Genomic DNA, 138,195 nt, shown 5'->3' on the forward strand with positions numbered 1-138,195 from the left:
CCGCTGCTCTCCCCAGTCACTCTCGGGCAAACGAAAGGCGATTCTAAAGGTTCTCAGTGTGCTTTTCAACTAAAACAATCCCGATGCCTTTTGCTCATGACTCACCCTTGTCTCCCTTTAGCCTTTAGTCTTAAACTGCTTCGCTGTTTGGTCTGATTAGCAGCGTCGACTCGGGGCAGAGGAGGTACTGGAAGAGCCTGAGGTATGGCAGGTCAGGATTACAGTGCTCTGCGTGCCATTAGCTGTCAGAGCCCTAACTAGCTGAAATCAGGGCAATTAGATTGCTCATGGATTACAGCAGCAGCCGCTGCAGCTATTCATTCCCCACGCTGTGCGCTTAAACCACATCCTTGACATTAAAGTGGCGTGATTAAAAGCAAGTGTCGGAGGCTGAGATCTATGCAGGAGCTCTGCAGGCAGGGTTAAGTCCACAGCTTCTTCAGGGGCCTTCTGGGGTTGGACACCCCAGGGGCTGGGAAAGCTCTCCAGCCCCTCAGCAGAGCCAGCTCGGCTTTCAGGGCTGTGATGCCACCGTGTGGTTAGCGCCGGCACGGGGGATTGCAGGGCTCTCCCCGCAGTTTGATGGAAAGCATGGCTCTTGTTCAGACAGACAGAAAGCCCACAAGTACCTCTGCTTAACAAGTTAGGGTCCAAGAGAAAATCTGTCTCTGACAGAAAAGTCCCTGCTCGTGCTTTGAGAGAGGGAAAATGATTAATTCCATTAATATTTCTCCTTCTAGTTCAATTCTCTGGCTAAGAAAGCAATTTCTTTCAGGCTGAAGAATCTGATTTGGGTCTCTACTTGGGTACTGAGGGCTAATTTTCTCTTTCAGCATGGAAGGACACAGTGCCACACTGAAGCAGTAAAGGTATTTTTCTTCCCGGATTGAAGCTGGAGAGTTCAGCGAGGTCAGCTTTGTTGTAAGCGTCCACACCAACACCGATGCTCAGATGCATGCTAAAGGGCGTGGAGAACCAGCACAGCAAACACAGGAACGGTGAAACTGGAACAATAAAGCCAAGCTCCTGCTGCACAGCTAACACCAGCAGTGAGCAGGTTAGCCAGCTCTCGGCTTGCCCCTTTCACTGCATGTCAGACACAGGAGGTAGGAAGAGTCAGTCAACTGCGTCCTGGTCTTTTTTCAGCCCAAGGACATGGGGGCTGTTACGTGTGGGCTGCTCCTCTCCGACACAGCCTGCCTCGTCCCAGGTGGTGCTGGGCTCGTTCTGCCCACAACAGCCACAGATCCCTGCTGGCACATTTGCAGGTGCTGCGCAGTGGAGAGCATCGGGCACTTTCCCATTTAGGGCTGAAGCTGGTGACTCGTTAACTTTCTCCTTTCATCTCTCAAGTATCTCAGCAAGACGGCGGACACCGTGGAAAAACTCCTCTCCTCCACAGAGCTGCCCCACAGGCCAGCACAGCCCAGCGACGGAGGGACAGCCCTTGGTCTCATCACCAGCAAGGCATCTACGTGTGGTTTTCTTCTCATCAGGGGTTGCTCACAGAGCAAAGACACTGTGGGGAATGCTCAGAAGAGACCCCCCCAGCACAGCGATGTGTACCCCAACTGCTCACAAACCAGCCCAGGATGGCCAAACTGGACAGGGGCCGCAGAACAGTTGCTGAGTGAGGGGTGCCAGGAATGAAGGACAGCAGTTTCTTGGCTGTGCTCCGGGACAGAAGGGGCAGGCATATTGCCAGAGCTGATGAAAAGTTACAGCGATGGAGGGACAAGGAACAGCAAACACTGAGGGCACTTCCTGATTTTGGTTCTTGAAGTCCTGCTGCCCATGGCTGAGGTACAGGCGATGAGCTCTTCCAAAGCCCTGAGCCAGCTGCCTGAGCAGCAGCTCCAGTTTGGAAGCTGTATAATTCATTAGCGCAGCACGGGGCCCAAACTAATATGCCCTGCCTCTCACAGTTAGATGTTTTCAGCAGGACCGAGGAGATGCTTCAAAAGCTTTCCGAATGCCAAATATCAGAACTCAGCGGATCTCCATGCCAGGAACAGCCTCTTACTTCACAGCATAGATTTCCCTGTGTTCCTGCACAGCTTTCCTGGTAGTTATTGGGCACGGAGCATCGGTTGCTCTCATTCAGTGAGTGGGGGTCAAGTAAATATGTGCATGTTATTTGCAAAATTTGGGTAAAAGGTGTTATGCCAAGGGAAGCACATTGGCTCTGCCATGGGGATCAAGTAGAGCCCATTTCTGCCACAGCTTCCTGGCAAACACACTCCCTACATCTGCTGCAGCCCTTCCGACTGCTGAGAAATTGCTCCTGGAACAGGCCGAACCCAGCGCTGGCTTGCTTGGAGCCTGTGCTGCAGCAGCCCTGCCAGCTCTGGGTTTGCAGAGCAGAGCATAACAGCACAGTGACCACAGAGAGCGCCCGGCTGGGCAGCAGGTCCTCCCCTGTGCCCGCGCTGCCTCACTGAACCGTGGCCGCAGCGCTGGCTGCGTGGGCTGCTTGGCTGGCCAAGAGCTTTCGGGGGGGTTCATCTGCTTAACCGGGCTGTGCTTCCTCCTCTCCCAGGTGGGATTTCAGCCGATGTCAGAAACATCACATTATTCTTTGATACTGAGATACCTGCTAGGCCTGATGTTCATTTTTGCTCGTCAGAGGCTAAATACATGCTCTTTTTCTTCCACAAGTGCAGTGCTGGGGACTCTGATGAGTCTGAGATGCTTCGTTTCAAGGCAGATTACAGATACATTACCACAAAACAAAAGCACTGCCGGCCTTCAGAAGAGCTCCTCTTGTCTAGACAGAGCCTCCCCTGAACTCCCCGCATCCCAGCACAGCCCTGCAGTCTGTATTCAAAGCAACACAACAGGCTCCAGGAGCCTGCTTAACCCCTGTCGAGTAAACGCTCGGTTACAGAATAAGGGAGGGATTGTGTCTGTGAGATTTTGCTCCCATAAGTAAGCAGGATGGTTTGAATCAGGGCATGAACTCTTCTGGCGCAGTGCAGGGGATCCACTCGAGGGATTTGCGGCAGCACGCGGCTGTAATGCTTCCCAAATACCTGCACAAAGGACCTCCAGGGAAAGCCCATCGCACCTGTGAGCACGGCTGGTGATCACAGCAATATTCACCCCTTCATAGAATATAATTTAAAGGCAGAAGGGGCTGCTTGTTCTAGTTTGAACATTTTGGTCATTAGGAGCCCAAACCAGAATGTGCCACAAGATACGGCAGAGCGTAGCACAGCCGGTGTCGGAAACTCCTGCAGGAGCACGAGCAACACTTTACGATGCAGAAAGCAAAACATCCACAGCCCTTAAGCATCCACCTTCTTCTGTGTCCCCTTCCAGACCCCCTCAGCTCCTGGGCTCCCCTCGGGCAGTGCTCCCCCCCTGCACCCCGGGGCAGCCCCTGGGATAAACGGAGGGGCAGCGCTGCGGGAGGAGGCACAAAGCCCGAGAACAACCACGAGTCCCCTCACGCTTTGGGGGCACTCCGGGGCCCTCCCCGCCGGCCCCAGCCGCTCCCCCCGGGCCGGGCCCGCCCTGAGGGCCGAGCCGGGGCGGTGCCTGCGGAACCACCCGGGCGGCGCGGCCGGGCCCGGCCTCTTTGGGCGCCGCGGCCATGAGGGGAGGCGCGGCCGGGCCGGGGCTGGGGCCGCCATGAGGTGAGAGCGCGGCTCGGGGGCTTCTGCGCCCCTCCCGGGCTGTGGAGGCGGGGAGCACCGTGAGGTTTAAACTTATTTAAAATTTTTAAGCTTATTTAACTATTTCTGTGTTATTTGGTTGTAAATGTGCGTGTCGGCCCAGCGACAGTCAGCCCCCGGCGCCGTGGCTGTGCCCGGGCGGCGTTACAGCGCTGGCAGAGCAGCCGGAGCCTGCCGAGAGTGGAGCGGCTCCGAGTGGGGCCGGGCCTAGAGGCGAGGCGGACACGGCCCGGGGGCAGCGGCGGGGCGGCTGCGGGGTTCCTGAGCGCAGCCCTGGGGTGAAAACCGGGCTGGGGGTGGTTAGCGGGTCTTGTGGTGTTGCTGGGGTTGACTCTGTGCCGTGTTTTCTAGCTGCAGGTAAAGGGCGTTGTGCTACCCTTGCACGCAGGGGCAGCGGTGGTGGTCTGAAGGAAGGAGAAGCTGGTGGTGCTGCCCTGAAGATCCCCATGGGTATAAGAAGAATTACCGAAACGGTTTGTTACGTGTTAAGCCACTCTCACTGCTTGTTTAATTTTCCATCTTCCACCTATCTATTAAATTTATTTATATTTAAACTTGGTCTTCTTGGTTTTCATTGTGTCATGAGGCTGCCGGGTACAGGAGGGTTTGAAAGTCACGTTGGATCCAGTCAGTGGGAGATAGGGGAGACAGGAAGGCAGCGCTGGGTGGCTGGTGCCCCCCCTGCCATGTGCACACTCCTCCATCGCTTCTGCTGAAAGGAGAGATTTTAACAAGGCTTCTTTTACTCCTGCGCTTTGAAGGTGATTGCATGCTCAAAGTTTTCCTTAAAGGAAAAAAGGTCTGGTGTTCTTATTTCTGCTGTGATAAAAGATTACTCGGCCAGTACAAGTTCACAGGAAAACCTTTCCATACTTCAGCTCCTGACTTGAAAGAACTTCATAATTATCTCCCTTCCCTGGGCCTGGAGGGAGGTGGAAGCCCACAAAAAAAAAAAGGATTTGTAGAAGGTTGCCAAGTATGTAAAATATATTGGAACTGGTGGGGAGGGAAAGTAAGACAGTTATATGTTTAGAGGGGGGAAAAAAAAAAACTCTGTTTAACTCAAGTGATTGATTACCTGTTAGAGGGGTGTATTACTCTCACCCACGTGCCTGACCCATCGTAGATGCTACTGTAGCTGAGGTGCCGTATATGAACCAATTAAACTGAGAAGCAGTGACACAAGTACACGGTGCTATCTGGAAGTGTGATGGTGCCTATATATAGGTTGTTAGCGGTGAGTTTAATAACTGGGGGGCTTTTGATAAAGTAATAGCACATGGAGCATGAGTTAACAGGTTTTGAGGGTTTATGTCTAGTGGGTGCTTATCACATAGTTCTGCATAAACGAATTGCAGTGCTTAATTTTTTGAGAGCTCTCCTAGTCTATAAATGGCCCTAACGCTAGTCACTTATCTGTAAGCCCTTCTGCCCATGTGACAAAACACCAATGACTGATTATGCATTTGCTATATTCTATATAGAAATATTCATAAAAAGTATTCAAGCGTTATGGGAGAATATTTTTTCCTTTATTTATGACATCCACAAGTATCATTTGGCTCTATATGACCAAGCTCTATGTGCAAAACAAATAGCTGGGTTTCCTATGGATTTTTACGTGGTATCCAGCAACCTTTCTGTTTCCCAGTATTCATCCAGCTCCTGCTGTTCTTGTGGGCACAAAGCACTGAGCACTGAACCAGGAGGGAAGCCGAGGGGGCCCTTACGGCAAACTGTCTGCTGCTACTCTTGGGATGAGCACGGGTATGAGCTCCTACAGCAAAGGCTTTTTACCTGCCAAGAAACAAACTTGTTGGGTGAGAGATCTACATCTATTTCTGAAACTGGGGAAAAAAAAAAAAGGAATATCTGCTCTCAGTCACAGAAAGCATGTGCTACATAGGCAATAAATTAATGCTGACTGGCTTCTTTGAAAAACTTTTTGTGATAAAGGTCTAATATGTTCATCTCAGGGCTGAACCCAATGCTTTGAGGATTGAATGTAATAAATGTTCCCCAGCAGTCAGCAAGAGCTCAGGCTTAGGGGACTGTTACCTGGGCAGCTGTGTTAGCAGCGTAGTGATGGTCAGTGCTGCGTGACCACTTCTGCAGTGCCAATGCAGTCAATAAAGGGCAAAATAACTCGCTGCCCATCTGGTGCCGTGACCGAAGGACAACAAAGGGAATCAAGGAAGAACCCACATGGTCTGAGAGGAAGAAAATACCGGGGTTGAAATAGTCAGGAAAATGGAGTGAGGCCAGCTTTCATACTGAGGAAATGCTAACGGGATGGGATTGCGTTCATCAGCACCATGCATTTTGTGAGCTGTGTATGACTGGGCAAAAGTAGCTGGATTGCTTTATACTTCATCAAGGAGCTTTGCTCAGCTCTTGCTGCTCTGCAGTATGGGAACTCTGAAGTATTGTTAACTTAGAGGTGTGTGTTTGTTTTTGAGCACAATTGTTTTTTATTCTGAGCTTGTTAAGAGCTGAATTTCTTGGAATTGTTCTCTGAGCACATTCACGTTATTTCAGCATTCTTTGTACCAATCCCATTCTTTTCAAGCACCTTCTGTGCTATTGTTGCATTGTGCTCTCCAGCCACACGTAGAGAAAAAAAATTAGCCTGTGGTTAATTCAAAAGGGCAATTCTTGTTTTCCCTGGGAGACTGAGTTCCGCTACGAACCCTTACCATGGTAAAAGCTTCCCGGCTGATGGAGAAATTGATAAACCTCACCACAACGCAGTGGAGAAATTGATAATTTCGCCACAACGTTAAACGGGAAAGGTGTTGGCTGTGAAAGAATTTAAAAACATGGCTATTATTCGTGTGAGGGTACAAACACTGGCCCTAACACCACGTTTCAGAGCAGACCGAGCGAGCTTTCCCCCTGTCAGCACGAGGTGGCGACATCGGCTCGGCCGATAAAGGAGCGGCGCAGAAACCGCGGTGGGTTTTTTTGTGTGGTGGTTTTTTTTTTTTTCCCCTTTGCCAGAATCTTCTAATGAACCCAACAGGCGCCGAGAGCCCATTGTCTCGATCGTTTGGGAGCAGGTAACGGCTCGGTTGCGCCGAGGCCCGGCCGGGGATGGCGGCGGGTGCGCGGCGCCCGGCCTAGGAGCGGCGGGACCATGAGCGCCCGCCCCCCCGCACAGGTAACGGGGCGCCGCCATTTCGCGCTCGGGGCGTGCCCCGCTCCCCTTTGCCAGTCACGGCGGGGCGCCAGGAGCTTCGTGCGTGCCCCCCCACACCCGGTTTCTCGGGGAGGCGGAGGAGGCGGAGGGCGGTCTCGAACCCGCGGCCTTGAGGGGGGCGACGGGGAGGGGGGGGGGGGGGGCTCTAAGCCAAGCCCCGCCCCGGCGGCGGCAGCGCGCGGACCATGAGGATGAGGCGGGGGCCGGCGGCGCGGCGGCGCTCTCGCGAGAACACGGTGAGCGGCCTCGACGTCTCGCGAGAGCGGCGCCGGCGGCTCCCCCCCCCCCCCTCCTCCCGTTCCCCCCTCAGACGGCGGCGGGCGCGGAGCGGAGCGGGGCCGAGGCGAGGGCGGCCGCCGCCGGGCACGTGAGCGGGCGGGCAGCGGGCGGCACGGCCCCTTCCTTCCTTCCTCCTTCCTCAATCCCTCTCCCTCCCCTCTCCCCTTCTCCCGTCCCTCCCCCGCCGCTGCTGCGACAGCGACCGGGAGGCGCCGCCGCGGCCCGCAGGTAGGAGCGGGCGCTGCGCCCGCCCGGCCCGCCGCCATGTTAGGAAGCGGCGGCGGCTGCGCTGAGGGGAACCGTGAGGGGTGGGTGGTGGGGGGGGGGGGAGCCGCTATAACGGCCCGCAGAGCCGAGCCGGGGGGGAGGCCGCCGCCCGCAGCGCCCCCGCCCGGTGCCGCGGCCCCGAACAAAGCCCCGCGGCCCGGCCCGGCCCTGCCCGCGGCCTCCCCGGGCTGTGGGGGCGGCTCCGGGCCTCGGTGCCCCGCAGCGAGCGGCCGGCACCGTGCTGCCCCCCACCCCCCCCACCCCGGGGCGCTGAGGGCGGCGGGCTCCTTCCTTCTGCTCAGGCTCCTTCTGCTCAGTTTCACTTTCCTGGGGTTGGGGCTGCGGCGTTTTTGTCCTGCGGCGGATGAGCGAACGGGCCCGTGTGGCTCCCGCGGTCAAAGTAATGAGCGGGGAAGCGCCTAAAATAAGCGGGAATGGGGAGGAAGTTTCGGAGAGCCTCCAGTGCCGCTTTGTTGTAGTAAACGGAGCGGTTAGGATGTAGAAAGAAAGCTGAAAAATCCACCTGAAGTCTGTGGCTTTTTTTAAACGAAGCATACCTTTGGGAAAAAAAAACACTCAATGCCGTTTTGAAACGATTGAATAATCTAGCTTTTTTTTTTTTATTCATCCTTAAATTCTTCAGTTTTTTTAAAACTAGGTGGAGTAGGTGCTTCTGACTTCCTAGAGCAAGATAAGTGGAGAGCAGCTTCTGTTGAAAATGCCTTTTAAACCTGCTACTGTTGTGTCTTGGAAGAGGAAAAAGGAGTGTTTTCTCTAACTTGTTTATAAAGAATTTCCTGTTTTATTTTTCTGAATTTGGGGACGTAATAAATGAAAAAATACATATATATATCAAAGCATCTATTTATCAAAATGCAGTGAAGCATATATTATTTTTTCAATGTGTTATCCAGAAATTAGTGAACTTTTGTCTTGGAGCTTTATTCAGAAATACACAAAATGATTCATCAATTAATTATGGGGAATAGTTAAATTTGAGTGAGGGCACTGGCAGTTGAGCCCTGTATAAATGTTTGATCAGTGTTAACCAAGTATCTGTACTTTTATGCTATGCACTAGTTAAGGAGATGAAATATAAGTAAGAATTAAAAAAAAAAAAAAGTGATTGTTAATGATTCTAGTGAGGCTTGCAAGGTGATGAGCCTTTTATATGCTTGTTTTATTGGAGCTATCTGGAGCTACCATCTTTCCAAAACTTCAGTTTCTGGTTTTTGCACGTATTTGGGTATGAAATACATCCCAACACTTAAGGCTGGGGCAAAAAAAAAAAAAAAAAAAAAAAAGAAATTCCTAACCAGATCCTTAGAATGTGAATATCCATGTTCCTAAAGGCAAAATGAAGCGGAGGAAAACCCAATCAGTCTGAAACACTAAGGATCTGTGGTATTACAATCTGTTCAACTAAAATGTGATCCATATCTAAACGACAATTGCCTGGTCTGTTCAGGACTGCCAAAAGCTCATTAACTCAGGGGAAGGTACAGAGGTAAATATTTTGTGCTGCCCTTCTCTAACGCACACCCATGTGCTGAGGGTTTTGTTGAATGCCAGGATAGTTTGTGATCTAGCACTTGACAGTGCTTGGGGAAGCTGTTGTAAGCAAAAGCTGCAGAGAAATGACTTTCATTCACTTTTTGTTCACTTACAAGTATTTGCATAGTGGCCGTGCTGCTTGCATTCTTTCTTAGTGCTCTAAGTCAATGAGTCCTAAAAACAAATGCCCCACAGTATTTCTGAGCTAACTTAGTTTGCAAGTGTTTAAAGAACCGTATTGTGTAGCTTTAACTTAAAGGAGAGGTTTTTTCTTTGCGCACTAAAATGGGCAAATAGGCCCTCAATTCTTCTCTGCAGCTAGAGTACATCTCAGTGACCTCATGAACGAGATTTCAGTTGGGAAAGAATGCAAGTTTATCCCACTTCTAGAAATGCCTGGAGGCAGACTTGCATTCACTGATTAGTCAGAAGGCTTTTTAATCGCTTAACAGATAAAAATGCAATTTAAAAAAAAAAAGTACAATTGGTTCCTTATTGGAGCGATGCACTCCCTGGTTTGGTCTGCATTTGGATCATTTTGTGTGTGGCCTATTTCCTTTTAAAATACAATTATGGTATGTTCTGTGCTTCTGTAAAAGTTATGGTGCCTGGAAGAGTATTCATCTCCAAAACTAATGGGAATGAATAGAGATTGTCTCCTCGCTTTGGCAAGTGCTTGAACACATGGTCGTTATTACCAGAGTTTCTAGTCTAAGATCCTAAATCATTCCGCAGTGACTCTTGCTGGCAGATCCCTTTGTTGAACCAAGTCCTAACGGCTTCATGGAGCTTTTCATAGGTGCTGGAACCTGTGTGAATGCATCTTATTGTAGAGCTGGAGCCTGACCTTAGTCACAGACAGTGGACTTGCAGTGGTAGGAGGGAGCGCATGGAAGCCATCGAGGTAATCGTGTGTTTATGGAGCCGTCAGTGCGGATGATGGCATTTACTCTGTGTGCTCCTGGCTGCCTGTCTAAAAATAGACATTTTTTTCCCCTCCTTCACTCTTTCTGTACTGTTCCGGGGTTCTTTATTTCTATTCTATTGTTTCTGTAAAGGAGTAAATGTACTCTGCAACTTGAATTGATGAAATTATGTAATGAGCAGTAATAGGAACTCAGCATCTTATTTTTGCAGTATTCTCTTATGCATTCAAGTGTTGGAAACTGTAAGTTCTTTGAAAGTTCTTAACTGTTAAACTAGTTATTTTAATTTCCCATTTACAAATAAGTCTTTTCATTTGTAATGCCTCTCTGTTCTGAAGCAATCTTCTGTTACAGTAACTTCAGATCTCAGATTGCCACGTGCTCCTCTGATCAAGCGAGTGAGATGAAGCTGAAAGTAATCCTAAGAAATGAAACTCTTTGAGTTGTTCTGCGAGGCCTGTAACAGACTGTCTGATCTGCACAAAAAAGTGCATGCATCCCGGTGCCAGGTGCTGCTTAAATTTTTGAGGTCATGATCCTTGGAGATCCACTGAATGAGATGTGTGTTGTTTTCTCACCTGTAAAACAGTGATATTAAGTAACCACTCTGAATACTGCTATCTGAAATGGGTGATAATTTGCATTTTCTGTATGTAACGCTGCTAGACAAATTGAGCTTCCTCCTTAGCCTTCGGAAACACAGCAGCCTTTTATTGTCCAAGTCAAAGTAACCGCGTAGGCTTGAAATCCAGTACATTCGGTCATTCGGCAGCCAGAAAGCATCTGCTTCTAATTTCCTTGCAAGTTCTTGTTTTCACTACCAGTATTTCTCAGAGCAACATGCAGAGCTGTCTGTCTGAATTTGTAACTTTGACTTCCAGATCTCTTCCGTAGATAACCTTTTATGCCACGATGTGTTGGAGACAGCTTTGCTGAGAAGCATATGGATTCTTCCAAAGCAGAATAGATGGTTGCAAAATGCAATGCTGCACTGAGATTAACGCCTAAGGGAGGAGGGGGGAAAAAATGTACATCTTTATCCAAAAAGCAAGGATTTGTGGATGAAAAACATTTATATTGAGACTTTTTTTCAAAGGTGTGCAGTCTTCAGAGGTCTTGTTACAAACTGAAGGTGTATTTTTCAGCTTGTAGATTGCTTCATGTCTTTATTATAACAATGTACTCAAAGCACATTGAATTTGATGACGTCATTTTGGTTTTCAAGTGAAAGTGAAACTGACTAGAAGGGGAAAGTTTTCATTTTTGAGACTTTTCTGTTAATAGTGTAAGAATGGGTATAAGGTGAGATGCTCTAAGAAACTGAAGAATTAAAAGTATAATGTGTGTACACATAGTGAAGAAACTGAGTAGTAGAAGGAATAGGAAACTGAACTACTTTCAGCCTATATCGATGTTCCATAAAAGGTAGTAATTTAAGATGACCAATGTGATCAATGTGTCCCAAGAACTTACCGAATTAAACTGCTTTCAGGAACAAACCTAAAATTTGCAGGGAACAAGAGTTCTATCAGTTATATTGATAAGAATTTAAAATCAGTTTTCCTTAAAAATTAAAAAGTCCTTCTATAGTGTTTGAAAATCAGCCTTACAGCCTTATTTTGGCCTTTATTTGGCAGCTGTGTATTCTGTAGGATTGAAATTTCTCGCTTTTGTTGTCTGCCTTTACAGAAAACTCTTGTGCTACTTGTAGATATAAAGTTTTTTTTTCCATTGTCCACATTTTTCTGGAAATCTCGTAACATTTTGACTTTAAACTTATTTCAAGACAGCTTCATATTGTGTATTTTCAAATCTCAGTATGTCCAAATTTCTGACCACTGATCTTAAAAATGTGTATCTAATGGCCTGTCTGTTCCTGACATAGCTGAAATTACCTGAAGAACAATTAGCATGACACTTTCAACTCAGCTAAATCGTATCTGGATCTTTAGATGGCTTTGTTCAGTCGCACTCATCTTGTTGCTGTGACTCAGTTGATGGCACGTTCGCTTAAAAGCCACTAGACTTTGGTCTGTGAGACTTGTCTCTATCAGATACTGACATGAAATCTTTCATAACAGATCAATGCAGGAACCTGACCATGTGGAAGTTAAATGTTCTTTGCTCTGAGTTTTAGAGCTCTTTCCCCTCCTTGATTCGTTGTTTTCTTCATCAGATCTGGAAGAGGGGGGATGTTGAGAGTACAGCAGCAGTGGTAAGGTGACAGTGATGTGACGAGTAGCAATTTATCTCAGAAATTTCTAACTCTAAATAAGTCAGAAATGTAGTTTCTCTAAGGGCACCCCTTAGATACCTGATCAGGTGTGGGGCAGCTTACTGGTTAGCACAACAGCTGCAAAGGTCATTTTCCATCATCAGCATACACATCTTAACTGTTCCCTTTGTGCTTTTTCATAAGATTGTCTCTCTGTCTCATTGTTTTTCTCCATTTCCCTGCTTTTATTTTTCTCTTGTTTGCTTCTTTCTTCTACGTGGGTTTAGCAGCAGCATGGCGTCATTGTGTAAGTGTGGGGTCGAGGCATGGCGTGGAATCGGGTTCTCTGCAGCCCCGTTCCATGCGAGACTGGGATGTGTTGGGTTTTGTTCTCTGATAATCTCTCCAAAGCAGTGGACGATGAACTGCCAATAGAAAATTGTGACAAGAGGATTAGTGAGCATCTGTTGAAAGAGAAAGGATTATTTTGGAAAGTGGAGAACTTTCCTGATGTAGTGAAAACCGGAATGGTGCGGGTCCTTGCATTAACAGCAGGACACACCGTGCCTTTCCTGACCACGTGGCTCTCTGCTGAATCACTGCGAGGGTCTGGCTCCTAAAGCTCCCTGGAACATCTGGCCGCGTGTAGCAGCCGTTAAGTTCCGTTTCAAGCCAGTCTGAGTGTGCAAAGGAGCTAGAAGGAAACGGGTGCGTTAAAATGGAGGGAGTGAGGAATAACGTGCAAAATGGTTGGAAGAGTATCAAATTGAGTAAGGTAAAGCGTGGTACTCAGATGAACGTTTCAGTGTTTTCTCTTTTTTGAACTCAAGGGAGTCTTGATTTTACAGTCTAGTTCTTAAATGCTTTCTGTTTGGTTGTACTTAGTGTGTTGAGCCTGTCCTGCACATCTCGCTCACTGTTTGCTGTGCCTGCCCTCTCTGTGTTCCTGTTTCATTGCTCTCCTCTGATGCTTTCTGCAGTGCCTGTCTTCAGCCTCAGAGACTTTTAAACTTATTTTCATCCTCATGTTTCTTAATCTCTGACTCTTAACCCAAATTACACAATTTAATGTGCTAGCAAGTGACTCAAAATCCCAAGATTTTAAAAGCACAAATGAAATAAGAGTTTAGATGGGTCGATAATGGAATATACAGAAAGTTGTATAAAACAGTTACACAGAATTGTCTTTGAAAAAGTGGGTTTTATATACTCTCTCTTGTAGAATCCATTATTTTTCTATATAGGAGCATAGTTTTATAACGCTACTACCTTCATATGAAATAGAAAAAATAAATTTGAAGTGCTTTACAGCTTTAAAAAAAAAAAAAAAAGAGAAACTTTAAGTACTTGTGAAACAGGGCTCTGAATTGAGCCAGCAGCTGGGATGGAGGCGCACATGTAACCTTGACCTTTTTTTCTTGTTTCCAGTACAAGAGAAATTGCCTCCTACACAACTGGTATCTTCAAGGAAAAGTCCTTGCTTTCATTTTGTCCTTTCCATTCCTCCCTAGACATACCTGTTCTTAGAAGCTGACTTCATTTGGAGCTGTGCAATTTATGCCTAATTCTTTTTCAAGCCATTATGTGTTTTATGTGCAGCGGAGTAGCAGTGCAAAAACGAAATGGCTCTGCAGAGGTTTGGAAGGGCTTTACTGCACTCGGGACCCAAAACAACGTATTCCCAGCAGAAAGGTTTCACGTGGGTGGAATTGCTCTAAATTCTGTGTATCCGTCCCAAAGCTGAAGCAGCATGGGGGAGACGTATTACAGGTTATTTCTGCTCTGCGCTAGTAAAAACAATATTTTCTGAAATATATCCATTGCACCAAAAATACACTGTGGATTTTGATGTACTCTGTAGTTAAAAAATTAAAGTAAATGGAGTAGAACCAGGTATTTAAGTGCTAGGTGAGGGTTTCTGTGGGCTGCAGGGCAGGTAGCCAGCCCCGTGAGCTGTAGGATCTTTAACTGCCACATGTGGTCACGGTGTCAGTGCCAGCCCCAACCACAGAAGCAGTGTGCTGGTAAGAGACATGCTGCTGCCGCCTGGCAGTACTGGCTGCGGCGTGGTGCCATCTACTGACCTCCCAGGGGTCTCTTTGGGCAGGAGCAGGGTTTCCTTGGGCCTCCCAGCCCAGGGCTGAGCCTGACCTTGTGTAGCTTGAGGTCTGAAGGTCCAGGCTGCTGTCACAGCTGCAATGTAACAATAAAGAGTCACTTCCCATGTGCTGGTAGCTGTATAACTGCAATTGGAGCAAGAGGTCTTATTTACTTCCTGCAAAATTAAAAACTTGGTTTTCTCATTCACATCTGTCTTCACGTCGGTAATTTGATTTTTACTGCATAAAGATTGAATATTATGTTTGGTCTCATTTACCAGATCTTACAGCAGAAGCTTGTTGCCCAAACTTCAGTTACTTTAAACTTCCTTTCGTCCTGTTCTGTGGTGGTATAGGTTTCATTTTCAAGTATGCATGGTATGCCAGAGTCATCTCGGATTCTGTGGACTTAAGGTGTTTTTGTGGTCTTCTCATAGAATACAGGGTAGCGATGTAGGTTATAAACCAAACCAAAAGCAGAGATCAAGGCTTATGTGCTAGTAAACTTAGATGCTTTCAGACATCCCAAACTTCGGAAACTCACTTGTCTTCGGTATGAAAGTAGTTTTTTGTAGAATAGTAGTAGTATGTACAGGAAACACTGCTGTATTTTTATCTGAAATGATTTATGTAGGTTCTGGGTACATCTTGAATCTGTTAAGTTGTGTAATAAAAGCCTTGTAAGATTGAGCTCTTTAATGTTTTAGATCAACATGATGCATAAGTTTAAAACTGCATCTGTTTAAAGGGATTTATGACTAAAACTGCTTGTTTTTCTACAGAATTGTCTGGTGTTTCTCAGCTTGAAGAAGATCTGCAGTCATTATTGATCCTCTTTCTTGGCGTTACCATTTTTGAAGTGAAGTTTGCCTAGCTTTCTAGTGTGAGCTTTCTTTTCAGCCATCTTAAACCCAACCAAACAAAGAGATTTTGATCCGTAAAGTAGACGAGCTATAGTTCTACAATGTCCAAGTCATTCCAGCAGTCATCTCTAAGTAGGGATTCACAAGGTCATGGGCGTGACCTCTCTGCAGGAATAGGCCTTCTTGCTGCTGCTACCCAGTCTTTAAATATGCCAGCATCTCTTGGAAGGATGAACCAGGGTACTGCACGCCTTGCTAGCTTAATGAATCTTGGAATGAGTTCATCATTGAACCAACAAGGATCTCATAGTGCACTGTCTTCTGGTAGTACCTCTTCCCATAATTTGCAGTCTATATTTAACATTGGAAGTAGAGGTCCGCTCCCTTTGTCTTCTCAGCACCGTGGAGATGCAGACCAGGCCACTAACATTTTGGCCAGCTTTGGTCTGTCTGCTAGAGACTTAGATGAACTGAGTCGCTATCCCGAGGACAAGATTACTCCTGAAAACTTGCCTCAGATCCTTCTACAACTTAAAAGGAGGAGAGCTGAAGAAGGTTATGGTAGAGATGGCAGATCATCCACACGGGAACCACCGTACAGAGTACCTAGGGATGATTGGGAAGAAAAAAGGCATTTTAGAAGAGATAGCTTTGATGATCGTGGTCCTAGTCTCAACCCAGTGGTTGACTACGACCATGGAAGTCGTTCTCAAGAATCTGGTTATTATGACAGAATGGATTATGAAGATGACAGATTAAGAGATGGAGAAAGGTGTAGGGATGAATCTTTCTATGGTGAGACTTCGCATAACTATCATAAATTTGACAGTGAGTATGACAGAATGGGTCGTGGTCCTGGTCCTGAGAGATCTCTCTTTGAGAAAAAGAGAGGTGCTCCTCCAAATAGCAATATTGAAGACTTCCATGGATTCTTACCGAAGGGTTATCCCCATCTGTGCTCTATATGTGATATGCCAGTTCATTCTAATAAGGTGAGTTACGCACCAGATGCTTCTATTTTCCTTTACGTTGTAGTATCTGTTCTGTTTTTACCTATTTCTTTAATTATTTCTATAGCCTGGTTGCTTTTGAAATGATCTGAAAGTTGGTTTGAGAGTGAAAAAGGCACTTGGTTTATTTACAAGGTAATTGTTAACAAACGTTGTAAACCAGGGCTTTACATTAATGTATTTTGTTTGCCCAGATTGCTTAACTTCCAGTCAAACAGCTATCATCTACTGGGTATCTTATTTGTATTTTACATCTACATGTTCTCTTAACCACAAACATCTGGCATTTAAGCGGTTTTTTGGTGGGTTTTTTATTTTTTGTTGGTTTGGGGTTTTTTGCAGTGTATCTACTGTGCCATTCGGGAAGCTAGTTTCAGCTCTCCTCCACATCTGTCTTGATTGCTGGTTTATACGTAGTTAAGATGCATTCTTGCACAGTTCTGCTTTTTCCCTGTCCAAAGGGAAAGAGTTAATGTAGAGCCCTGGAACTTATTTGCAAAAGTAAAAATCACGTTTTAGATTAGCTCATTCTTGCCTTTTTAATTTCACTTTAACACTCTATCTCATACTATGGCTGAAATTTGTCGTCATTTTTCTCCTTTTTCACAACTCTCTTAGACACTTCAAACTCACTTTTTATTGTCACATGTTGCATCTATCCCTGTAGACTCTCCGAGCAATCAGTCTGCCGCTGCAGTATCCTGCTCTGTGTTCCTAGTAGTGTTCTTTACTTGGCTCGCAAGTAGAGTGGATCTTCGAGTGTGTTCAGTTATGCTGAGACCTCCCTCTTAGTTTATTCATGAAATAGTTCAGCTCTCTGCAAAGGTGGCAGCGTACTCAAAATGGCCCGTTTATTCAGACGGTATTTTCAGAGCCTTCTCCCTTTCAGCTTTCCCAATTTTACTCATCTTGCTGATTTTCAGTGTACTTGGCAATTTAATTGGCTAATTGGCTAATACAGTGCCCCTCTTGTCACAATTGGTGACTAATTAGCTTGAAGGCCTTCAATTGAAAATGTAATACATGCGATTACTGTAAAATTGGTACAATGTGGAATTGCTGTTACTAACCATTTCTTTACAGTTACCTTTCAAAAAGTGCTGCTTCTATACATCTAATCTTTTGAAACATGAGAATTGTTCTGTCCCTCCAAAGAGACGATCGAGACATTTTAGAGCACATGCTGTACTAGTCCAACTGATCTGACGCTTTATTGTAAACTTGTGTTGCTTTAATTATTTTATGAACAACAGTCACAGTAATCCAGGTTTCTTGCCCTGTATTTGACATTCATTTTTGAAAAAGGTTTAAGTATTAACAATTGAGATGCCACGCACAGTTTTGTAAAAAAAAAGAAGTTCACTTGGTTAGATTGAAAACAAACTTCTGAGGCCCTTGAAGATGGCAACCAGTACTCCTGTAAGTAGGGTTCTTTTTAGCACTTTGTTTTAAAGCCTCGCTGTTCTTCGTGTGCTTTGGTATAAAGATCTGTTTAAAGGATATCCAACCTGAAATATCTTTCCAAGTACGAGAAATACCAAATTCTTTCCACAGTGTACCTTAAGTGACTGACTCCTTCTGTAACACACGAACCCATCTTTTTTAGCGACATGCTTTGACTTAAACTGCTGAGAACACCATAAAATATTTGAGATTGGATCTTCTGTGTCTTATGACCCAAGTTTGGGTTTTGTTTCTATTTCAAAAATCATGTCACGGCAAGAGTTGTTCTTTCTCTCCTTTTTTCCTCCGCTTTGCATACCGAACAGTTACAGAATTTGCTGTTCTGTATCTCTCACAAAATTCAATTAAGTAGAACTGAACTTGTGAAGTAATCGGATTTGAACCAAAATGTATGGAAAGCAGAAAGGGAATGCTATTCTTAGCTGGGACAATGTAAACTTATTTCTACGGTATCAAAATCTCATTTTCCCCATCCCCTAATAAATATAGTATAACATTAAAAAAAAAAAAAAGGGCATGATAAAGCAGTATATCTTTTAAGCCCAAGGAGGGAGGTAAACACCCAAAATGTAGCTTAGCCTGGCAGGCTAGTCCTGTTTTTTTTCTTTTTTTTTTTTCTTTGTGATGTTCTTAATTGCTTTGATTTGAAGTGTATGTATTTGTGATCCAGTTTGTTTTGTGTCTAATTATGAAGGAAATTTTGCCCCATTTTTTTCAGGCATTTTGTCAATCTTGACAGCTTGGTCAAGGAACGAGGTGTTAAATGTGTAGGGATTGTTTTCCCTGCCAAAGACAAAGGCTGATGTAACACGAGCAGATGAATTTAGAGGTTAAATGCTTGAAACTGTGATATACTCAAAGGGAAAACATGGCCGTGTCCCTAATAATGGAATATCTAAAATTAGGTGCTTAAGTTTGGCCTAATTTTCTAAAGAACACCATGTCCTCATGCTTGCATCAGTTGAAGCAGAAGTAATCTGTGTTTTAATAAACTCGATTCAGAATTTCTTTAGCTTAACTTTGGGCATTCATGTTAATTAGTGTCTAAGTATCTGGGGCCCTGCAATGAGTGGCACTTCAGACTGGGTGTAGGAAGGGAGCGGAGGGATGTTGAGATTAAGAACTGTATTAATAAAGGGGTAATAATGTAGATGAGCTACTGTTGTTCTGAAAACTTTCCCTGGGGGAAAAAAAATCCTGTTTTATACGTTAAATCTCCCTTTTTTGCCAATTTTTAAAAAGCTTTTGAAGTATAAGAATTAGGTCCCCCAAACTTTGGCTCTAGCTTGCAGATAATTTCAGTTTATAATAATTTGAAAGTACGTGTTAAAACAGCTTCAAAGGCACGGTATGTCGAGCAGAATGAGCCACTGAGGCTTTACAGATAGGGCACCTGAATTTAGAGGGTTTTTCAATGTTTAAATGTTTTCTGTACCATAGCACTAAAACTTGTTACTGAGTTTTAAACTGAAGAACCTTTGGTTTTAGGTACTGCATGTTCCAGAGATAGAGGGGCTTGCTTGTGGGTTTGGGGGGCTTTTTTTTTTTTTTTTTTTTTGAAGTCTAATGGCAAGTGTATTTGTTAATTTATAGTTGCAGAGCCTACGTCTTACTGGCTTACAAGAAAAAGTAGTGCTCTCATTTTACATCTTGATTTAAAAAAAGAAAGTTTCATCCTGTTCCATGTTATAATTTGTAGCATGGAGTAATATTCCAGTGCAGTTTTATGACAGTACTTCGTGGGAGACTTGAAATCCCTTTTTTTAATCCCTTGTGGAAAGTGCTAGATAGGCTTTTAGCGTATGGAAACGGTGCAGTGAGCCTCAGAGTGTCTCATTGTAACCAGAGGGATGGCTGCAGCGTGGTGGAAACTAAAAAATCAGGAAAGATCATTTAGGAAAAATCATTTGCCAGTGCTGAGCAGAACATGAAAAGACAAGACATCTAAAACAGTTGGCCAACGCAGTGTGTGTTCACTTCTGAAAATGCAGCTGACAAGAAAAAACCTCCAGTTGTTAAGCTGTCCCCAGAAGATCTGTAACTAGTTTCCCCCTCGTTGCCCTCCATGAACCCAAAGCCAACTCACCCTGTACATCTGCTGCTGATCCCTTGCTTACAGACCAGCAGAGTGGAAATAACACCGGGGGCTTACCCTTGGGTAGCCATGGGACTGAGGAAGTCCTGTCACTTTGTAGGGATATCCCAATGTGGTGGTCAGGCACCCCGCACTTAAATAAAGGAAGAGTCCCCATGCCTTCTCTTATCTTGAAATAAATAGCTGGGAGTGAGCTCCCCTTGTAATCAAAAAAAAAAAAAAAAAAAAGCCTTGTTCCTTACTAGTGCTAAGGCCAGAACCAGAGGGAATTGTACATTTAGCAGACACTGGTAAGCCTCTAGCTAATGTAAAAAAATAAGAATAAAAAAAGAGCTCAGGTAGCTTGGAGGGTGCAGTTAACGTCCTTTCTCATTACTCAAGATGCTGGCTCTTCTGTAGTGGCTTCTGTAATTGCACAATGTGTTACCCATTGTGCTGCTCACTGCCCCAGCTCCTTCTCTAGACATGAGGGATAGTTGCATTATGAACTTCACTCTCATACTGAGGTAATTTGGTTTAATTCCGTTTTTCCTCCCTTGTACCATCTTGATTAGGTCCCCTGTTTGTCTTGATTATTCCCCTCCAATGCTCGTGTATTTTTATATTTCGCATATATAGTTGTAGTTTGTCCTAGCTATGTACTTTCATTCCTTTTAGTCTTTCCTTTCTGAATTCCTTGCAGTTTCTCGACTCCTTAATGGTTTTAAAAACTTGAGTGTTTAGTTTGCATTAATCTTTGAAAGTCCGAGGAATAAAGCAGAGAGAGTAGAGGAAATTCTAAAATTACTGGAAAAAAAAAAAAACAAATCTCAGCATCCAGTTGTGAAGGTTGAAATTGCAGTGCTACACACGCATACTGTAGCAGTTACCCTCCTGCAAGCTTTGCATGCTGAGGCAGGATCAAGCCCTAGATCACAAGGCATTTTTCATCAGACACCTTTTCACCCAGGCTAGAATTTAAGAGGTGGGTCCAGTTTCAGTGTGACTTCAAAGTGCACACACACACAATTATTTTGCTATTTATGTATCTAAGATACTTCAGTTTAGAAGAGAAGATACTGCACTGCACAGCGTTATTTTTGTTAAAAATGGCTTTCCATATATGGCTTTTAATTTTTAATTATTTACTTTGCTGCAGGAGTGGAACCATCATATCAATGGAGCGACTCACAGCCGACGTTGTCAGCTGCTTCTCGAAATGTATGAATTCGAAGTACATTCTTGTGGCGTGAGGGCGTGTATAAGTAAACAACTGTCAACTGTGGTGCACAAAGCAGGTTTAGAAAACATGCTGTGCATTGCAGGGAATAAAGATGTGCTACTTAAAAGAGCATTTTCAGGGCACAAAGGGATATTGGTTTGTAAATTTTGAATCCTCCAGATTTAGGATAACTCTAAAATATTACATATAAGAGTCTAATCATGAAATCATCAAGGTTGAAAGAGACCTTTGGGTTCACCAGGCCTAGCTGCCCCCACTGAGCCGTGTCCCCAAGCACCACGTCCACACATCCCTTACACACCCCTGGGGTGGGGACCCCCCCAGTGCCCCGGGCAGCCCGTCCCAGCACTCAGCCACCCTCTGCGGGACCAAATTCTGCCTGAGGCCTGCTCTGGGCCTCCCCTGGTGCAACCTGAGGTTATTTCCTTGCATCCAAGCAAGTCACTTGAGAATTTTTTGTTTGTTTGGTTGGTTGTTTTCTGCTAATCAGGCTTGTTCCAGTGTTGTTTTTTTGTAAAGGGAACTCCTGGTATATGCAAATTAGTTTATACTGTGACAGCCAGGTTGCATTTAGTGTAGGAAGTTTCTCTGAATGACACTTTGTCCTTAAATACTATTCATGTTTCTGGAAGCAGTACTGTAGTTGGCAATGTTAGCATGTGTTGTTTATATAACGTGTAAAGGCATTGCTGTTCACTCAATAATTTTATACCTGTGAGCGGCGATTGGATTTTTCTTATCTTTGTTCTTTTTTTCTTTGCTTTCAAGATACCCAGAATGGAATCCTGACAGTGATTCAGGACATGGAATGTAAGTAGTAACGAATGATGGACAACAGAAATTGCATTGTTATTCCGCTGGTTTGAACAATACAGTCTTAATCAAAACTGCACAGTTTTGGTTGCCTTTTAATCTTGATGCTTTGAAGCACCTGTTACTTTATGTGAAGCTCTTTGTAACATTTGATGTGAAACATCCTACTTTCTTCAAATGGATAACTGTCTGTTTTCTAGTAGCTGAAGAGCAGCAGCACAAGTAGCTAAAGTTGACTTGTCCTTGGATACTGTGTAGGAGTTGGGTGGCTGGACAATAGAGACGTCACAGATTTTGTTTTAAAATTAAGGTTCTCTTTCCCTTTTTCTAGGGGTGATCCCTTTATGTTGCAGCAATCCACAAACCCTGCACCAGGAATTCTGGGACCCCCACCACCTCCGTTTCACCTGGGAGGACCTCCCGTTGGGCCAAGAGGTAACAATAACACGCACCCAGAGTGGATGTCCTTCACTTAAACTTCGGCTCATGTGAAGTACCAGACTTCAATCAGTTGTGTTCTGAAGTTTTTCAGTGTATCAGGATTTGAGTGAGAGTAGTTAGACACTGAATGGTCCCAGCAGCAACACCAGCTTTTCCACTTGCTGTGCTTGGGGATTTAGTTGTGTTTTTTCTTAACCTACTTTTACCAGACTTCTTGATTTTTCTTTTTTGTGGTTTTAGTTTGTTACTGGTGTTTTAGAACAAGAAAAAAAAAAAAAGGCTCTCTCTCTTAACAGTGGAACTGAAATACTTCTACTTTTTTCCCCAATATATATACTTTCCTTCCATACTTTCACCCATCCCTTGACTACCAAACACATTATTACTCTTTTTATCAGATGTTTTATTATAATCAATCAGCACATGTTATGGGGCTTTACATTTTTTTCCTGTCTAGAAGTCTTTTGCGTGTCTTCTGTTGAGCTCTATGTTAGTGGATTTTTGTTAAATTTGCAAGAACTGAATGTCATTAGTCTTTCCCTTAATGAATTTGACAGATTTGCAAGCCTTGTCTTCACAGGAAGGCAGAATAAAAATCAGGTGTTCACATGAACTTGTTACTTCTTACCTTCTAAATAGTTTGAGTGAGTAAAAAAACAAAACTAATTAAACGTAGATATCCTGATGGATTACATGTCTTTAGAGACTTTAAAGGAACATTTAAATATAAAAGCATATGTCATGCAATTTCATTAAAAATAACTGATAACTTTTCAAAACATCTCTGATTTTTTAACCAAGGTATTTGAAGGACTGTTTCCTCCAGGAGTCCCTAGTGAAATGTGTGTTATGATAGAATTGGTGCTATTTTAGAACCAAAAGTAGGATTCTTTTTCTGCAGCTAGAACTTCCATTGTAAGAAGTCTGTCTTCTTGGAGATTTCAAACCTTTTATATATGAAGGCATTTTTCTATGACAAATCTTACTCTAAAACAGGAAAGATGTTTTTCACGATGCTTTACTTATTTCCTGGTGTTTCAGCTCATTAGTAAATGCAAGTTCTTCTCTAATATTGAGGCGAACAGAATCAGGAAGGACCTGAAGCTGCAAGAGCTCTGAAATGCACAACATTAACAGCCTTTTCAGACTGTTAATGATTAAACGACTTCTTAAAACTTGATGTCATTCTGTTTTAGCATTACAAGTGACGTCTGTCTCTTCAGAACTTCTAAAGAGATGTTAATAGCCTTGTGGGTTGAACTAAACTTACTCATTCCTTTCATTTTTTGAAGGAGCTGGAAATGGAAATATGCAAGGACCGAGACACATGCAAAAGGGCAGAGTGGTTAGTATTAAAAGTTTTTCTAAAAATCTTTGAGGAACATTAATCTTTTTTTGTGAATATGCGTTTTGTTTACTTTCATAAGATGTTCTGAATGAATGTAGTGTCTTTAAAGTAGTCAGATATTGAGACTTCTTTGTGTGGGAATATTGAAGCTGTGGAATGAGATTGGGGTTTCATTGTACTAAATGCTCTACAAAATGTGCTAAAACTGTACAGACTATTTAAATGTTACATAACCTCTTAGGAAGAAGCTGTGCAGCACGATCACAAAAAAGGAGGCTTTGGCACAGCAGGCATCTTTCTCCATGAGAATCCCTGGATATTCTATGGCTTTTCTGTGTGTCTAGTTTTGATTACTAATGAAGATTTAAAATATATACATATATCTTGAAAGACTTTTTAGGTTCCCTGGTACACGTGTTGTGTATGTGTACTTTTGTCTTCAATAGGAAACGAGCAGAGTTGTTCACATCATGGATTTCCAGAGAGGGAAGAACTTGAGATATCAGTTGCTTCAGCTCGTTGAGCCATTTGGAATAATTACAAATCACCTGATTCTAAACAAAATCAATGAGGTAAGATTAAGCCCTATAGTAGTGCTGTTGGCACTGCTTGCTTTCTTTGATATGTGTACTGTCTGACCTGAAATTTTCATAAGAGAACTTGGCTACCAAGCAAGATTACATGCTTGTCACCAAGATCACATGTGAAGGGAAGAGTGACTAGTATGCTTTTCACAAATGCGGTAATACTGCATTTTAAGGTAAATATTGTTAAAATTCCATCTTGTTGTTGTTCCCACCTTTCTTAAAAATACACTGTTGGCAAGTTCTGTTCTTGTTTTAATATCCTCTGAAGGCTTATTTGGTCTTAGTTTACTGAGATTGTCATATCTTGAAGGGTGGAAAAAGCCAACATGAAGTGAAAAAGCCTGAAGGGGGGAAGGAAGCAATTGAATGTTCTGAATCCAAATGTAATTGAAATGTGAACAAACAGAGTAGTTCTGTTTGTGCACCTAAATAAATTATGTGAAATTCATACTGAGCTCTGCAGGCCAGTTAATGTTGTAACCAAAAAGCAATTTTCATCTTTGATACAGACATTTTTACAGAAAAGCAAAGAGCTAGAGATTTCAAACAGAAATGCCAGTTCCTTGAAGGAGTGGTGCTTAATCTGGTTTTGTATGATTTCAGGCATTTATCGAAATGTCGACCACTGAAGATGCCCAAGCAGCAGTAGAATACTATTCGACAACTCCAGCGCTCGTATTTGGTAAACCAGTCAGAGTCCACTTGTCACAGAAGTACAAAAGAATAAAGGTAAAATACGTGGGCTTTTTTCTTGTTACCTTACTTTCATTTGGGGCAGTCATTGTTACCAGGCCATTACATTTACATTTTTACTCCTAATCTAGCTACTTCTCTGCTATTTCAAGTTAATCAAGGGACAGAGATGCATATAACTTACTCATTGCTTTAAGTGGTTCAGTATTAAGTACATTTTGTGTAGTATGTACTTTAACAAATGCATTCACTCTTAAATTTTAGAAACCCGAGGGCAAACCTGACCAAAAAACCGAGCCGCCAAAACCAGAACTTGGTCGTGTGATTCACCTCAGCAATTTACCTCATTCGGGATACTCTGATAACGCAGTACTCAAACTGGCTGAACCATATGGAAAAATTAAGAACTACATACTCATGAGAATGAAGAGTCAGGTAACTGACCGTAGGAACATAAATGCGTGGATTTAAACTGAGGCTCAACAGTGAGGTAACTGATGCCTCTGTAGGCTGCTGCTGCAGCATAGATACAGAAGTTATTAGAGGGCTGTGTAGGTGGTGTTTTGCTATTTAGCTTACTGTGAAGCGTTACTGTAACGTGAGCTGGTATTTTTTTAAATAAAAAAGTAAAACCAGGCCCTAGCTGTGAAGCAAGCATATTTAGCTTTCAGGCTTAACTTTTTGCTAGGCACATCTCCTAGGCATTTTGAACCCTTTTTCTTAAGGTTGAAGAAGCAGTGCCTATGGGACACTAACAAATATCTTCTAGTGTTATATGTTTCTTTCACTTACCCTGTATTTTTCATTCTTTAAGCAAAAGCAGTACTGCTGTGGCTCTCAAAATTGGAAAAAAAAAAAAACAAAAACAAAAACAAAACTTGATGATTAGTACAAACACTTTTGTATGCAAATGTACTTCTAAGCATACACAAGAATTTTAAGTCTCTAGTTCTAATTTTTTTCCACTCCGCTGTCCCAGCTTGTTGTTCTTACCTTCATTTAAATAAGAAATGTTTTCTTTCTTCAGAGATGAATTCCACAATACCACACTCATGTTGTGGAATCAAAAATTACTAGAATCTATTGTATGACCCCCTAAGAAGTCCACCATGCCCTTTTTTCACTGGAGAAACAAAAGAACCTTGCCCAGTTTGAGGCAGAAACAGTTTTCTTCTATCTGCTGCTGATGCTCAAACCCAGATGTGCAAAGCTTGTTCAGCAATCTTAATGTGTTATAGGCTTGTTTCCATGGAGGAACATTTCATAAAGCAGGGCTTGTAGGCCAGCATCTGCTGCATTTCTGTTTCAAACTTCTTCTCAAACCCCTGGATTTCTTTGGTACCTTGAAACTCGCAGATACTTTAGCACCAAATAAATGAGTTCCATATTCCAGATGCTTTTTTTTTTTTGACTCGATTTACACTTTAAGGTGACTTTTTAGATTACTTAAATACATGATATTTTGTTTCTGAAACTCTCTAGAGGATTCAATTACTGAATTCAAGATGAAGGAGATGTAGAGCGCTTTGGGAAGTACTGACATGTTTAGCTCGTTTGGAGGGGATGCATATACCTGGATCTCATCATTTTGTTTCATCTTTTTGAAGTGCTGTGTTCTAAGTTAACACTTCCACTGGCAAAGCTATTTGAGTGTTTTGTGGTAGTTTCTGATGTGTATTTTAATCTTTTCAGGCTTTCATTGAGATGGAGACCAGAGAAGATGCTTTAGCTATGGTTGAGCATTGTGCCAACAAAGCGCTTTGGTTCCAAGGCAGGTGTGTGAAAGTGGATTTATCTGAAAAATACAAGAAATTGGTGTTACGGGTAAGTACTGTTTTTAGTAACTGTTTTGTAATTATAATTGAAGGTGTAAAGTGGAAGACAGCTATCACTTATTGAGAATTCAATGCCGCTTTTAAAGTTATTCATTGTCTTATTTTCTGGCGACTTAAATGGTATTTAGTAGGAGTATGGTGTTATGAATTGTAGAACAAAGTAAAAGGAATCTCCTTTCAGATTTAAAACATGAAAAAACAAATTCTAAAGTAATTAGTGTAGATTTTAAATAAACTTTCTCTGCTTAAACATTCTGTAATGTGGATTGTTTCTTCTTCTCCTCTGTCAAATGAACTGTGATTTAAAATGAGAAGCTGGGTGGAAGACCTGTGTGCATTGTAAGACTTTGTCAAACTCTCTAATTAGTTTTTAAATAGAGTCTTTTTATTGTGCAATATGGAGAAATCTTACTATTGCACATGGTCACATACCAAAAATGAATATTTAGTGGCAAGTTCAAATACTTAACCAGTGCACTGACTTGTATAGTATTAATATGGAAAATAAGTGGAATTCTCTGTTCAGTAACTCTTATTTAAGGGAAATGTAAGTCTTCGGCTTTCTATGTATTCCACTTCTAATGGTAGTGAAAAGAGCATAGATTAAGACGAACTTCTTGCCTTGCACCGTGTCTAATCAGTTCATAAACAAAAGAGCTGCTGTATATGACTTTCCGGAGCAGGCTATCCCATTTTTGTATCAAATAACAGATCGTTTTCGTGAAGAAAGACTGGGGATTTCTAGGTTCATGAAGTCCTGTCTAACATAACAGCAATTTATTGATTGTTTGTAAGCTGGACATTGTATAAGAGTACTTGTGGATTAGAATAATTGGAAGTGCTTGACTAGATTTTACGGTATAGTCTGAATTAATGCTGCAATGCTTCTGTAAATAATACTCTACTGTGATTTATGATTTTTTTTTTAGATTCCAAACAAAGGAGTTGAACTACTGAAAAAGGATAAAACTAGGTAACTTTCTATTATTAAAACAGAACACTGTTTAAAAGAAACATAAAAATACGTTATACAATGCATAGAAGTTGTACAAAAGAAGTCTGGCAAGCTCTGAGATTAACCGTTTCTAATACGGTACCTATCCTTTTCCTTTAATGAAGGAGATTTCACAGCCTCTTCAGGCTCCTCAGGAAATCTGTTCCAGTCCTTAATTATCCTCGCCTTCCTGCAATTTATACCCACAAGCAGTTGTCCTATCTTGTAAGGACAACTTGCAGCAGCCACTTGAAGACTCGTGTTATGTTTCTCTCAAGCTTCCATTTTCTGAACTAAGCACCGAGTTTTCAGGCTTGTCTTGAAAAATATAACCTACCTTTTTTAGTCATTTCTGGGTGCTCTTCACGTTCACAAACAAGTATTCTTCTTTACAGAAAGAGAACGTACTCTCCAGACAGCAAAGACTCTCCAAGCGACAAGAAGTCTAAGACTGATGCTGCTCAGAAACCTGAAAGTGGCAACGTGGAAGATAAAATTAAAGAAGAGAAACAAGATGATGCTGCCGAGCCATCAGGTGCTAAAAGCACTGAACAAACAGACCAAGATGAGCCTAGTTTACTCCTTGAATCTGAAGATGAGCTGCTAGTGGATGAAGAGGAAGCAGCAGCACTGTTGGAAAGCGGCAGCTCAGCAGGAGATGATGCAGATGTTGCCAATTTAACTGATGTGACTACTGAAGTAAAAAAGGAGCCAGCTGATGATGTGACCGTAAAAACTGAGGGCAATGTTGTGGCCAATCCAGCAGCAAAGAAAAAACTTAAAAAGGTAATCGTATAGCAAGGTACTGGAGCATAGAAAACACAAATTTGAATAGCAAACCTCATTCTGTTTTAGATAATTTCTGTGGGTCTGTCTTTAAAATGCATGCATGTTGTGCCTGTCTGAAGAGAAGCAGGTGTAAAAGCCTCTGTGAAGAAAATGGAAGAACCCATTGGATACAAATTACAAATTAAGTCAGTTAAAAATCAGTGTTTCTGTTTTGACAAAACCCAGTAACTTGTGGGCTTCCACCCAAATAATTTCCTGGGATTTTTTTTATTTTCCCACTTTTCTCTTTGCTCCTCTCTTGACTAATATCAAGCAGCCAGGAACTGTTACTCCCAGCAGCCTGGCTGTAGTTACTCTTTGAGCACGGAGCAGAAAAAATGATATTGAAAAATATTTGAGGCTTGAAGCTGTTTTACACTTCAGAAAATTACATGTGTATCTACTAATTATGTTTAGCCAGAGAGGTAAACATTTTTCTCACCAGATGATCACACACTCTCATGTTTGTCCTCTTAGCTGCTTTTTTTCCTGTTTAAATCTTACTTGGTTATGTGGAGTAGCCTGCAAAATGGCCAGTATGCAAAGTTGCAGTAACTTCACTGACTGGAATGTTGCTTCACCAAACAAAAAGAAAAAGCAAGGCATGTTCCTTGCTCTTAACGAGTGCAGCACGCATGCCTTTTGATTTTGGAGAACCTTTCTGTCAGGGGGAGCTAGTTACATGGTGTTAGGGTTAATATTGCTGATGCAAGTGGCAGTGGCTGTTTCTTGTTATGTGGCTACCTGTCAGGACAAACCATCTCAAAACTCAAACTTGTTTCCTTGAAGAACTATACGTAGAGCACAGATGGAAGGCTAATGCTGTTTCTCTACTACTCGTGATTGCTGTTAAACATTTGAAATACTGATATCTCCATATCTGCAGGAATGTTGCAAAAAAAAAGCAGATTTCAGAGAAATTTGCTGTCTTAATGAAGCTGGATTTTAAGAAACCTTTTTTTTTTTTTTTTTTAAAGGGGAAGCTCCAAGCTTTCCAGTGGTTGGAAGAGGGCTCTTAGTATTTCTTTTAATGAACTTTCATACCTTTAGTGGGCACAGAATTATTCTGAGAAGGTCCAAAATGACATTCACTTACTTATTTTTTTTTTTAATCTTCCTGTAAGGACTTTCAAAATAAGTATAATCAACAAGCTACTGAAATTATCAAGTTGCAGATACGTTGATAAAAAACAAACCATTGTAATATTAAAATACTATTCCAAAGTTGAACACTTGACTCTAGGACCGTGGAGTACATTTAAAAAGAACTTGCTACATTTTGAATGAGTGAGATAGGTGTTGAATAATTTTAGCTTTTTCTGGGAAGTTCGGAGAAGCTGTTTCTCTTCTGAAACCTAAGACAATTTGAGGGGAAGCATTTAAGAATAAGCTGACTTAAGGAAAACATTTTCTCAACAGCGATACGTGGGTGGCTTTCCACGGAGCATGGAAGGCTTTGTCACTCTAGATGAAGTTGGTGATGAAGAAGACTCGGATCATCAGAAACTTCGCAAGTCGGGTTTGGCAGTAAAAGCTGCTGGCAAAAATGATGATAGTTTGGCAGAAATCAAGGTAGACAAGATTGAGGAGCCAGAGCAGGAAAATGAAACGCTAGAAAATGGTACCAAGACTGAAGAAAATCCGAAGGCTGAAGCTGCTGAAGCTTCTGATACCACAACAGCACAAGATACTGAGAAAAATGCCCACGAAAATACAGACACCCAGGATGAACAGGAAACAAAGAATGTCCAAGAGAAAGCTGTTGTTCCAGATGAATTTAGGATTGGGCCATACCAGCCAAACATTCCTGTTGGTAAGGCTGTTTCCATTTCTCTTCAAATATGCCTCTGTACATTGCAGTAGCATTTCTCATTTCATTTGACTTTTATTTCTGGCAGTGCATTGCCTTTGAGCCTTTCATTTTAGGGCTTCCCACTCTTCTCTCCTTCTTCACTCCTTCCCTACCTCTAGTTTTCTCTTTCTGTTATTTTTTCCTTATTTTCATACAGTTCTCCATAACACTTTCCTTAGGCAGAAATTAAATTGGAAGAGGTTTATTTTAGCAACACAAATTCAATTAATAGCACAAGTCACAGTAGTGATATTAGTTTAGATTCATACTAAATACTCAAAACTCACAAATTGATCACAGAACGTTGTTAGTTCTTTTGAAGGGACCAATAAAATAGACCCTTAACCTGAAAAGTTGATTAAAAAAAAAGTCTGCACATATTTAGTTATTACTGTAGGTCCCTGGCTTGAATAAACTAAACCAACGACTTTTAAAGACAAAGCAGCTTTTAATGTAAAGTGGATTATGGTTTAAGATTTAGTTTGAAATGACATATGACATTAAAAAAAATTGATGTAGAGTAGATCTCTTAGTTTATTTTGTGGTGTTTACTTCTCTAGGTGTGAATTATGTGGTACCCAAAACAGGGTTTTATTGCAAATTGTGTTCCCTGTTCTACACAAATGAAGATGTTGCAAAAAAGACCCATTGCAGCAGCCTTCCTCATTATCAAAAGTTGAAGGTAAGGCAAAAACTTGTTCATTTTAAGTGGCGTGATTCTTTCCTGGGGAATAGATCTGAATGAAACCGGACTGAAGAAAAATAAAATAAAAGCTTCCAGGCAGTGGAAATTGGCTTATTCTATAACTTCTAACTCAAGGTAGATATCTCCAAAACTTCATCTTTTGAGAATAACAGACAGGATACACCTTTTAAAAGATGGGTTCCAGCATTTTTTTTAATAAACTCTGATTAAAGAGGGCATTCTGATTGGATTAGACTGCAGGCTTAGAGCTAGTGGCGCAAAGTAAATACTGGTGACTCAAATCTCTTCCAGTTGTCCCTTTGAGAGTATTTTTAACTAGTCAACAGAACTTAAGCTGAATTTACATATTTTTGTTAAAAATCCATATTTGCAACTTCTGATTTTGTGAGCATGTTTTGCAGTTTCTAATTGGATTAGGTATCACATGATTGCATGGCATGAATGGTAATGCTGCTGCTGTATTTTTGTGTACTGTGAGCTGCTTTGAAATACCCCTTCCCAGAAAGGGAAATCCTAAACAAAACTCTTAATTAACGCAGTGTTCACATCAATTGATTTCATGTCAGTCAGTTATTGAGCTGAAATCAAAGTCTGTGGGTTCCATAGGAGGAAGAAGGTGGCATCTCAGATCTCAAAATGTTTGCTTTCCCTCTTGCAATGCTAGGCAACCCTAAAACAAATGTAGGGCCCTGTATTTGAAAGGCAGGTGGCAAAAATAAGTGTCACAAAGCAAACGACGTTATCAAGAATTAGATCAGAAAATCAACTACCATGCAGAATCCTGTAGTAAGAAAACCTCACTTCATCCATCACCCATAGCTTTTTTCTTTTTTATTTTTTTTTCCATTGAGGTACCTGATTTGGGGACTTTAAAGACTTGCTGTATAACGGGACGTGGGGCAAATGATCCAGAGAGTTGTTAACAATTTATTAACTTGATTATGTAAATGAAATGTGTTCTGATTTGCTTTTTCTGTGGTACAAATGACTGGTGAATGAACTGCTCTTGAGTGACTTTTGATGCTGGTGTGGGTTTAAAATTGAGGAGGGAAGGGGAAAATGCATTTTTTGTTTCAGTGGCAAGGCACTTCTCCAGCTGGGATTCTTACTCTCTTTGAGAGTGGTAAGAGTAAATAATTAGATGAATTGATATCACTACCAAATACTGAAATGATACCAAATTCCTCAAATTTCCAAAGCAACCCTTCTCTAGGGAAGGGAGATGTTTTGTCCCTGGCACTGTAGATGGCTAACTCCAACCAGGTAAGTAGCACAACCACAGTTGTGAGTCCATGATGAAGTGGAAAGTAACTTTCTTGGCTTGCCAGCCTGTTAGGAAGACACTAATGGCAGGACCACGTAAAAGCTTGCAGAGGCTGCCGTTTGGGTGTTTGCTGTTGGTGAGCGGTGTGCTCAGTATTTTAATGATAACGTAGCACTTGAAAGATCTGCTTCATGTCAGCATGTGGAGAAGTGCCGGTCTTGTTTGTTTGACCTCTGCAGTTGGCATTCATAAATTTTACGAAGTGAAAATTGGGTTTATCTTTATGGTCTTGGTGTCGGGACTGCAAGAAACTCTTAAATATATCCAAACTTTGGTTGGTTTCTTTTAACAGAAAATTCTGGATAAAATGGCAGAAGACCACAGGCAAAAGAAAGAAGCATAAAAGGAAGGACGGATGTAAGGAACAGTGGCTTTGTTTTTAATGTTAATCTTTTTTAAAAGCAGTACAAGTAGTAGATGGAAATACTGTATTCTTTTTTGTTTTAGTGAAATACAGTAGGCATTATAGGTCTATTCATGTGTTAAATGTTGTAGCAAAAAGCATAAGCAGTTAAGTTAATGACAAAAATTTGTTCTTAATGTGGGAATGGCAACAAGTTTTCGTTTTGGCACTTCGAGCTATTAAAGACAAAATATTGCATCTTTGTGGAAAGCTCATCTATGGCGAGAAAATTTCCTCTAAGTGAAATTTACTACTTTCAAGCTTCAAAAATTTGTCTTTCCATTCTCAATAAAAAATAAAAAGTAACACTGTATTTTTTTCATCTAGAACATTCCATATTTCAGTCTGAGCCTAGCAGATACTTAATTTGGAGTGTAAGGCTGTCATTGCATTTCACTTTTGAAAAGTCTTTAAATGTAAGTTGCATTTTTAAATGTTGAATTGCAGTTTCTTTTAATGTCATTGCTGTTATATAGCAAATAGGAAAAGTAGTGATTAGTCAGCTTTACAACTTTGTGATTTTTTTTTTAAGCTCTTGATAGACTTTCCTATTTGGCTATACCTTGTATTTTTAGTGGAAAAGTAAATGCCCATTCTCCTCTGACCAGTATTATTTCCTTGAGCTCTTCCTGCTTTTACTTGAATCTTGTAGCTGTCGTACACTTCTGGTATAATCAAAAGCAGCATTTGAGTCCTGAAATGTAAAAAGGTATCTTTATATTCTTCACATGTAATTTTTTCATACCTGCATTTTAAAACTGTTTTTGTTAACCTGGTTTCGTCAAGGATCTTTAGAACTGTGCTCTTAATGTACCTGCACATGTGATATGTGAACAGGAATTTGCATGTGTAACCTGTGTTTATCTGTAGTTTTTGTTATTTACTGCTTATTTGTGAATTCAGGTTACTAAAGTGATTTACCAATAAACAAAGCTAGGCAATGGTAATTTGTTAGAGATGTTTGGCATGTTAACCAGTGTTTACTGAGCTCTTGACTCCTGTGTTCATGGTACCACACTGAAACTCTAGCTCTCTTGAAATTTGCATGTTTTAACACCTGTGATTTTGCAGCTTACTACATAACTTTCCTTTCTCTTTTCTAAAACCTCTTCCATTTCCAAACAAATTAAAATGACTTGTTAAAACACCGGTAGGTATATTCTGATGACGGTTTCATTTCTTAACTTTTATGGTATTCTCATCACAGCTGAAGTACAAACCGCTTCATGTCTGTAGGAATAAAAATGGCTAGGGACAGTTCTTTCAATCTGAGAGTCTTGACCAACAGGGATTCTTCAGTGGCTGAGAATGGTTGTGAAATGTAGGAGGCTCAACCTTCGTGAAGTTAATTTACTTAAATGCATCGAACAGACACAAGATGGTGTATTTTTTGAAGGTACAGTCTTGGTAACTTGTCTCCTCAGTCTGGTACTTTCTGCTGTTGAACACTCACAAAATGGAGGCTGTCCTTCCTTTATGAGAGAACCAAGTAAAACTTGATAAAAAAGTATCTCATACAGTGAATTCTCTGGGGACTGAACAGGTAGTCATGAAATGTAAGCAGCTGATGTGCAATTTTTTGATATACTATTTAAATAAATCTTAACATGCAGTGACTTTCTACAAGAATAAGTTACTGCTTTGTACATGACACTTGTTAGTGTAACGTGGTTGGACATATTTAGTCTCAAAACTTCTCTGCTGCTTACTTAGGCCCCTAAAAGAAACTGCGCATAACAGAAACCCGCCAGTCAGTTCTGTTGTAACTAACTCACAGCGATGTTCTTGGCTCCCTGCTTGCCTGTAATGACACTTGTCATTCATCCATCTCCAAGAGGCTGCTTGGTTCATCACTCAAAGCAGTCATTTAATCTTTGTCAGTCATGCTACTTATCAAAAGATGATGGATAAATGAATATTTTGAAGGAGAGAGGCAGAATTATGAGGTGTTGCCCTCCTGCAAGCATTTTAATGCTATTTCCTTACACCATACACAGCTACGATTAATGTATTGAAGTTGTACGGCTATGTTCTGTTTGTAAAGTAGCATTTCCTTACCTATTGTGATCACCTTAAATAGCAGAATACCTGTTCAGTGATCGTGGATCTGGTGTCCTTAGCCTGAGTAAATGCTAACCTGGGTAACTGATTGGGATTAAACTATACTAAAATGGTAGGGTCATGTTTAGTGTCTAAACAAAGAAATCCCAGGCATAAAGGAGTTGCAGCACAGTCCCAATGCAGAGGTCACAAGTCTCTGGCTCTCATTAACTCCAGCTCAGTTCCTGAACTTGGTGGAAGTTGGATCTCTCTCATGTATGTACTTTCAGAGCCTTGCTAGGCTGTATAAAAGCCTTCAGTACCTGTACACAAGCACAGTGCTGTGTCCAGGAACTAAGTCAAACCTGTTCTGCTGAAAGGTGTCTCGTTATATGCAAAGGGCCAGGAGAAAATGCATGCATTATGCTAATATGTGACAAAAAGAAAGCTCTCCTTAACTTGAGGAGAGATGCCAGGAGCATGCTTGGATGGCAGAAGGGTGTGTAGTCTTGCCATGAACTACTTGTGCTTCGGAATAACTCTGCACCGCGAAGGGATGGAGGGGAAATGGAGCAGAACAGGAGCCGTGGGTGTGAAAGGCTAGATGCAGGCTCACTGATCTGGATGCCAGCAATCGTGTACGAATTTCAACTCAGAAAAAGAATTCCTGAGGCTGTTGTTTCTTTGCTGCCTGTGTAGTTCAGAGGCAGACCTGAGGCCCTGGGCTTGCTGAACAATGGGCAGTAGAAGCCACCTCTGCTACAGCTGAGAAAGGCACGGGTAACGGTGGGGTTCGTTAAAGTACAGCTGGACATTGTGAAAATAAGAACAATAGTAAAATCTGTATACAACGCTGCATTCAAGGTGGAATCTACCCTCAGGAAAAAAATAAGTAAACAAACTTTACGAGTCAGTTAGCCCTTACTAAACTTGGGAAGGAAGGAACGGGCTGAGGAGGGCAATGCTGACGAGTTACCCTCCACGTTCCCTGCCTCCTGAGGGGGCAGCTCGCCCGCCCGCCCGCAGGAGCCTTTCCAGCCCGACAGGTGCTGCTGGGAAAGGGCAAAACCAAACAGCTGCAGTGATCTGTTCACGTTTGGCAGCTTTTTAACCCTGCAGCCACTCAGACTGACATTTCCCTATCCCACAGCGTTACTCCCGGGTTAGTCAGGGTTATGGACAGTTTCTGTGCAGCTTTGGCACAGCGCTGCCCAGCTGCTGCCTTCGCTGTTGTGCACACAAAGGGCTTAAGATGGCAGCCCCGGAAGGCAGACGTTCCCCTCGGGTTTTATGTGGATGATCAGAAGAGAATAACGCGTTTTGTCGCCCGTTTTTTGTGACGGGGAGGATTGGGGCGGGGGGCTCTGTGCAGCTCCCACCTCAGGGCCCTGCTCCCTGCCCCCCCCCGCCTCCATCCCAGGCGGCGCCACAAGATGGCGGCTTGCCGCCCCGCCGGGACTACACCTCCCGGCATGCCCCGCGAGGCGGCCGGAGCGCGGCGCGAAATGGCCGCCGGCCTCCCCCCCCCGCGACTACAACTCCCGGCACGCCCCGCGCCGCCGCCGACCAACTCGCGGCGGCGGCGGCTCTGGCCTCGCTCGGCTGGGGGCGTGTCCCGCGCGGTCCCGCAGGTAGCGGAAGTGACCTCACATCCGGCGGGGCTGCGGCGCTGGGAGGGGAGCGGGGCGGCGGGGAGGACGCGGCGCGGGGCGGAGCGGGGCAGCGGCGGCGGCTCGGAGCCGGGCGGGCGCACCCGCGGCCTTCCCATCCCTTCCCATCCCCTCACCCTTCCCCTCACCCTCGGAGCAGGTGAGCGGCGCCGCCCGGGATGCGGCCAACGCGGCGGGGTGTGGGGGGGGCGCCACCACCGGGGGGAGGCCGCGCGCTCCTCCCCTCCCCTCCCCTCCCAGCCCCTCACGTCCCATCCCCGTCCCCTCGGCCCCGGCCCCGGCCCGCCGCCTCCTCCCCGTTCGCGGCGCCCCCCTGCGGCGGCCCCATTGTCTGCGGCGTTCATCCGGGTCCTGCCGGAGGGGGGGGGGGCGAGGGGGGGAGCGGGGCCTGACGGGATCCGGGCCCCCCCCCCTCAGCGGGGCGGCCCCTTGTGGGCGAACAAAGCCCGCGCGGGGCGGGGGGAGCGGGGCCGGGCCCTGCCTCAGCCCCCGCTCCCCGGCACGCCCCCAACTGGGGAGCTCCCGGTGTATGCACGCCCCCCCCCCCCGTGCCGTGCTCACAAACACCGCCTTGTTTTTGTTTCCTCAAGGCCTTGGAGCTGGGGCTCGCTGTGCGCAACCGGACCCGCCGACCTGCTGTGCCGGAGTAGGCGTTAGATAAAAGCTGCCTCAGGTTGGTGTTTTGGAAGCTGCGTTTGCAATCCCGACCCCTTGGGCTCTACCCGTGCATGGTGCGGGGCTGGCTGCGGGTCCAAACACAGCACAGCCCCTGAGAAACAGCGCTCCGCAGGCCCCAGGCGTTGTGAGCTCTGCGCTGCCTGCAGAACACACGCAGTCAGCCCCGAGTTCTGCTGTTATTGCATGGTTAACGCCTGGATTCTGATAGTTCCTTAGACAAAAGCCCTGCTTTTTTCAGCCTTTCCTTGTGCACTTACACTGTTCTTTCTGCATCTTCCCACCCACCCCGTCCCAGGACAGCTCGGGGCTGAGTCTTGCAGCATTTGGCTGTGGCAGGGCTCTCCATCTTTTCTGTTTCCCAGCACTACTAATGCTGTTTTTTCCTCGTCTTAGTGTCAGGAGCTTTGAGATCCTCTGCTCTCCACCTATTCCCAGATGGAAAATGTATTCCTACTCATGACTGTAGTGTCGCCTGCCACCGTGCCTTGTTTTCTCCAACAGCCTTCTCAGATCGTGCCTTTTTGGAAGGCTGAGGTGGCATTTGGCTCTCCTCCTCGGAGCTGCCTGCATCTAATACTAGCGAGCAGATGAGACTGTTCTCATCCTTGTTGAGCACAGAAGGCCAACTGATTCCTATCTTGAAAGGGTGCAGTGGGAAGCTCCACGCAGAGCATTTCATTACGAGTGGCAGAAAATCCAATTACAAGGAGTGCCGTGTCTGGGCACTGGCCTGGGGCTCCCTAGCTGTTAATGCTGGGTGAGCGTTCACACGTTTGCCTATAAAAACAGATCAGCAGGCGTGGGGCCTCAGCAGATAAACAGCCAGCGTTCAGGCTGAGGCCTTGGGGGCTCACCCTTGAGCAGTAATGGAAAAAGTTGTTTCAGTCCCAAGACAAAATGCTGTGCTTCTTTTCCCCTCTCCAAAACCAAAGGGTTCTTCCTCAGTGTTTAAGAACTGGGAAAACTGGCTGGTGATTTAACAAATGAACCTCTCAGGTCTTTATAACGGGGAGGGGTTTTGTTTGTTTTTTAACCTCTGTGAACGTGTCTGGGTGCAGTGGTTGTGTGCAGGAGCTCCCTGGCATTTGGCCTGAGTACCTTGGGCTGCTCATGCAGCTTCTCACCTCTAGCACACGTTGTTGGTGTGCGTAAAATCCAGTGGAATATTAGTATCGAGATGCACCTCACCAAAGAAAAGGCGAAAAGATGTACTAACAAAAAAAATACATAGGCTTTTCAGACTGAGGTCGTTTGTTTGTTTTAGGCCATGCTGTTTGTGAGCCTGTGAGCAGCCGAAGCTGCTTCCAACAGCTCCAGGCTGCAGTTGGGGTGCTGAACGCACCGCACCGTCTTTTCCTGTCTCACGTTAAACGCTGCCAGAAATCCTTTGGAAGTTTGTTTTGAGAGAACATCAAAAAGAACTTGTTTGCTGCTGCTGGAATACCCCAGTTTCTGGTCTCATTTGTTGTACTTCCTAGGGAGCTAAACTGACTTCCGTACTCGGGCTTGCCTTTGATTTAAAAACCTCGAGGAGAGCCAAGCAGGCGAGTTCCTTTTTCCTTGTGCTTTTCTTAATTGATCATTTGGATGTGGTGGGTCTCAGCCCTGGTGTTACCAAGAACAAACCGCGGAGTAAATCTTGCCTTAATTCCACAGATATTAGGGCTGACGGCAGCTCCTCTTTCCCTTTGTATTTCAGCACGATAAGCCCTGGCACTGTAACAGCAACGAGGGCTGTACCTCGATAGCTGCTTCCCCCAGTAAATCACTTCTGATACGCAGACAACTAGTTCGGGCGTTGATTTGAGAACAAAATAGAAATAATTTTTCCTCAGTGCTTTGCTGATTGCCCATTTTTAGCACACTGTTTGGTCCTAAGCTGAAAATTGTTACCAGTCCCAGACGGCTGTTACAGAAGGAGCGTGGCTTCATGGCTAGGTGCTGAGCTACCGGGTGAGCCTGTAGGTCATCGTGGTCCCCCTGAAAATACACCAAAAGGCTAGAAAAGCACCCAAGATTAATTATTGTGATTTAATTCTTTCGTGCTGTTGTCAGGACGTTCAGCACTGCCGTATCGGTATCTAAAAATACTCGGCTTTGGCAGCATTTATAGTCCTGCTGGAGCACGGTGTAGGAAGAACAATAGGATCACCTCGCTGCAGCACAAGTAAGATTTTTCCATACAGAACCTCAGGTGTCTCTGAGCTTCAATGCCTTGCAAGCCCGACGGAAAGGCTGCAATATAGTTTGTTTTTATTAAAATAAAAGTCTAAATTTGGGTTTTGTCCTGCTTTTAGTCATGGGTAGGTGGAACAAAACGCGCTTCCCAGCTCTGCCTTGGCTCCCCGAGCTGCGCTGTCACGGGCTGCGGACACGCAGAAACGCTGAGCGCTCTCCGGACGTGACTCGGGCCACGTTAATGAAGTGGGACGAGAGGCAAGCACGTGCTGTCTGCCACTTCCCAGCGCCTTTACCTGAAGCTTCTCAATCAGGGGGCTTTTGCTAATGAAGGAGCTGTAAGAACTTACACCAAATCGGCTCTGTGAGGAATCAGCACGTGGTGCTTGCTGCCTGTGGGAGCTTGCAAGCTTCCTGGGCAGTGAAACAGCCGTGAAAATTGGTTCGTGCGATCACAGAATCTGTCCTGTAACCAAATTTGGGTGCTCTAAAAGTTGCGCTGGAGTTTCCTGTGCCACGGATACCTGTGGAAGTTCCCCTGAGCAGCGCTGACACCGGGCAGCTGATTCCCAGGGGAGTTGGGTAAAACTCAGATGAAAGCTTGAGAATTATTTTTGGAAAACAAATTTTCCTTTTGTTTCTCGAATGTCACCTTAAATACTCTCTTTCACAAGCATGCGTGATTTCCAAGTTCTCTGACACTTTTATTTGGCCTCGGTGCTTGGCATTTGCTGATTGGGTGAGATTTAATTTGGCAAAGTCCCCTGAATCTGCACACAATGGGCATGGCGCTTCTGGTGCTGCCCCTCGTTCTGGTGTCATTTACACCGTGCTTACGGGGAAGCCACCTGGAGCCCTCGCAGGGAGCTGCAGCCTTCCCCTGGGCTGGGTTTATGCAGAAGCGGGGCGATGAGCGAATCCGCACGTCTTTAATTACCGCCTCTCTTAATTGCAGACCAGATCACAGACGCAGCCATGAAAGATCCAAGTCGCAGCAGCACTAGCCCCAGCATCATCAGCGAAGATGTGATTATCAACGGGCACTCCCACGAAGATGACAATCCCTTTGCGGAGTACATGTGGATGGAGAATGAAGAGGAGTTCAACAGGCAGGCAAGTTGCTCCCCTCCGTGGCTGTCCCGTGCCTGGGGTCCGAGGCTGGGAGTCCTTTAGTGCTGGGGTTTTTAGATGGGGGCAGCAGGCTGGTAGGGTTTTCTCCAGCAATAAATACTTATTTTCTGTAATCTCGGTGAGAAACGGGGGAGGTGCAGAATGTTTAAATGCAGCCATTAACTGCCTCCTGCTGCGGGGAGGAGGAAGCAACGTAGCTGGCGGAGTTTAAGTGGCATTTTGGAAAGGGCTGGGCCTGCCGGGCTGCTGAGCCGCTCCGCTGCTGCGTGTGCAGACACGCCGGGGCTGGGTGCGCTCAGGTGCCTGCCTGCCTCGCCAGCGGGGCTGTTGCTCACAGGGGAGTTGCTGGACAGGGCTGCGGGGTGACGGTCCCGTCCGGGTTGCTCAATGCTCCGTAACTCACAGCTGGGGTTGGCAGCCTGGCTGGGAGGAGGCTTTAAGTTCAGCTTCCCCCTTACAGCTGGGCACAGCTGGAGCCTGGGAGCAGCCCCCCTCTCTGCAGTGCCCTTTTCTCCATCGTTACTTGGTTTTTGCACTCACGTCGCTGCCTTCTCAGTGCTCCACTAGAGCACGAGCGCGCTGCGGGCTCTGAGGCAGCACTTATGGTGTGACTGCAGCCCTCTTCGGGGTGCCAAGCTAATCCCAAATTCAGGCTGCTGACAAAAAGTCCTCTTGTGCGTGTGCCAGGATGGCCGCGGTGTCGCTTCCTGTTCGGTGGGGTTTTCCTCCTGGCTGGGATTAGCCCGCAGGATGTGCAGCACCTGGGGAGTGAGCTGGGGGTTGTGCTGTGGATAAATCTCTTCTCAGCTCTGTGTTTGGGGTGCGGGACAGGTGGGGGAGGAGAGGAGAATGGGCACAGGCAGACGCCGTGTGCCGGCCTCTCCTCTTGCTGCTGGAGGCACAGCCCTCAGGGGGAAACCGAGCAAGTTAAACGGGCTGGAGAACACAAGTGGGCAGTGTCCGTTTTGGGACATTTGGGGAATTAAACACCATTTCCTGCTGCTGCTGTTGGAAGCACCTGTAGGGATGCAACCGTGGAACGAAAAACCTGCAGTCAGGCCCCCCTGTGTAACCCTAGCTCATGGCCGTGTGCCCACGGCTTCCTTTTCCCCACACACAGGATGGAGGATCTGCACGAGGAGGAGGATTGGAGGCTGCTGCCCTCTCTGGGGTGCTTTGCCAGGGAAATTAATAAGTCAGTGTCCCAGGTGGGGTTTGAATTGTCTGGACAGTCTCAGAGCAGTCCGTAATGAGTCCCAGCGCCTCAGGAGCTGTGCCTCTGGAGCACGAAGCAAGCTGGTGCATCTGTTTGACCCGAGGCACAAGGGACCAGGATTTTATGGGAATCCTGAACTCTGACACTGCCTTCTGGAATGTTAATTTCCACTTCAGGATTGAGTGTGTTTGATTTCAGAGTAAAGGATAAATAGGTAAACTTGTTTAAGCTTCCACTGAACGAACTTTAAATCTGCTCTGATTTTTTTTCCCCCTGTGTCCGGCAAGTCATTTGCATCAGCTTTTGTTTCCCTGCTTTCCACCCTGGAGCACCGTGATACAGGACACGGGAAATGTGTCAGCATCAACACCCTCCGAAGCTCGTTCACTGAACAACCAAACAGAGCTTCCCTTTAATCTTTGCTGTGCGTGTCGGTTCTGCCTCAGTTGATTTATCCTGCTTTTGGGACTGCAGGTCAGCATTCCTAGTGACTGCCAACATCGTGTGGAGTTCCTTACAGCTGCGCTGTGTGAACACAACCGTAGGAGATGCTGCCTGTTCCCTGCTCCCAGTGACAGGCAGTCATTTTTCTTCCCCTCAAGAGCCTTGCAGGACACTTCTCTGCGGAGCGTGCCGCAGGCTGGATGTGTTGCCCCTGGTTCCTTTCTTCGTGCTTCCAGCGGGCTCAGCCCAGGCTGGCTGGCACAGCTGGCATTTCCCCCTGAACGGGCGTGCTGCTGCCTGTGCTCGTTAACAAGCTCTCCGTGGTAAGTGTGCAAACTGAACAGCCAGGGCTGCCGCTCCCTTCCAGCTGCGAGTTCCAGAGACAACACACTTTCTGATGTGAAAAAATCAGAGCTGCCTGCCTTCCTGCAGCACGGGCACGGCGTTCTGCCAGGCGTCCCATGGTGTAGCTAGAAAGAGGGTCGGTTTTAGGTACAAAAAGCTCGAAGACATGAGTCTTCAATAGCTTTGTTGATGAAGCAGCTTCTTCTTGTTCTGTAGATCGAAGAGGAGTTGTGGGAAGAAGAGTTTATTGAGCGCTGCTTCCAGGAGATGCTGGAAGAAGAGGAGGAGCACGAGTGGTTTATTCCAGCCCGTGATCTCCCACAAACAATGGATCAAATCCAGGACCAGTTCAATGACCTTGTTATCAGTGACAGCTCATCACTGGAGGATCTGGTGGTAAATGCAGTTTCTGATCATTATATTTCCATAACTTCACACCTCTCTTTGTCCAGGGTTGATTTTTCTTGCTGTTAATGGCAGCAGAAAATCCTTTATGTGTGGGCTGGGGACTCTGAAGCCACGTGTGGCTGTGGTGGAGGGAGAAGCATGGAAGGGCTGTGTAAGGTGTGCTTCCTCAGGTGACAGAACCTCTTCCGTGCCTTTCTGCCATACCCCTGGGGTGCCTCTCCTCGGCCACGGCATAAATTCAAGCAGGTTTGGGTATGCATGCTATGTTGTGAAGGGAAGGTGGTGAGTGGAGCATGCTGGCTGCGAGGTGCCATGGGAGGACTGTAAAAGTTTAATTCAGCATCTGTCAACACTTAGGTAGGTACAAATCATCCTGAGGTCTGATCTGGACCACGCGTACCACAGCAGAACTCTTTAGAGAAGTTCTAAGGAAGAGGGAAGCAGCTAAACTGATTATTTCCCTCTATTCCTGCTGTCTGGCTTCCTCTAGAGCTTAACTGAGAGGAAAGGGCAGTGGGCACACATTTTTCCCGAATGCGGTGCAGAGTTGCTGATGTAGGTAGTACAAGAGGCACAGTCACAGCACACACTGCTGTGAGATTCAGATGCAGGCACACCAACCTTCCCAAGCTTAAGCAGCTTAGACCCAAGAACATAAAAGCCTAATCCTCCGTTTCTTTTTTAATGGTAAAGAGCTCATTTTGGAGGTGCTGTCTCCCCACCTTGAACTGCAGATTCTCGCAGAGCAGCTGCTTGCCAAGTGGGAGGACAGGGTAGTCACAGACACCGAAATGAAACAGTGCGGTGCTCATACATGTTCAATTCCCAGAAGTGGCTTAAGTTCCTGGAGCAAGTCTCTTCTTGCTTAAATAAGCAAGATCTAAAAGCCTCGTGGCACGTTTAACAGCTTAACTACAGAAAAAGCTATTTCAGCATTCACTGACGTTGCGGGTCCTGGTGCATGCCTGTGGGTTTTGTGTTTGTTTCCCATTCACTGAGCCCTCCTCTGACTGAAACGGCCAGGTGGTGCTAGTGGAGGATCAGGTACTAGCACAGAGTGGGCTTTTCTCATGAGCATGGAGATTTTAGCATAAGCAGAAACCGTGTTGTGTGCCTGACTGTAACTCTGAATGTTCTCTAAACGTTCCTCATGCCGCCCGCCTAGAATTGTGTTCAGTTTGGGAGTGGAGGATGAAAATAATGATTCAACTGGAGTTCTGTTTTTCTCTTCCTCAGGTCAAGAGTAATCTGAATCCAAACGCAAAGGAGTTTGTTCCTGGGGTGAAGTACTTAAATATTTGAGTAGACTGGGCCCTCTTTTGGTGGATGTAGCACAATTTCCACACTGTGAAGCCAGTATTAGAAGATTTAATTGTAAAAGCTCTCTCTTCTTGTCACTGTGTTACACTTATGCATTGCCAAAGTTTTGTTAGTCTTGCATGCTCAATAAAAGTGCTGAGACTGTTATTAAGTAAATCTGTCAAAAGTTTAATGGAAACATAATTGGACCCTGGCTCTCTGCAAAGGAGACAGTGAGGTAGGAAGCACCAGTCAAGTTGAGACAAAGTACCACATTTATAAAACCTTCTGCAGACTCTGTCTTTTTAAATAGGACTTGCAATTTGCTTTGGATGGTCTGTTTTTAACTAAAGATGTGTTAACTGGTGCTAGTTTGCACCTGATAATGCCTTAACTTTAAAACGAAAGCAAGGTTATCTGATTGTTATGCAAATTAGCTAACTTTCCTTTGAACTATCAGTATTGTTACTAATGTTACTTTTTTCCCCTTAAAAAAGAATTCATGCTTCTTTTAAGCAGCGTGAGCTTTAACAGAAATTTTACAGACCTGTACAGAGTCGTAGATCTCAGCTACTGAACTAACATCCAAGTGATCGGAAGGAAGAAATTCCCTTACTTGCAGTGTGTTATCATGTTAGAAATGTTTCACTTCCTAATTATGTTAAAGGACACGTGAGTTTCATCACAATTTCTTCCAAGAACCCGGATACATACATAGCACTGCCTATGTAACTTTTAGCTTACAACTTTATTATAGCTGGATTTAACCGAGAAAACCCTAGCATTAGTGATTTGAGTGGTGCTTTTTTCCCTTGCTTTGTTTAATCATCACTACACAATAGTCTACAGCACAATGACTTTTTTTTTTTTCTTTTAATAAAGCTAGAACAGTTTTGGCTTCTTAAACTTCATATTTGGGTAGGTTAAGCTGCCATACGTGTTCAGTGTGAATAGTGTTTAAGTTGAAAATATTGTAAAAAAATTATATTTTTTCAAAAATATTTAAAAAAATAAATAATAGTAGAAATGATTTGGTGGCTGTCTCATCAATCTGCATCTCACCTGGAGTCTCATTCGGCAGGGGGAAGGGGTGACGTGCTGCTGCGCATCAGGGACGGTGCCCATAGGGCTGCTTGTGACAGGATAGCCCCAGGTGATCTGAGCTTGGGCTCTGGCTGCTCTTTTCTGTCCTCTGACTGCTCTGCGTGTTTGCCTGGCCATAGTTTCCTTCGTTCTCATCACTGCTAATCCTAGTTCAGCCCCACTGTTTTTGGCAGCACAGGAAGTCCCAGTTAGCAGCTGATGGCACTATATAAAACTGCTGCCTGACGCAGGCTTTCGGAGGCTTTGGCAGGGCAGCTGCTGGAGCCGGGGTGCTGTCGGTGGCCGTTCTCCCTGCACAAACCCCACAGAGCCGCAGGAAGGGCTGAGCGAGCTGCGGGGTGCCCACAGGGGTCAGGTCTCCTCCAGCAGCCCTCAGGTAGGGGTCTGAGCCACTCCCGTGTCACAACGTGCTGCTGTATTTAAGCACTGTTGTTTTTGTAAGCCGTGGGTAAGCCCGATGGAAACATGTCCGAGATCACAGGGTGCTGTAGGACAGGAAGAGCGAGGCGCTGCCTTTGCTCTGCTGTTAGCTTCCTCCATAACCACTTGGCTTTGCTGCCAGTCTCGCTCCAGCTGGAAAATCTGCTCTCCTGAGGAATCCAGTCGGACAACTCCTTTTTCTGCTGCTCCGCAGCATCCAGCACAATTTCTCCCAGCTGCCCTGCTGGGCGTTGCCTCCCCTGGCTTTCCCTGCTGGCCTTCCTAGAAGTAACAAACCTACCCCGGTGTTTCTCCTGACTTTGGAAACTGCTTAAACTCGAGCACCTACATGCAGAGGGTCAGGAGGTAGCATCCTGCCATGCTACAGCTGATTTTGGCCAAAGCTGGGGTCCCACCCGAGGAGCCCTGCAGTGCTGGTGGCATTTGCTTTCCCTGCCCTTGTCCCTGAGCTTCCTCTGGGACTTCTCAGCCCCTGTGCAGCCGGCTCGGGGTGAGCGGCAGCTGAGTGTTTCAGCTGGTTGCTGGCGTGGTGAGAAACAGCCAGGCTTGCTGCGGTTTGTTTTTGTGCTTTGTTTTCATCCCAGGCAACTGCACAATCCGGAAAGGTTTGTTAAAGAGCCGAGCTTACTGACGGTGTCTGCAGGGATCCTGGAGGCGGCGGGTAGGACAGGGGAGGGTGCCACGGGGCTGCTCTCAGCCAGGAGCTCATCTAATGAGGTGTTCGGGGCGATCCCTTGCTCTCAGCATCAGCCCTGGACTGAAACCAGAGCAGGGGGCTGGCTGCTGCCTTTTAGGAGTCGCTGGGTCCGAATTGTTTGCTGTGCTGTGTCTGGCTGGGGTGGCGTTAACTCCATGGCAGTCCCTGGAGTGCTGAGTCAGGTTTGTGACCCAGACAAGGCTGGCACGCAGCCTCAAGGCTTCCCCTTCTCCTTGCTCAGCCCACACCCACACCTCTTGTGGGCAAGACGCTGGCAGGGGACTCAGGCAGCACAGCTGGCCGAGGGATACAGCACGCCACGTAGCATCGCCCTCAGCCTGAGAACTGGGACGGGATGGGACGGGACGGGACGGGGAGGTTCTCCCATTGCTCCGAGCCCCTGGGAGGCGGCGACTCATTGCACTTGCATCACTTGGGACTTAGTGTTTGTTTGTTTTTTCTTCTTCTTTTTTTTTTTTTTTTTTTCCTACCTCCTTTCCTCCTTCACTTACACTTACTCACTTATTAAACTGCCCTTACTTTCACCTGTGAATTTTCCTTTGCTCTTCATGCTCTGCGTGGGGTGAGAGGGAGGGAGGGAGGGAGGGAGGGAGGGAGCAGCTGTCACGGTGCCCAGCTTCCACCTGGGTCCGTATCCGTGTCTGGGTAACCCAGCACTGCCTTCACCTTTGGGTTTTGGGGCTAAACCCCAACCTGAGCCCAGAAACTGGGCTGGGCCGTCAGCGGGAGGCTGTCCTATGCCTTCTGGCACCCTGTGGGGTGGTTCCCTCTGAAGCCTTGAAAATGCAGAAGGGACGAGGGAACAGTGCAGGGAGCAAACACCTCTGGGGCAGGTGGGTTTGGATGTTTTTTTAATGCAGAATCTTAAAACAGAGCGGTCTGATCGCTGTACCCAGCACAGAGCCAGCTGCACCCACTGCAGCCCTGCTGCAGCCAAGGGCGTGGTGTGAAAATCCTTGGCCCTGGCCGGTCCCAGCACCACTGGTTGGAGCTGACGGGCTTCAGCAAAGCTTGGGACACCCCAAGCCAGCGGGAGGCTGAGCTGGGGCGAGCACACGGGGGCTGCTGGTGCTGAGGCCGGCGCCTGGGGAGCCCCCAGGATGGGCTCTGCACGCTAGATTCAGCTAAAGCCAAGCCAGCGCCATCCCCAAAACGCAACCAAATTCCCCCAGCCCCGCGTTCGGGGAAAGAAGCCTCGGCGGGGGTTGCTGGCAGCCCCCCAGCGATGCTGCCGGGTGCGACCCCGGGCTCTCGGCTCGGCTCTTCCCCGCCCCGTGCCCTCCAGCAGCGGGGCCGAGGCGCCGGGTGCCGCTCACACCTTGGTGCAGACGACGAGGCCGTCGGCGCCCTCCTGCGCGCCCTCGGCCGCCGCCGCCGCGTGGCTTTTTCCCGGCCGCCAGCTGAAGCCGGTGAAGAGCGGGCAGATGGGCACGTGGCGCAGCCAGCGGCACCGCCGCACCGCGCCCATCCCGAAGGGGAAGTCGTAGCTCCTCAGGCTGGCCGAGGACGTGCTGTCGGCGTGGGCGCCCGCCTTCCACTGCACCAGTCCCCGCTCCTCGCGCGTCCCTGCGGGCAGCCACAGCCGCCGTGCACCCCGGCACGCCCCCACCGAGCCCCCCGGCTCCCGGCCTGGCCTGCTTTAATTACCCGGGATGGTGTTGTCCAGGATGAAGGCGAGGGAGCCCCCCACAAACATCTCGGTCGTCAGCAGCACCGTCAGGATCTGGTCCAGCTCGGCGACGCCTGCAGGAGGGCAGGGGCTGAGCGGGCACAACAGGGAGCAGAGGGGACACCTGGCACAGGGTGACCCAGGCTGATCAAGTGGTGCCTCGAGGTGTCACTGCCCACTGCAAGCTCTCCTCTACCGCTCTGAGGTTCACTGAGTTTTCAGATTAGCTATGTAAATCCTACCTTGCAGCTGTCGTCCCATTTAAGTCATATTTTTTCCCTATAAATGCACTTAACGCTGTGGGTTGGTGAGCAGAACAGGGTCTGACATGAAGACGTACAGTCCAAGAGATTTGCCCTGCTCGCCCTGAGCACCCTCACCCAGGAATGTGCTGGTGGCAAACCAAGAAAAAGGCTTTTAGCCAGGGACGGTACCTGTGTTAATGGCCTTGGGGTTGGAATCCAGGTAGTTGGGCAGCGTCAGCCCGAAAAACATGGAGAAGCCCAGCACGAAGAGGTTGCGGGAGGAATTCATGTCGACGAACTGCAGGTTGGAGAGGCCGACGGCCGTGATCATGCCTGCAAGCAGAGACGTGGCCGCGTCTGCCTTTGGAGCACACTGCTGGGCCTGGCACAGCTCGCTCCGACCCAGCTGCCGCCCTCGGCACAGCTCAGATCTCATCCGTGGCTTCGCATCCCTTGGGATCCTCGGTCGAAGCTGGGCTGGCGCACGCAGTGCCCAGGTCCCCGGGGAAATGTCCCGACACCAGTTTAGTGGCGCTTCGGGTGGCGCGGTTACCGAACAGCGTGCAGAACATCCCGCCCAGGATGGGGTCTGGCAGCGATGCGAACAGCGCCGTGAACTTGCCGATGGTCCCCAGGACGATCATGATCCCAGCGCCGTACTGGATCACCCTCCTGCTCCCCACCTGCCCGGGGACAGGGGCAGCGCGTGGCCATGGCTGTCCCCGCGCCCAGCCGGGGACCCGTGCGGGGTGCGGGCGGTACCTTGGTGATGCCCAGCACCCCGATGTTGGGGCTGGAGGAGGTGGAGCCGTTGCCGGTTCCCAGCAGCCCCGCGATGATGCAGGAGATGCCCTCGGTGAAAATGCCCCTGGGGGACGAACGGGAGGGGACATCCCTTGGGGTGGGTGGTGGGGATGCACCCAGAGGTGCCGGGACGAGGAGGAGGAGGCCCGGTACCAGCGGGGAACCAGGGCACAAAGCGGCCAAGGGTGCAGGTTTGGAGCCAGGCGCAGGCAGAAGGCAGCTGCTGGGGCGCAGAGCAGTGTCCCTGTCCCCGTCCCCGTCCCCATGGCGCTGGCTGTACCTGTTGATGGCGTGCACCGGGGGAGCGGGTGCCCCCGCCAGCCGCGCGCAGGAGTAGTAATCCCCGATGGACTCGATGATGCCGGCCAGCGTGGCGCTGAACATGCCCAGCACGGCCGCCGAGGTCACCGTGGGCAGCCCCCACTGACCTGCCGAGGGGACACGGCACCGCTCTGGGGACCCGGCACCGCTCCTGGGGGGTACCCCTGGTGCTCCCCGGCCATGCTCCCTGCCCCCTGCCCAGGATGCGGCCGCGGGGCACCCGCGTGTGCTGGCACTCACAGGGGTAGGGGACACGGAACCAGGGTGCCACCGAGAGGATCTCCCCGCGCGCGTCCGTCCTGGCCTTGTAGCCGTACTCCTCGGGGCTGCTGGGGAAGACGCCGGTGCGCGTCAGCAGGTAGCAGAGCAGCCACACCACCATGATGGCCAGGATGATCTGCGGGCAGCGGCCGGGCGTCGCACGGGGATGGGGACACCCCCGGCATCGCTCCCCAGAAGGCCCCCTGTCCCATCCCGTGCCCCTACTGGGAACATCTTGAAGATCTGCACGCGCAGCAGGACGAAGCCCCGTCCCCAGCGGTATCCGGGCAGGCGGATGGTGACGTTCCTCAGGTACTGGGCGAAGAGGACGATGAGGACAATGGACCTGGGGAGAGCAGCGCTCCCTGAGGGCCACCGGCACGCCACCGGTGCCACCCACGCGAGGTGGCACGAGGGCCCCAAAAACCTGCCCCCGTTCCCTGTGCCCGTGGCCCTACAGCGCCGCGATGCCCCAGTGCGAGCCGGCCCGCTCGCCGGCGGCCTGGAAGACGGAGAGGCCGATGAGGGCGACGGTGGGGGTGACGGTCAGCGGCCCGATGTAGCTGAGCAGCGCCCCGGGGAGCCCCAGCAGCCCGATCACCACCTCCACCAGGCTGGACACCACGATGGCCCCCTGGATCTGCGGGGGGACGGTGACACGTGAAGGGGGGGGTCCTGGGGGCTCCGGGGTGGGCACTGGGGGGGGTCCGGGCCGTACCTCTCGCATGCGGGGCTGCCAGATGTGGGAGGTGTTGAGCGGCAGCGTCCAGTTGCCGTAGATCTGCTCTGGGGACGGAGGAGGGGTGAGGTGAGCCCCCGGGGACCCCCAGGAGCCGGTGTCCCCCCCCCAGCAGCACCACCCGGCCCTACCTTCAGGCGGGCAGCGCCACTTCTCCAGCGCCAGGATGGACTTGGCGGGGACGAGGAAGGCCAGAGCGCTCGCCTGGAACAGGGGCAGCCTGGGGACCAGAGGGGACGCCTGCACCCAGCGGCACGGGGACGGGGGCCCGGCGGCGGCGGCGGGGCCGTCCCCTACCTGATGCCCACGGTGGTCTGGATGAGGGTGGTGATGCCGACGCAGGTGAAGATGGTGCCGATGAGGTAGCTGACGGTGAGCTGGTCCTTGCCCACGCACAGGCTCTCGGCCAGCAGGAAGGGGACGGCGATGGTGCCGCTGAAGCAGGTCAGGTAATGCTGGGGACATGGCGGGGAGGGGGGGGGGACACGCACTCAGCAGGGACCGGGGGTGCCTTTGGGGGACGTTTGGGGCCGGCACCGTACCTGGAAGCCCAGCAGGATGCAGAGGTACCAGGGGGGCACGTCCTCGATCTTGTAGAGCATGTCGAACTGCTGCCGGGCCGGGGGGGGGACGGCATCCACCGCGGGGCCCTGGCGCAGGGGGGGCACAGCTGAAGGGGCAGTGCTGTCCCCACTGCCAGCCCCGCGGGAGCCCTCGGGGACGGGGACAGAGCCGTGGGGGCTTGGTGCTCACCCTGCCCGTCCCGTGGGGACGCGGGGGGCCAGCGGGGACGCGGGCGAGGGCCGGGCTGGCGTCCTGGCAGGCAGGGAGAGGCAGCAGGCGGGTCAGCGTCCTGCCGGGCGAGCCATGGGAACGGGGCAGTGGCCTCCTGGGGACACTGGGGATGCAGGGACATCGCCCGGACACCCCCGGCAGGGCTGCGGGCCCCCTGCTCCGAGACCTGACGTTGCAGCGGGGGCATCCCAAGCGCACAAACCCCTCTGGGGTCCCCACCGTGCCGGGGGGGCCTGCAGCATCCCACGGGTGCCGGGAAGGTGGCGAGTCCCTGCTGCAGCATCCCACCTTGTCCCCGGTGTGTCCCCCTGGTCCTGGGCTTCACCGACCTCCCTCAACCTCCCCCCCCAAATCCTTTGCCACCTGCACCTAGCTCACAGCCCCGAGGGGGCTGCTATTTGGGGTGCCACCTCCCCCCTGCCTCCTGCCCCCCGCGGTGCCCCCGGCGATGGGGACGGGGCGAAGGGGGACGGGGACAGAGCCGCGGTCACCTGGGGCTGGGGCAGGTCTCCCGAGTGGGTCCCCATCCTGGGCGGCGCAGGGATGTCACCGCGCGGTGTCTTTTATGGCGACGAGGAGGACTTTAGTCCGCGGGTTGTGAAACTGAGGAGCACAGCGGCAGCAGGGGATGAGCGATTAACTGCTTTAATTAGGGCTGGCACCGCCGTTAGCACCGATTTGGTAAAACATTAGAGCGGGCGGGTTACAGAGTAACGGCCGGGTCGGCGGCACGGGGCACCGGGTGCCACCGGCGATGTCCCCGCGGGCGCGGTGCTGGGATGGGGACAGGGACGAGCGGCGGCGCGGCGTCCCCAGCCTGGTGGTGGCCGGTGACAGCGGGGTGGTGGCCACCTCCCTCGGCGTCCCCGTCACACGTGTCCTGGCGCTGTGGGTACGAAGTCGGCTCCAAAGGTCGCTGGGGCATTAAGCATTAACTGCGCCCGTGGGCGTGGTGGCAGCACCCCAAGGCCCCGGGGCTGTTCCGGGGGCTACAGCTCGTTCTGCAGCGCCTTGGGGGGGGCCGGGCGCCCCGCTTTGCCCCCTGCTGGGGGGGCACAGGGCCCCTTCTCGCCGTGGCACAGCAGCTCCCGCAGCGCTGAGGGGCCTCGTCGGTGCGCCCCGTAGAGCTGCTCCTCGCCCTGCTCGCCCACGAAGCTGTGGCACATCTTGGCCAGCCTGCAAGGAGCAGACAGTGTCAGGGTGTGGTGTGGTGCTTGTCACCCCCCCACCAGCCCCGTGCCCCTCACCTGCTGGGCCACGGGCCCCCCGTCATCGCCACGCTCAGGGGCTGCTGGCTCTGCAGCCCCGGCCCCGTCAGCCGTTTCTCCCCGTTCAGCTCCTGCACGCCGTAGCTGCGGGGGGGACACACGTGGGGTTGGGGGGTCTGTACCCGCTGTGGTGGGTGGTCCCGGGGTGCAGGAGCACCCCGTGGCACTCGGAGTGGGCTGGACGCTACTCACAGCTCCCAGCTCTGCGAGCAGCTCCTCTCCAGCACCTCCACGTAGTCGGATTCGCGCAGCGCCTTCCTGCCCAGCTTCGCCTCTGCCTTGCTCAGCTGCTCCTCCAGCTGGGGCAGAAAGTGGCCGGTGATGGCAGCCCCCTGTGTGACCCCCCGCTCCCACGTTTCTCCCCCTTTCCCCTCCCTCCTCAGCAGCCGAAAGCACGCAGCGAGGTGCCTGACACGGCTGCCCCAGCGGGGTTTCGGGGTGCCCACCTGGAAGGCGATGGCGTAGCAGGCGTCGCAGCGCAGGGACTGGGGCATGTGGGGCGAGTGCAGCTCCTCGGCGCTCAGCTGGGGCGCGGGGATGGAGCGGGAGAAGGATGGGGACGGGGGGTCCTCGCACCCATCCCCGGCCCCCGGCCCCAACACCAGGCTCAGGGCCACGCACGCCGCCAGCACGGGGCGCATCCTGCCTGCAGGGGTGGTGAGCGGTGCCGAAAGTGCAGTGGTGGAGGCGCAGGCGTTATAAACCCTGGGGTGCTGGTGCGCGCCCGGTGCACCTGCATCCGGCCGACGTGCCCCGCGCCACCCGCCCGGCCGTGCTGCCAGCTGTCTGTCCATCCCGGGGCTGCTGAGGGGAGCTCTGCATGGGTTACCCCCACCATCTGCCCCCTCCTTTTTTTTGTTTTTTGGTTTAATTCAGTCCTGTGATGACTGCACCGGTCCTCGTCTCCCCCAAATCCTTCCCAGGGCAGGCTGAACTCTCCAGGGCTGAGGATTTGGGGTCCCACCGATGGTCATAGAAATTCATCCCTGCTGCTGCTCCAGGACCGTGGGATCCACAGCCTCTGCCCCTCTGCTCAAAATGCCCCCAAAATGGAACATGTAGGCCCCCCGCACCACCTTTACAGACGACACGGACATGGGAACGCAGGGTTAATGCTGGCTCAGCACTTTTATTGCTGTTCTAAGGAGTCCGTGCCATAGCCGGGGTGCCTCTGCCCATCGCCCCACCGCACGGCCCTCGGGATGGGACCAGGGGGACGGGGGGAGGCGGGGGCCATGCACCTGGTCCCTTTGCCAGCCGTGGCCGTGCTCCCTTGAATAACCTCAGACCCCCCCCAGGGATGCCAGGTGCTGCTAAAACACCATCTTCCCCCCCCCATCCGTTTTAGGAGCTTTTTTTTCACAGCGGGGGCAGTGGCCCCTGCTCGGGGCCGGCAGGGCTGGCGCGGGCAGGGGGCTGGCCGGGGCCGGGGCTGGCCCGCATCCCCGTGGGGATGTAGTACAGGCTCTCCAGGTACCCGCAGTCAGGCCCCGATGCAGCGGGCGGCCCCTCGCCCTTGGGATCGGGGCTGAAGGTCCCGGGGAAGCCCCCGGGGTTTTCGGCAGCTGGCAGCTGGCCCTGCAGGTCGGGGTGCGCTGGGGAGGGGGCGGCGGGCGGCGCGGGTGCCGGCAGCCCCGGGAAGCTGCTGTAGGGCACGTAGGGCAGGCTGTAGAGCAAGGGGTTGAAGGGAGCTTGGTAGAGCCCCGCGTGCGACGCCACGGGCACCGGTGGGATGAGCACCTCCACGTACTGCCCCGTCTCGGGGTCGTAGAGCATCTTCAGCTGGGGCTGCCGCGGCGGCTCCATGTAGTAGCATTTGCCGCTGTCGGGATCGACGAGCATCTTGCGTTGATTGAAGGGCCGCGTGGGGCTCGGCGCGCTCTTGTTGCTTGGTGAGGAGCCCTCGGTTCTCCGGGGAGCGTCCTCCAGGCGAGGCTGGGGCTGGGCTGGGGGCTGCGGCACTGCAGCGGCCACAGGCTCGGGGGGCCGGGGCCGGGGGGGCTCGGGGAAGGGTTTGCTCCACAGGGATTCCCCAGCGGGCAGGGCGGACACACCGGTCCCCAGTGGGGCGCTGGCCAGGCTGGGGACTGACGGGGACCCAAGGGAAGCAGGGACTGGGTTGGTGGCCGAGGGGGTCCCAAAGGATGAGCTGGCTGGTTTGGGGACAGAGGGGGTCGCAAAGGGTGCGCTGGGTAGGTTGGGGGCCAAGGGGGTCCCGAAGGTTGAGTTGGCCAGCCTTGGGACTGAAGCGGTCCCAAAGGATGCAGTGGCTGGATTGGGGACCAAGGGGGTCATAAAGGATGCGCTCACGGGGTAGGGGATCAAAGGTGTCCCAAAAGATGTGTTGGTCAGGTTGGGGACCGAGGGGGTGCCAAAGGACATGCTGGAGGCTGACGGGAAGCCAAAAGGTGAGTTGGTTGCATTGGGGACCAAGGGAGTCCCAAAGGATGTGCTGGCCAAATTGGGGACTGCAGCGGTCCCAAAGGATGCGGTGGCTGGATTGGGGACCGAGGGGGTCCCGAAGGATGTGCTGGTTGAGTGGGGGACCAAGGGGATCCCAAATGATGCAGTGGCTGGATTTGGGACTGAGGTGGTCCCAAATGAGGCAGTGGGTGGATTAGGGACCGAGGGGGTCCCAAACGATGCAGTGGCTGGATTTGGGACTGAGGGGGTCCCAGATGATGTAGTGGCTGGATTAAGGACTGAAGGGGTCCCAAATGATGCAGTAGGTGGATTAGGGACCGAGGGGGTCCCAAATGATGCAGTGGGTAAACTGGGGACAGAAGGGGTCCCAAAGGCCACACTGGCTGGATGGGGAGCTAAGGGAGCCCCAAAGGATGCGGTGGCCGGGTTGGGAAGCGAGGGCAGCTTTGGCACTGAGGAGGATTTGGGGGCTTTCACGGGAATTGTCAAGTAGTTGGTGTTCTCCACTGGGGTGGCGTTAAGGTGCGGCTCGCTGGCTCCTGGCCATTTCGTTACATGCTCCCAGCTCTCCCTCCGGTCCGGTGGCCTGGTGGGCAGTGGCGCGGTGGGGCCAGAGGGACCATTGCCAACCTCCCTCGCTCGAATTGGGACAGCGGGGCCAGTGCCCTCCGCAGCTCCACGGCTCCCCGCCGAGGCCAGCCAGCTGCCCGGCTCGCTGGCGGGTGGCTTTACCGCACTTCTCACCGCTGGTTTCACGGCACGGGCGTCCTGGCCATCCCCTGGGCTGTCCTTGCCACCACGGTGCTGGTCCCCTGCGGCGCCGTCCCCTGCAGCGACGCCACGACCGCGTTCCTCCTCTCCCTCGGTGGGGCTCGGTGGCGGTGGGAGGACGAGGGTCTTCTCCGTCCGCAGCACCGCGCTGCTCCGAGCCCCAGAGCCCTCCCCGGACACCGGCGGGGGCCGTGGGCCGACCAGGACGTGCAGGTGGGACTCCACGTGCGTGTCCCCCCCGCTCCCTGCACGCGGCGGCACCCTGATCTCGCTCCGCTGGCGACACGCAGGGGACGCAGCAGGGCTGAGCTGGGGACCCTCGGCGGCAGCCACCTCTCTCCGCGTGGACTGGACTTTTGTGATGTGCACGGGCGAGCCCCGCGCGGGGCGGCTGCCGGTGACCGTCGCCGTCCCCTCAGCATGTGCCGCCTCCGTCTCTCGGCCACCAGCTGTCCCCACGTCCCTGTCCGCTGGCGGCACCAGGCTCGGCGCCGGCTCACGGCGGCAGATGGAGGTGCAGTGGATGACGAGCGGGGATGGCGGCGTGGGCTCCCCGGTGCTTTCCCCGACGGGGACAGGGGCCGAGGGGCCGCGGGTGGTGCCGAAGCAGAGGCTGTAGCTGCTCTTCAGCAGCTTGCGCACGTCCCGCGGCTGCGGGATTTGCACCTTGCCTTTGTTCCCCGGCTCAGCTGGGGCGGCCGCGGGGGTGCTGGGGCTTGGTGGCTCTCGGGGTGCTGGCGGTGGCTTCTCCTCCCACCGGCTCTGTGGCACCAGCTTCACCTCCTGCGCCCGGGACGTGAAGACGCCCCGGGGTGGCACATCAGGAAACGCCAAGCTTTTGGGCTCAAACGGGACTACTTCAGGCCTGCTGGGGCGGATGGCTCGCTGCTTCAAGCTGGGCCATGGCTTCTGCACTTTCTCAAATTTTGGGGTGACGTCCAGCGGCTTCCTGTCCCCAGCGTAGCCTTCGAACAGGGCGCGCGCTCGCCGGTAGCGGGTCCTCTCTGTCGTGTGCTCCTCGGCGGGCAGGCGCTGGCACTGCATCACCTCCTGGTACTTCATCCTCTCGTTGAGCTCGTTGAAGGTCGTCTTCAGCTTGCAGACATTCTCCCTTGTCGCCTCGCTCAGCACGACCCCCTTGGCCGGCCGGGTGGTGTTGGCAGCCCCCAGCCTCTCGCAGCCCCGAGGACACCGCATGTCCTCGGCGGAGATGCTGCAGTCGGACTTGGAGAGCGAGCTGGACTTGCCCTCCAGGCCATCGCCGAGCAGGTCGGTGCCGACCGAGGACGGCCCTGAGGAGGTCGAGCTGTCCCTCAGCGATTTCTGCTCCATCTTATTAATCCACTGCTCGTACTGCATCTTCTTGGCGAGGACGTTTTTCACCAGGCTGGAGGCCATCCGGGTCTTGCTGGAGGCATCGTCCAGGGAGGCCGTCTTCATGAACTGCTTGTAGTTGAACCTGAAGTCCTCACCGACGGCTCTGCCCTTGCCTGGGGGCTCCTTTCTGGTGGGGGGCAGTGGCTGGGGGGCTGAGGCATCCCCCCAGGGGAAGAACCCCGGCTCCTTCCTCTCCTTCCTCTTGAGCTGGATCTGCCGCTTGGGGACAGTCCTCTTCTTGCCATGCCCTTTCTTGGCGTCGCTGCTCTCCAGCTCCACATCCACGCACTCAAACAGCTCCTTCCCCGTCAGCCCAGCCAGCTCGGCACCCCGGGGCTCCCCGCAGGCTGCCCACCGCCGCCCTCCACCGCCATCCTCTGACAGCGAGTTGGAGAGGCTGGAGGAGGTGTGGGAGCTGCACATGTCCAGCCGGGTGCCGGGAAGGCCCGAGAGGCTTCGGAAGGATCTGGCCGTCAGCGCCCGCACCTCGCCGTCAGCCTCGTCCGAGTCGCTGGCCCCGCCGCTCCGCCTGGCCCGCCGCCCCTCGCCGAGCATCGTCCCCGGTGCCGCCGCGCCCGGCCGGTCCCCAAAGGCAGCGGCGGGCGGCCGGTCCCCGCGGAGGGGACCCATCCTGCCCCCGCGGCCTGGCGCCGAGCTATTCTTAGCGGTGACGGACAGCTGAGCCTGCCGGCCGCGCTCCAGCCGCGGGCTGGGGACGGGGCCGTGCGGCGGGGGGCCCACGGGGGGACCCTGAGGTGGTGTGGCGGTGTGGCGGCCCGCGTCCTCCTCTTCCAGGAACTCCAGGCAGTCCTTGAAGGTGTCTGTCGTCTCCGAGCACAGCGCCGAGTGGTAGGAGGAGACGGAGGAGTCGGACATGCTCTTGGGGAGGTCGTCGCGGGGCAGGACGGACAGGCGGCCGTCCTCCTCCCAGGCGGACCGACGTCCTTCGGCGATGCCTTCGGGGCCAGGCAGCTCGGCGGGGCGGCCGGCGTCCCTCTTGCCGCGGGGGATCATGGTGGGGACTGCCCCGGCGCTGCCGTCAGGTTGGGAGCAGGCTCGACCTTCTGCTCTGCTCGCCGCGGCACCCAGCTCCTCAATCACATGCGTGCAGCAGGCGCCAGCACGGGGGAGGCGATGCCAAGCGTCGGGCGGCGTGCAAATGCCACGGCCACCCCCGGCTTAGGGGTCTGCGGTAGGGACGGGGCCACTGCAACCGTGAGCCCACCGGGGACCCACAGACCCCACCGGGGCCGTGCCGGGTGGCTGAGGCCCTGCGGTGTGGCTCTGTCCCCATAGGGATGCTGCGTCCCCAGGTGGGGGGACACAAAGCCTGTCCCCAAGCGGTGCCACCCCCAGCATCCCCCAAGCGAGGAGCGAGCGGCCAGGAGGGATGGCAAGGCACAAAGTCAAACCGGGCGCCGAGTGGAGGAGGACGGTGTCGGTCGCCTCTTTCGGGGGGTGTGCGGATCTCCTTGTGCCCGGCCTGGTCCGGCCGCCCCCGCCGGGGTCAGCCGCGGCTTTTTGGGGCTTTGTGAAGGAAGCGGCGGCAGCAGGTGCGTGGCGGCGCTGCCAGCCTCCAGCAACCCGATGCCCGGGTGCATGTGGGGACTAAATTTAAACCTTGGCAAGCGAAGGGCAACCACAACGCCCGGCCTGGAGCTTAACCCGCCCCTGCCCGGCTGCTGGGCCGGGACTGGGATACACTCTCCATGAGGAGCTCGGCCCCGACCCCCGTCCCCATCCCCCTCGCCCACCGCCATCTCCCTCACCCCCGCGGCAAATGGCGGCCGCCGGCCCCGTCTCCTAGCAACGCCCTCCCTGCCAGGCAGGCCCAGAAAGGCCCAAAGCTTCCATTTGCAGGAAAAATGCAGCTCCCCCCCCAACTCCTGCCAGGATCCCCGCAGAGGCCAGGAGTTATTGGAAGCGGCTGGCCCTGGAAGCCAGCTCTGGTGAAGGACAGCGGCACCAAGGGGATTTTCTGCCCTCCCCCTTGGCACAGCCCCAGCGCTCACACCCAGCACCAGTGCTTGCCCCCAACGGCATTTTGGGGAGCCAAACGCCCCCAGCACGCAGAGTCCCCTCTAACACCCTGGCCCAGGAACGATACCAAACCTGGAATGAAGTCCAACCGCTTTAATAGAGTTGACATACGTTCTACAAACTATTTAATATATAAAAAGCAACATGAGAATTTTGCTTTTTATACGCAGGCGTATCAAGTGCTCGGAATTGGGATAGTCCAGAATTAAGGCTGCCCATTGGACTGCCAGCCCCCTTTCCCACCTAGAATAACACACTTTTGCCTTTGCGGACTCACACAGAACAGGGTTCACCACAGCCCCCAAATGCTGTGCCACTTCTGGCTGACAAACTCTGCTCAGCTGCTCCAAGGACCCCACAGCAGTTCCCAACAGGGAACAAAACCAACCTAGCTGTGCTATTTTAAATACTCACTGTACATTTTTTGTGTTGTTGTTGATTTTTTTTTAACACCCCCACTCAATCACGGCTGTATTGCTGTAGCTGCGCTGAGCTACTCACATGCAGGACATGCATCTCACCTGCAGGAGCCTCAAGTCTCAAAACCTGAGACAAGCAACCATCCTCTGGTCTAGATCACAGAAAAAATATCTTTTCCTGCAAAAGAGGGATGTTTTTTTGAATCTACATCCCAAGTTGCCTCATTCTCAGCACCAGCAGCCCGCTGGCACATGCCTGCACCCTATCACCCCAGCACTAGGAGACCACAGTCTAAGCTTTAAATGCAGTTTTAATTCTGGCATTTCACAAACTTCTGAGCACTTGATTTCCTAGGTTTAAATGAAGACAAGTTGTAGTGCTCTGCCACAAGTTTTAGGAGCAGGGCAACAACAGCTTGTTCAGTGTTTTGTGATGTGCAGGTGAGAGCAGCCTCTACTACATACGGCATGTCCCCAGCCCACAGAGGGTGGGCAGAAGCCTGTGCCACCACTCCCTGTACTGCTGGGGTAGGGTATCAATGAGGATAGTTCATTCTGTGTGTTTTATAGATATCTAGCACATCAACAACTTAAGAACAGATATGCCAGCCCCTGCTCTGCTATAAAGAGGAATTTTGGGTGCAGCTAGAGAAGCAGGGTGGGCTGAAGCTGCCCTGTGTGGAGCTCTGGCCTTCCTGCTCTCAGCACAGGTTCTGGTGGAGGCAGCAGAACCAAGTCAAGGCCAGCTGTTGCACGGGACCCCGTGGGTGCCCATTTTCCTTCCCTCTCCCTGGCAAGAATACAATATGAACCTCCAGAAGCAGGTTGGTCCACATGGATTAGTTCAACCCTTAGCCAGGTAAACTACTAGAAAAACTGGCTAAGGAGCTCAGTGACGCTCAAGGGGAGTAATAGTGTTCTCTGCTGCTTCTGAGTGCAACCATCCTTAATTTGCCTTTAAAGGTTTCATAAAGGAGGATGAAGAAAAAACAGACACTACTACATGGATCTTTTTCTTTGCAATGCTAGTCTCTACAGTGGAACATTCATAACTGCTCAAGAGTAAAAATATGCTACATCAAAACTGTACCAGAAAAAGCAGGACCCCTGTAACAGCTGGAGAAGAGTTTGCAGATAAAAATCAGAGTTATACAGCCAGCTTAAAAATATGCCACTGGAAACGTATGAGAAAATAAATAAGGTTGTCCTTTCTCTGCAGTCTGGCAGATGCTGGAACCGATGCATTTCACAGGCTCTCATCTTCCTGTTCAGCGTTGTGGTTCTGCTCTCAGCTTGTCGTGTCACTAAGGAGAAGCGGCAGACTCCCTCCAGCCAGACAAGTACTCGATCAAGTCCTTCTGACAGTAAGGAGAGCTGGGAGCACGTCAAAATGCTTACCTGAAGCAGGTACTCAACACTTCGGAGTTAAGCGCTGAATACTGGACTTGAACAGGACGTATGCTGCCTTTCATCTAAATTCTCATTACAAGCGACTGTAGAGGCAAGGACATCCACTTGATAGCAGTATGAAAAGGCGAGTGCACTGAGTACTGCGAGCTACACGGTTGGTATGACCGGGTGAATTGCAGGTCCATAGAAAATACAGAAAGCATAAGACATTTGTCTACTCTCCTGGGAAGCATATACTGTTTGGATGGCAGACAAACTACCGATGAGACACATTCCAAACTCAGAGCATTTCCCAGGGAATTAATTTACAAAGTGCCACTGGTCCTTGGAACCAAATATAGCGTACAGTATATTAAAGCAAACACTTGCCCTACAGCTTGTGTTGGCCCATCTCTGCACTATATGAAGGAATCGAATATTCACTCTTCGCAATAGACTCCTTCCGTTTTTATACAAAGGAAAATAAAAACATAATTTAAAACAGCAATAAATAAAAACTACAGAATGTGTGTGTCCTGGTCAGCCCCCTTTGTGCATTCCAATCAGACTGGAGAGCTTCTCACAGTGCTCAAGTTTCAATGATTCTGCTTTCTGTTTTAACCGCTCGTCTCTGTATAGCTTGGCCAAATTCGACAAATCAGACTCTGAAAGATGAAAAAAATATATATTAGGATGAAGCTGTGAGCATGCTTCAAGTAACTTTTCCAATGCTTTGTTATCCTCTTTTTTTTTTTTTTAGTTCACCTTATTTCAATATATCTGTGCATGTTATAGGAGCTTTCTTTGAAGAGAGGCCATCATGTTTAACCAGGCTAGCTACTTAAGAAAACTTTCCATAATTTCTTGAAAATTCAGAGTTATAATAAACCAAAGACTCTACCAGTGCACCAGTTGGGCAATAACTGAAACCCAAAATAGGACTACTATGGTCTACAAAGGAAACAAACTATAAAAATATAGCTTAGAAGTCATGTAAGATTGAAAGTTTTGTTAATGACTTACAGTGATTAAATATATACGCATTCTTAAAAGCAAACTTACTGTGCATATTTAAACTATATGCGTGTTAGTAAGATACCATTTGGTCTGCTAAACAGCCACTGTCTAAGTCAACAGCAGCATTTACAACCTAATTACACCTCATCTCCTCGTGCACTGATGTTTCAGCAGGCACAGACCGATGGAGAGGAGTTCACTCTGCACCTGCCAGCAGTAGTTAAGTGACAAGCCAGAGGGAAAGAGAACCTCATGACTGCTTTCCTTATTGCTTTCTTCAGGCTACGTCAGCTGCCTGCAGCTAAGCAGGAGTTACAAGATGTACATCCCTGCCCACGTAAATGAGAAATGCAATTCTGACAAACCCGTTCTGCAAGGGTCCCAAACATCCATCCAAACAGACACTTTAAAGTATAGATGGTGATTGTTGTGTATTTTTTTTTTTTTTTTGATGTTGCACTTGTCAGAATTCAAACTCCGTCTGCCAAGAGGTTGGCCCAGAAGGCAATGTGAATTCTTTTATTTCTTCTTTTTTTAATTGATTACAGGAAGGTGAACAGCTAGATAAAAGGCTTGTTAATGAAAGGGCACAGGGGCTTTCAAACAGCACAATCTTGAATGTACTTTGCATACATTTCCCCTTCTTCTCAAAAGCAACATGTAACTGAAATAATCCCATTGTTTGAATAATCTCCCCCCAGCAACTCAGAGAAGCATCTTTTGCTGATTAGTTAAGGAAGTCTTAATATAGCTTTCTCCCTGAAGAATAATTTAGATCCAGGATTAGATGCACCTATGAGAATAGCAGCAATTTATTTCTGAAAAGGTCAAAATTTCCCTAAGCACAGGCTACCTGACGACATTCAATTTTTCAAAGAGCTTTTGTACATCGTACAAGTCCCTCATTTTACCAAATCATTCAGTAGGGAAAGAACTTCTCAATAGGGCCTTTCATGCCTTACGTGCTCTGTCCCTACACCACTGAAATTTAAAGCCATATGAGCTCCGTCTATATAAGCCTCCATCTATTTACTGAAAAGCTTGATAAACCGACAGGCACAAACATCTTAATTTTAGGTCAGGAATCAATCTTCATTTTTTCTAACTGGAACACCACTCAAGTAGAGTGCAGATGTGCTGAGCACAGAGTCTAGACGACCCTTCAGCAGAACCAGACTTGGGTAATCGTTTCCAAGTCCCCAGAGTTCTGCAGCACAGACTTTTAGCCTCTTTTGCCCAACTTGTCCATTTGGGCAAGATTATTTTCTGCCAATATCTGCGCTTCGACAGCATCCATTCTGTCATCTAAGTTTCTTGTGTTTTTCAATCTTTTACACTGCTGTTCCTTCAACCTTTGTTGACTGAAGTTATTCTCTTTAAGGAACTCCTAAAATACATATTTCCAGCTATGCATTTTCTCTGTTTTCAGTTGTGTAATTGTTATTCTTTGATTCAGAGCTCTTTGCAGCCTTACTTCACAACTGTGCTACTACAGGTGAACAATCATCTGTAAAAACCTGAGACTTGCCTTTTGTATTTAACCATATCAGAGCATGTCAGAGCACCAAAACCCACAGCATAAGCACCTTTCACACACTGTTTTGCTGTGAAGGGACCAGCTAAGGAACATACTGATGTATCAGGTACCTTTTAAGTTTTTGTTAAGGTAGCTGGACCCCAGGTAGCCCTTTTCAGATCATAAAAATCAAGGTCTTTAATTTAAACTGTTCATATAATGTGTGTTCATTTTGCTGGTGCTAAAGAGAAGTGTACCATCAGTAAATAGAACAAACCTACTATTAATAGACATTCAACTGACAAAGAAGTCAACCACAAAGTTACGCACTTACACAGGAATCAGTTGACCAAAATTATGAAACAACAGCTGATTAACAACTCTCCCAAGGTCTCCAAGGCAACTTTTTACCAGAACCTCATCTTGTATTCAAAATCATTATATAAAAAAATGAGTTAGTCAAAAAAGTATTTTTACAAACTGGGCTGTAGGAAAGTTAGCACTGTTTCAGCTGAGCTCATTGCCTGCTCTCACTGGCCTAGGTGGTAATCATTCTGAAAACTATTATTTTTTTTTTCTCTAAATTACAGTGGTCTCCTCAGGATAGTGCTAATTGTGGACAATGTAAGCATATTTGCAGGTATGTGACTAATACACAGACTATAAAAAAAGAGTATAAAAAAGTCTAGGTGTAAAAAGTCCTAGAGGAGGTTGCCTTATAGACATTACTTGGCATTCAGTGCTGGATTACTTCCCTCACTCTATCAGTCCCTCTGCAAACCCTGTTGCCCATTTCAGGGCACAGAAAGGTCATAAAGGTCTACATGAAACAGACAATACAATGATTTTTAGTTGCACTAGGTTACCTACAAGGAGTTTTCCTCTAAGGGGGAAAAAAAAATATCTATTCCTATGGCAAGCCTACACATGAAGCCTACGTTTATGTTTATTAACAGACACATTGTACCTAGGGGCTGGTGCTACCAGCCATAGATGTTCAGAGATAAGTCAAGCAAACCAAAAGTTAAGGGATTACTTGGCATTTTTAGGGTTTCACATTATGGGTTCTTTTTATTTATTTCAACTTCAGATTCTACGTCTGCGTACTTCTCCTTAAGAGCAAGATTAGTAATTTTAAGTTAAAATAAGAAAAACGTCTCTGGATGAAAAGAAAAGATTGACTGAGAACTGACACGGGAGAAATCATTTAGAATGCTTACATTCTTACATTCTCCCTCTCTGCATTCAATTCTTGTCTTTAAAAGACAGTCTTGACTACAGTGAAAAACATGATCTCAAACTCCTCTAAAGATAGAATATGCAAATAAGTGCATGAAATAATCACAGAAGCACTCTTTGAAAACTGATACCAGTTAACACAGATTTTCAAAAGCTATAGCCTGTCTTTGTGGTGAAGGTTTGAAGAAGAGGAGTTAGATGATCTGCTTGTGGAGCTAGTCAAAGTAAAACTGATTCCGCCTCAGCAAAGGAAACATTGATTAGGTGATGCCTCAAGGTCTCTCCTAGACCTAACAAACTGTCAGAGCTAAATAAATGTGCTGGACGATAGCGTTTAAAACATCATCACTAAGAGGTAGTCAAGCACAAAGACTGAGTGGAAAAAAAAGTCTCTAATAGTGGAATCAACTTTCCACTTCTCTCTCAATCACCTACAATGAACTCTGACAGCCCCTCAAGAATAACAAATTCGGAGTTAAGAACAGATGCGAGAAACACCACTGCAAATTTGAGAAATTACATGCAATGGAAAATGAGGCTAAAATGGCAGTGCTTTGTGAACCACAGCCATCATACAACTGTACACAGGGTGCAGGCACGCACTTGTAACAAATATAACTTACTCTGCTGTTTCTCCTTCCAGCAGCTGGTCTGAATATAGTCTATGTAATCTTTTTCAACGGTTTTCTCTAGCTCTTGAAGTTCCGCTCCTTGATAATTCTTCTCAAAGTTTTTATCAACATAGTAAGGCACCTGCAAGTTCTCTGTTTCTCTGCTAATAACATGGCCTATGGACCTGTGAAAACATCACGGAGAAAAAACATTTTGCAGCAGTTGAAACAAAGAAAAAGTGAGAAATTTCTTGCAATTAACATTTCCAAAACAGAATCTTTACAACTTCTCAGTCACTTCCTGCAGGACTATAGCTCCCTCAGCCACCCAATAAGGAAACTACAAGCCTCAGGCACAGCAAGCTCTTCACATAGAATTCACTGGAAAAAAAAAATAACAGTGAAAATACATAATACTTAGTTCTTTGTAGATATCTCTGATTCAGAGCTGACACAGTCCCTTCCAAATACCACGTTTGTTCTCAACAGCTCAGTCAAGATACTTCTAAAGTGTAAGTGCAAATTTTATCTTTAAACAGAAGCTCCACACCCTTTCTTCTGTTTACTGTTAACTTCTGGCAAGCTAAGTCCAGAAATCCATTGGAAATGATGGCAAATATAAAGACTATAGCAAAGTCACATGGACCAGTATTGTTTAGGGCATGGTGTAGTTGGATGTAGGTTTTCCTAATTTCTGGATTAATCAGTAGAAATAAGAATTAGCGGAGGGATTTTAGTTACCTCTTCCTTTAGTGTTTTATAATCACCAGTAAGCTAGGCAGTATGTGGAGCACCCCATAGGTAGAACAAGCCACTGTGGCACAGACACGAGGCTAAACTATCCTCTGCTACTGAGTTTTTACTTGAGCAAAGATATCCAGAAGCTTTTGCAAACTGCTGCCCAGAGAAAGAGGCAGGCAGCCAAAATGTGAAGTTACCCTCTACCCAATGGAATTCAGTTTGCCCCTTCCATTTCCTGGGCTCCTCTTTTCCTTCTTTCTGTGTCTCAGACACGTACGCTCTCCTTATATAAACACTTTCTTTCAGAGCTGTTAGTTTTTTTAAAGACAGGATTTAGAGAAACAGCATCTGTAACTGTATACCAGGCTGAGGCCTGACTATCTCAAATCAACAGGAAAGGGGGAGGCAGTGAGGAAAGCCAGCGAGATTAGCTGCTCTGGGGGCAGCGTGGGAGGTTTCACACAGGACTGGCAGACAGCAAAAACGCTCTCGGGAAAGAAAAAAACAACTACAACAACAAAAAACACGAACAGAACTAAGCCACCAACCATCTTGTTCTCATGCTAGGTCTACATACTGACATCTTGTGGTAACGAACAGTAAAGGGCCTTGGGACCAATTAAAACTACACTGAGGAGCATATGGGCCTAAATGTAAACAGTTTTGCTCCTAAAAGGGAGCAAGGAGAGTTTGTAGAGCACTCTGCTACTGCTGTGTGTAGCAGTCCCCAGCCTGCAGGGTGTTGAAATACGCCGACTCCCATTCTTATCTCAGTAAGAGCCAGGGCAGCTGACTGAACCAGTCTAGAGATCTTCCTTCCTCCCAGTGCTGGATGCTGGGAGCAGTAAATGGGTTTTCCTCTGCCCCACAAACTCGGATTACTGCAGGCCTGGCGCTCATTGTTTCCGCAGCTGACCAGTTTAGTTTGTGTTCTGCAATGTGGGGATCCTGCCTCTTTATAGACACTAAACCAGGGCATTTCAAAGTATTTATGGTTTGTGGAGCTTGACAAATTTTCGAGAGGAATTTAGGCTCCAGAGCAGATTTGGATTTACAGTGCCAACTGCAGGCTTGATTTCCTAATTGCTTTACAGGGGAATGTCAGAGGCAATCCACAGACCCTCTAGGGCTGATCAGTACTGTAGCTAAGCTACACCCACATTCCTACTACTGTATCATTGTGCATTTCACACCAGTTGGGTAAGTGCGCTGGCTCAGCGCCTCTATTTGTTCGGTACACAGCACAACACAGCTCACCACCATCTACTTCACAGCGACAGCGTTTAGGAGAACTTAGCAGAGACTGTTGGTATTTCCTTATTTACAAATTGATAGCAGTTTCTAGAATGAGCGGAAGAGAACAGTAACAAGCATTCCTCTATCCAGCCCAACTTCTATCTACCTCTTATCTCAACACCAAGGACCGGAAAGAATTGTTTTCAAGTGACTTACGATTTGTAGAAGAGGCTGTAGGGTGGGTTAGTCGCCATCAGCTGAGTTATAACCGACACTATTATTATTATGAAAACTGGCATCAACTGAATAAATGCAGAATATGAGTTCTGAAAAGAACAACGATAAGTTGACAAATAAAGATATATACAGAAAACGATGCCCATGCACAGAAATCTGGTTATCATAAATCAACAACACATTAAATGTAAACTTAGGAAAAAAAAAGACAAGTACTTTCAAATGCTGACAAGGATGACATTTTAAATAACCTTTATTAATGCTCTCTTCAAGCTCCTGAAAGCCATTTTCTTCCAATTACATTTTCAGAGCATTGCCTTCATCTACAGCTCCCTCCCCAAGGCAGCAGATGCCCACAACACTGTCTGCCAGTGACCAGCTGACAGTCCAAACCAAAGGAGCACCGCGATTCCCATTTCTGCCTATGCATTTCTGAAATTTGCATGTATTCCAAAAATCTCAGTCTGTCTGAACACTGGACAAAGCCACTTGAAAGTTAAGGCTGAAGAGACAATATGTAGCGTAACTTGAGGCAGAATGCAAGCACTTGCTATTTTGTTTGAATTAATTTTGTAGAGCAAAAGAGTGAAAAAAGTCCTAAAGATCGAAGAGTTCTGCTAGGCAGAGACCAACCACAGACCTTTACTCCTGCTCATTTGATTTTTAAACTGCCTTTTTGTAATTAGGAGCAGAACATTATAGTTGTTTAGGCTCTGTTCTCCGTCCTGGGACAGCAACAATACCTGATGTAGTAGTTGGTGGGATTCATTTGCCCCACCTCAGCTGTCTACAGGCTGTGCAAGTTTTTTTCAAAGCCTGTCTATAAAAGACTCAATAGGAGAAAAATTGTCTTTCTTGGAGAGTGACCTTTTTCATAGACTGCCTCTGAAGGAAGATTTTTTCCAAGGTGTGCAGTGTGAGCGTATAGGTGCCTGTGCTAACAGCACACGATACCTGGTGTCTCATCAAGTTTCAGCTGGTAGAGATGTATCCCAGACCCATTTTGCTCTGGGCTGGAAAAAGCCTATAGCAGCACCTGGGATGAAACTGTATGCTAATTTACTGAAGGATTAAATATGCCATGAGGACGAGCCAGTACTTCTGTATTTGGTATCAGTTCACATTTGGACTGATCATTGTTAGATTATCAAGCCCTCAGAGCTTGCAAAAACCAAGCACCAGTGAAATATGCCTGGTTGCAGAAACTCCAAAGCCTGCGATCCTACCAAAATAATTTATTTATCACTGCTTTAAAAACAGAACAACAACAACACGGTTACTTTTCAAATCATCCATTTTGGCTGCAGCACTTAAGGATAAGCATTGAGCATTTAAGAATGGGAAAGTCTCAACAGGCTTCAGATGTATACGTGAACCCCTCACCCTGGTGAAATGTTTAAGCCCAAGAGATCCGTTCTCCTGGCTACCTGTGGCCTGTTTTCTTCCTCCTCTTGCTCCTGTGTCCATGCTCTTTCACGGTGCCTCCGAGGATAATAGTGTGCATCTCTGGCTACATTTGAAAACATGTGGATATTTCCTGTTAAAAGAAGCCAAAGGAGTCATGGTTTTCAACTGGCTGCTGGTGTTTACCTGTACTTGTGTTTCTGGTTGATTATTCAGGCTTATATTACACAGACAGAGTAATAGTTTTGAGACCTCAGATTTGAATGTCAAAGCAATGTGTTATTCCAAAAAGAGCGTACCAGAGAAATTGTGAAATTCACCCCTGCTCCATCCTAATTTACAAAAATTAAGAAAATCGGAGAATTATTTTTATATAAAAATTGTACCTCATACTTTATTTTTGTTATATTCACTTGCAAGGCTGCAATTTATGTTGCATCTCCAGGCTTCAAGCAGAAAAATTAATTTGCGTCACCAGATTCTGGCCCCGAACTATGGCTTCAGATAATTACCAGAAATGCTCTTCTACAGTCAGTTCTATTTTCTCTTTCATCAAGCTATTATAAAATCATTAAGTGAAACTGTTAATGTCAAAAGAGATTAATAAAATAGCTTTTTGAGGAAAAAAGTACAATTCGGATTTCCTTTCTTGCACTCTGACTTATTCTTTCCTCACTTTAGAATTTTTAAAAATTGCATATGATGTTTTGATTAGAAGCTTGAACTCTGACTGTAACACCATGAAAGTATCTAAATAATAGCTGAGCTCCCCTCTTTTGAGATTCAAAGCATCTTTGTAATAAAGAATTGAAATTTATGGCCATACAAAAGGCATACCAAGCTATTTTTAAGCCTTGGGAAATCAAACTGCAAATTATTTTAAAACACTCTTATACTGTCTTTTATCTGAATTTCTCAAAGAATTGTGCAAGAAATTGGGGAAGTGATCTTTGTTGTTGTGCCAAAACACCTGCTTCATTGGTCATTCAAAGATATAACACTGCACAGGACTAACAAAGTAAAAGAGGGGTTGAAGAAGAATTTTTTTCTTGAAAAAGAAAGCTTCTATCATTTAATGTTGCTCAGGCAACGTTTTATCAAGCTCCACAAGAATGGACATGAGTGTGGGAATGAGGAATGGCTTTTGCAGGGTAGCTAGAAAAACAATTCCCCAATCCAAAGTTTCTCACAGAATTTTTGCCCCCAGTTTCTTTCCTTCCATGTGCATTTATTTTTTAAGAGAAGGAAGTTCAATTCGTAGCCCCTTCCCATCATAGTTGCAACAGTCTCTCTCAGGTTTGTAAGCTGACAAACCATAAATCTGCCCTTAATCTATGTGAATGAGTTTTGTCTAACACCATTTCTGAATTAGATTTCCAAAAACCCTGGTGATAGCAAGGTGTCAAAAAAACAAAACAAAACAAACAGCAAAGACTGCAGCTTAACACAAACTTCAGTTCACATGCACAATCCCCACTTAACATTATGACAGCATGAAAAATGTTCTCTTTATATTACCCATCTGCACGTGCTCTTACTGTTAGCTCTCTTCCTAAATAGAAGCCATGGATTATGCCATTTTGGAAAACTACTGAATTGACATTCCATAAATAAAAACCTCACTTTTAGGTTATGAAAATGTATGTAAATTTAGATCCCAGCAAGTTTTTTGGTAAGGAAATTTTTGTTTATTACTGAGAGCTATTACTGTGATATCATGTTTATTTTCATATTCTTCGCCATTTGGATAAAAACTCCCCTACGCTTCTTCAGGTCACTCTATCTATTAGGTAACAGCCGTGCCCAGTACCTAAGTTCTTCCTGCAGCTCCTCAGTTTTCAATCCTTAATTCCAAGCCTACAGCTATGCAGCAACCACGTTCCACAAATGGACAATGTCTCACCTGTGGCCAAAGCAAAAGGCATGTGCAGGTGCCATCTCCTGCAAAGTGGGAGGGAATCATGCCAGCCTGAGCTCAGCACACTTTACAAACTTAATGATCAAACTTTGAAAGTGATCTGAGATCCTCTTAGCTATGAGATGCTACCACACAGACCACAGTAATGAGTAGCTTGTAAGTCGTAGCTTGTAACCTGTGCCCGTTGCTTAAGGCTATAGTAACGGACTTGTTACTTTATGTTATGCCTTGGAAGTGCGAACCAGCAGGCAAAAGCACTAGAGCAATTCATCAAAGACTGGTGATGGTGGCAACAAGATGCCTGAGCTCACCACAGCTTTCAGATTTACTTTTAAACCTAACCTGCATTCCAGTGGGCTTGCAACATCTTCCCATTTTCAGTACAAACAGAAAAGCCAAGGCTGGACTAAGACAAGCACAGAGGTGCTGCAGGTACAGGCTCTACTATTCTGTATTTCAAACAGCCAGCTCTCACTGGCAGGCATCGCTTTCTAAGAGAAGAAGCTTTAACTTCTTTGACTTGGTGCTGAGAGACAAACTCCTTATGTTTTCCCAGTTACAAGGGCACTGAGACCGCAACACCAGGAGCTGCTGCTGTGCTGTAACGCAGGAACATGTCTTGAGGACAACGCCATCAAAGATGCCTCTGATCCCTTCCCATTCACACCTTGCTTTGCCTCCCAAACCATTGCTGACTTCAGACAATGGGGCAAGAACAACAAAAAGAAGAGTCTTCAGCTGGTGCTGGTACAAAAATTTTGCCCAACCAAGTATCAAACAGTCTAAACCCTTGCCGAATTAAGATGTCCTGACTAGTGCTGCCAGAAGTCCTCACGAAGGCCGGGGTGTCAGGAACATGCCCCAGCAGCAACAGCCGTTACCCCCCATCACAGCTCTCTCTTCTAGCAGCACTCTTGGACAGCAAAGCTGAGCTTTGAGCTTTTCTAGGGACCAAACTTACTACAACTTTAAGTTTAAACAGTGCATTAGGGGAACTTTTCCAGGCATAAAAAGTCAGGAGGAGAAAAAAAAAAAAAAGTAAATCCAAACACGTTTTTGCTCTTCTCTGAACTATAATTTAGCTACCTGAGCAATATAAAGAGGAGCTGAGCTTCCTTTATGGTCTCGTGTCAGTTTATAACATTTCAGAAATAGTGCAGATGAATACCAACCTGTAGGAAAGTGCCCGCCAAAAAACACATTGAATATTTCTTCTGGTGTAATGTCTGCTTCAAATTCTGTGTAGTAGTTATAGTGCCTGGCCTGGCCAGTGCTGACATGCTCTTGGTCAGTTCCAAATTCATCGTATCGCAATCGTTTTTCAGGGTTGCTGAGAACTGCAAAAGCATTGCCTATTGCTGGAGAATGAATTGAAAGAAGTGTTACAACACAGCACCTCCAGGTGTGGGAATTCTCTAAGCAGATTAACAAAATACCCAAGCAGGCATAGAAAATTTGTGCTTGGCCAAAGACTCATTTACTTTTGAAAGAACTACCTTTGTATAAGTAGCGTTACAACACCAACATTACCTGTGATGGAACCTATTTCCTGCTATCACTGACACCAGGAAAAAGACAAAAATGTTGAAGTATACGGACAGAGTTAAGTATTTGGAAAACTGAGATGCGAGAGACCACCTATGTTAAGAGACTGAGGGAGAACGTAACTTTTTAATCAGGTCAAACTAAGTATTGACACAGCTGTGCACCTCCATCCATGAAATACAGTTAACACAAAGTTAAGAACTGCAGAGAGTAATTAAAATGCAGACCCATATTCCAAGCTTTCCGTCAGCAGAGATGTTTGTGAAGCTGTACCTGCATATTTATTCACAGTGCACGTCAAACCACCTGGAAGTAGCTCGTTTGGTTCATCGTCTTCCTTGGTGTATGATAGAAAACGGCTGTAAATAAGCTTATACTGAAATACAACCCTAACACAAAAAAGATAAAGAAAACTTCAAGAATTCCTTATTCTAATACACAGCAAGTGAAAGCCTAGTTTCCTTAGCACTGACTTACAGTGCTAGTTTTATATGGTTGTAGCAAGGTGAGAATGTGGAAGATGCTAAGAGTTTAGATGCTAACGTTGCTGATGCAGGCTTGGACTGCACCAATACTGAACAGCCCAGGCACGTAATAATGGATTTAGAATCACAGAACCGTTACGGTTGGAAGAGGCCTCCAAGATCACCTGGTCCAACCATCCCCCTACCACCACTGTCACCCACTGAACCACGTCCCCAAGCACCACGTCCAACCTTTCCTTGAACGCCCCCAGGGATGGTGACTCCACCACCTCCCTGAGCAACCTGTTCCAACACCCGACTGCTCTTTAGAGTACTCTTTGATTTTATATATTTGCACGTGTTTTTTTGACGTTCTAATTAAGACTCTGAGGAGTTACTGATTACACAACACGTTCTGTGCCATAACCAGTACATCCCCAGAGCGTTACTGACCCTCCAGTGCTATCTAGGAATGAGCCCTGCGATGCCTTTCCCTCCTATCTGTATTTTGAAGGCCCTGTAGGAGCCCAGCCGTACAGGTGCGAGGCTCACAGGTGCAGGTGTCCGCAGGCCGTGCCGCCCGCCCCTCACGCACCTTTGAAGGCCTCGGTGGCGCCGGGAGCGCGGTTCTTGTCCGGGTGGAATTTCAGGGCCAGCTTGCGGTAGGCTTTCTTCAGGTCCTCCTCGCTGGCATCCCTCTCCACGCCCAGGATCTCGTAGTAATTGCGGCAGCTCTTTATCCTGAGGGGGGGGGGGCGCACACACAGGGCGGCCGTCACGGGCCGGCTCCCCTCCCTCAGCGCAGCGCACGGAGCGCGACGGGGCCCCCACCGGGGGCCGAACCCACCCCCCTCACCCCCAGCAGCCCTCCCCGGCTCCCCCCGGCCCCGCTCACCGCCTCACGCCGTCCAGCTGCTCCGCCGTGTAGGTCATGGCGGGCCCGGGGCAGCCCCTGCCCCCCGCGCCCTCACCGCCCGCCGCCCCGGCCCGCCCGCGCCGCCATCTTGTGCGCACGGCAGGCGGCGGCGGCGGCGGCGGCGCCGCGGGGGGTTCTGGGTACGGTAGGCCCGCCGCCGCCCCGCCACGGCCCGCGGACTACATTACCCAGCGGGCACCGCGCGGGGATGTTCTAAGGCGGCTCGGTGACGTCATAGGGGCTTCTTTAGGGAGGTGGTGACGTCATATGGGGGTTCCTTAGGGAGGCAGTGACCTCATAAGGAGGTTCCTGGGGAAAACAGTGATGTCATAGGGGGCTTCCTTAGGAGGCAGTGACCTCATAGGGCTGTGACCGCATAGGGAGCATCCTGGGGGAGGCGGTGACCTCATAGGGCTGTGACCTCATAGGGGGACTTCTTTAGGGTGGCAGGGGTCTCACAGGGACACAATGTCCCAGGGGACCTCCTGGGGGAGGCAGTGATGTCATAGTGCAGTGACCTCATCAGGGCTTCCTGGGGAAGGCTGGGAGGCAGTGACCTCATAGGAGGCTTCCTGAGGAAGACGGTGACTTCACAGAGCTGCGACCTCATAGGGGGCTTCCTTGGAGAGGCAGTGACCTCATAGGGCAGTGACCTCATAGGGGCCTTCCTGGAGAAGGCTGAGGAGGTGGAGGCCAGGGGGCCCCAGGCGCTTGGTAACATGGCAGCTGCCTCCCCCCAGGCCTTGTGGCCCCACTTGAGTGGCACCTTACAAGGGTTGAGGGCTAAAAACCTCCTCTTTGTCACCCCGCTGAGAGGGAATGGTGGCAGGCGCTGGAGGTGCTTGTGAGGTCCCGCTTGTTTGTGGCACGCAGCCGGATTTGTTTTTGGAAGGCACGCTGAGGGCTCCTTGGGGCTGCAGAGGCTTGCATGGGCTGAGCCTCGCTGCCTGGAGCCCCACGTCAGGCCATGGGGACCCACCTCGAGATGTTGTGGTGAGGGTGCGAGGAGCCTGGAGAAGCCCCGCTTTGGGTCTTCTGACCAAATCCTGCACCTGCAGCATGGGCTGGAAGGTTTATCTGCCTGGGATTAGGTGCTGCTAAAGCTGCTCGTCTTCTTTCCTCCCATGGGCCAATTAAAGCTGGGCTAACGAGCTGTGGGAGAGGCGTTACGGGTGCTGTGGCTGCTGGTGGTGTGACAGTGGTGGTGTCTCCTACCTGTGTGATTCGCAGCAGCAGTGCTTAGCAGGGGATCTCCTCCCCTTTGAGTGGCAGCACCTGGCTGTAGCCGGTCACAGCACTTCCCCTATGTATTTTAACTCTTTTTTTTTTTTTTTTGCCAAGGCCCTACAGAGGCTGTGCGAAGAAGGACAATGAATCAAAAGGAAGGAAAACGAAACCAGGGATGAGCTCCTGTGGGATGGCCTTTTGGACCTCAGCGTAGCATGTCAGGAGGGAGATGAGTTAAAGCTTGGCACTTACTGAAGTGTTTCATATTGCAGGTGCTTACAGGCTGCCTCTAAGCTGTGCTCCTGAGACATGAAATCTGCTCGTGAGTCCCCACACACCAGGTCACAGCTCTGAGATCTGGAGCTGCTTGGATCCACCAAGCTGGGTGTCGTGACCTGGGCTCTTGTGCTTAAGCAAACTCACTGCCCTGGTGGGGGTAGGGTGAGCAGTGTCATGGTTTACTTCTTGGAAATTTTACTGGAAAAAAAACTTTAATAAAAAAACGCTTATCAAACTACCTGGTGTGTATGTTAAAAATAGAAGTTGTGTTGGATCTTAACAGGAGTTGTGAAACATCGTGTTTATTATGCCGAACACTTGGTTGCATGCTGTGAAGCACAGCTACCTTTAGCATTGCATGCTCCAGTAAGCATCTCGTAACCATCCCATAAAATTAAATCAAGCTAAATTACATGTTTCATTGGACTGTGCAGGGGAATATGTGCAGTTGATACCTATTTTGAGTGCTTGGCTAAATCTTTTTTTCCTTGACTTCACAATTTACCTTCAGGGTTGATAGCTTCTGATGCTTGTGCTAGGAGAAATCAGTATCTCGGTGTTCTGCTGCCGGGTAAATAAGGTGCTCCAAGGTCTCTGACTCTGGAGCTGGTGGAGCTTGCAAGCAGGAGTCACAGTGGAGACAGGCAGAGGCAAAGGTAGTTGCAGAGTTTGTGCTTCAGTGCGTTATGCTGCTGAGTAAGGCAGCTGAGAGCTCCAGGACTACCCAACTGAGCACTGTTTCTCTTGTGGTTGCATGGAAGCTGGGTATTGATGTCTCCATCAGCCTCTGTAGCTCAGCTAGTAAGGATGTGATTTTATGTAGGTGACTGGCAGCTGGGGCTGAGCCAGTGTGGGCCATGACCCAGCTGGTTCCTGGTGTGAGATGTCGTGCTCATGAGGGAACATCTCCTTACCCTATTGACTGGGGGATGCGTTGGTGGTGTGTGGTGCTGTGGTAGGGTGGGAGCTGTGCGTCTGCCTTTGTGGTCTATCAGGAAGCTCTGGAAAGCAGTGGCACAGAAGACTGAAGCTCTCCCAGCAAACTCAGGCTGACAGCGTTCAGGAACTGGAGTAGCTCAGTGTTTTGCTTGTGACTGCTCCCGCTTATGCTCAAAGACCTGTCTATGCATGTCGTACAAGACTCCTTGTATATTGGACTTGTGGGAAGACACCGATCTGTCTGCCTGAAGCTAGTTACTGACAGCAAAGTATCTGAGATGGCAGCTTACATTTCAGCAGCACCTTTAATTCACGTCTTTCCAGATGCTTTACAGACACGGGTTAACATAGCCTCACAACAACCCTGTGAGGTAGGTGGGTACGGTCATCCCCCCCCGTGGGGACAGGGAGGCACCAAGCGTAAGGGGCTTGGAGCAGCTGGGCTGTGCTTTGACCTAGCACTTGGGCATCTCGGTCCCATCAGGCCTTCAGCTTCAGGTCGTGCTTGTCTAAGGCATGGGTTTAGCTCAACGGGGGGCTGTGCTGATTAACAGCCTGGCGAGCCTGTGGCTGTCTAGCACAGACTGTAAAGGCCATTAATTTAAGGCAGCAGTTTATTAGCCAGGTAGGTGGCTCCTTGGTGCTTCTTGCTGCTGGAATAATCTGAGGGTTTGAAGACATATCAAAAATACAGTTAGATATCAACCATTGAACATGACAGGCTACAGCTGGAGAAAGCCCATTTCCCTCCTCCAGTCGGAGAAGCTATATGGGGTACTACCATAAATGTATTGATCAAAAAGGGCATAATAATTTATATAAAAAGTCCACCCTTGCTCTTTCCCCAAGGGGGGGGAAAAAAACCTAGAAAGTCAGTGCTGGTAGTCAGGTGTCAGCTTCTAGCTCCGTGTTGGCTTCATAGCACCTGCAAAAGGAACAAAACATGGTACATCAGCAGCATGTTCGGGCTGGCAAAAGAAATTAAGCAACGTGGTCCCTCAAATAAAGCCGAAGTGCAAGTTTAGCTTTAAAACCTACAGTGCTGTGGATTATTCATGTGGAATGGGTCTGAGAGTAGTGATGGGAATGTTGCCAACATCACCAACAGCTCTGCAAAGCAGGACAGTGGGAAGCATGGACTAGAGGGTGGGACCTTGACTTCAGATCAGCAAGCTTATTTAGCTCTTAATTTAATGACAAATGATTCTAGCTCTGGCTGGCCCTAGGTGATAGCATCTGTAAGTATGAATTATACTTGATGCCTTGAGTTCAGGAAGCTTAGATAAACTTGAGATGGGGACCCAAACTTTCACAAGGCTCGCTGGAACCCAGTTGGACCTTTAGGTGTTTGCTGACAGCTGCTTATTACCTTTCTGAAGGAATAAGAGCAACAGAAATGCCTCAAAGGCATGCACTTATCCAGCAAGAGAAATACTCCCCAGCTAGCCCTCAAAAAAAGCAAGGCTTAAAAGGGAAACCTTCTCTGATGGTGGGTAACTCATGCTGTTGTTCATGTTGATGTTCTTCATGGAGATCAGAGTGATGCTGTTATCCTTCTCACTTGTGCCTGCAGAACAGCTGTCAGCAAAAGAAGGCATTAATTAGTCCAGGAAATAAGAAGGGAATTTCTTCACATAGAGGTAAACAGGCAAGGGGGCATGTGGGGACTGATTTGCACTATCTTCTGATCTGTTGTCCTGATTCAGGTGCATCCTTTGTGCTCAATTCCCCCATCCCCTGCCTCTGTGTTAAGATCTCTGCAGAGATGAGGAGTGCATTCAAATGATTTTGGATACAGATTTGCTGTTTGCCAGCAGACAGCACAGCTGTCTGTACTGCCAAGGTAGGCAGAATCAAGGAGCAGTGTGGATCCAGTGCTCTGTGACTACATTACCTTCTAGCCCTGTAGGCATTACCAGAACTGGAAGAAAAGGAAACATTATCGTGCCCTTTGTGCTGTGCTCTTAAATCTGCAGCAGCTGTCATGCAAAGGGAGCCCTGGATCTTTCTGCACCAGATGCTGCTGCTCGTGTATTGCCAGCCCCTCTTCTGAGTGAGAGGTACTCACGTTGGGAAGCTGGGGTTCCCCTTTCTCCCTGCCCTGAGGGCTGGAATAGGCATTCAGTGCCAAAGGAGAATGGGTGACCTTGGTGTTTAGGGTGCCTTGGGGCATGGACTTCTGCTCTGATGTGACTGCAGATCACTTAAATATCCATTATGATAATGATCTAGGAACCACTGACAAAAGATGCAAATTCTCACCTAAACCTTTAGTGATTCTGCTCCCTATGTCCCTTGCTTCTTTCCACAGCAGGGGTGTTACCTTGCTGGGAAGGGATAGGAAAGTAGGAGCAATATATTTTGACACTTTCTCTCCATCTTAGGTCCCTTCCAGCCCTTGTTTTATGGTGCTTTCTGCGCGCAGCTTTTTTTCTTGGGCAGCAGTGACTGCCTGTGGGGTTCAGGCAGACCATTCTCCACTTGGTGCTTTTCTTCCAAAGGGCTCTGGGTTGCATCCCCTGCTCCCTCCCCCTTATCCCAATTCTGTTAGATAGCAGTAACAGGGATCTTGGAATATTTTTATTTTTATTTTTTGCAGGGAGTGATCTCATCTCACTGAGACTACTTTGAAATGCAGAACCCAAGGTTCTCATCTGTATCTAGGCAAGGAAAGACAAATTGCTTTTTGGAAGGTGATGAGCCTTCACAGCTATCAGTGCAGCTGTGAAATAGGGCCCCTAAACATTGAATTTCTACCTTCGACTCCATCAGACGCAGGATGAGGTTTTACCAGCACTTGTGTTTTTTTACCTGTCTCAAAGTCCTGATTTTTTTTCTTCAAACTGGAGTAGCCAAAGCCACTTATTTCCCAGGCTAAAATGAGTTGTGGAATAAAACATGCATTTTCAACAGGGTGTGAATAGTGTGAGTGACCTTACCTCTCCGATACCATGGAGCTCCCCGGCTTCTGTTTGTCTGGAGGGAGAGAAGCAGTTGGTGATATGCAGGTGAGAAAACATGACAGCTATGCAATAAGTCAGCTGCACGCAGAATTATGTTGTACAGGGTTATAAATGAAATCCAAATGAGATTAGAGACACCACCGGACACTCGAGAGTATATTAGAAAAAGTGCTTCAAATAATGTAACACTATACAGGCAGGACTGAATGCTTTGCTGCCTGTTCAGTTGCTAGCATCCTCTGGTCTTCTGGCAGCTATCTGTCGTGCTGTAGATCAGTCTTGCCCTCTAGTGGGCAGTGCTTAATGGGAAATGGGATTCTGAGAGAAAATGAGTGTCAAACTCCATAATTTCCGCTGGAAGAGCTGCCTGCCTGTGGGAATCGGCACATCTAACTGCAGCATGTGCAGCAGTTGAGGCTGTTTCCTTGTGCAGATGGATCTGGACAGGGGTTTCAAAGAGGTGCTCACACTCCATTCCTAACTGTGAAATCTGTATTTCACTTGGGCTTCAAAATGTCCTGCCAGGTAAGATTTTTTTTCAAGGGTGTCCTTCATTTAGGAATTGCCAAATAAATTTAGTAACCAATGAATTTTTTCATTGTGGTCCTGGGCAAATACCTTCTGAGTCCTTTGAGCGGTTGCACTTGAACCTCAGGCTGACCACGCTGACGAGGATGATCACCACCACGACCAGAATAACTATGAAGCTGATGACACCTGGGGATGGAGGAAAAACTGTCTGCTATTGATATAACAACACTCCCATCCTTGGCTTCTGGGGTAGTGCAGGGTCTTGACTCGTCAAAATTTGGGTAGGAAATCAATATTTTCATTAAAATGAGCACGGGATGTAAGACATAGGGAAGTAAATAGTCACTAGAGTGAATGGTTTCATCCTCCTGTGCTTTAGCTTCAAAGGGCTTCTGGTGCATATTTAGGTGATAAGGCAGTGACAGGAAGGCAGAGGTCAGTTGATTACACTGGGGATTAATTGGAGTCAGCACATCCCTATTGCTGCTGAGAAATCTTATCCTAAAGGTGTGTAAAGTCAGATAAATACATAATATAATGGGGCGAGACAAGCTGATTGACTGAACAGTGTGAACTATCTCATGAACCAGTGGCCAGGCACAGATTTGATTCTGGCATCTGTAAATTGTGCTTTGTACAGGACTCTCATCCTGTTAAGGCAGTTTTGGGACTCAGTGGCTTCCCTTGTAGTACATAAGCAAATGAGAGTTACAAAGTTAACTTTTATTTCAGAAGTATTTTTAAAAGTAAAGATTTTTCCTATAGTGCAGTAGAAGCAAATTTTTATTTTTATTTTTTTTTTCTCCCTTAACTTCATGGAGGAAGGGGACAGTATACTCCAAAGCAGAGTGGATCTCTTAAATTTACCCTGTCCCTATCTTCAAAGCTATTGTCAGGACAAGGTCTGGTGTCTCTTGCCCCTTTCTTACACAAGGTCTGAATGGTGTAGAGGAGTTCTCTGCTTCCTGCTGGGAAGGGTGCAAGTGTACAAGGAGGGCAATAAGGCAGGGCTGGGGCAGAATATGAACAGGTTTGTGGGGTTAAAAGGCTAAGCTTCCTTTTACCAGGAAGGTAGTACATTTATTGTAGACCCTGTCAGGGAAACCAGGGTGTAGCATGGGATAATTTTGTGCAGGTCTTGCTTTAACACAGCTGGGATGTGTCTTGCTCCAACACAGCTCGGGCAAACACTGCAGCTAGGAGCAAGATCCCCAGCTCAGGCATAGCCACGAAGGGCTTTCACGTTCTGTCCTTTGTGTACTGGGCATGGCTAGGAGTATTTATTAGGTACCTAGCCTGCTGGTGCTAGGTGTCAAGAATTTTCCCCTTGTGCTTTGAATATTACAGTATCACACGTGCTAAAGAGAGAAACTGAGGAACTGTGTCCAGGGAAGCACAGTTGGAGCTGGGTGTCCAGCACTGTGTGACCTGACAAAAGACCCCCCCCTTCTCCCCAGGTTGCACAGGACCTTACCAAAAGCTGCCACAGTCAGTGGAGACTTCTCGTATGTGAGAGTAGTCACGGGTGAGTAGCCAAAGGTGTCCAGTGTTGGGGTAACTGCTTCTGAGGTGCCTGCAAGGTAGGAGAAAAAAATAAATTTATATAAAGCTTTGCTTCCAGTGTTGGGAAGAGGATTTCTAGCAGTGTTGTGTGGCCTAACTCACACTTGCATTTTACTGAAGATGGTAACTAGCCTGCCCCCATCAACGTGAACAGAAAAGTAACATAGGTGGGAACCAGATTGCATTGGTGTGGCCCCCATTTATCAACGGTCTGAGGAAGTGATTCCCCACCTGCAGGGTTATCTGCTGGGATAGCAATGAGGAAGCTGAGTGTGGCAGGTAAAGGTGGATCCGGGAGGGTGTTTGAGGAAGGAGCTTGCTACGTGTCCTTACAACTTTTTGCCATGCTGGCACCTTTCCTGCTGTGACTCGCAGCCACTGTTCCCAGGCTTGACAGATTACCCCAAAGTGCTGCTTCTGCAGAGCTTTACAGGCTTTTCAAGGCTACGTGGGACAGCTAGCGGCCCTTGGGTTCTCGTTAGCTGTTCACCATGCTGCCTGGAGCTAGCAGTGCAGTGGCATTGCTGCTGGCTGTGAAAAAGGCTGTGAAACGTACTGGTGCTTATCTCTGAGAGAAGGGAGAGAGCACCTTGAGTTGCTGCTGTTGTGGTACTCTCATTTCTCTTGGGCTCTTCACCTGCACAGAGGAAATGCAGAACGTGAGTCTTTGCCTTCAATATCACATAATAAGCAAACGAATTCATGGACATGCTGGAGTGTTGGATGTATTCACAGTAAAGCTGATGATTTGCAGGAAAACGGGGGGTTTATTTTCAGGCTAAAACCTCCCCACCGACATTTTATGCTATTTTCCCTGAATCTTCCTTCAGGCAAGGAACTCAAATACCCAGGTATAACTGTTCATGCTTAGTTTCTGCAGTCCCAGATGCAGTTTTTGGTTAGATACAGCAGTTAAGCACTGGAATAGTGAACTAGAAAGGTTACAGATTTGCTTTTGCTTATGAACTTTGAGGCTTTAAAAAAAAAGTTAAGGAGAGGCGATTCTACAAAATTAGTGTGTACGTTGTCCTGCAGGCTGTGTTATCAGGAAGTAATTAAGCTACTCTGAGTTGGGCTAACTTGTGTACCGTATGCACTCTACCTGTGGCAGTACAGAATATTTTCCAAGCAAGGACTCCAGTTCTCAGTGGGGTAAACTGGCTTGTAAGAAGCTCTTTGGTATGTGACAGCTGCTTCCAATGCCTGTGTAAGCAGATTTAAGGCTGGCCTATGTGTTTTGCTTGAAAAAAAACAAAACAAAACAAGAAAGGTCCTTTGCTGCTTTCTGATGTTTTGAATATCCAGCTTGTCTGCACTGGCCTTATTGAACAGCTACAAGTACTGTCAGGCCACTGAAAGTCACACTTTGCAGCTTAGATCATCTGTAGGCCAAGCAGGATCTCTTTCCTCTCCCATTCTCTCCCTCCCCAAAGCAGTGCCGGCCAAAAGCACGCGCTGCCTGGAGAGGTGTGGAACAGCTACTGGCACTGAGCTGGAGCGCAGGGAATGCAACTGTGGGCAGCTGCAGAGGTGCCCTGGAACTGGGGTTCCTGTCTTGCAGAAAATGTCAGGCTTTGCAATGTTCTTCTGCCAAAAGTCAGAAGAAAACAGAAATAATATGAAGTAACAAATTTTAACCAGCGAGAAACCAGTAACGGCATGGAGCAGAACAGTCCTAAGAGGCAGGAGCTGGTTTACAGCTACTAGCTGTATTTTTTCCACCAGTCATCAAACCCTTTGTTTCATTCTAAAATTGTTCTTTTAGCCACAGGTGGTGGGCAGAAGCTTTGTTTGCTGAGCCTGGCATGGATACCCCATTCCTGGAAAACGCTGGGTCTTGCACAACAGGAGACCTCTCTTTTGGAAGCATCAGCAGCATTTATGTAGCTGAAGATGTATGGAGCTTTTCAGATAAAGCAGGGCTATAATTAATAGCAATCTGCTCTGATGTAAAGGGCTCTTGGCTTAGCTGGGCACAGACGTGCTGGTTGGACATCTGTGCAGGCAGAGCTGACAGTGGGTTTTTAACCTTGCATGAGTCAGGGAAGATCTGAGAGGCAAAACAATTTTTCAGTCTTGACCATTGCAAATGTGAACCTTTAATGGAGAATCAGATCAATGTTCAGATTTCAGCGTTCCCACTTACCTGGCTTCTGTCTTTATTCTGAGAAAACTTACTGAATTCTCTAATTTTTGGTACAAGCTGGATTAAGCATACTATCAGAATTAAAAAAAAAAAAAAAAGCATTTTTAAAAGGTGCTAGAAGTGCCACCTTGTTTCTAAATGTAGATCAGTCTTTCAGCTGTTCAAGTTTATCCCAGGCAGAGGTTGCTGAGTGGAATTGGTCTTGTTTTATCAGTGCTTGTAAGGATATCAGATGAATTTGGGTGTTACTGATGTCTTGATGCCGAGATAGGTCAGTGCTTCAATAACCTGCACTGTGTAAACCAAGTAAGCTAATTGCCATGAAATTGTCTGCACTTATTGTTAGTCTATAAAAAGACAAAGTACCTCGAGTTGATGAAGCTGCAGTGCTCCTGCTTCCATTAGACGTTTCATCTGGATAAAACAAGGAGAAGAGAATTAAGTCTAGAAGCTGCTGTTAACTGTGCTATGGAGAGCTGTTGGGTTTTCCTGAAGGGGGAAAAACTTTGTTTCTAGGCATGAAGCTTCCTTTCCAAGCAAAACCAAGATGCCCAGCTAGCAAGCCATGCAGTGATTTGAGAGAGTGTACGTGAGAGGTGAGCGTGGGAGCGGTGTGCCAAGGACAAGAAGGCTGGGGTGTCTGTTCCTCCCCCACAAAGCTTTACCAGGTAAAGTGGGATTTGGCTTTTCCTATGCAGACTTTCTGCTCAGTTGTCACACCCAGACCATGGCTGCATCCAGCCACATGCTTTTGGGGTGCTGGTATGAACTGCCCTTTTTTTAGCAAAGGCTGAAACATTCAAAAGCAGCTGCTACTGCATAAGTAGCGTGGCGTGGGCTGCCTGGGACTTTATGAAGCACCCAGGTTTGTGCGGATAAGCCAGGATGCATAAACTGGCCCTGCCTTGAGCAAAAATTGGAGTTTTCCATTTTCGTGCACTTACTCCGTGTGGGCAATGTTGGTGTTGTAGGGATGGAAGAGGATTTGGTTGTAGTAGTCTTGTCTGTGCAGGTGAGATTCAAGTCAATCGGTGCTGTTGACTTTACTGAAGGCTCTGTAGAGTAAGCAAAGAGTTACTTTAAAGAGCTGTGCTTGTTGTGAGCTCCGGTAAGAAACAGCTTGGTGGAGGGCATGGCTTCTGCAATGAATCCTCAAGCTCCTAGGAGGTTGTGCGTAATCTGCTAGGGAAAGTATGGGTGTGAGCAGATAAGGTAACAGTCCTGCTCAAGGAGTCAGGGTTTCTGTACTTTGACATTAACATTAACTTTTGCTTCTTTTGGCAAGGCTGCTTGTGTGCAGAGGAGCTGAGCTGGCAGGGCTCAGGAGCTACATGGAGAAAGTCTGGCTTTTGCCATCACTTTTTTTTTTTCCTTCACTTTGAAAATGCAGGGGTTTTATCTTGAAATAAAGACTTTATCTCTGGACACTAACTGTCTGGAAGCCACATGTTTATTTGCTTGTTATATGAAATGCTAACTTTCATATTTCTTTTCACCGAGTCTCTAGGCACAAATCGTTCACTACTTGCAGTGGTCTGGAAGCTCTGGCATCTTCCTCAACCTGGTACTCAAAGAAGCCAGAACATGGATCCTGTGGGTCCAGAGCAAAATAGGGAGGAAATAGGGAAAAAAGCTTTCAATAGTCCTCTGCAAGGAAGAGTTGATCACCCATCTGGAATTTATAGGCAAGTTACTTATCTAGACTTTTCATGGCTTTCCAATAAAATGAGCAAAGAGTGAAAACAGTCTTATGCTTTCTTCTTTTATCTAAGTGCTTTAACAAAATATTTGGATTTCTGAGTGTTTTTTTTTTTTTTCTCTGCAAAGCATAACAGCTGAGTAAGATCTTTTTTGGGATCCTTTCCTTTGTTTTTATGGTCCCTCGGTAGGGGGAGCTATGCTTAGAAAGAGATCTCTTGCTATGGTTGAAAAATCTGACTCCAAAGAGGTAAGTGCACTAACAGATGTGGATCTGGAGTTGGAGAGATCTCATTGTGTGTATTTGGGTTTGTGTATTTGCAGATAGAAGCACATAACTCTTGCTAACAGCTCCCTTTGCCCACTTCCAGGGCTTCTGACTGTACCCATGGTAGCGTCTTGAGACTGGTTTCAGTAGAAGGGGAGAACAGAAAAATGATATGAAGTAAGGGAACTCCTCAGAGATTTGCATTATTTCTAAATATTTTTGTCCTTGTAAGTGATTTGACTGCTATTTCTATGAAAGTAGATAAAGCAACCCCCCATGCTAATAACTGTACTAAAACGAAGGCAGACCTCAGTCCTTGTGCTGGTGCAGGCTCTGCAGTTCAGGAAATGCTTCCCCATTTCCTCTGAGAGAAACAAGGAAAATGTTTACCTGTTGTGTACGAGGTGCTGATGCTGTGCACAGCACTGGAATTTTCTAGTTAAAAAAAATAAAAAATTGTTCAGGCTTATCAGGAGAGCAGTACTGAACAATGAATGTAATGCATGGAAGTGCTAACAATGGCTTAGTTGCTGTTATTTCCCTTATGACACCCAAGAGCCAAGGCCAGACCTTGTGTACAGGGCCCTGTGCTTAAATGTACTCCAAGCTTTCCTTGCATTAAGAGCTGCCCAGCGAAGTGGGTGATGCCAGGCAGGAGGACGTGGACACAGCCCAGCCTGGGCTTGGGGGAACTGCATCCTTTGTGCACACAAGACAGTAGCCCCCTTCTTCCCTTCTTCCCCACCCCAGTCCTTTTCCAACCTGCCACTGCACAGCCCCATTTTGTCCCTTACAGAATAATTTATTGCTGGATGGGCTGAAAGATGGGCCCCTTATAAGCCAGACTTGCCAGGATGCCCCAAGCAGGACTTGTGGCTCTCCGGGTAAGCTCGATAGTCCTGCAAGCCTGTGCTGTCACGGGTGTCTGTAACAGCCCTTGGAGGGAGGTGGAGGGGAAGGCACAAGCCCTTCTTCTTTGCAGTGTATTACCTGAGGTATGGGTCTTTACTTCAGGGTTGGTTGATTGAGATCGGTCTGTAACACAAACAGACACGGAGGTGAAGTCTTCTACACGAGGCTCCTCGCTGGTGGGGTCCCTGCAGGGAGGTTTGAAGGATGGGCCAGAAAGGGACCCCTAGAGCCAATAAGGGCTGAAAGGGTGATGGGAGCAAGAGGTGTTAAGGAGATTATCACTGTTGTGGCTACAGGGATCTGCAGGCAAAGGGATTTTGGCTCTGAGGATGTGTAGAGCAGAGCATGTGATGGGGAACAGCTGGGAAACATCTGGGGAAGCAGGCAGCAAAGATGAGGTGGGATCAGATCTCTTTGCTTTCACTGGGCCTCCTGGAAGGCAACACTGCTCTTCCCAACAAGGCTGGGAGGTGGACACCAGAAACAGGGAACCAGGCTGGGTTATCACTTGGGGGCACAGCCCTCCATCAGCCCTGGAGATCTGGGGAAGGACGGTGATGGGCAGGCAGAGGTGGGCAGTGCAGGGTCCTGCGGACAGGTGCTGCAGCGCCTTTCCCATCTGTGGCCTCTCCGTTTGCATCTACACGGGGGCTCCTGCACCCATGTCCAGACAGACTTTAAAACATTGTGACCCAGGAGGTACCTGCTACAGGGTGGACTGTGGAGGCGTCTGTGGAGGTTGTAGTACCTGAAATGAAACAACAGAAGTACATGTATTAACAGTGCTAATGTGACTCACATTAGCGTTCTTGCTGGTTGTGTGATTTGGGTTTTCCTCATCTTCTGAAGGAATGACTTTGAAATACATAATTTCCTCCAAAGCATGAGCTGGGTAGTAACAAGCACTGTGTGAAACCATTTGCTTGTATGTAAGGGCATTAGGTTCTGTCTGAGCTAGAACTAGTGTTTATAGAGCCAGGATAAATGCCCTCCTGCCCCCACAAAGCCAAACCCTTCAGGGAACTGCCTTTCTCTGCTATGGGGAAAATGCAAGGCCATATAAATCAGTGGTGTTTCTCCCTCCCCATGAGCTGCTTGCCTCCAGCTCAGTCTTGGCAGAGAAGGGCCATTTGACCTGTTTTCTAGAGCTGTTTAAGGAGTTAAAACATGTTTGAAAGCTTTGAGACCCTGGAGACCTTAATGAGTGGATGGATGAGGCTTGTAAATGTTTCCAGGAGCTAATGGGACTGTTTTCTCAACTGAAAATGTTTTGTTTTGCTTGTTTGTTTTGGATTTATGACAAGGCATCCCTAGACCAATCTTCTGTGTTGCCTGCCCTCAGAATACCTGATGTTTTTCTTTAAGTCTCAGCTCCTGGAATGCTATGATTAGGTAGGTGCCAATTAAAAGTGCTGCCATTTTAAAAGGAAAAGGAAATAAACCATTTCCCATATGTGAGGACAAGGACTGTAAGAGGTAAGTGCGCTTGATACTTAAATCAAAACTAACTGGTATAACTTTGAAAAGGTGACTTTTAGTCTGTCATTTTGAAATGCAATCCTAGCTGGCACTTCTAAATGGTTATTGAAAGTGATCCTGATGCTGCCTGTGGTTAAGATGCATGAAAGAAACCACATTACAGCCAGAGATCCCACTGGGGACCCACCTCACCAGAGTCCCACAACAGCTGATAGCTCCTAAAGGCTTTGGACAAAAAAGGATGGCAGTAAAGGTTGAATTCTTCCAGCTTACTGCCCTTGCAAGGTGTTGTGGCCCCTGGGGTAAGGGCAGGGGAGATTCAGTGAAGCAGCACCAGCGGGAGCACCGCGGTGCTTGTGTGTGCCCCTACAGCCAGACTGGTGCACGAGGCTCACCTCGCTTGTTCTTACACTCCCTTTGTCAGCAAGCCTGCAGGAGAGCTAATCTCCAGGCTCCCTTTCTCATCAAAGAGAGGATCAGGGACTTCTAAATCCCTATTGATCTGATCTATTTTAGATTTCTGTTGTACAGGGAGAAGGAGGCACAGCCTGCGACGTCCGGCTTCTCGCCAGGAGCTGTAGAGGTGGTGTAGGTGGTGAACTTCGTGGTAGGTACCTATGCTGTAGCTGTCTGAAAGAGGTCAGATGAGTGCCCTGACGGTGGTGTATATCTGGGATGAGATCTTTAGCATGCAGCGTGTGTGGGTTATCGCAGCTTGGCTCGGAGCCCACCCCTCAGGGGACTGTCTGGGTCTAGCGAGCTGCTGATTGATGTCATTTTTCTCACGCAAACTGTCTTGGAGCCTTAATTGTTTTCTTCCTCTAAGGCTTTATGACAACGATCCCAGCCAAACAGGAACCAAAACAGTGTGTAAACCACTGAATACATAATAAAACATAGCCACTTTCAGTGTAGGATTTGGCTATGAACTTGACTTTTCAGAACTTTTTTTTTTGCTTTTTTTTTGTTTTAGTGTACTGGGCGGCAGGCCTGCAAAACCTGACTTTTCCAGTCCGTAAGAGAAAAACGAGAGGAGATGTGATTAGATCTGTAGTTACATAGAAAACAGATTAGCCCCTTCCTTTCTACCTCCACTGGGAACAGGACCAAAGAACTAGGGCTCAAACTGCAGTAATAAAAAGGGGGGCAATAGGAAACTGCCTTCACATAAGGGTAGTGAATTGCAGCGAGTGATTGCGTAGGAGAATAGTGTGATTTCCTCTGGAGCTTTTGAAGAGCAGGTGAAATGAACATCAGTCTAGTAATGGGATTATGGGCAGATGCAACATCACTTACTGGATCAAGTAGTGTAACGGGGGAAGAATAGATTTTTTTTGGGCACATGGCTGTTGTTAAAAGGGCCGAGATGTTTGTTTTGAGGCTGGGGAGTGCACCCCTCTGCAGCCCTGCCACCGTCTGCTCCCAGGGGGCCAAGCTGACTCCATGGAGAGGGTGCAGTGACATGGGCTGTTTCCTTTGACCTCAGAAATTTGCCAGGCTTTCTCTCTGGTACTGGCTTTCCTCTTGAGCAGCTTTACAACACAGTTTCTGGATGTTGGTTTGCACATGCCTTGAAATACTCTTCCTACAGTCTGTACAAAAAATAATGTATTGGGATAATCTTGGGGGCCCATAACCTCTCGTAGCTGCCAAACTCAAACAGTTCATCTTTCTCCATTGCTCTTGCAGAGACCTTGTTCTCCCATGGGTAGAAGTAACTGCATGGGACACGTTTCCTTCTTGAAACTGGCATAGGAGCTTTTTAGTGTATATGTCACATGAAAGCATCGGGAACTATTATTTACACTTTGTTGAAGGACAAGGGAGAGGAAGGCTTCTGAGCTGGTAGTTTATTTCAGCATTTTTGGGGTGACGGAGGAGAAATCCAAGAGCTTGAACTGAGCCTCTAGGGACAGGAGACACTGAGGGAATGGCAGATGACTGCTGCCCTGGTGCTGGCAGAGCTGACGGCTCACAGAAAGCTCAGAGCTCAGGCTCCCCAGTGCTAGGATAGGAGGAAGAGGCTCTCGGTACTCTTCCCCACAGATCAGCCCTTTGCCGAAGGTCAGACTAGAGCACTGGCTCGTAAGTTCTCAGAAAACACTATGCCAAAGTAAACCTGGGGTTACTGTAAAACACATCAGCAAGCAGTTTTTTTTTTCAGGGCACAGTCCCTGGAATTCACCTGGCCAAGTAGATGCGCACCCTGGCTGTCTGCATCTGAACTTTGCTACAGAGGAGTGACTGGTCTTGTGTGAAGAGGCCAAGGGATGGAGAAGCCTTCTGGCACTTTGCTTGGTAATAAAGGGCCCTTCTATAAACACAACAGCACATTATTTCAAAGCGGAGCATGTCTGGCTCTGACTTCTGGCCCCTGCTTTTTGTTACGCCTTCTCTGCCAACTCAAATAATCAAACGTCCCATGATGTTCGCTGTTTTCTTTTGGTGCTGAGCATCCCAGCTGAATTCTGGGGGACAGACGTGTGGAGCAGGAAGAGACCCGGGCTGTGCCGTGGGGCTGGGCAGCAGGACGTGGGTCAGAACCAAAGCGCCGTGTGTCATAGCATCCTGGGGGGCTGCTGTGCGAGCCCTGCTGTGGTGGCACCTGGCCACAGCACCGTTTCCTCCCCATGCCCTGCCAGCAGAGCCCTGGCTGCAGCAGCTACGTAAACAGCTAGCGATAACGGGCAGGACACGGCCAGCACAGCTGCAATTGCAATCCACATCAAAGCCATTCGGATGACTTGCCATTGAGTGGAAGCAGAGCCAAGCTATTTGGGTGTTTGGGTGCAGGTGATTTACGGCAGGGCTGTGGGTCTCTAGGTGGGAACGGGGAGCTTGCTGAGGGATTTATCATGGGAAGTGATGTTTTCTGCTCCTGCTGGGATGGGAAGCTCCTGATTACTGACCAGAGCAATAGGGCTCCAGAGAGGCACAGTGAGGCCGCAGATGGATTTCTTCTCTCTGACTCAGAGCTAGCTGTTCCGTGGTTAATTTTTGCAGCAGATGAGAAGGGAATTTTGGATTTATTTGCAGCAGTCCTTCTGTGATGTTAGGTGTGAGTGTCAGACAGAGAACAGAGGGGCCTTCCCATGTAGCCTTCTTTCATGGCAGCTGAGAAGTTCCCAGAGCCAGATGCTCACCCCGCAGAAGAGCATAGAAAGATGTTAAAGAAAAAGAAAAAAGTGTTTTTTAGGTATTCCCACTTTAGTATTTTAAGCTAGCCTTTTTCAGGGCCTTGGTATAAAGCACTGCTGTACCAGACACCCAAGTCAGCTGTTGAAAAACATTTCAGCAGTCTTCACACCAGGCTCAGGAGGGCTTGCGATGCCCAGTCTGTTCTGATACTGGATGAGTTCACGGGGGGGCTCTCTGGCACCAATATGAAGGTACCGGGACTGGCCCCATACACACAGAACTGGTGGGGGAGAGGCAGCTGCTAACCCTGACATGTAGTGGACTCTTCTCCTGCAGCAGTTTTTGGGGGAGTTGTTACAATTGTGCATCAGGGAGCTCTAGAGCCTGCATGGTGCCGTACAGGCTTTGCTGTACCAACCTTGTGTCACCTTCTGCTTGCAGGTTGTATAAACAAAGGCTGTCAGAAGAGACCTGACGATCTAAAATTAGACTTTTCGGTTCATGTATTGCTGCTTCAGTACACTCACCCATGACGAAAATACGCTGACCACTTCACGCGAGTGCAGCTGTTTCCTGGGTGAAAGGCAGCAGCTGTTGAAGCAGCAGAGAGCAACACCACTTAACTGTTGTCACTTTTACGTGAAAGAAAATGCTGCGTTAGGGAACCTGGAAGGTGCAGAGCTCCCATTTTATTAGGCACCTAAGGAGAGGTGCCTCTGCCTAGCAGGTGTCGGGACAAGATGAGGCAGAAAATGTGGGAAGAGAGGAGAAGTGTTGTTATGCAGACCTGATAACTGACAGTCTAAATTAGGCCCCAGACCCACAGTGGTATTTAAACACCTAATTCTCAAATGACATTCGAGGGGTTTGGCAGCTCACTGCTACGTGGTTCTGAATGGTAATGGCTTGGCCAAAGCGTTACGGAAAGTTCAGAGAGGCAGGAATTCAGCCCGGATCTTGTCAGTGATTCAGAACAATCCTGGCCTTCCTCTGCTCCTCAGGGCTGCACCCAGGTCTGGGCATCCTCTCCGAGCATCGTGCTCCATTAAGCTGTTCTGGAAGCAGATCAGTCTTCTGGCGGAAGCCAATTAAAACCCACTTGAATGTAGAAAACAAGCCAGAAGACAAACAATGTGGGGAAGCCACATGCACGGAATGGGACCTGTAACATCGCAGTATGCGATGAAGTGCTTTTGTTTTTCCCCACTAAAAAATGGTTGCTCCTAGAAGAAAGTAATAGGGCTTTTTTTTTTTTTTCTTTTCTTTTTTTTTTTTTTTCTTTTCTTCCTGGCTGCATCCCTGAAGCCTGGTCCATGCACTTCTCTGTAATGTTTGAGGAATAAATGTGTACTCCAAGCATGCTGCCCTGCTGTGACCCTCCCAGCTACTTACTGGTTACAGTTTTCTCCCCGACACGTTTGTTTTTGAGCTCTGCTCTGCTTTCTAGATGCTGGGAAACTGAGGTGCAGAGAAGGCATCGTGAGCTGCAAGCTCGTTGCTCAGCGCTGCTTTCATGCCTTAATTAGGCTCTCAGCCCAGGTTATGCTTTGTACAGGTCACCTTGCAGGTGGTCCTCATTATCTTGTAGGATTTTGTTCCTAACCAAATGTGTGTTCCAGCTGGTACAGGGATCAGCTGCTGAACTTGCTCATGTGCTGTACCTCTGGACGGATGTCAACAGAGCCCTGTGACAGCACACGGACTGCCGTCCTCTGCAGCAGGGGATCAGTGCTGGGTACTTGTCAGGCACATCCCCCTTCCTCCAGGTTCGTGGATGCTCTCTGTCACAGTTTCCACGTTTATTCACAAGTTTCTTTTTTTTTAATTATTATGATTTCCAAGAATTCCAAGATATTCCCCAGCGTTTCTTGGGCAGAGTTGTGGCATTGCTGGTAAAAGCCAGGTTGTGTGGCAGTTCTGAAACACACAGGAATGCCAGCTGCTGTTCAGTTCAGTTCCCACTTAGTGACCTGGGAATTGAGGTTTGTACAGGGCTGGTGGCATGGGGAGCTCTCCTAATTCCCATTCTTTTCACTTTCTTTTCTCAAGTCTCCTGGCTTGAAGGACAGGTGAAGTGGTCCTTGCCTGGATGCATTCATTTAGCCCCAGCATTGATGCTGGGCTGGTACCTGCTGTTCCCTGAAACACCACATTTGCAGAAGAGGCAGTCAAAGCTGCTTGACCTGACAGGCTCCATCTGGCTCCAAATTTTAGGTGAGTGACCCTGACGATATCACCTATTTTTATTCCTATTTTTTTTTAATAGATGTGAGTTTTTGTATTAGTCCTGTCTCATATCTGGTGAAAACAAAGCATGGGGTGCTAAAACACAAAACCCAGTGGTTCTGTGTCCCACCCAGTGCATTGTCAGCTGTGACGTGCTGCTCCTTGGCTAACAATTGCACTGACTTCAGTTTGACTCCAAGGTTCTTAGCTGCTCCAGAGTCACTTCTAGCTAACACGAGAGGAGCTTATTGGGTCGTATGCCTGGAGCTGCTTGCTCAGAGCTGTGCCACCTTTGGAAGCGTGCAGAAATTACAGTTGTGTGTGGTGGGGGTTGAAGCTGGGGGTGACCCAGTGTGGCAAAAGCCTTCTTGCATCCTTTCCCTTGCTGAGAACTACTGGTGGCCATCCCCAGCTGCAGAAAGGTTTGCTCTGGAGGGTTGATGGGCAGAATCCACATCTCTGTGGACCCCTCTTTCATGTTGCTGCAACAACCAGCTCAGCGTGAGCCTGAAGGCAGCTCAGCCTTCTCTTCACACGGGGTGGCAAGCCTGAGCTGTGAGCTTGCATCTGTGCTGCAATGTCCCTGTCCCATCGCTGAGTCCAGAGCCTTGATCATGGGGAGCTGGGTCCCAGACCGGTGCTTTCTCACCAGCAAGTGGTAAGAAAATTCTTACTAAGCTGTGAAATTTAACTGCTAGTAAGGCAGTACTGTTTTACCACATTCCTGCTGTCTTACCAAGTTTGTAGGAAGTTTTACCAACTACTGGCATTAAGGGCAGAGTCTCCTTGAAACCTCTGTGTTTCCAAAGACCACCACAACCAGAGATACTAGATGGGGCTCTGCTCCTTCCTGCTGTACTGCAGTGATTCTTCTGAAGGGCAGAAACAGCCCCATAAATCTACAAATGCCTGAAGGGGAAGCTACTTGTCACTGCCATGGTTGGATTATGTTGAGTGGGCTCATTGTGAAGTGAAGTAATGAGACCTCCCAGCTGAGGCTCGGCAGTGATGCCTTTTGCTGGTGCTGTGCGAGGCACGGATCTCCTGTTTCTAGCCTGGGCTGGAGCCCATACGTTGGCTTTCCCAGCAGGAGGGTTTTTGCTCTGCTTACCAGCACTGTCTCCTCCAAGGACACCTGTTGTTGACTCACCTATTGTAAGGAACATAATTGCTGGAAACAGCCTCCAGTTAAGTCAGCTCTGCAGAGTCATCAGCAGAGTTTCATCTAACTAGAAGGGAGCAGTTTGTTTTGTGAACAAACATTTCTCCAAACCACCTCCTGCTTTCTCTTCCTTGTACGTCAGGCCAGGGTTGCTCTGGCCTCTCCTTTTTGCCCAAGAAAGGTCAGGGAGGGGTCTTGGGGATACCCTTGAGCATCACTTGGCATGGACAGAGACTAGCAAAGAAAAGAGCTGTCTGCAAAGGTGGAGAAGCCTTCTGCCACTTGGTGGTATAAGAAACAGGATCTGAACTAGGTGTCTTTAACGCTCCTGTGATGCCAGAGAAGACATCTTGGCAGGTGTATTTATAAAAGCATTGTAATTTGTTGTGGCTGGGGCCAGCATAAATCTCTTATATGATCTTACAACCACCTGAGTGTCTAAAGAATACAAATTCTGTCCCTGTTGTCTGAGGAGCAAGGCAGAACAAGCAGCAGGAGTCAGTTCTAGGATGCACTGGATGATGCCCTCATCTTGGGATGCAAGTGTTGTCTGGAAGGTCTGCTGTTACTGGATGTCTGCCCTCTGTCTGCACCCCATTTCTTTGATTACCTCTGGGCCATGCTCCCTGTGGCAGTATCCACTCACTGCTGCCATGCAGATAAGGAAAGCAGCAATCAATGGGAAAATGCTGCTGAGTTCTCACCAGCTTCCAGAAGGAATTTTGCAGTGGAAATCTTTTGTCTGGGAAATGCCTGCCCATTGTAATGGAAACTGTTCATAGGAAGAGGTTTGTTTGGACAAATTTTTCGTTAAGCGTTTCTGTGGGATGGAAAAAAGATTGGAAGTGGTCCAAAACTTCCCACTTGAGCGATTTCAAGCTAACAGTAGCGGAACCTTCCTTCAGAAGTAACCGTAAGCTTAGGAATTCAAATTAATAAAATTAATTAATAAACTAATGAACTTGCAAAAAACACCGAAAACCTGTGTGGAGAGTAGCTTCCAGCCAGCTATTCTGCACAACGCTGGGGCTTCACAAGGTTACTTCCACCTGCTCAAGAGCAAGGAGACCACCGAGCTCTTCTGCCTTAAGATCTCCTAGTTCCCTTCCTCAGCTGCATGCATGTCAGGGAGCCAGCAGCATCTCTGACCTGCTCTCTGTCCCTTTCACTTAGGCTTCTGCAAAAGGCAAAGCAGCAATAGCCCCCAAGTAGCAGGCCGCCTTAGTGACTTTAATATAACATTGGCTTTAATCTTCATTTCATTTCTAGTTCAGAGCTGTCATGCAAATATAATGATACAAAACACACAATAATGTTGAAGGCTGGTTTTGACTGAAGCCAGAGGTCCAACTGCAGCACAGCAAGCACCAGCAATGCCATTCTCATCATTTGCACCTACTGGCCCTGTTGGCACCACACATCTGGTAGGAACAGCCTCTGCCCCGTGATTTGAAGCAGACTGCAGAGAACAGAGTTACAGTGACGCACTCAGGACTGAAGGATAGAGGTGGCATCCCTTCCACCTGATCCTGCAACAGCTGGGGTCAACCTGGGGAGCAAATATCTTGGGTAATGTGATCAACTGAAGGCAGGCGGGCTGCTCCTGGCAGAGTGCAGCTGACCCAGAGTGCTGACAACCTTGTTAACATCCCTGTCTTGTGCGAGCCATGCCAAATATTTGTAAGGGGGAAGAAATGCACTCTGGCCAGGTATTAAGAAGCACAGCAGCATGGCCAAGGGGCTTCAAAGTTCCGCCAGGCACAATTTACCCCTCTGCTGAAGTCAGCAGCCCTCTAATAAAGAGACATTTTCCAGTCTATGTGCTCTTCCTTCTGAGAGCTAGCACCTGACTTGTCTTCATGTTCCGTGTCTTTTAAAAATCCTCTGAATACCCATGCAGTGGCTGTAACCTATAGGCAACTTCGTGGTTTAATAATAAAATCTTTGGATTTAAGAAACACGGTATTATTTTTAGGTGGCTTTCTGTTAGAAGCAGCAGTGACATGCAGTCTGTGCCTCTGAATGCCTCTGAGCTCACAGCTCCTACAGCTGTCACCAGCACAAGAGGTGGCTGGATGCAGGAGAAAGCAACCTGTCACACTTCACCACGGGAAACCCGTTCCTTGGAGGTACGCTCACTGCATCCCCCACCACGACCCACGTGTGAAGGAAAATTAGGAGCAGAATTACTGCAATAAGGACAATACACGTACTGCGTGAGTCTTGCACCCGACTTATGCGCTCTTTGTGTTTACATCAGCAAGAAGAAAATTTTAAGTCAAGAAAAAAAATTACTTCTGAGGAAAATGTCCTGTACATGTAAAAGTACCACCTTTACCCTTATTTGACAGAAGCCACTTGCTACACAGTGCCTCAGTATGCCTCAACAGAAACAAGCCTTTTGTTAACCAGAAAACAATTTCTGCTATTCCAGCACAGTCAAACAAACCCCATAACACCTGACACGGCCAGATTTCCCCCAACAACCTGACTCCTGCCACCCCTGAATTTAAAGCTCGGGCTTTTCTGGCGGCAGCTACTCCACGCTTAAGTCTCTGTCCGGCTCCCTTTGGGGGGCTGGGCTCCCCAAACCCACCCCTGGCACCGTGTCACCATCCTCGTAGCGCCTTACCTCTGATGAGCACGCAGCCAAACAACCACAGGAGCGGGTGCACGGACGGAGCCAGCATCTTCCCCTCGGCTCGTGGCTGTGCAGCTCGGCTGGGGCTGTGTCCATACCGAGAGTGAAAAGAGGGTGAGGAACGATTTGCCTGCTTGGGCTGATTCTAGCAGAGCTTCCTGTTAAAGAATAGAAGGAAATGGGCTGAATCCACAGGGGAACTGTGTTTTTTAGCCCATTATGGTCGGAGAGGATATGAGACATCGCTTACCGACGGCAAAGGAAACCTCGCCATCGATGTGCTGGGGAGTTCAGTTCTCATAGCAGGGAGAGCAGCGGCGCAGCGGGCCTGCCCGGCCTTGGGCCTCGGTAGGGTCTTTGTAGTACTGGGTTTTTTTTTTGGAGATTACGTCTGGGGCAAGGGTGTGCCCCAGGTGATCTGCTCCGCATCAGTTGTGAGGGCTGCGCTGGTCTGGAGGAGCTGGTCATCCCCTGAGAGGGGATTGCTTAAAATCCCTGAGAGGGGTTTGGAAATACCTGACCCTAGTGGGGCCGGGCTATCTCACAGCCAGTGCTCCACGTTCTTTGAGCCCTCGTCCTGCTCCTCCCCGTGCAGCTCCAGCAAGTGTAGGCACCAGGACTGCTGGTTTTGGGATGCTGCTTTTTGTGTAGCACCAGCATCCTTCCCCACAGGGCGTCCTGCACAAGACAGGCTTAGACCAACCCTAATCCCGTTCTTTGATCAAACTGGAAAATTGGCTTGGTCCTGCCCCCCATCCAGCCCCGCTCACCAGGGGCTCAGGACATTCAGCTTCTTGGCCCTGACTTTGTGCTGGGTTGGGCACCTGCCTGCACGTTCTGTCTGTCCCCTGCTGGCATAGCTTGAGCTTCACAGGCAATACATTGCCCCATGCTGGGTGTTAATGTTTCTTTTTTTTTGGGGGGGGGGAAACGGGTCTTAATCTCTCCATATGGGCAGGGCTCCAGCGCCCACCTGTCTCAGAGGGTCCCTGCAGGACTCTGGGGGCCAAATCCAGAGGGTGGTGGTGTTACAGTGCCAGGAATTTCCTCAGCATTGGCCCCTGTGCCCTCTGCATCACACTCAGAGCGGGTGTGCGGTCAGCAGAGTCCCTGCTGGGGCTGACTGGTCAGACTGGGAGCTGTGTGGGTGCCTGTCCCTGTTGGCTGCTCCTCCCTGCCTCAGACTCCTCAAAGGCTGTGCTGCCCCTCTTTGTGCTAGGCAAGATGCAGAGCCCTTTGTTTCCTTACAAAGAGCCTTGTTACAGGGGAAATGGGTTTGTTTCCCTTTGGCAGCCCAGGGGAGGCTGGATCGGGGGTCAGGTTTGGGGGAGCACAGGGTTTGCACCGCCTGCCCTGGGCTGCTCCGTGCTCAGTCCTGTGGGTCCGGAGCTCTGCTCTCTGCACTGGGACAACGCAGGTTTCCAACACGTCCCTTGTGTCTGTCCCCCATCCCAAACAACCATCTTCCTCCAGAAGACTGCCCTGAGCCATGTCAGGCATGCCGAGCCCAGCTGGGGACACCGTAATGCAAACTAAAAGCAGCCAACACAGGATCATAGAATCACAGCATCACAGAACTGCTCGGGTTGGGAGGCACCTCAAAGATCACCCGGTTCCAACCCCGTGCCATGGCAGGGATGCCACCCACTGGATCAGGTTGTCCTCGTCCAACCTGATTTCGATCATCTTGATCATCTCACAGCAGATTTTGCTTTCACAAAACCTCTGTTAGCGGCCTCCCTCCCCCCCCACAACCATTTTTTTTTCTCTTGCACAGATGTGATGCTCAGAGATTATGCTGTAGATTAAGGTTTTACTGAATCCTGAAACGAGCGCAAATTCCCAGAAGCAGCAGCTTTAACGTGCAGCCACATCTCTGCTGGAAGCTTGCTCGGCTGGGTGGGGGACGAAGTGTTCCCCACCCTGTGTACAGGAAAGATGGAGCATGAATATTCACCCAGGCTGGTTTGCTGAGAGGCAGCCTCCAGGTAGGAGCAGTTTTGTTCTGGGATAGGAATTGGGGCAGGTGGTGTTTCGTAATGGCTTTGCAGGGATAAATCTCCAAAAATCCATCGTTTCCGCACTGTGACGTGCTGGGGGTGAAGCCCGGTGGCGTGGTCAGACTGCACGGTGTCCCCAGGCCTGGGGGACAGCACCCACCTGCATGGGAGGGTGAACACTGCCCAGCTTTGGGGCATCCCTGACACCTTGCTGCCACGGTCCTTGAGATCTCTGCGCCCCACAGTGGGATTAGCAGCACCAGCACGGCTGTGAAGTGCTCAGATATCACTGGGCACGTGGCTGGTGCTGGCAGAGCACAGTGGGGGGAAGCACGGTCACCCACACCACCACGGCGGCACTGCTGGTGTGCTGGATGTCTCTGCAGCACAGTGAGAGCCTCAGAACAGCAGCAGCGTGGGCTCACCCTGCTGCTGGCCATCACGGGGCTGGCACGGTCCTGCCTTGGGGCTGTGTCACCTCTCAGGGCGAGGAGCCTGGCAGCTCGCGGGGCTGTGCGGACACGCTTGGCCGGGCTCTGCAAACAGCTCGCGCACACAAGGGTGACTTTTACACTGATTCCTAAGTGCAGTGATATTTAAGGACGGGTCGGCTGAAAGGAGGGAGGTTTCCTGCGGTTGGAAAGCTGGGGGCTGTGCACGTGCCTCCGGAGGGGCGGTGGGTGCTCTCGCCCTGAACAAAAGCCGCTTGTCTGGCAGCCGAGGAGCGAGAGGAGTGAGAGGAGCGAGAGGAGCGAGAGGAGCGCTTCCTGCCCCTGTGTCCCCACATGGGGCAGTGAGGAAGAGGCGGCGGCGCTGATGTGGCACTGCGCTAGGTAAGGCAGCACCTCGGTTGTGTGTGTGGGATGAGCAGGCGCTTCCTCCTCCGCGCGGGGAGTCCCAGGCGTGACGTGGCAGCCTCCGAGGTGAGTCCGGCCCTGCCAACACCCTGCCAGCCCCCGCAGCACCTTCCTGGAGGCTCCTCTGCTGGTCCTGCCCTCCCTGACAGAGGTGATGATTCCCCCGGAGCAGGGACACCCAGGTACCCCTGTGGGGCTTTCCTCCTTTTCCTCCTGCTGCTGCCTGCTCCCAGCTCTCTGCTGTGCTGTCTCCTGTGGGGTCTCACGTCTGGCTTGACCTGCAGAGGTTTTGGCAGGGTTGGGCCTCCCAGGGAGTTCCCCGGGGGGGGTTGTGCTTGGATTAGCACTGTGGGGCGGGGGAGAAGAGGGGAGGGGTGGGGGCTCCCTTCCAGGGGCTCCTGGTCCCCGTCACCAGTGGCAGTGGGCCCAGGATAAGGGGACGCAGGATGGGACAAGGGGATGCAGGACACTGCCCCTGGCTGTTCGCTGTTGTCTGCCTGGTTGAACATGTCCAAGGCACCATCGCTGCAACCCCAGATGTGACCGCCAAAATTTACCCTGTCTGTTGAGCCCGAGGAAGGGAGCGCGCAGGGGACAGTCCCGTTCCCTGGCAGCCGGCTGGGGCTGTGCTTCTGCTTGCAGGAAGCACTCGCTCAGAGCTGTCCTGTCACCCTGAGCACTTGGGCAGCAGCAGAGGATAGGTTTTGGTTGTGTTCCGTCTTGTTAAACCCCCTGGGCGCTGCTGCTCGCTGTCCTGGGGTGTCTGGGCAGGCTCCTGCCCTCCTGTGGGACACTTGGGCAGGATGAGCATTCATCGTGGCTGTTCCCAGCCCAGAGCTGTGCGTTGCTCAGGAGGGTTTGCTGAATGCCCGGAGTCCTTATCTCACACTGAATCTTTTCCCTAGATCCAGAGCAAAGTGCATCCAGAGCCTTCTTCCAAGTCTCCAAGGCTGCAGAGCTGCAGGTACAGTGACAGCGGGAGCCGCCGAAACAAGGGCAGGAGACAAGGACATCAGACAGCTCCTGTTCAGTGACGACCCCTCTCCATCCCACGTTCCTGTCCCAGCTCAGCTTGCTCAGCCATGAACGCCTCTGCACTCGGCAGCCAGCTGAGACACCCTGAGCTCCAGGATGTGGCTGCCTTCACTCCCGTCTCCGTCGTTAGGAGCATGACGAAGAAATCTGACGCCCTGCCCATGATCTCCATGATCGTGGCCATCTTTGTCCTCTTGGCCATCTTCATCATCGTCATGGTGCACTACGGCCCTCAGCTCCGCACCATCCAGATCACCCTTTACCATGAGCCCATGCCGCAGGACTTGAACGACGGGGTGCACCTCACGGACTGGAAGAAGCTGGGCTCCCAGAAGAAGCCTCCTGCCCAGCCTGGCCCGTGGGAGCTGGGCAGTGTGGCCACGGCCGGCCTGAGCTGCCAGTGCTCCTGCAGGCACCACCTCCCCTGCAGGAGCGTCGAGCCCAATGTCATCGAGATCACCTACCTTTGAAAATAGGGGCTGGGATGATGGCTTTGCCCAGGACTTGCCACTTTCTGCACGCTGAGGGTTGCGGGAATCACCCCAGGATGGTGCCTGTCTCCAGGGGGCTGAGTGTCACTGCAGTGACCCATCGGCAATGACACCGTTATTTGGCTGCACCAAGCAAAAGCTGAGTCCCCAGCCCAGGCTCTGGGACTGGGTCAGCCTGTGAGGGACAGCTTTAGTATTTTTCTTGCCCTGGTTTCACCCACAGGCTGTCCCACACTCGGTCCATCTTGGTCCTTGCTCTGGGGGCACTGAGTTTACCCTCAGCCCCTCGGCAGGAGCTGGAAGTTGCCTGCTCTGGAGTTGCTTTCTGGATTAAGGATGTTTCCCCATACACAATGCCCCCCTTATTCTGATGGTGTGGCACAGAAAAGCCTCCAGTCCCTTTTGCCCTCCATGCCTCAGCCCCTTCCCCTCTGCTGGAGAGCTGGATGCTGTCCTCCCTTCTGCCAGCCCCAAAATGGGCTCACCCCACTGACAGACAGCCTGCAGCATCTCTGTGCACAACGACAGGGTGTGGAGACCTGAGGGCATCTTCAGTGTGGTCATCTTCATCGTCCCCACTGCTGTCTGCTGCCCTTGGACCAGGAAAAGCTCCGTGCTCTGCTTGGGGGCCCAGGAAGAGCACCGTTGGGATGGGTGTTGGCGTGTCTCAGCCACACCGGGCAGGTCCAGGTACAGAGGGAGGGGTGAAACATTGTCCTTGGCCCCGCAGGGTGACAGCAGGATTTGTTCCGCTGCGTAGTCCCAGAAATCAAACACAGCTCCACCTCTCCCCTTGCCATGCCAGCACAGCAAAGCCAGATCTGTGCTCACCCCAAGCTGCATCCTCGGCACAGATCCCTCTGTGTGTGGCTGGGCAAGGACCGGGGGCTTTCACCCCTTCCTCCAGGTGCTGACCTGGCAGGTGCTCCGGCTTCCTCCGGCTCACTTGATTCCAGCTTGTTCTTGCTTGCTTTAAAATAGCAGTTGGACTTGCTGGAAAATGGTGGTGTTTATAATAAATATAACTTATATTGTATGTGGTTGTTTTCTGTTCTGATTTTATTCCATCCGTTTTCCAGAGGGTATAATGCATTTCCAGCTTTCCCACACCTACGTGGATAAGGTGTGGATGTTGGTTGAGCTGGAAAACCACTGAGTCTCCCCTCCCCTCATATGTCAACACAGGGCTTATTTTTCAATTTATACATCTCTAATTAACAACACCTGAAGAGCTAATGACCTTCCAGGGACATCTCTTTAAACGATGTCTGTGGGTAGTGGTAGTCCTGGTGCTCACCTGCATCAGGGGCGAGGAGCAGGTGACGAGATCAAGAAAAACCTTCCCAGTGGCCACAAGATTTACACCGAGGTTACACCACGGGCTCAAGTGGTGTCACCCATCCAAGTGCCCATCGCTGTGTCAACGCCCAGCTTTTGTGGTTTTATCCCTGGGCAGCAGGGAACGGCTTTGGTAAAGTTTGATCGGAGAGATGGGAGCTTTCGTCACGGCTCCCACAGCAGGACAACTGCAGCACCCAAACACTGCGTCTGTGAAGATCGAGAATCACTTGAATATTAATAAGGAGGAAGATAAAATGGATAATTATCACTAAAACTCATCGATTTGCAGCCGCTCAGGACTTGTGAAGATCTGATTTATCTTACAGCGTGCTTTGGCCTAGATCTATCACTTGCGCAGCTGAGGAGCTGGGGAACCTCCACCTTTTCCAAATGCTTTGCTGGTGTTTAGGTATTTCAGGCTGTCAGACTGAAAGCAAACAGAACTGGCAGCGGAACAGGGGCTCTGATGGGGCTCAGTTTTCTCCTGTGCTCGTCCTGGGCTCAGATCCTCCAGTCCAGCCCAGCAGCCCCTGCTCCTGTATGGACTTGTGCTGGGAAGATCCAGCATTGAAGTTATGGCCTTTAGGGTATTTTTCTGGGAATTTCATTTGCAGACAGGTATTTATGTATAACTTTTTGAAATACAGGAGGAATTAGAGAAGAGTTAAGAATTACTGTAGGACTCAATAACAAATGAGCTCCTATAAGCAACAATCTTTTGCCAATTTTCTTCTCCAGAAGGACACCAATGGTTATACTTTAACCCAGCTCCTCATTTCTTTCTCCTACACAATAAAAAGCCACTTTTACAGATTCTCCTCTTTTATCTTTGGCCAGCTCAGCCGTTACCTGCCCACAGACCTGCTTGCTGTAGTGCAAGAATTTATAAAACACATCGGGGTTCTCAGGCGGCGGAAGCGGTGCATGCAAATCATCCCAACATCATTACCCTCAGTTCAAACACCGAGCTTGCTCCAATTTGTTCTGCTTCTGACTTTCTTCCCCTCCTTAATAATCTTTTTAGGAGCACAGAGCAGCAGCAATTCTCCTTCCCTCTGCGCAGGGGAGCTGCAGGAGCATCCTGGCTGAGCCTGTGCACTTAGCCACTGGCTGCGCTTCGCAGAGCCGGGGTCTCATTAGCGATTGCCCGCTCCTCCTGCAATTTCCCTGCTAATTAGGGCGTCCACCCGCTGCAGGGGGAGCCCTGCGGGCCCCTCCGAGGCTCTCTGCCCGCTGGCAGCGCAGCGCGGAGCAGCAGTGGGCTCTGGCGGCGGCTGCGCGCCCTGCAGGCAGCGCGCGGTGTCCTTGTCCCCCCTCCCCCGGCCCCTTCTGTGTCCCCTGTCCCCAGCCCCTGGGGGCAGCCTGGGTTGGGATGGGCTCAATTTGGGCCCTCCTGGGACGAGGCTGCAGGGAGAGGTGGTGAAGGCTGCTCCAGGAGGGATGTGAGAAGTTGGGATCCCGAGCAAGCCAGCCCGAAGCAGACCCCATGGGAACAGGAGGCTCAGGCAGGTGGTGTGTGGCCGTCCCTTTCCAGTCTCCTTCTGTTTTTAGGGGGAAGGTGGGCACGTGGAAAGGCAGAGCCCCCCGAGGGCTGCCCAGCTTCCACGGGGTGCGAGGGGGAATCGCCTCCTTCCCCCAAGAAAGGTCCTGTCTTTGCAGCTGTGCTGCATGCACAATGCCCTGGTGTGAAGCCAGCGTCCCACCTCGAGGTGTGCCCCATCTCTGTGGCCTCCCTGTCCTCAGGCATTTTCCCCCACAGTGGAGCAGAGAGAACAAGTCCTGCTCCCCCAGAAATGGCCCCCTGGATAAGGTGAAGCCCCGAGCATCCTAACGAGGCTGAATCTGGGGACCTCTTTAGCTGTGTTCATTATGAACTCTCCTTTGATTGATGTTATTTCTAAACTCCTCTCTTCTGATGTCATTTTTCACTCTGATGGGAAATTTTCTTTTCCATTTTGATTTCCTCTTCCTTATGAGAAAAACGACTCATGTGTCTGACCCCGGGCTTTTACCTGCCTCCCTCCCGCCACGCCGGAGCGGGGCAGACCCCTCCTGCGGGCTGTGCGTGACCGCAGGTGCCTACAGCCAGGGAGCTGGGGAAAACCAGCTCCTGAGCTCTTTCCTGGTGATCTGGTGAAACTGGACCTGCTGGCGGGTTTCTGCATGTCAGAAACATGCTGGGCTGGTGGCTGCCCAGAGGAGGCTTTATCCCGGGGCGAGATACCTGGGCAGGAATTAACGAGATGACGTCCAGCACCTTGTGACAGCCTCCGTGCACCACGTACAGCGTGTGGCCCGCAGCCACCACCACCCCAGCCCCAAACAGCAAATATTTGGAAGCTGTCATGGAGTCTGAATGAACGTGGTCAGGCTGGGCTCTGCCACGTGCTGTGGGTGAAGTTCTGGGGGGTTGGGGTCCCCCCGGGGTCCCCATGGCTGTTTGCTGAGCCTGGAGGGCTCAGAGGGGGAAGCTGCAGAGGAGCTGGGTTTTTGCACCAGTAAATGGCATTAGTGCCTGCTTTGGGCACCTCCAGCATTGTGCAGTAACTGAGCGCAGCCGGTGCTCTTTGTGGGCTCTGAATGGAAGGCTGTAGGGCAGCCAGGCTCCCAGGGGAGAAGGCTGGAGCCTGGAGACACAAAGCAGGCTGCGGAGGTCTCGGAGCACCTGCAAGCTGGGAACCTGCCTGCGTGCGGACAGGAAGGAAAAGTGGGAGGAAAACTTCCATTGTTAGCACCAATTCTTATTTCACTGGCGGTGCTCCCGGCACGTCTCGGCTCATCCCCGATTTTTCTTCCCTATTTTTGTTTGCGTTCCTTTGCTTGCCTTCCTCCAAGGCACGGCCAGCGCGGTTTGCAGCCCAGCAATGCTTTGGCAGCGTCCTGCAGCCCCACCTCTGCTGATGTCCCCACGGGCCAGGGTCACGGCACGGGCTTGTTCCTGAGGCCATGGAGGTCCTGAAGCCCCCAGCAGGAAGCTGCCCCCTCCCTGCCGCCCACCCAAAGCCACATGGGGGCCGCAGGACGTCCGCTTCTCCCGTGCCCGAGAGCATCCCTGTGGCAGAGCCCGTGGCTTTGCCTCCTTTAGCCAAGGAGGAAGCCACCGCACAAAGAAGGGAAATGACCCGGCGAAGGTCACCTGCAGCTGGGGCCGAGCCCAGGACCAGCATCGTGAGGTCCCGGTGCCACGGCTGAGCTGTGCCAGAGCGGGACGGGTGTGGGTTTTGTGGGTGAGTGGCACTGAGTGTCACCCTGAGTGCCCAGGGGAAAACGGAGCAGGGTTGAACTCAGAAGCCACAGGCTGAAAAACGCAGCGTGGGCACATTGCCCTTGAAACCAACAGCAAAAGGCAATGTGAGGACTGGGGGTGGCAGGCTGGATTTGGAAAAAAAATAAAATAAATCAGGGAAAGCCAGAAACCTGATGGCATGGGGAAGAAGCTTTTAGGGTGATGCAAGAGCAGAAGACGGTCATCACCTCTGGTCCTTGCAAGGAGCTTCCTGAAGCTCGCGGGTGGGTTTGGCTGGCTGTAATGCACCGCGTGTTTTGCAGGTGACCGCAGTGGTGGTCCCTGCAGGCTGAAAGCAAAGCACATCCCCACACCTCGCCGTGCTGCCCCCCAAGCCCCCACCCCACCAGCATTGTGCCGACCCGGGCCTCCCTTTTCCTGTAGGTGGGGTTTCCATAGGAAGCACGGCCGGTCCACCTCCCGCCGCCGGACACCGCTCTCGGGCGGCGGTGGTGGCAGTCCCTCTGCTCCCTGCCGTGGTGTCCCAGCCCGCGATGCTCCGCCGCCCGTCCTGGGGTGATGGCAGGGCAGGGGGCAGCCTCTGGACCTCCGCTCTCTTCTTGCTCCTTCCCAGCTGGTGAGTGGCGTTCGGCAACGGGAGAAGATGTGGCGGCTTCGTGCATGCCCTGAGGTCCGTTTGGGGATGCGGAGGCAGCCGGGGAAGCCCGTGGCTGCTGGCCGGAGCAGCGGGGCCGTGGGCATCGTCAGCGGGCTGCTGCTGTTGGGTCGCTCCGCTCTGCAGCTCCCGGCCTTCTGGTGGTACCTCTTCCTCTCCGCCGATGCTCAGGAGGTGGCCACGTTCACGGTGCAATACCGGCTGTACGAAGAGGTGCCGGAGGGCACAGTGATAGGGACTTTGGCTGAGCACTTCAAGTGGGGTGAGAGCGGTGAAATGGAAGAAAGCTTCCGTCTGCTGCAGAGCCCCGGGGGGTTCCCGCTGCGCGTGGGGAGCGCGGATGGTGAGCTGAGCACGGCCGGGCGGGTGGACAGGGAGCAGCTGTGCCGGCACGGCGATCCCTGCTGGGTCTCCTTCGATGTGCTGGCCGCCCAGCAGCTGGCTCTGATCCACGTGGAGGTCCAAGTGCTGGATATCAACGACAACGCGCCCCGCTTCCCCACGCCCGAGCTGGAGCTGGAGATGTCGGAGAGCGCATCGCTGCGGACGCGCATCCCGCTGGACCGAGCCCTGGATGCTGATGCTGGCCCCAACGCACGCTGCTCCTACACGCTGTCCCCCAGCGAGCACTTTGCACTGGATGTCGTCTCCAGCTCCGATGGCACAAAGCACGCCGAGCTCGTTGTGGTTAAAGAGGTGGACCGGGAGCTGCACTCCTCCTTTGACCTCGTGCTGACGGCTGCTGACCATGGGGAGCCACCGCAGTCAGGTACCGCTTTAATTAAAGTCATCGTCCTCGACTCCAACGATAACAGCCCTGTGTTCGCAGAGAGCTCTTTGGCGGTCGAGGTTCGGGAGGATGCTCCACCCGGGACCCTCCTGGTGACGGTCACAGCCACCGACCCCGACCAGGGTCCCAACGGGGAGATCGAGTACAGCCTCAGCAAGCATGCGCCCCTGGAGGTGCTGAGCGCCTTCGGCATCGACGCCCGCACGGGCAGCGTGGTCCTGAAGCGCCCGCTGGACTACGAGGAGACCCACGCCTACGAGCTGGACGTGCAGGCCAGGGACCTGGGCGCCAACCCCATCCCGGCACACTGCAAGATCCTGGTCCAAGTGCTGGATGTCAACGACAACGCGCCCGATGTCCACGTCACCTGGGCGGCGCAGGCGCCTGTGCTCTCGGAAGCTGTCCCCAAAGACAGCTTCGTGGCCCTGGTGACGGCCAGCGACCCCGACTCGGGGAACAACGGGCGGGTGCACTGCTCCCTGAGCCCCGGGGACGAGCACTTCAGGCTGAAGAGGACCAACAGCCACAGCTACCTGCTGATGACCAGCGCGGCGCTGGACAGGGAGCTGCGTGCCGAGTACAACCTGACACTGGTGGCGCGGGACCAGGGCGAGCGCTCCTTGGCCGTGCTGAAGCACCTCACCATCTGCATCAGCGACGTCAACGACAACGCCCCCTCCTTCGAGAGGGCCGCCTACGAGAGCACCGTGGAGGAGAACAGCGAAGCGCCGACCTCTTTGCTCAGCGTCCGTGCCACTGACCCCGACCTGGGTTTCAACGGGAAGATCACCTACAGCATCCGGGACACCTCGGTTTCAGGTCTGGTCTCCATCGACCCCACCACCGGGGAGGTTTTTGCCCTCCAAGCTTTTGATTACGAGCAGATGAGCAGCCTGGAGTTCCTGGTGACCGCGGAGGATGGCGGCCACCCCAGGCTGGCCTCCAACGTCTCTGTCCGGCTGGCTGTGCTTGACCAGAATGACAACGCGCCCGTTGTCACCGAGCCAGCGCTGGTGGGTGGCGTGGCCACGCTGTCCTTCCTGATCGGCACTGAGACGGGGTGTGTCTGGGTGACCCCTGGGAACGGGAGCACCCTGGGGACAGCAGTGGCCAACGCCACGCCGGTGTCGTGCTCCGACACTCCCCTCCTCTTCACCATGGTGGCCAGGGATGGAGACTCCGGTCCCAACGGGGCTCTGAGGTTTGACCTCGTGGGCGGGGACGGTGCAGGGCTCTTCATGATGGATCCGCTCTCAGGGCAGCTCTTCCTCAATGCCACCAACGCCACCAGCCTCGCTGGCACCCAGTGGGACCTGGCCATCAGGGTGAGCGACGGCGGGGACGAGCCCCTGCACACCCAGGCGCGGGTGCGCCTGCTCTTCCGACGCCACGGGGCTTTCTCCAAAATCTCCGCCTGGGAGCTGGGGCGGCTGAGCCCGCCCGTGGTGGCTGTCATATGCTTGGCCGCTCTCTTGGGCGGGTGCCTCCTCCTTTCGGCTTTAACCCTGTCCCTGCGCAGCAAGGAGAAGAAGGACGGCATGGCCTACAACTGCAGGGAGGCGGAGGACGCCCACAGGCAGCAGCAGCTGAAGAAGCCGCCCCGGCAGATCCAGAAGGCCGACATCCACCTGGTCCCGGCGCTGCGGGGCCGGCCCCGGGGTGCTGAGCCCCTCCAGCCCTGCCCAGAGGGCTCCCCGCAGCCTCCCCTCCACCTCACCCCCACTCTCTACAGGACCCTGAGAAACCAGAGGACCTCGAAGGACTCGGATGAGGAGCAAGGGATGTTCAACCTCGCCGTCATGCAGCGCCGGCCCTGCCAGCCCCACAGACCCAAAAATGCACCCGTGAGCCCCCCGGACGTCCCGCCGCGTGGTGAAGGCTCGGAGAAGCCACTGCTGGGAGAGTCCCCGCTGTCCCCGCCCCAGACAGCGGGCACCACGCCGCAGGGACCGGGGCAGCCCCCTCCCCACCAGCACATCCTCAGGAGCCTGGTCCGGCTCTCGCTGGTGGCCCTGGCGGAGCAGAGCCCCAACGGGGAGTTCGCCATGGAGTCGGCCCCGGTGCAGGTAGGAGATGCTCCACGTCTTGCTGGAGGTGTGGAGACCCCCAGAATCTTGCCTAACCCTGGGGGTGGGCTGGGAAAGTGCAGGGGATGGTGGGGGGTCTCCAGATGCCCACCAGGACATGCAGGGAGCTGGGGTGGAGGGCACCGGGCATGGGGAGGAGGGGACAACCCCATGGGCCAGGAGCAGGGGCACAAGGGAAGCTCCGGGCTAGGTGAGCTGCTCGGTGCCTTGTTTTCCCCCGCGTGGGGATGCCGAACCATCTGCAGGAGGAGGAAACGCTATAAAAAGGTGGCGCGGTTCGGAGGGGACATCCTGGCAGGAAGCAGCTTGAGCGGTGTTCGCAGGGCTCAACAGGCTTTTCCTGCCTTACAGCAAATCTCTCAGCTGCTGTCTCTGCTGCACCAGGGCCAGTTCCAGCCCAAAACAAACCACAGGGGAAACAAGTACACGGCCAAGAACGGCAGCAGGTAAGGTCTGCTCTCAGCCCCAGCACCAGCTCGCCCCGCTTTCATTGACCCGAGATGGGACAAGCAGCGGGGCAGGGAGGCAGCTCCTGCCTCGGGAGGTGGCTGTGCTCCTCTGCTCCCACCCCCATGCTGGTGTGGCTACCAGCTCCCTCCTGGGGATGCTCTGGGGCACCTCTGGCAGCTCCTTCCACACCCACATGAGCTCCTCCTTGGCCACAAACCATCTGCCTGTCCTTGCTGGGGGAACACCGGTGTGTTGAAGCACAATGGAAAGGTGCAATGGTGTTGCTGTCTGTGAGTGAAAGCTCCTGAGAATGCCGGAATTTTTCACTGCCTCACCACATCCCCCCGTCCCCTCCTGCCCAGGCCAGGGGCAGACTCAGCTTTCTCCACCTTTCTTGTTATCAGCTCCATCTGGACAGTGAGGGAGGGAGATCTGCCCTGGGCTGTGATGCTCCCTGCCCCGTCCTGCACATGGGCAGCTGCTCCGAATTCATGGGGAAGGGCCAGCAGCTCCCCGTTAGCTCGGGATCCCCCTGCAGAAGGATAGAAACCCTCCTGGGCAAGAAATGTGGAGCAGCCCCACGTGTAGCCCAGCACCCAGCTGGAGCCCAGTGTTCAGAGGGTCCGTGGCACCCCTGATCTCTGTGCTTTTGCTCACATGCTTAAAAAGAAACACACCTCAGACTAAAATGATTGCAAAAGTGGCATTTCAGAAAGCTGCAAGCTTTGGCTGACCCAGCTGGGGGGCCACCTGCAGCTGGACGGGGTGCGTGGAGCTGGTGGGTGACGGGCAGCAGGAGAACAGTGCCCACACCCCACCTCGGGGTCACTTCATGGGGTATTAAGACCTCAGCCTCCAAAACAGCAGGCAAGGCAGGAGCAAAAGCCTGACTTGAGCATTTTGGGACCCTTGCAGGGCTGCGGGGCTGGATGCTGACTGCCTGAGCACAAAGGACAGCGGGCACGGCGAGAGCGAGGCCGAGGACCGCGATTCGGAGAGCGGCTTCGACCTCTCGGTGCCGCAGCTGGTGGGAGAGGAGCTGGAGACCCTCCTGGAGCCGCAGGCAGGTGAGGTGGCCTCATCGTGTTCAGTGTGAGCTGGGGGCACGCTGGGGCTGGCGGGATGTCCCCAGGGAACACGCCAACCCCGCATAGATGGCAGCAGCTGGCATGTGGCATTTTTTGCTATGCGCAATCTCTGCATCCATGCTGACCCGAGAGCCTCTGCGTTATGGTCCTCTGGTCCATGCAGAGTGGGAAAGGAGAAGAGCTGTGCTTCCCGAGCCCTTTGGGACCTTCTAGACCCCCTGAGCCCCATCAGGCACCTCTTTCCTACCAGCCCGAATGGCTCTAGTCTCATCTGTTACCATCCTGGTTATTTTCTACATTCGCACTGCTTTGTTTTGTTATTTGTTGAGATGCGGTGAGCAGAATTGCACGCAGTGGTTAGGATTCACCTGCACTGGTGGTTTAAGGTCTCTTCTGGTTTGGTCTTCATTCCCTTCCTGCCCAAGCTCCTACTGAACTGCTCACCCCAAATCCCTCCTCTGCATGGGGGGAGTCAGCAGTACACGAGGAGTCATTCCCCGTGCCAGCCATCCAACAGAGGGGGGCACAGAAACCCCACCAGCCTTTTTTTGCTCGTGTCACTGGGTGTTGGGGCCTTTGGCAACTCCTCACTTTGCCCTCTTTGGGGTATTTCAGTGGGATCGGCACCACCACCAGCCACTGCTCCGCATCAGTTATGACTGGTGAGAAGCACAGGTCTCAGACTTTCTGTTGGGACTCCAGTAATGACCTCTCTTTATGGGGAAGATTTATTCCTGCTCTTGCTTCCTAGCTTTTAACTCGCATTAGTCCCTCTCACAGCCTGGCTGGTAATTCAGGTTAATGCAGAGCACAGCTCAGGACCTCTGCGAGCCTGCCTGGTGCTCTTCTGCAAGCTCAGGTGTCCCCTGTCAGCCAGGACTCTTCACCTACCTCCTTCAAATACAGCAAGAAATTTGGAGGAAATTTGGAAAACACAGTCTTGCAAATGCCATGCCAGTTCTTGCCTGTGTAACAGGAATTCAGCTACCTGCTCATATAGAATAATTTCCGTGAACCTGCCCAGACTAGGCCCACCTTTATGAGCTCAGAACCTCATGTCACCATTCCTACCTTCTGTTCCTCCGATACTGCCTTCATTTGAAGCGGTAGTTAACGAACATCAGCTAATAAGCCAGGCAATTTCATATCTGAGTTCCTCTAGCACTCTGAGGTGGATACCATCTGGGCCTGACATCGTCTGCATGTTCCTTTTATTGATTTGTTCTAAATCTCTTCCACTGGCATTTCCATTTGAAAGAGTTTGTCTGACTCACGTCCTGCAGCAGAGATTTCTTTGTGGAGCCTCCGTGCTCCTCCGCAGCAAGCGTAGGCATGAAGAATTCATTGAGGTTTGCTGCTGTGGCCTCACCTTCCCTGGTCCTTTCACAGCTTTTGGTCCTTTCATTCGAGCTCTCCAAGCCCACTGATTAGCAAAAAGGTTATTAGCTGCCTTTGGTGCTCTTCAGGACTGTTTATGGCCTGCCATGTTATGGTTTTATGCTCAGCTTATAACACTGGTTTATGTACTCTCCACGCCACCTGCGAGCAGGCTTTTAGCACCCAGTGAAGTAAACCAGGGAGCGACTGCAGTAAATTCAGCTCTACCTCCAGCCACGGGCACCTCTGTGCTGCCGTGCAGAGGGAGCTGCTTGCTGCCTTCCTGCCCTTTTGTTCCAGTGAGGAGCAGAAGAAGCAGGGCTGGGTGAGATGAGAGCCGCTGGCCTCCTCGGCTCTGAAGGGCAGCAGCGCAGGGCAGGCAGGCACAGGCTGCCCAGCTCCAGCCCACGGCTCTGCTGAGCCCCAGCGAGGGGCTCAGATCTGTCCCCATCCAGCCCTAAAAGCAGGTAGCACCCTGCGCCCCAGACAATCTGAGCTATGGCCACGCGGAGCCGTACAGGGACATTTCCCATTCTTCTTGGATTTGATAAAGTATTGCCAAATTACTCCAATTCTGCAGTAAACAGGACTGGTGCATGCTGAGGCTATGCCAGCATAGCTTCCTGCCCACACGGCAGTGCTGGACGTGATAAAAGAGGCTGAGCTGCTTCTGTGTTGAAAAATAATCTTAACCGTGAGCCCAGACCTTCCCAAAAAGGCAACGGAGCGCAGACGACGGAGCTGCTGGACTCCTTCCTTCTTCCCCACCACTGTAAACAGAGAAATGGACTTGCATCCTGAAGGAGGGAGGAAGGAAGCATTGCTTGTGCTCAAAGTATCGTAGCAGCTGGCTGAGGCTGTCTGGGCCTTTGTGTTACTCACAGCGGGGGGAGAGCTGCGCGAGCGGTCGGGCCCCGCCGGCTCTTTGGGTGTTTGCACCGCGAGCACCGAGCTGCCGGCTGCTGTCAGCACCTCTCCCCTAGCAGCGAAACAGAGCACTCCATGGCTGGAAAAAGATACATCTTTATTGATTATAAAACAACACACCATTAAAATAAGGCAAGGAGGAGTTATCGGTCAAATTAAACATACCTAATTACAAGATTTCATGGCCACAGGGGCTGGGGCGATCAGCCAACAGCCTCAGCTCTCCCTGCTGTGAGCACGCTGCTGCGTGCCCCGCTCCCGAGCCGAAGCATCACGCTGCTCAGTGGATTTGGTGGCTTCTTGCAGACTGTGGAGGACAGAACTGCACTGTTTTAAAGCAAACACACGGGGCTGCAGCATGCTTGGGAGATCTCTTAAGGAACAGTCACTGTGACTGAGAGGGAATACTGAGATTGCAGAAAGAAGGCTTGAAAGTTTACCAAGATGTAAGAATTTTGCGGCTTCCACTGAAACGAAATTTAAGTGTTGTATCTACCTTTCTCTCTGTATCAGGTTTTCACTCCCAGCCCCCCCTCGCCCCAAGCACCCTGAGGCACAATTCTGTTTCAGAGAAAAAGGATAACTACTTGGAGGAAAGAGACTTGTCTTGCTGGCTGACCAGCCACAGACGAGGACCACACGTCCCCGGCTCTGGCTGGTTATCGATTACCTTCCAGAAACAGCAGAAGTGCAGGAGAACGGGGACCCTGCTTCCTGAGGTCACCTTATGTCAGTGAGAGCTGCATAATGCTTAAAACGACACCAAGCCTTGTCCTCTGACTGGGACTGTCGGGGTATCCTGTGCTGTGTTAGCACACACCAGTTGTTTCCCTGCTCTCTGAGTGTTTCACAAACCTGCCTGTTGCTTTGCCCCTTCCAGGGGTTTGTTAGCTTTGGGGATGAATCCGTGCGGGGCTGGACAGCAGCTCCCATGTACCACGTCAGAGCCTGTTTATCAACTGCAAAGCTCTACCTTGAAAACAAGAATCCCCACTTCCTTTCCTGTCGTCTGATGGGGAAGCTATTCCAGGCTCACTCTGCTACGGGGTCCTTCCTTTAATTTGCAGTATATGTTTATTCACGGACACTTTTAATTATTTTTTCTTTTGCCAACACTATTTTAAGCATAGCGATTTCCTTTGTTGGTGCTTATCTCATCAAAATAATAGCAGGTTGCAGTCAAATCCCCAGTGAGCGTTTGCTTCCTCAGGCTAAGCAACCCTACCTCTTGGGGTGTCCATCCTGTAAGCTCAGACTTGCTCGTGGTTTCATCTCAACAGTTTTTCTCCACACTTCTGTCATTTCAGATCCTCTTTCCCAGGGATGGATAATCAGATTTGTATGTAATTCTCCTAATCAGGTCTTGCCAGACCTAATAACAATACCGCAGATATGTCCTTATGCCAACAGGGAATATCTTGACCAACACATTGTATCATTTCATTTGCCCATTTCAGGGCAGAATCACATTACTGGGACATTAATGAGCCTGCAGCCAACGCCCACACCAGGCTCCCACTGCTCCTCATCTGTTTCCAATTGATGAACAAATATGTTATAGCTCAATTTTTTGTTACTAGTCCTCAACCACCCAGCTGTGCGTTTGATAATTCAGAATTTCATTCCAGTTCTGTTATTAGTTTTCACACTAACCCACTTCTTTTCGGTCTCAATCTGACTGCTTAGCAGCAAATTCCCACTCTTGAGTGACCGGTAAGGGAAGTCCACTAGTGACCATTTTTCTGTTTGACATTTCCCCCTTGAAAGCTTTCCGTTGCTGTTGTCTCCCCTTTAGCTAGTCCCGAACCTTCACTTTCTTTGGCTTTGCTAACAATTTAGTGAAGTGCCACTTGAAACCGCAACAAATGGGAACTCAGAGGGATCCTAATGGTTCTTATATTTAAAAGCAAAACAAACACAGTTGTTTTAAAACAATTCTAGTTTGCTTGGTTTTTAAGCTGCTGGTTTGAGTGATGCTGCTGGTAGCCTATCCCTAGATTTGCTTACAATCAGTCCTGTAACATCGGATCTCAGGAAGTCTCCTCATTTCTCATTTTCTTCTCCTTTGATCTCCTCTGCCACACATCTCACCAACACTTCTTGTTTTCACTCCCTCCAGAGCTGGCCCTCAAGAGGCTGACGGCTGCTGACCCGGCATGGGTGGCACGGCTCTCCCTGCCACTCGCCGGCAGCTACAAGGACAATGTCTTCTCCCCTGACTCTCTGCATTCACCTCAGGACGAGGAAGCTGCGAGGCAGGAGAAACCACGGACCTTTGAGACCTTTGGCAAAGGGGCTGGGGCTGACTCAAATGCCGCTGGGACAAGACTGGCCAGCACTTTCCTTTCTGAAATGAGCACCCTCTTTGAAATGATTCTGTCCCAGAAGGTCCAAGTCCACAACGAAACAGGCTCAGGGCTTCTGCGGCAGCTGTCAGCACGTGGGAAGAGCCTTGGACTGGATGACAGCGCTCCCGTTCTGTAGGCAGCTTGGTGGCTGTGACAAGGAGACAAGAGTCAAACACAGCGTTCTGTATTTGGGTGCACACGCGTGTTTTAAGAAGTTCGTAGTGCCATCCATGCCTAGACTGATCATGACAGGCACATTTCTTCCTTTGCCTCACCCCGTCAAATTTCTCCACGACTGACTTCACCTTGTGTAGCTCCCTTCTCCCTGCCTGTTCCTGCCTTCCTAGCCCTCCTCCCCTCCCACCCTCCCCTTTCACTTTACAATCACACTCACACAACAGCAGGAGGGCCCTCTCCTCCCAGGGCAGGCAGATTGAGAGAGGGGGCTTTGTCAGATTACACCGGAGAACAACGCAGATACATCCACGTGATTACAGACAGTGCACCACAGAGCATAAAGCAGCACAGCCATGGACTTTGCAGCATGCTGCAGAATTGGGCTCCAGGATCTCAGTTCTTATTTAAATAAAATTGTTTTTTTTTTCTTACACTACCATCTCTGCAACAAGGTCCAGTTTAGCTGACACAGTGCTGTGGCTGCCGGAAGCCTGAAGTGGCAGCTCAGAAAGGGGAGTTCTGCCTGTTGCCTCCCACCAATGCTTTCAGCTTCTGTAGTTCTACCACTGTGAGTTTGGCATTGTAAAATGCCTCAAGATCGCTACGTCTGCTTTGGCATCTCTCCTGTGGCTGCACTAGGTGACCACACTTCCTTTCTCCCTGCTCTCTCTTGAGGCCACTGGATTTTGGAGCACAGTCCTTGCCCAGGAGCAGACAACAGATGGCTGGAGTCTGTCAAAGGTAAACTGGGAAAAGGGAAGCGTGAAAACAGTTTTCAAATATTCAGTCACAGGCTTCACCCATCTTACACGCAGATCAAAATGAAAACCTGTATGTGAGCAGTAAGACTGTTTTGGGTTAATAGGATGTGTAGAAACACTACGACATAGATGTTAGTAACAGGAAGAAGTACACACAGGTGTTGTTAACTGTGAGGATTTGCTCTCAGAATGGAAAGACAACAGGGGCATGAGCACTGGGAGTGGATCTGCAGGCTTATGCAACCGTGCATGGGTGGCACACGGGTATGGGAGGAGGAGAAGTTTTAGGAGAATGAAAACCACGGGTAAGCACAGCTGGGTCATGCGCACACAGGACTCTTTTCTCTGTACCATAGCTTTTGCCTTCCAACTAAGACACAAAGCACAGATCAAACCTGGGGCATGCTGGCAAAGCGGTTACACAGGTGAGCGCAGAGTCACGCTGTGGGAGTGAGGGTAAAGCCATCACCTCCACTGCTAACAGCGCACAGCACCGCTGCTTCCTACAAAAGGTGCTGAGAAGGGGCTGCCAGCCTCCCCTCCACCACAGCGCAGGGCCAGCAGTGCTTTACACACACTGCTTTCCTTCCCTCAGCATCTTTATGTTAAAAATACGGCACTGAGCTCTCCACAGGTACTGCAGTTTCTCCAAAGCTAATTTGCTGACCGTGGGGCTGTTGCATCAGGTGCCTTTGGGTAGTACTTTTAGCTCTCATCTTCACTGCTAAGTTGAAAAAGAACGGGCAGCACTACCCAGCAGATATGATCTGGAGCATCACAAGAGCATCCTACCCATGCACCTGGAGGTTACCGTGCCCTGCTTTTATCATGCACATACACAAGCTATAGCAGCAGAGAATCACACACATAATTTAAAGAAAAGTAAATTAATAAGTTTTCTTTTTTTTTTTCTTGTTTTTTTTTTTTTTTTTTTCTTGCTCTTGGGACAGAATAGCAAGAGCAACATAGTAAGATTTCCCCAGGTGGACTTCTTAATACCCCAAATACCCACTGTTGTATTTGGATTTTCCCTGAAGTGCTTTACAGATGACCCCATCTCTGGCAATAAATTACACTGATGGGTTTACCCCAGCGTGCTTGCACAGCCACAATGCTAATAGAAATGTCTTGCTGTTTTGTTTCACAAACAAAACAGGCTCTTGCACCAAAACAATGACAGTGAGCCAAATTCTAACTGAGATGCAGCTGTGCAAGCTATGAGGGTGGCGTATCTGTGACTGTGAGGAGATGCAGCCCTACAGGACTCCTCTGCATCTTGGGAATGCACACAGAGGACAAACACGGCACAGCCTTGCATATTCCTCTGGTGCATTACTTTGATGTGCCTCTCAAAGGACAATCTTTACACAAAAATACATTAAGGTAAGCAGATTTAAAAGGAGACAAATTCCTCTCTGGGTTCGATTTCCTGATTCTGCAAACTGCTTTCAACTCCCCCCATCCCTTACCCCCATCCTGTCCTGACCACTGCGTAAGCATGCTGTGGATTATCACAGAATAGGAAATCCACCCGAGGAATTTCCTGCTAATTGTATCCTGCTTGATAAAGGAAATGGTCTAAGAAAGTTTGGTCTAGGCAGAAAGACCAGACTAGAAGAACAATCCGAGCTATCAGATGCACTGAGCTCTCGCCGTGCCCCTCCCTTGCTGAATGGAGACCACAGCAAGTTCAGGATGGGGCTGTTGCCTTTGTTTTCCAGAGGCTGATCTACACAAAGCACCAGAGCCACACAGCTACAGGAAGCTGGACAGTTTGTACAGATGCCCTTGAACCAGTTTAAACTTGTGTGGACAAATGTCTTTTTCCGGATTCAGCTGCCCCAGCGGAAGAAATTATCATACCAGCTGCTTGCCTCTGCCTGCCTGACAGTGGCTACTGCCCGCTGGGAGCATCCCTTACCCACTTTGGTAGAAATGAGCTGACGTGCTTAGCAAACATGTATGATATACATTTTGAAGCAAACCTTGCTCATTGTGACTCAAAGGGGTGTCCCCATGGGAGCAGCTCAGTGCCAGAGCTGAAGGAATAATAACTGGGGACTGAAGGGCGCTGACAAAGGCGTGGAATGGCTGAAGACAGTGTTATTTTCACCAGCACAGGTGGATCCATCAATTGCATCCCACAAAAACCTGTGCCCTAATAACAAGAATTCACTCTCTTCCTTCCACCGCTTTGACGAGGTCTGAAAGCAGATTGAACTGCTACAATGTCTGTGTGGAGAGAAGCCCAGATTGTGCTGGTAGCGTAGCCTTGAACTGAGATCAAATTGCCTCAGAGATTGCAGACCCACAACAGAGTTAGTTGCCAGCATCACCATATGGTGGCTTGTAAACCTCACTCAGACACCATGTGAAAGATGTGCAAGGCTACTGGAATTATAGCCCCAAATCGTACCCACTGTGGCATCTTTGGAGTCACAGTAGCTCCATATGGAAGTGCAGGAGCATAAGAAATGTTCTTGTGTTGGTAGGTAGAGGGCCAAGCTATGTGGTGGCACAGGAAATATCACAAGGTCTGTTTTGAAAACACCTATATTTAGAAACGGCTCCTGTTCCATTAACAGAAAGTGCTCCCGACTCATTACTACCCTGCGCCCAGTCCCACACAGACTGAGCACGTCCACCTTCCCTTCCGCCTCCTCGTTTCACTTACCAACTGCTCTAGCAGCAGCAGCGGGTCTCCGAGCACTACAGCTCCAGCGGAGTCACCTTGTTTCCCAGGGCACGGCTCCACTCTGCACTGCTGAGCGTCATCATGTGGAGTCTGTCTGCGCTCCAGGAGTGGGGCAGGGCGAGGGCAGATTGTCCGGGCTGGGAGGTGGGGAGACCTGCAGGCATGTGCTCCATAGCCCAGAAACAGGGGCTGGAGGCAGAGGCTCGGATACCGCAAGGGAACGGATGCTTTCTTTGCACATCTGCAAGTGCATTAAAAGAAGATATTAATGACGCATCAGATTATGGGAACAGCTTCTCCACTTGACTGGAAATAGCTGGTAAGAAGTGAAAACAACCCAGAAAGGCACATTCTTCCTCCCCTTTAGTAAAAAGGACTTGTTTTTGCCATGGTCCCATGCCACCATTTCTCTGGCGATACGGGCCCCACTTTTAAGGGGGCACTGCAGGATGCAGTCCAACAAACCCTCTTCACCTGCTGCCCACGGTACCTTTCATCTCCTCTTGTATCACTTGCAGCCTCTCCTGAGCGCTCCTGTTCCCCGCAGCAGCTGATTGTCGATAGTGTCTCATCGCTTCTGCCAGGCTCTGCTGCACCCCAAGGCCCTTCTCATAGCAAACGCCCACGTGATACCTGCTTTGGGCATCCTAGCCACAGGAAACAGCACAGTGATCAGCCCCGCGTGATGGAGAAGTGACGACAGCACACAAAAGGAGAACAGACAGTCCTTAACACCATCTTCAACATTTACTCCTCTACCTTTGGTCCCTCAGACTGTATCTTCAGTAATTTAGTCCCTTCCCTTGACGGGCACATCGTCAAGCAGAATTTCTTACCAGATACCTCCAACTGCACTCCTCCCTGTCCCTTTCCAATTAAAGTCACCGATTTCCCTTCAACGTCCAGGTCTGCGTCACCGGAACAAAGGAACAGCTGTCACCATGGAGCATCCAGATTGCCTCAGGGGTCAGAGCTAAGAGGACTCGCTGCACCCACATCCTGATCACACCCAAACTGTGGGCACACCCTGCGGACTGCCCTGCCACAGTTCACACAGATGTCTTGTAAAAACATAACAAATGCCAGAGGTGCTTGCTGCCAAGGTTGGAAGATTCCCCTTGGCAGCCCCGCAGTCCGTCAGGCCTGCGACACAACAGTGTGCCAGTGTCTTGTTCAGCCCCATGCAATCATGTTCCAGAAGTAATCTTAAGCAGCAGAAGGTAAGTCAAGCAACTAAGCATTACAGAAAAAACATCTGAACTACTCAGACATATGCAATGGCTGAGAATGAACCAGAAATTCGAGATGTCGCTGCAGATGGGTCAGCAGTCAAATCCAAACCCAGGATATGTTTGCGTGTCAGCTGTGCACGTTAGTTTTTAGATCCAATGGGAGGAAAAGGGTCTCACAGATAGCAAACAAACAAGATGACAGTCCTGAAGACACTGAAAAGACCACACGGGCTAGTGGTCACACAGACCTTTTCCAGTGAAACAGACAGAAACATTACTTGAATAGCCTGACTGCCAGAAAAGTGTTCTAAATAGGGCTTTGAAAAAAAAAAAAAAGTAGCAAGTTTTAATAAAGCCATGAGAAAGGAACATATTGCGAGTGTTGCTGTCTGAGATCTAGCTGGTGGAGGAATGCAAAGAACTCAACGAGTGGGTGCTTTGCAGAATGTTGCAAGTCTCGGTTTATGACAGCAATAAACATCTTTAGGGATGAGATAAACATGCTGAAGGATTGACACTTCAGATGTGACAAGACACAGGATTAAATAAGTATGAAGTATTCCAACAGTGGTCTCTTACATGATGAACACCTCAAAGACCACCGCCAGGAGAGGAGAATCCCAAATTAGCATGGCAGATATGACTGTAATACACTTTGAAATCTGAAGGTCTGACTCAGTTCTCCAAGAACACTCTTTATGTTTTTTATGTTCTGTGGTTGCTCCCATAAAATAAGGGAGGATGAAATGGAGAGTGGTAACCAAAATAAAACACAGTTCTCTGAAGCACTGCTGTGTTTGGAAGAATGCTTGTCAGAGCTACCCCCGTGGCTCCAGAACAGAGCAACAACCTGAGAAACAGTGAACCCATGATTTTTTGTGTTTGTTTTCTTTTTTCTTTTTTTTTTTTAAAGAGTTGTAGATGTAGTTGTAATGTCATTCAGAGGGATAGAACTTATTGTAAGGAATTAAAGAAGATCCTACACGCTATGAGTGGCCAGCACAATCACAGGTGAAACAGTGTTAACAACTACAAAGGAGTGCATACGGAAAGAAATTTGAGAGTCACCCTGACAGTTTCTGAAACCACCAAGACATCGGTCAGTGGCAGGCAAATAGGAAAACAATATTAGAAGGGAATACAGAATTAAGCAGAAGATCTCATTATGTAAGATCCCTGGAATGCTTCCATCCTGAGTCCAGTTTCAGTCCAAAGCATTTTACAATGGATGAAAATTAGAAAAATACAGAGAGGACTGACAAGACAAATGTAACAGTTTAACTACAAGGAGAGACAAAATAAACTACTGCTCTGCAGTTTGCAAAAGAAATGACTCAGAGAGGACATACTGAAGGGTGACAGAATCAGAAGTACTTGCCAGAAGAAGAGGGAAGTTATTCATTATTTTCCATTACATAAAAGTTGTGTGAACTCAAGATAAAATGAAAGAGTTCTTCAGAAAAAAAATAGCTCTTACTATAAAGTGCAAGCTGAAAATGAGTGAACAATGTCATGGTGCTGTAAAGAACGCAAAAACCAGGCTGCAAGACATGTGATGTTATAGGTCTACTCCTCTAAGTGCTGGTAGGGCCTCAGGAGCAGCATTATGCCAAGACTGTGGCACTGTCCTTCAAAAAAAAAAAAGCGTGGGTCACTTGGAGAAAGTTTAAGAGAGCAAGCAGATCCAGACAACAGACAGAAAACAGAAACAACAGATGACTGAATGCAAGTTCAAATATTTAAGTACATAAAAGATCCCTGCAAAGAAACAGAAATAGTCTGTTCATCCCCTCTATAGAAGGCAAGAAATAATGGGCTTATTTTGAAGAATAGATTCAAGACAGAGACAACAAGTTCTCCCAGTGATACAGCAGTGAAAGAGCTTGACTGGGGGAGGTATAGAGGCTCCATAACAGAAAGCTTTAAAATTATGCTAAGTGAGTATTTGTCAGAAAAAGCATAAGCACTGGTCCTAAGAACTGCTCTAACCCAATACAGCTTTTCTATGATTATATTTTGTAGGGTCTGTGTCCCTGGGCCTGTTTCCTCGTCAGGGGCTTTCCACTCTGTCCTTTCAGGCAGCACAGTGCCATCCTGACACTCCCACCTTCAAGAAGCCCTGAGCTCTGCCACCTGCAACAAACCCAAATTCAGAACAATCACAGCTTACACGGAGGTTACTTACGCCGTTCTTTGCTGCTAGCAACAGGTACTTCAGACCTCTCTTCTCCTTAGGTTGTAGCCCCCTCATGTAGAACACTCCAAGATAAGCCTGTGCCTGCAGCAAAACCACATGACAGAAATCAGCCAGGATTTTTCACCTTAATTACTCCCATTCTTTTACTGATTTTGCAAGTTGTCCAAATGCCAGTAAAAGCTCTGCTGCTGGAGCAGAACATAATCTCTGGCAACTCGTCAGGGACACCTGCAAGACTGGTGTGCACAGTACCCTGCTTGCTGCAGAACCTGTTGGGAGAACGGAGGCTGTCCTAAGAAACTCAGTCCGACACGTTAAACATGAAAAAATCCTATTTGATCTACAAAACTCCACTATACACCCAGTAATACAACCACATTAGCATTACAAGACCCAGAGTCTTGTTTTAAACTGCACTGCTGAAGTCAGAGCCAGAGAATGGCTCCTACTTGTGAGCTGTCTGTAAGACACAGCAGATGTACTTCCTGGAACAGCGTGCTACATGAGATACACTCAGTGCCAGAATGGCTTGCATTCTTAACACAAGATGGCACATGCCTAAACGCATCCCCTAAAGAGTGGGAAAGGAGGGCAGGGTACACAGATCTATGCGGATGAATCATCTCGAAAAATCAGATACAGTACAGGATTTGTTCCTACTCAAAGTGTCTCATAGAAGTTCCTCCACCAAAGCAACCTGTACTTTTGCATTGGGAGGCAGTGAAATATAGTTTTTCAACTGCAGGTCAGTTTTTCTAAGCTGATGGTCTAATCTAGGTGTTGGAGAGAACGGTTACAGGCATGTTTGGCTCCAGCTTCAAAGCTGAGGGAATTCAAAAGCAGGCACCTGAATGACACATCCTAAAACTTTCTAGTCAGGTTCATGTTTGCTGAGTGGGATGACTGGGGCAAAATAGGAAGCCTTAAACTTTAGGAACAAAAGATACTTTGGAAAGCCACTTCCACTGTGAATGCAAGTGAGAGAGAGATCTGGAGAAATCATCCTACTGATGTTTGAATCACTCTTTACCCTGAGGAGACAAAGAGGTGTGAATTGCTTTTAGTGATGCAAAAAAGTATGTCAAAACATGATGTATGATACAAATATGTATGTTGTGGCAACCTGTGATAATAGAGGATACACTTTGCCTTCTCGGAATCTGAAATGTACTTTGGTGTGGACCCCTATCTTTTGCATGCAGCTACTTCTGTTCTCTGAGCGCTGGCACATCTCATCCATGCTGCAGATTCTTGAGGCATGGAACATGAAAGGCTGCCACTGCTGGATGAAACAAAGCAGACCCAAGGACATCTGGCACAGAAGAAGGAACAACTTGACAGGTTTCCTAAGAACTGGTACTTCTCAGCTCTCTCTTTCTTTGTAAAGTAAGAAAGAGCCTTGTGTAGTGGCTAGCAGTTATGGCTGCATCCTATCCTCAAGCAAGAAAGCCAAGAGGGGAATTTCTATCACAGATGTGTGACAGGGCCTGGAGCTTGCACATTACCAACAAGGAAAAAGTCCCGTAAGCACATGGAAGGGGCGCTAAGAGAGACACATTAAAAAGCCCAACAGCAAAACAGACAACCAGCACAACTGACACAATGGGCACCTAGTTGCCTTCCGTGTGCAGGCAGGACTGTCCCCCATACACTGGCAGTGGTATCAATATGCAGGAAGAATTTTGCTTTTAGTCCCAAAGATGCTGCTTTCTACGATGTCTTGTGGTTCAAATCCTTTAGACAGGGTTTTCTGACGGTTCTGTCCTATGAAAATGTTTGTTCAGCTTCTATAATCATTCCCACGTGGTGGACACTAACCTCTGTAAGCCCAGCCACTGCTGCTTGCTCCAGGAAAGACACTGCCTTCTGAAGCCTGTGCCATTCATTTTCAGGACTGTGGCACAAGAGGCATCTAGCGTAGCGGTACTGTGCCATGGGGTGACAGCTGCTGGCCGCACGGTAGTAATAGAAAGCTGCCTGGAAACAGAGAAACACTTGTGTGAATCAGGTAATACATGCCCTCAAACATGACATGCCTCCCTTCTGGCCAGGACAAGCTTAACCTCTCTGTCCAGACCTATCATAAGCTGCACATGCTTACCCTGGCAGCCCTCCCACACTTCCCTGCTGAAGAACACGAGGTTGTTCAAGTGAGACAGTGGACTACCAGTGTACGAGAGCCCTCTAACCACCTCTGCCTTCTCTACTCAAAACTCCGAGTTTTGAAGGGGATGGCACTGGGCCAACAATACCAAAGCTTATGTTGTGCCAGTGGGGATCTGCACAATTACTCCAAACAGGCAGTCTTTGCAGATCTTTTCAGCTACAGGATGCTGAGTACGGCCAGCATGCACTAGGTGGCAGGCTGTAGTCGAGGTACCCAAACTGGATGGCTTGTGATGTAAAGTCCTCGGCTGTGCAGTGGTGTTTTAAATACAGTAACATGACAGGTTTCTCATGGGTACTCTCCCAGCTGCTAGTGGTACAGCCTGTGTACCTGCGACAAGACCTCAGAAGCAATGACAAAGGGGATTTCAGGAGCAAATCTCTGCGGGGACCTACAACACCGAAGCCAGTGCTGCAAACCTGCAGTTTATATTATTTCCAGCATTTTCCAGCAAGACTTCATAGATTGTCACGCCCATACAAAAGGAGAAATGTGCCTGTGCACCCCATGAAGACCATTCTCTGGGTCTGTGCCACACACATACGACTTTACAAGTTGTGGATACCTTTTCCAAGTCTTTTTCTGTGCCTCTGCCATGCTCATAACACAGACCCACGTTGAACTGGGCTTTGCTGTAGCCTCGATCTGCTGCCAGTTTGAAGCAGGTATAAGCTATCTGGTAGTGGCCTGCTCTCATACTTTCAATCCCTGTGAAGAAAACAATGTAAAAACAGAGGAAAAGAAAAAGGACAGAATGCAGCCTCAAACACAGCAACCTCCCCCAGAGCTACGGGGCCACCCTTGGCCCACGTTAAGTGGCCCAGTCCACTCCTAGCTGGCTCACCAGCCCTCATCCCCCACAACCAAAGCTTCCATAGGAAAAACAGCAACACTGCATTTTAGGAATTATTCAGGTCTCGCTGCAAAAAGGGATCATCAGCTAGCACAATGTATGGTTCATGCAGAAACAGCTTGCTTTTTTAGTGCTGCTACTAATGGTGTATGTAGGGCAGGGAGTTTTTTCTTAGATCACTGCATCTTCCTTCAGCTCTTCTTAAGTTAGTTGCAGTTCTGCAATTGCTTTTTCAGCTTGCCAGGAAGACTGAGATCTCAGACAATGAAAAAAGAGCTATGAAGATAAGACAATTCGTGTTGCAAAAAGACAGAGATGACTTAATTTCTAACTACAGATGTCAGGACTACAGTGCAGACTTCAACCAAGCCTGGATTTCAATATGCTGATATAAATCAGGTGGCAGGATGAGACAAAGGGCAATAAATCTCTCAAAGCAGAGCTGAAATTGCTAAAAGGAGGCTTCAGCTTGGGTATATGCCATCTCTGTCTTCACACAAGACCTGAAACAATTTGGAGGTCCTCCAAAAAGTGAAATGTGTGGTTTAAGGACAAAACAAATCCGAGTCCACATTACCAAGGATATTGAATGCAATGGAAATATCAACCCGGAAAATCTGCTGCAACTGGAAAGCAGCTTCCTCCAAACGCCCTCGCTGAGCTGGGTCACCCTGAGGATTCAGAAAAGAAAGTTATTAGACAGCAAAAACATGCAAAGCCTGCAACAGATTTTTCTTGGAAACTGAGCAGAGTGACGTATTCGTACTGTCCTGTAGTAATCAAGAGGGTGATGTAATCTGGTGTCATGTGTCCACATAAAAATCTCCCTGTCCTACACAGACATCTGTTTAGTGAAGCGTTATGGCCATTGCTCACCTCCCCTCTGATCAGGGAGCTTGGTGTACATCTGACATCATTAGAACATTTCAGAATTTAATGCAGCTCCCCTCCTCAGATGTAACATTAGCCCTTGTTCACCCTCCTGCATTGTGTTCGGCAGCGCAAATGGCATTTCTCTCTGACAAACATGCACTGACATATCTGTATACCCTTTACACAATTCAAGCTGAACCCATACTGTCAGCTTACTGAACACTGTACACTCCTAATAAAATCCCACACAGCAGAGACAATGTCTTTTCTTTCTCAGTAATGAACAGTATTTTTTACTTTACCACAGCTCTGGGAGGTGGGAGGAGGACTAGTCTGGCCTGCAGCTCTCATTTCCGAGCTTGAGTACAAATTTAGTGCCATCGAGTGGCAGCAGCACACACTGCACATGAGCTGAGATGCCTCCGCACTTGGAGTCACGCTGCAGAAATGCCCCGTGCCGCCCAACAGCTTTAGTGCTCAGCCAGCTCCCAGGGCTGCTCACAGGAGGACAGGACCCGGACTGACTCACGTCCTCTCCTGAGAGCCTCCTGAGAGCCTGCAGAAGTGGCTCCTCCTCGGATGGGCAGCTCAGCTCTCACCCCCTTAGCAGACCAAGTGAACACCTTTCTGCTGGGGCAGGTCCCTTCCACATCAAAGAGAGGATCCCATTTTGTTACACCCAAAATGCATCTCCATTCTGTTCACAGTGTCCCTGAGCAACTGCTCCACCGACTGACTTTTAAGATGGGGAGCTCTAGATTGCAAGGAATTAGCAGGCTTACTCACAAACAGAACAATAAGATAATTTATAACCTTTACAACCTAATGACTCACAACCTGATATACACTCTTCGAGCCCAAAGCCTCTCTTTCCCTCTCTCTAACAGACAAGACCCAGTCTTGATGTGCAGCTCTGGGAGGGGTGACGCCACCTTCTCCAGTCACAGGCTGTCTGGTAAAAACCAAAATAGCAACAGCACGTAGTTACCTAGTGAAAGATGGCATCAAAACCCATACACCACACTGGTGCTACTGGATAGTTGGGGGTTTTTAGGACATCTTCTTCCAGTGCTTTTCTGCAGCACTACCATTTTATAGACACTTTAAAGGATGGGGACAGCAGTTTGTAGTTCCTGGAACTTTACTCTGGCTAAAGGGCAGCACATCACATCTCTTCTGCTCCCAGCCTCCAGCTATGCAGGACAGAAAGCAGTCTTGCGTGTGAGTGGATTGCTCAGGCTGCGCTTGGGGTTGCACTGAGATGTCTTCCTGTTGCAAAGGGGCCTCAGGCACAGACGGAGCACATGAAGAATGAAAGCTTACCTTTGTACTGTGGGGAACTGGCCCTGGGCTGGAGCACTGAGGGACTGGGAACTCCCCTGCATTAAGAGGAACAAAAAAGCAGGGTTAAGCAATGCTGTACCTTCACTTCTTCCTCCTGATGCCTTTCTCTGCTCCTCAATTCTTTCCTAGAGGACTGATCATCTGCCCAGATAGCGATATTAATAACAGAAGGAACTCTGCCCGATCTGACCTTTGTATCACAAGCAGCTAAGTGCCACGTGAATGCGGTCCTATAATCTGCAGCTGGCTAATGCACCTCTTCCAGAAAGGGCTTGGTCTTGACCCGAAGGTGCCAAAAGACAGAGAATCTCCTGCTTCTTCTGGAAGTTTGTTCCAGCAACTTGTAATCACTGCTTTAAAAATCTGTGCTTTGTTTCAAATAAAAACACATCTGGTTTCTGCTCCCTGGCATTGGCTCTTCCAGTTTTTTTTTCTCTTTACTAAAAAGCCCATTCTCTTTTTTCAAAGTCCCGTTACTACTAATCAACCCCTCTTGATTCTTTTCTGTGATTCTAAACAGACCGAGCTGTTTGTGTCTTTCAACTGAAGCACTTTTCTGCCTGAGTTGATTAATTTTATGACTTTTTGCCACTATTCCTGAATTTTCAACATTGTTATTGAAGAGCAGACAGTCTCACCAGTGCCATGGAAAGGACAAAACTGCCTCCTTATTTGAGTTCATAACTGCTTAGTTTGTGAGAACCTTACTCCTATTGCTGATGCCTGAAGCATCACACAGATCTCGTGCCTAGGTGCTTGCCTATCCTAACTCCTTTTCCAGGTAATTTCTTTGTAGGGTACAGTTCTGCTTCTGCAAAGGGGTGATCAGACATGCTATTCTGGCTGTGCTGGATGCAGGCTTAGGTTATCACCCCCGAGCATCCCACTTGCACACCGCCGCCCTCTCAGACACGCTGACGCGTTCAGCCACTATCTGTCTGGGTTCAGCCTGAATTATCTAACAAAAGCATCTACAGCAAAAGCTAAGCCACCTCGCTCTCGACAGAACTGTTGGAAGTGATTACACAAGCATTTACACCAGCTGCTCCAAGACTGCGGTGACCTCCAGCAAAGAGGACAAACATCGAGGTTTGGCTGAGGCCAATTATTTTTTTTAACCCAAATCACCAGAAGTAGCTCGGCCCCACCGGGCACCTAACGCCAGGTGGTGAAGCCTGGATCCCTGAAGCCAGCACTGCTTGCAGAAGTAGCTGTGCCCTCCTCATGTCTCCCCATTGCCCTTTCGAGCTGTGTGGGTGCAGAGCAGGGAACTAAAATGAGTGAGAAATCAGTCTTTTTGGGGTCCTGGTTCCTTGATTCCCATCACCATATGGCTCTGCAGATGCTTGTGCTGGCAAAGGGGCAGAAGCGAGCGTGCACTAGGCAGGATTACTTCTTCTGGTGCCTGCACCATCATACAACGCACACGGAGCTGTGACCCATGTTCCAGCTGCAGCCTCATTATTCCTAGATAAACGATTCCCCTCTGGCTGTATTAAAATGTATTTTATCTGAACAAGTCCCACTCACCCAACAAGCAAGATCACGATGGCAAACACAATTTCTATTTATCATTCCACCAAAAGTAATATAGTCTGCAAATTTATTAGTTGTGCTTTACATTTATTTTCAGAACAGACATAAAATTATCTGATCTTTCTCACCGTAGGACTCTCTCTCTTGTTCAGGTATCTCCCTCATGATGTAATTTGCTTTTTTACCACATACACAACAGCAAATCTCATGAAAAAGAAATCCGTATTAAAGAAATTGTCCAAGCTATTTGTTTAAAAAAACATTCATTCTTGCTTGCTTTGAAGAAGCTATTAGCATGCACAACCATCCCATGCCCCCCTCCCACTGGAAGTCTCTCCTCACACAAATCCCAGTAATCTCCCCAGATTAGAGCTACCACTCCCAGAGAGCAGATCATTTAGAAGAAAACATGGGGAGCAGCCAGTCTGGACACCCAGACCCATCTCCTGACAGATGAAGTTAATGAATTCTCTCGGAACTCTCACTTGAAGCTGGGCAAGCCACAAATCAAAACTCTTCACAGAGATCATTACTCTTAAGACTTGGCTTGTCTCACAGCAGCCCTCTCAAACCCGGCACAGGAGCTAACACATTGTTTAGGTTCCTTCAGCAGTGTATGGAGAAATAAAAGCACCCCCCAGGCAGCAATAATGCTGTTCTACTTCAGCAGAATGAGAAGACCAGCTTAGATTAACCTTTGGACTAGCACTGGGCAATACAAGTTCACCCCAACTGTTTGTTTCTTATTTCCCAACATAAGGTTCCAGGGCAATATTTGAGGAATGGACAAGCTTCAGCAGAACTTCACAGGAACCGGGTTTTGTACAAATTCATTGCTCTGCTGCACTCACAAAGGTTGTTAATTTATTTGTAAGGTTGTAAGAGCAAAGCACGTAAGAGCTGGGAATACCACAGCTGGAATTTTCTGTGCAACTGTGTTTCTACTTCTTTAAGCATGTGTTATGATGTATCATGACTCTGCATCCTTTTTTCCATGTGATCTTACAGTTTTGGCATACTGGATGCCCAATGCTCACATACTCAGCAGCTAATAAATATTTTGTATTTCCCCACTGTTCATCCTGCACTTTATCAAATGTTACTCAAACCTAGCTGCAAGTGCAGAATTATTAATCTTCTCATAGATAGTCTAGATTGCTCATAATGAAACATCCAAATGCTTCACAGGAATGAATTCACAACAAGCGCTGGCCAAAATCCAGGACTCCTGCCTCATGGAAAATTTTAGTGTTTCCAATTGGTTTCATTGTGCTTTGAAATGAAAACACACTTTGAAAATGTTTCTAATCTCAGAATTGAAATAGCAAATTTTACAGTCCTGCCAGGGGTAAAAAAACAACTGCCCAGGGCAACATTCAGCAGCTTTAACACCACGACTGGCTGTAATTACCCGCTTGTTCTCTATGTGACTTTCGCTTTCCACAAAAAAGCTTCAAGTGAGGCAAAAATTGCATGAAAAAATAGGATGTGATCATGTACCTGAAGACTCGCTGATAGTACTATCTAGTATTACATTTAAAGCAACTTTTAAGCAAATTTCCTAATGTTTACTTAAAAAAAAAAAAAAGTGTTTTAAAAGAAATAGTTTCTAACTTGTTGTGTTATGTTAAAACTGTTATGGGTCATCTGCAAAGCTGGGATGTTTGTGTACATCACAAGGACCTTTGCCATTCAAGATAACAGAGTAGCTGACAGCAACAGCAGATTGTCACTACATGTAGATCAGCAGAAGCAAGCCTGGAATCTAACCCAAATGCTGAAAGAAAGGGTGAGGACACGGAATTCCCTGTAGAGGGTCCTTTGCCACTGTTGGCAACAGCAAAATGGAGAAATAAAGGTACATTTGGCTCCACTCCAGTTCTGCAGGTTTGTTCTCTAATGGCAAAACTTTTCTGCCAGACATCTGTCCTTCCCTTCCTTCTGCTCTCCCCAACTTCTTGCTGCATTCTGACAGTCGGCCTGAGTCCCGTTCAGTAGCTAAACACTGGGAAAAGATTCCTAAGCTTTAGGCAGCTTTTTCTGCAGAAAGCCAAACATACTCTGAGAGAAAGGCCTCTCATTAAGCATCACCAAACTTCCCATCTCAAACTTTCCAGAGAAAGATTCACAGGACTTCTCAACATTACAAAGCTTTGTATTTTTTGAGACTCTTTAGTGAAAATTACTGAGTCTCTTCACCCTGACTTTCCTCAATAAATTCCCACAAAATAGATACACAACATAATGTGAGAATGCAACCCAAAGACTTAAATATAGAGCAAAATCAAATTATTTCTGACTTACATTATCTCTGGCAACTGATGGTAGAAGATGGTTGGGTAGCACATATAAGAAACAGGAATTAAAAAGTCATGCTTTTCCTGGCCAGACTTTCCAGCAATCAGCTGTTCTGTGATCATCTCAGCAGGTTTTGGCTGGATCAATTAAGTTTAATCTGAATGGGTAATCACACAATGATTCAGTTTAATCTGAATGTGTAATTACCTAATCACTTTTTGGAACCCATTGCTCCTTCTGGCCACGTAGCAATGACTTCCACAATTTACCTGTGCTCTGGCCAAACACGTATGATCTTTTGCTTTATCCACACTCGCGACCTGACCATTTCTGTGCTGCCTATCAGTATGTGTACTATGAAAAGTATTGTCCCCTATTCATCTTCCATCCATATTTTTAGTTTCACTGAGCACTAGCACACCCTTTGCCACTTCTTTTTTAAACTGAAGAGACAGTCTCCCTTTATATGTAACTGACTCCTTATCATCCTTTTCTATGCCATTGTGGTCACTGTTTTTAAGACAGAGTGTCTGAGATGTGGCTGCACTGCAGATTTACCAGACCTATGATACTGTTTTGGCCTCGGTTCCTTCCTTTACATCAACCAACATTTCATTTACCTCACTGCTGTAGAGCACTGGCAACATTTTCAAAAACACATCCACAGTAACTTCAGATGACCTCTCTGCAGTGTAATTATTAATTTGACATTCCTCATTCTGTATTTTCAGTTACAGTCCCCTGTGCATACTACTTTAACCTACCTTGAAATTACCCTGTTGTTAGTTCTTGTGCAATCTTTTGCTGTGACTCCCAGGTTTGACTGTCCTGAATAATTTTGTACTACATTTGCTTCTCCTGTCACCTCGCTCATCAGCTTTTTCCAAATCACTGCTGACTCTGCTGAGTGGACCAGGTTCCTATAAAGCACTTAGGGGAATCCACCGGTAATGGCTTTCCATCAGAAAACTATTTCTTATACTTTAAGGAGTTACTAGCCTAAGAGCGGTCCCTCTGTCTTCCCTCGCATCAGCTGTATTTCTCCAGATAGCTTTGTTTTAGGCCCTGCTTGAAAGATTTTCAAAAAGCTAAAAGCTGGATAATCTTGCTCCACATGCCTGTTGACTTCTCCAGAGAACTCTAATAGACTTACAAACTCTAACTCTGTTCTCTGTTAAGACTCACATAATGGAGCAAGCTGCTAAGAGAAATGGCTTCCTAAGCCCTTCCAGACCTTTAATATAGCACACTCATCCAGGTATCTACCATTTCTATTCCATGATACAGTTTCTATCACCTCATAATTACATTTTTTTTCAGTTCTGTGGCTCAAACAACCTCTCTTTTCAAAGGCTAGTGCCTAATTTGTCATCGTTCCCTCTCCTGGTCATCCAGCAGATTTAAGCACTGGATTACATATCATCATTAGAGGCTCAGCAATTTCATAGCTTCCGGAGAGCGTCTGAACAAAGAGCACGTGGCCTTAGAGACTTGTCACTGTTCAATTTATCAGTTTGCCTAAAAGCTCTCCCTATTGACTCTCAGTAGGAAACTGTTTGTCAGATACAGACACATTCACTGCTGAAGGTTCAGCTGTGCCAGCTGAAGACAGCGCTGTCTCCACTTACTCCCCACCGCTTCTCCCAGAGGTCCATGTCCAGTAATCTGCCAGTGAGGCCGTGTATCTGAGTGCTTCTTAATACGCTCCAGGCAAAAGCAGATGGGTTAAACAGTCTAATTGGCAGTTTAGGTAAATTAACCTGGCTGTTTTCCTGGAGCTAATTAGGAAACATGGAAACAAAATGCTCCATTTGCCAACTGATGGGACTGGTAACCTCTGGCAGGAGATGGATTTGACAAGCAGCGATGGGCAGTAGCTTAAATCAGCACAGCAGAAAACAATGAATGGGGAAGCCCCCCAGCCTCTTTTGCAACACCTTACATCTCCTACCTAACATCTGTGGGCTTTTTTTTGGTGCTGCTTCTACACCATGGGTATATGTTGTCCTTCCTTTTACCTGCTCCTGCTTTTAAGTTTTCCTAAAGCTATTATTAGTATTTATGTATCTAGTGAATAACCCTACTAAAGACTTCATCCGATCTTCCTTGATATGACTTCACATTTTACATGTTATGGCACACTTTCCTGGATGAGACTTCCATTTTTTGAAGTATATCTTCCTACTTCTGTAAGACTTACTTTATTAAGAATTCCTTTAATACCTCCTCCCACTATTTTGTCTGCAGCATAACTGCTCATCTTCATCTTCCAGGAAGAAAAGAATTCCTTTAGCTTCACACTGCACAGCAAGTCTCTCAGATCACTGTTCCACTATTCTCCTGAACATTCGTGACTGCAAATGTCTGTCTACACTAAAAGAACAGAATCTGGATGCTGCATCCTGGTCACCAAGGCAGACCAGCATTGGGAGAGCCAACGTTACTGCACAGTTATACCACAGGCACCTCCCTGTCTTCAGGAGTTTTTTTCCTCCTGTCTCTGGATTCCCAACTCATCTCTCCAAAGTTCTGTCTTTCCACTCTGATCTCCCTCCTCAAAGTTTCAGCAATGGCAAAATGTTTCTTGGATGCTAGCTTTCCCTGGGGGAAACTCAGACACTCAGAAGTCCTACAAATATCACATCATACATACCTTCTTCTGCCCAGAGCTGGCTCTCTCCTGGACCTGAGGGGATGCCTGGGCATGAATTCTCTGGTGCAACCTCTGGACCTGCCCTCTGCAAGAAGCAGGGCCCCAGATGCGCACTGGGACAACTGGTTGAGGCTTCGGTCACCACTGAAATGTAGAGCACAAAACAGTTCCTGTGAGCCACGCTGAATCTGCTCTAAGAGGGAACACACAACTGCTTACCTACCAAGTTCCCTTCTCTGCTCTGGCCATGAAGCCAAGCAGGAGGAAGGCGTGTGGAGTAAAATCCAGAACAGAATACAAAAATAAAGAGAGGCAGAATGCAAACTGGGATTGCACCAAATAGGTAAGGAAGAGTGAGATTCCCCTAACAGATACCAGCCCTCAATCTCTCCAGAGAGCTTGAAACCTGCCTGTCAGCTTCTGACAACAGCAGGACAGATGTTAACTATCGGGAAGCAGCAACCATGTCTGAGAGCCAGATCCTCCCACAACCCCTTCTCCTTTGCCAGAGCTGCTGACCTGTCTGCTGAGCGGGCAGTGAGGAAAGCCAGGAAGATCTGTGCTCCCTCCTGGCGTCCGGCAGCGATCGCAGCCACGAGATCTGTTTGACCAGCTGCAGAAGAAGCGCGGCCACTGCCCCCTGAAGAGAAGAAGACACAAATGAAAGATCAGAGCCCACTTTGTGAAGGGCAGCGTGGCCACAGCTCGGTCTCGGGGAAGCGTCCCACCCCGCTGCCCTCCCAGCGGGGCACAGCAGACACCCCGAGGCCTGCAGGCACCACGCTCCCCGCCACCCACTCCTCACCCAGGTGACGGCATCCAGCACGGAGTAGCGGGGCACCAGCCCGGGCAGCGGCTGCCTCTTTCCTTCTCGCTCCTGGCCATCGTGGGGCCGCTCGCTCTGACACCTGGGCGCGCTGCAACACCTGCAAAACACCAGGGCTGTGACCACGACCACCAAGACCAGGCTGTGACAGCAGCCACCAAAGCAAGAGCCACCAAAGCAAGAGCGTGACAGCAGCCACCGAACTCAGCGTGTGACAGGAGCCACCACACCAAAAGCCACCACAGCAAGGCTGTGCCTGCAGCCCCCAAACCCAGCGCGTCGCAGGCGCCACCAAACCACGGAAGGGCGTGAGAGGAGCCACCAGAGCACGACTCAGCACAGTAAGGGCGCAGCAAGCACAGCGAGCAGGGGACAGCGGCCACCTCAGCAGGGCTGTGCCGGGAGCCCCCGAGCGCCGGAGCTGAAGCCGGGCGGGCTCGGGGCCGGGCCGGGGCCGCACTCACCGCTGCGAGCCGCGGCTGTCGGGCGGCTCAGAACCGGGACCGGGACCGGTGGCGGTGGCTGTGGCTGTGGCAGCGGGGCCGGGCGGCGGGCGGGCGGGCGGCAGCGAGCAGCGCCCGAGGCCGCCGCGGCCTAGCAGCAGCCGCCACATGGCGGCCGCGGCACCAGCGAGCGGGCGGCGTTGCCGGGAGACCGCGGCGCAGAGCGGCCCCCGGCGGCCATGGACGGGGCGGCGCGGCCTAGGGGAGCGGAGGGCTCCGGGCGGCGGCTCCGGGAAAAACCCGGAGCCTCCGGGGAGCCGAGGGGCTGCGTGGGTGATCCCCTTGTGGCTTCTCAGGACTTGAAGCGGGGTTGTAAAAAGGATGGGGAGTGACTGTGCGCGGTCTGGCGTTGATAGGGTGAGGGGGAATGGCTTGAAGCTAAAGGAGTTTAAAAAGAGGTTTGGGTTAGGGGTCAGGAGGAAATTCCTCCCTCAGAGGGTGGTGAGGCGCTGGCACGGGATGCCCAGAGGGGCTGTGGATGCCCCATCCCTGGAGGGTCAGGGCCAGGTTGATCCTGGGCTGCCCGATCCAGTGGGGGCCATCCCTGCCTGTGCTGGGGGCTGGCACCGGGTGATTTTTGGGGCTGCTTCCAACCCCAACCCTTCCACGACTGATTCCTGATCCAGAGCTGCCTGCAGCAGCAGCTGAGAGGCCCCTGAGCGGGGCCGTGGTTTAGCCAAGGAGATGCTGCATACTGCCAAGCCCTTCTACAGCAAAACCGTAGTGTCAGGTGTGATCAGAAACTCAGGTAATCCTGAAATCGGTGATGTGATTAAGTATAAATGTTCATAAGTGGGAAATGGGTACGTATTTGAAGTGCTGGTGAATAGAAATGTGTCAAAAGCACATTACGCTTGGGTCATGCGTGAGCCTGCCCCCACCTCTGTCGGCAGGCGGCCCGGTTCCATGTCTATTGCTGGTGGGCTCCTGCCCGCTGCTTGCTGTCTGCCTCCGGGTTTGCTTCGACTGCCTTGCAGCAGGAGATGGCAGAGTTCCCAACCAGCAGCGTGGCACGCCTGTGTGAGAAATAGATATGCTTCATATTCTCTTTACCCTAGTGGTTTCCTTCAGAAGTATGAATATTGCTGCCCCTGTGCTCATTCCAGCTGAACTGTGTACTTTAATGTTTATTTCTTAGTTCCATAGGCACAGAAATTCTTGGTGATTCTGGCAATTTGTCTCTTTTTCCAGAGTATGGTTTTCCCGTTGCTGGTAATTCTTGTTATGAACTCATAGCTCTTGTTCAGTGTAATCCCTGCTATATGCGTGGCCGGCTGCAAGTCTCAGCTCCGAGTGGGGCTTTTCAGCAGATGCAGAATTGTGCTCTCTTCCACCAGCCTAGGAGCCTGCTCTAACTACCAAATTTCTTTTGCCTTTCCATAGCTTTTTTTTTTTTTTTTTTTTTTGTAGTGTCATATATGAGACACACCCTTTATCCTTTTCACCCCAGATTTGTCCTTATACCTTAATTACCAGGTCATTTAGTTGTCTGTTTTGGTAAATGTATCTATGTGAAGCAAAGGATGTTATGATTGTTTCATGTTAGCAGACTGGTATCTCCTAGGCTACTAAGTTTGTCTGGGGATGAAGACTGCATGCACGATAGAAATATCGGCACTTTCAGTCTATAATCTTGCCTTAATTTTCTCTCTCATCAAGGTGGTATCAGTAATTAATGCCCCCAGAAAATTCAGCTGTCTTTGTTGGTGTCATTTCATCCAAGATCTCCCAGCTAATCACGGCGTTATCGTTGCTGTTAGTCCTCGTTTTCTTTCAAGTCCCCAGCTGTTTGGTGCGCGATACTCTGTCTTTTCTGCAACTGGCGAGTCAATAGCAGAGTTAATCTGTTTTGATTCATATCATGAGGATGCCACAGGAGCTGGAACAACTTCAGTTGTGCAGTTGCTGCGCATTTATTGCTTTTACTCTGGAGAAGGCAAATAGCTGAATGAAGAGGAGATGAGAGGGAAGCTCTGAGAGATGAGGAAGGGGCCTGTGCAGAGCGAGAATAAAGCGGAGATAGCAAGGAGCAGAGCAAGTGGAGCAAGGAGCAGAGATGTGGGGTAAGGTGGCTAAAGGAGTGTGTGTGGAAGAGAAGTGAGAGGAGCTGTGCAGGCAGGACAGCGTGTCCCACGTGAGGGCAGCTCCCTGCTTCTTTTCAGGTCAGCTCCTTTGTGTCCTTGCAGCTGGCAGTGAGAGAGTGGAAAGGACATGGAGAATGACGAGGTGATAAGCCATGAGGAATTGCTGCAGGTGGCAGAGTGCCTTGCTGCAGCTTGCCTGATAGCTGGTGGTGGGATTTTGTTCCGTGCTCCCAAGGGTGCTGAGGAAACCAGCTGATGTCATTGCAGGGCCGCTTCGGGAGGTCGTGGTGATCAGGGAGAGGTTTCTGGTGATTAAAAAAGGGCAAACTTCATACATGCGTTCAGGAAAGGTGGGAAGAAGGATTGGGCAGTTATAAAACAGGCAATGTAACCTCGCTC

At 49.2% G+C, this 138,195-nt stretch overlaps 10 protein-coding genes across 15 annotated transcripts; 4 read left to right on the forward strand and 6 right to left on the reverse strand.

The window, feature by feature from the left end:
• The first annotated feature begins 6,822 nt into the window (after window positions 1-6,822).
• Window positions 6,823-33,842, forward strand: MATR3 (matrin 3). 4 transcript variants are annotated; one of them, XM_084295254.1, is made up of 15 exons: window positions 6,823-6,837; window positions 14,999-16,071; window positions 20,787-20,848; window positions 21,639-21,680; window positions 22,015-22,118; window positions 23,417-23,469; window positions 23,919-24,044; window positions 24,663-24,788; window positions 25,017-25,187; window positions 26,445-26,576; window positions 27,517-27,560; window positions 27,977-28,367; window positions 29,829-30,222; window positions 30,822-30,943; window positions 32,584-33,842. In XM_084295254.1, the coding sequence occupies exons 2-15, from the start codon at window positions 15,181-15,183 to the stop codon at window positions 32,632-32,634; spliced, it is 2,709 nt and encodes a 902-aa protein (XP_084151380.1). In that variant the 5' UTR covers window positions 6,823-6,837; window positions 14,999-15,180; the 3' UTR covers window positions 32,635-33,842. The 4 variants fall into 4 exon arrangements, with proteins under 4 accessions (XP_084151380.1, XP_084151379.1, XP_084151382.1 ...); XM_084295253.1 differs by lacking the exon at window positions 6,823-6,837 and adding an exon at window positions 7,243-7,383; XM_084295256.1 differs by lacking the exons at window positions 6,823-6,837; window positions 14,999-16,071 and adding an exon at window positions 7,373-7,383 and having other exon boundaries at window positions 32,584-33,840.
• Window positions 33,843-36,397: 2,555 nt separating this feature from the next.
• PAIP2 (poly(A) binding protein interacting protein 2) lies at window positions 36,398-45,133 on the forward strand. The gene is made up of 5 exons (XM_084295230.1): window positions 36,398-36,543; window positions 36,995-37,077; window positions 40,216-40,373; window positions 42,613-42,792; window positions 44,041-45,133. The coding sequence occupies exons 3-5, from the start codon at window positions 40,236-40,238 to the stop codon at window positions 44,104-44,106; spliced, it is 384 nt and encodes a 127-aa protein (XP_084151356.1). The 5' UTR covers window positions 36,398-36,543; window positions 36,995-37,077; window positions 40,216-40,235; the 3' UTR covers window positions 44,107-45,133.
• Window positions 45,134-47,678: 2,545 nt separating this feature from the next.
• On the reverse strand, window positions 47,679-51,727 carry SLC23A1 (solute carrier family 23 member 1; the record flags this gene model as incomplete). Its single annotated transcript, XM_084295030.1, is given in 16 exon segments — window positions 47,679-47,932; window positions 48,014-48,109; window positions 48,470-48,613; window positions 48,834-48,963; window positions 49,043-49,148; window positions 49,365-49,512; window positions 49,646-49,802; window positions 49,892-50,012; window positions 50,125-50,306; window positions 50,385-50,452; window positions 50,537-50,625; window positions 50,703-50,860; window positions 50,948-51,058; window positions 51,061-51,075; window positions 51,159-51,221; window positions 51,692-51,727. Coding segments are annotated over 16 exon segments (1,878 nt in total).
• A 462-nt stretch (window positions 51,728-52,189) lies between these two features.
• MZB1 (marginal zone B and B1 cell specific protein) lies at window positions 52,190-53,109 on the reverse strand (the record flags this gene model as incomplete). Its single annotated transcript, XM_084295391.1, has 4 exons — window positions 52,190-52,376; window positions 52,448-52,552; window positions 52,661-52,767; window positions 52,915-53,109. The coding sequence occupies 4 exons, from the start codon at window positions 53,107-53,109 to the stop codon at window positions 52,190-52,192; spliced, it is 594 nt and encodes a 197-aa protein (XP_084151517.1).
• A 472-nt stretch (window positions 53,110-53,581) lies between these two features.
• On the reverse strand, window positions 53,582-58,619 carry PROB1 (proline rich basic protein 1). The gene has a single exon (XM_084295386.1). The coding sequence runs from the start codon at window positions 58,052-58,054 to the stop codon at window positions 53,828-53,830; it is 4,227 nt and encodes a 1,408-aa protein (XP_084151512.1). The 5' UTR covers window positions 58,055-58,619; the 3' UTR covers window positions 53,582-53,827.
• A 539-nt stretch (window positions 58,620-59,158) lies between these two features.
• Window positions 59,159-73,843, reverse strand: DNAJC18 (DnaJ heat shock protein family (Hsp40) member C18). Its single transcript, XM_084295368.1, has 7 exons — window positions 73,712-73,843; window positions 73,412-73,557; window positions 71,980-72,165; window positions 68,913-69,022; window positions 67,465-67,574; window positions 65,284-65,456; window positions 59,159-61,553 (listed from the first exon to the last, which is right to left on the reverse strand). The coding sequence occupies exons 1-7, from the start codon at window positions 73,747-73,749 to the stop codon at window positions 61,429-61,431; spliced, it is 888 nt and encodes a 295-aa protein (XP_084151494.1). The 5' UTR covers window positions 73,750-73,843; the 3' UTR covers window positions 59,159-61,428.
• A 2,639-nt stretch (window positions 73,844-76,482) lies between these two features.
• On the reverse strand, window positions 76,483-97,024 carry ECSCR (endothelial cell surface expressed chemotaxis and apoptosis regulator). 3 transcript variants are annotated; one of them, XM_084295578.1, is made up of 11 exons: window positions 96,896-97,024; window positions 86,962-87,006; window positions 86,337-86,381; window positions 84,325-84,435; window positions 83,747-83,794; window positions 81,824-81,871; window positions 81,146-81,244; window positions 79,759-79,857; window positions 79,117-79,153; window positions 77,656-77,755; window positions 76,483-77,102 (listed from the first exon to the last, which is right to left on the reverse strand). In XM_084295578.1, the coding sequence occupies exons 1-11, from the start codon at window positions 96,951-96,953 to the stop codon at window positions 77,094-77,096; spliced, it is 699 nt and encodes a 232-aa protein (XP_084151704.1). In that variant the 5' UTR covers window positions 96,954-97,024; the 3' UTR covers window positions 76,483-77,093. The 3 variants fall into 3 exon arrangements, with proteins under 3 accessions (XP_084151704.1, XP_084151703.1, XP_084151705.1); XM_084295577.1 differs by having other exon boundaries at window positions 81,791-81,871; XM_084295579.1 differs by lacking the exon at window positions 81,824-81,871.
• A 3,819-nt stretch (window positions 97,025-100,843) lies between these two features.
• On the forward strand, window positions 100,844-101,266 carry SMIM33 (small integral membrane protein 33; the record flags this gene model as incomplete). The annotated part of the gene is made up of 1 exon (XM_084295172.1): window positions 100,844-101,266. The coding sequence occupies one exon, from the start codon at window positions 100,844-100,846 to the stop codon at window positions 101,264-101,266; it is 423 nt and encodes a 140-aa protein (XP_084151298.1).
• A 4,308-nt stretch (window positions 101,267-105,574) lies between these two features.
• On the forward strand, window positions 105,575-115,740 carry PCDH12 (protocadherin 12; the record flags this gene model as incomplete). The annotated part of the gene is made up of 5 exons (XM_084295412.1): window positions 105,575-105,796; window positions 106,489-109,386; window positions 109,759-109,853; window positions 110,773-110,924; window positions 115,369-115,740. 5 exons carry the CDS (start codon window positions 105,575-105,577, stop codon window positions 115,731-115,733), a joined length of 3,732 nt encoding a protein of 1,243 aa, XP_084151538.1. The 3' UTR covers window positions 115,734-115,740.
• On the reverse strand, window positions 115,606-135,837 carry DELE1 (DAP3 binding cell death enhancer 1). Its single transcript, XM_084295026.1, has 12 exons — window positions 135,674-135,837; window positions 135,189-135,309; window positions 134,903-135,023; window positions 134,384-134,527; window positions 127,876-127,931; window positions 126,257-126,350; window positions 125,392-125,534; window positions 124,478-124,636; window positions 122,648-122,740; window positions 119,721-119,877; window positions 119,210-119,471; window positions 115,606-115,745 (listed from the first exon to the last, which is right to left on the reverse strand). Exons 1-11 carry the CDS (start codon window positions 135,820-135,822, stop codon window positions 119,245-119,247), a joined length of 1,464 nt encoding a protein of 487 aa, XP_084151152.1. The 5' UTR covers window positions 135,823-135,837; the 3' UTR covers window positions 115,606-115,745; window positions 119,210-119,244.
• Window positions 135,838-138,195: the final 2,358 nt, after the last annotated feature.

Source organism: Netta rufina, assembly GCF_964035555.1.
Source record: "Netta rufina genome assembly, chromosome: 14".
Classification (NCBI taxonomy): Eukaryota; Metazoa; Chordata; class Aves; order Anseriformes; family Anatidae; genus Netta; species Netta rufina.

Coding starts and splice junctions, on each gene's coding strand:
- PROB1 (XM_084295386.1), bottom strand. CDS start 58,054: ATGATCCCCCGCGGCAAGAGGGACGCCGGCCGCCCCGCCGAGCTGCCT.
- DNAJC18 (XM_084295368.1), bottom strand. CDS start 73,749: ATGACCTACACGGCGGAGCAGCTGGACGGCGTGAGGCG. Junction 67,575..68,912: donor AGGAAGAAAACAGGCCACAG/GTAGCCAGGAGA, acceptor TGTTCTTTTCAG/AACTCATATTCTGCATTTAT. Junction 65,457..67,464: donor TACAGCCTCTTCTACAAATC/GTAAGTCACTTG, acceptor ATGTTTTCACAG/GTCCATAGGCCATGTTATTA.
- ECSCR (XM_084295577.1), bottom strand. CDS start 96,953: ATGCTGGCTCCGTCCGTGCACCCGCTCCTGTGGTTGTTTGGCTGCGTG. Junction 87,007..96,895: donor TGGCTGCGTGCTCATCAGAG/GTAAGGCGCTAC, acceptor GTTTCATTTCAG/GTACTACAACCTCCACAGAC. Junction 77,756..79,116: donor AGCTCCATGGTATCGGAGAG/GTAAGGTCACTC, acceptor TTTTGCTGACAG/CTGTTCTGCAGGCACAAGTG.
- DELE1 (XM_084295026.1), bottom strand. CDS start 135,822: ATGTGGCGGCTGCTGCTAGGCCGCGGCGGCCTCGGGCGCTGCTCGCTG. Junction 135,024..135,188: donor TGCTGGATGCCGTCACCTGG/GTGAGGAGTGGG, acceptor TCTTCTCTTCAG/GGGGCAGTGGCCGCGCTTCT. Junction 125,535..126,256: donor CATTGCATTCAATATCCTTG/GTAATGTGGACT, acceptor TTTTCTTCACAG/GGATTGAAAGTATGAGAGCA.
- MATR3 (XM_084295254.1), top strand. CDS start 15,181: ATGTCCAAGTCATTCCAGCAGTCATCTCTAAGTAGGGATTCACAAGGT. Junction 24,045..24,662: donor TTCTAAACAAAATCAATGAG/GTAAGATTAAGC, acceptor GTATGATTTCAG/GCATTTATCGAAATGTCGAC. Junction 25,188..26,444: donor TCATGAGAATGAAGAGTCAG/GTAACTGACCGT, acceptor TAATCTTTTCAG/GCTTTCATTGAGATGGAGAC.
- PAIP2 (XM_084295230.1), top strand. CDS start 40,236: ATGAAAGATCCAAGTCGCAGCAGCACTAGCCCCAGCATCATCAGCGAA. Junction 40,374..42,612: donor AAGAGGAGTTCAACAGGCAG/GCAAGTTGCTCC, acceptor CTTGTTCTGTAG/ATCGAAGAGGAGTTGTGGGA. Junction 42,793..44,040: donor CATCACTGGAGGATCTGGTG/GTAAATGCAGTT, acceptor TCTCTTCCTCAG/GTCAAGAGTAATCTGAATCC.